The 139471-nt window shown below is 49.3% G+C and overlaps 7 protein-coding genes across 12 annotated transcripts; 5 read left to right on the top strand and 2 right to left on the bottom strand.

Moving 5' to 3' along the window:
* The first annotated feature begins 5750 nt into the window (after positions 1-5750).
* Positions 5751-45145, top strand: Wnt3a (Wnt family member 3A). Its single transcript, XM_027426203.2, has 4 exons — positions 5751-5824; positions 20021-20262; positions 37379-37644; positions 44666-45145. The coding sequence occupies exons 1-4, from the start codon at positions 5751-5753 to the stop codon at positions 45143-45145; spliced, it is 1062 nt and encodes a 353-aa protein (XP_027282004.1).
* A 19215-nt stretch (positions 45146-64360) lies between these two features.
* On the top strand, positions 64361-80033 carry Arf1 (ADP ribosylation factor 1). Of its 2 annotated transcripts, XM_027427349.2 has the most exons (6): positions 64405-64501; positions 68170-68238; positions 77945-78128; positions 78214-78324; positions 78499-78623; positions 78752-80033. In XM_027427349.2, the coding sequence occupies exons 3-6, from the start codon at positions 77981-77983 to the stop codon at positions 78911-78913; spliced, it is 546 nt and encodes a 181-aa protein (XP_027283150.1). In that variant the 5' UTR covers positions 64405-64501; positions 68170-68238; positions 77945-77980; the 3' UTR covers positions 78914-80033. The 2 variants fall into 2 exon arrangements, with proteins under 2 accessions (XP_027283149.1, XP_027283150.1); XM_027427348.2 differs by lacking the exon at positions 68170-68238 and having other exon boundaries at positions 64361-64501.
* Positions 80034-80790: 757 nt separating this feature from the next.
* On the bottom strand, positions 80791-84993 carry CUNH1orf35 (chromosome unknown C1orf35 homolog). The gene is made up of 7 exons (XM_027427347.2): positions 83250-84993; positions 83065-83110; positions 82885-82967; positions 82737-82809; positions 82545-82630; positions 81562-81690; positions 80791-81437 (listed from the first exon to the last, which is right to left on the bottom strand). Exons 1-7 carry the CDS (start codon positions 83492-83494, stop codon positions 81317-81319), a joined length of 783 nt encoding a protein of 260 aa, XP_027283148.1. The 5' UTR covers positions 83495-84993; the 3' UTR covers positions 80791-81316.
* A 2450-nt stretch (positions 84994-87443) lies between these two features.
* Mrpl55 (mitochondrial ribosomal protein L55) lies at positions 87444-90211 on the bottom strand. The gene is given in 6 exon segments (XM_027427358.2): positions 87444-87579; positions 87581-87623; positions 87626-87676; positions 88390-88595; positions 88899-88981; positions 90047-90211. Coding segments are annotated over 5 exon segments (414 nt in total). The 5' UTR covers positions 88922-88981; positions 90047-90211; the 3' UTR covers positions 87444-87488.
* A 6348-nt stretch (positions 90212-96559) lies between these two features.
* Guk1 (guanylate kinase 1) lies at positions 96560-104807 on the top strand. Of its 5 annotated transcripts, XM_027427357.2 has the most exons (9): positions 96603-96711; positions 97588-97671; positions 101719-101832; positions 102131-102172; positions 102555-102651; positions 103297-103435; positions 103517-103610; positions 104138-104223; positions 104477-104807. In XM_027427357.2, the coding sequence occupies exons 3-9, from the start codon at positions 101721-101723 to the stop codon at positions 104510-104512; spliced, it is 606 nt and encodes a 201-aa protein (XP_027283158.1). In that variant the 5' UTR covers positions 96603-96711; positions 97588-97671; positions 101719-101720; the 3' UTR covers positions 104513-104807. The 5 variants fall into 5 exon arrangements, with proteins under 5 accessions (XP_027283154.1, XP_027283158.1, XP_027283156.1 ...); XM_027427353.2 differs by lacking the exon at positions 97588-97671 and having other exon boundaries at positions 96560-96711; XM_027427355.2 differs by lacking the exon at positions 97588-97671 and having other exon boundaries at positions 96638-96767.
* A 6948-nt stretch (positions 104808-111755) lies between these two features.
* LOC113836809 (gap junction gamma-2 protein) lies at positions 111756-113765 on the top strand. The gene has a single exon (XM_035447981.1). It carries the CDS (start codon positions 111765-111767, stop codon positions 113085-113087), a length of 1323 nt encoding a protein of 440 aa, XP_035303872.1. The 5' UTR covers positions 111756-111764; the 3' UTR covers positions 113088-113765.
* Positions 113766-125102: 11337 nt separating this feature from the next.
* Positions 125103-134138, top strand: Iba57 (iron-sulfur cluster assembly factor IBA57). The gene is made up of 3 exons (XM_027427359.2): positions 125103-125477; positions 132406-132746; positions 132935-134138. The coding sequence occupies exons 1-3, from the start codon at positions 125137-125139 to the stop codon at positions 133327-133329; spliced, it is 1077 nt and encodes a 358-aa protein (XP_027283160.1). The 5' UTR covers positions 125103-125136; the 3' UTR covers positions 133330-134138.
* The last annotated feature ends 5333 nt before the right edge of the window (positions 134139-139471 follow it).

The raw sequence follows: 139471 nt of genomic DNA, 5'->3' as shown, positions 1-139471 counted from the left end.
GCAAGGGTCCAGTCTGGATAAAGCATGAGCTGGGAACAACCGCAATGCATGCTGCGGAAGGATTATAGACTAGACATAGATCATGCAAGCAGCCTCACACAGAAGACAACACATAGTGACCCTCAAAGATTAGGCCATCCCGAGCTGGAAGCTTTGCTGGCAAAGGCTCTGCAAAGGCATACCCATGTTGATGATTGCCACAGATACGGCTGTGGAAGTGGCAACACTATTGTTTCCTGAGAAGATGCGGGATGGGGGGGGAGGGGGTGTTGGACAAGGATATGGAGAGGAGGTGCAAGAAGAAAAAGCAGTCCCAGATGAACAGGAAGCTCACTAGCTATGAAGGAAAGAACACACCATCACCAGGACAGAACAATCCACACAGACAGGCTAAGTGGCTTAACTGGAGGGTAGAAGATGGATAGAGGGAGAGCAGAGTCCAAGGTCAGGAAAGTTCAGTCTTCTAGGACAGATTCAAGAACAGATGTGACGGAATCATTTCCTTCCTCCTGTCAGCCCCACCCACCCATGCATCTGGGGCACAGTCCACCTGCTTGCTTTAGCGTCATCTTTATCCAAGTGTGTGCCAAGGCAGCCCCGGAGGCCCCAGAAAGCTCCCAGTGTGGTGTAGAATGTTTTCTGTTGTCCGGGGAGGTTTATCTCTGTTAGATACAGGTATGTTTCACTTTAGTGCAGATGGTTCCAAATTCCTCTCAAAGATTTTGTCTCAGTGAGGCTGGGCTTGGAGACTGTTGCTACTATTGAAAGCAAAGATGGTGTGCACAGCAGCCTGCAGACTTTACAGTATGATTTTGTTGTTGCTGCTGTGGTTTTGGTTTCGTGTTGGCTTTGGTTTTTTGAGACGGGGTTTCTCTGTGTAGCTTTGGAGTCTGTCCTGGAACTCGATCTGTAGATCAGGCTGGCCTCAAACTCACAGCTATCCACCTGACTCCACCTTCCAAGTGCTGGAGGTTAAAGGTGTGCACCCCCACTGCCAGTTGAAGGTGCTGTTTTTGGTCGGTGGGGAACTACGGCTATTGGAAGATGAAATTAGCCAGGTGTAGAGGCACACACATTTACTCCTAGAACTCAGGTGGCAGAGATAGGCAGGTATCTTTGAGTGAGAGAGAGGCCACCCTAGTCTACACGACAAGTTCCAGGATAGCCAGGATTACATATTGAGACCCTGTCTCAAACACAACAAATGAACTTAAAGTAGCATGTGTGGCTGAAGAGATGGCTAAATGGTTAAGAACACTTCCCGAGGACCCTGGTTCTATTCTCAGCATCCACATGGTGGCTTGCAACATCTGTAATTCCAGTTCCAGATCTGACACTTTCTGGCTTCTTTCAACACCCTTCACATGGTGTACAGGCACACATACAAAACAAAATACCCATACACATAAAATAATAAATCAAGGATGCTCAGGGCTGGTGAGATACCTCAGGGGTTCAGAGCACTGGATACTCTTCCAAAGAACCTGGGTTCAATTCCCAGCATCCACAAGGTGGTTTACAACTATCTGTAACTTCAGTTTCCGGGTACCTGAAACCCTCTTTCTAGCCTCTACAGACACTGCATGTACATCACACACACACACACACACACACACAGGCCAAACTCCCATATGTGTTAAATAAAAATATAAAAATAAGGAGGCTCAAAAAATGGCTCAGCAACTAAGAGCACTTGCATAGGACCTGGGTTCAGTTCACAGCACCCATATAGTGATTTACAAACATCTGTAACTCCAGTTCCAGGGAATCTGATTCCCACTTCTAATCTCTTTGGGTACCAGGCACAAATGTGATTGTAATATACATACATACATACATACATACATACAGGGAAACATTTTATATGCATAAAAGTATAAAGTAATAAAATAAAAATATTAAAATAACATCTATTGGCTGTGGGTGTGGTTCAAAGTCAGAGTGCTTGCCTGCTGAGTTTGGTCCCCAACACCACACAAGTATACACACACATACACACAATACACAAACACACACACATATACACACACACACACGAGTTAGTCTGCATTTTTTTTGAAGGTAACTTCTAAATATTGTTTGGATCTAATTTCTTAGTTCACAAAGCCATTAGGCATTTTTAAAAGCCTGGATACAGAGAAAACTCTGCAACTTTCTGTCTTAGAGGACCCACTCCTGTGAAAAAGTCATGAGAAGGACCCCATAGGATCATTGAGGGGAGTTCCTGGAAGGAACTGAGCACCTGCAGGCTGCAGGGTAGGGATGGAAGGGGCTGCCTCTTCTGCCCTTGGAATCCCACCCTGCCTGCTCACTAATCCCTCTGTTGGAACAAAAATGATTTTTCCTCCAGGGCCACTCATATGTAGTGGCATCTTATCTCATCAAAGCCTCTGTCAGTCCCTTGAAGCTCAGCTCCGAAGTGGTTTCCATTGAAAACCCTCAAATGCCCTCAGTCACCACAAACCATTTGCAATACTGGCTTGTCCTCACTCCTGTCTCTGTCCCACCCTAGTTCAGCTCTCCCAGTTGTGCCCAATGAGAAGGCCTGTGGTTAAAAAGACTTGGTCTCACCTCCCAGTATCCACCATGTTGTATTCACCAAATACCCACCCACCCTTGTGACCAGGGTACACAGGCTGTCCTGCCCCCCTACATTATGTGGTTTGGCAGCACACTGGCTAGTAAGGGACAGCTCCTTCTGAGACAGCAGAGGGCGCTCCTAGAAACAACCTAATCCCTGGACAAGAAGGAAACCACAGGCAATACAAGTGCTCCCAGTAAGAGAGACAAAATGCAGGTGTGCTGTGGACTGCACGGTCCTCAAAAGCCAGACTGCTAGTCAGAGAGCAAGAAAGAAACACTGAGCGTTATAGCACATAGCTCCTGCAAAACAGAAGCTGGGGCAAGTGGGTAACAAGTCCAAGGCCAGACTGAGTTAGAGAGTGAGTTCTAGGCCCCAAAGGAAGTTAGGCAGGAAGGAAGAGAAAGGAAGGGATGAGCCAAGGAAGGAGGAATACAAAAAGGGAAGGATGGAAGAGAGAATTCCAGAGGTCCTGGTGTAGTAGAAAATCCCTCTACTGCAATCGTCTGTACCAAGTGAGAAGCCATCTCCCAGGCACCACGGAGGCTGCTATTCTGCTGCCCAGTGATGAGATCCAGAAAAGGGCAGGACCTCTCATAGCTTGGTGGTTGCATACAAACTCTGAGAAAACCTGGCACAGTGTCCTTGGAGAACTAGTGATCCCTCAAACTTCTCCCCGACTCAGGGAGCCAAGGCACTCTGGCTCTCCTCTCCTCTGTTCTCTCCCTCCCTCTAAGGCCTGGTGTGATCATTCAAATCTCCAGTGAAAATTCAGTAGGACAGAGCCCTACCTGCAAACCCTGATGGGAGCAGAGTTCCATTCTCACACAGGATTTCAGATCTGGCTCTTCCTGTCAACAGGACGTGGGGTACTGGCACTTTGGTGCCCACCACCCACAGGTGAAATACAGGTGGCCTCTTAGAGAAGATGAAAGAAACTAAGAGACCAGAGAAACCTTTGTAGACAAATAGAGTAGGAAGGGTGGCCTGAGGAAACAGTACCTCCATGCCTCATTTGGTGGAATGTGAAAAAGTTCTGTGGGGAACAAGGATGCACCTGCTGGTGGGTACTTAGGGTCACTCTCCTTTTTGTCTGGAGAGCCATCAGCCACCAGAGTGCTCTTCACCAGTGTGCTAATGCCCAGACCACAGCACCCGAAGGTTGAGGCGTTGGGAGCTTTCTTGCTGGGCTCAGGCTCCTACACCATCCATAGCTGAGGTTCTCCTAGCAATTCACTAATTGGGTGGGAGTTTTCACTGAGAGAGAGGAGCAGTCCAAAGTACTGATGAACCAGCTCTCCCCCCTGCCTGCCCCATTCCAGAGTTCTCTCCTCCTTCCTCCTGAGGGTGGTGGTCTAGTAGTGACTCAAACCAGGAAGGGTGGACAAAGGCCAGACTTACCTCGACTAAGTAGCTTCGCAACGGTGGTGCAGAAGGAAAGGAATGGTTCTCACACTAAAGCTGGATCTTCTGATGCCATCTCCAGGTGACTCCTGGAGCCACGGTCTATAAAACCATGGATGGCATCTTCAGCATCATGAACTCGCTTTACTGATAGTAACCAAATATGGACATTGGGTGGGAGGAGGCAGGCTACAGGGAGCAGCACAACTGTATTTCTTCAATCCACACTAAACTTACAGAAGCAATTGGCCATCTCCTGCTGAGAAGCAGCCCTGCACTGGCTGCTCCATCCACCGGAGACCATTTTACGCTCCCAACCCCAAACCATAGAGTGAGTCATAACTCAAGACCAAGGGTTCTAGAAGTGGACAGTGCACCGCTAATAAGCCCGGAACTTGCTCTGCCTTGGTAGCTCTTTCTTCAATCCAAAATGCCACAAAATTCCCTCTGAGCTTCCTTTACAGCCTCAAGTGTTGAGGACCAATCCCCCTGGTGGGAGGTGTCTCTTACCTGTTATGCCTTTAGGTGCCCCAGGGAGAAGCTGGGGCACATCTAAACTTGTACCTAGTCCTCAGATTACAGAATTCCCTAGGGTCTTTCCCTGGGCTACAGAATCCTGCAAATGGCCTCAGTCAGGAAGAATTATTGTATGTAACTTTGAAAATTTTTCTTTGCCTATCAGCAAAATAATAAGGTTGGTTGAAGTCGTCAGCTTGTTTTGTTGTTGTTGTTGTTTTATTTTTGTTTTTTCCTGAATAGGCTGCTAGTGCCATGAACAGAACTAGAAGTGGTGGTTCCAGAGTCTGAGCCCAGAAACTGCAATGGACTTCAGTGTTCTCTTCCCTGGTTGGATATGAGGGGGAAGGGTAGAGAGAGCAATTCTTGTGCTTGGAGTCCCTAACTACTACCTGCCCAGAAGGTCCCATAATGGTCCCTGCTCCGGGGCGGGGTGTGGCTACAAACCGCCTCCTGAGGCTAAGTAATGGACAAGAAGATCTTCAACGCTGCCAAAAGCAAGAGACAGGATGTGACAGAACTTAAAAAAAAAAAAAAAAAAGGCGCTGGAGTGGGGGCTGTGTGTCCTTTTTTTGCCCTGAGCTCAGGGTTCCCAGAGCTGGAGATCCAGGGCCTGGCACAGTGACCCCGATGGTTGAGATCCAGGAAGAACCAAAACGGAGCCCGAGGACTACGCAGTGCGATTCCCAGCTGGCATAGCGCGGCCCTGGAAGGCCACTAACCCCATGCACAAGAACACCCTAAGCACACCTGGGCAGATTTAACATCCCGTGCACCCCGGCGCTCATTGTACACTGGCACATACCTGCAGTGCCCCAGCACCCCGCACGCACCCTAGCACCCCTCCATGAACACCGACGCACACACCTTCAACACCTCGGTGCCGGGCGCGCTCTCATTCACCCTAGCACCCTGCGCACCCACGGCCGCGGGAGGGGCCAGCGCCGCGAGGCTCCAAACCCCCCCCGCCCGCCCCCCCGCCCGCCCCCGCCCCGGCGGGCGCCCCCGCGGCGCTGCCCCGCCCCGCCGCCCCGCGCCGCCCAGGGCCTCGGCCCGCCGCCCGGCCGCCGGCCCACCTGGCGCAGCGCCGCCCTCTGAGCCCGCGTACCGGTGCACACCCGGGAACCCCGCGCACCCTGCTGCCACAGAGGGCCCCGCGCCACTGCAGCGGAGCCACTTCCAAGAGCCGGGCCAGCCCCGGCGCCCGCGCTCTCGGGGCGGACTCCCCGCCTGCGCGCTCAAGCCTGCGATGGCTCCTCTCGGATACCTCTTACTAGTGCTCTGCAGCCTGAAGCAGGCGCTGGGCAGCTACCCGATCTGGTGGTAAGTGAGTCTACTTGCATTCGTCCCGACCCCAGTGCTACCCTAGGGCAGCTGCCCCCTGGGGCAGGATCCCCACCGTTGCTCTGCGCACTGGCTGCGGGTGGGTTGTTTTCCTTGGCGGCCACTTGGACCTGTTCGGGCCGCAGCTGGGACGCGGGTGGCGGAGCTTCCGGGGACATTGATTCCCCTGGCAGGCGGGGAGGGAGAGCAGTGAAGGTCCATGCTGTCCCTGGCGTCGAACAAGAATGGCAGAAAGCGGGTCAGCACATGACACTAACGCCTAGGCGATAGTCGAGGAAAGAGTGTAAAAGGGAAGCCGCGCGAGGAAGAGGGAGAATCTTCTTAGGGACGGTGTCTTACACACACACACACACACACACACACACACACACACACACACACACACACACTTTAAAACAAAGTCGCGAGACAAGACCGAACAGCTCGGGGCAGCGCAGTTACGTAAAGACAGTCCGAGACCAGGCGGGGAGTGGCGCGGAGCCTGCGGCAAGGCGCACCGGGGCCAGCCCGGAGCCCTGCGCGCTTCCCAACGCTGTAGCCGTCGCTGTCGATTCTTTGTGGCTGTCGGGGTGTAGGGGTCGGTCTGCTGTCCACAGCCTGTATGTGCCCGACAAGGAAACGCTGCTGCAGGGAGGGATGAGCAGTAGGTAATGGTAAGGGATTTGAGTTTTCCGCAGTGAGAGGCTTCGGGGACCGGTCCTGGAGAGGCTGGACAGCATCCTCCACTTCAGACAGGGCACACTAGAGGGGACCCTTCTCAGCTTGAGAATGGAGTGAGGTTGGGCAAAGGAAAGATCCTCCGCACATACCCTAAGAGGGGGAGAAATTGGGGCGCCCCTTTCTCGGAGTGTGTGACAACCCCCCTCGCTGCGTGGAGCTCAGACTTAAGGCCACGATCAGTTGCGCAGATCTCTCGAACGCAAGCGAGAGGAATGCGGGCGCCAAGGGGCTGGGGCGCGCCGCTGGTGGAGACTCGGTTGGACAGAAGCCTCCCCACAAACATGCGCCCCCCCCCCAGAAACACTCTCCGACAGCTTGCCTGGAATTATAATAATTATGCCAAGGGGAAGGGGGGACCCAGTGAGCTGAAGTACATCTAATCCGATAATCATTTTTCTCTTCGAGATGCTTCAGGAGAGGAGCTGAAGAGCCTGGGGTGGGGATACAGGGCCCGCGCCGCTGCAGGGATGGAGGGTGAGCACCCGGGAGTCGGCTAGGGGCTGGAGAGGGTGCTGGGGCAGTGGACGCACTCTACAGGGATCTAGCTGAGCCTTGGCTCTCGTGACTTTTTACGACCCGGAGCAGCACCTGTGGCCTCCAGGAGCGCGGGCTGCGACCCGGCGCATCTATGAGCCTATGAGCGCGGACACATTGAGGCGCGTCCCGCGGGTCGCTGGGAGCCAGGGGCAGCGCGTCCGAGAGAGCCCCGCGGGCTGCCCGCTCCTGCGCCAGGCTTCTAATTAGAACCCGCCGCCGCTGAATTCCTGGGCTCAAGAGGAAGCGCCTTCGCCCCCGCTCTACTCCCATAAAGAAGGGCCTTGTCGCCAGCCTCCTGGCTACCCAGGGATTTTGGTCCCTAAGGTCGTGGGGGGTCTCTAGCGGGGGCCACCCAGTCCAACAGAAGTATAGCTTTCTTTTCACCTGGGCTGTTAGACCCCCTCGGGTGCACCCGGTATTCTCCAGGTGAGAGGGGAGGGGTGTGAAAAAAGTGAGGCCCTAACCTTCCCACCCCTCCCCTCAAAGGACTGGGGCAACCCTTTGGCCTCAGAAAGTGATACGGAAGTCCACCTGGTATTCATAGGGGTGGGTGACAAGTCACCTCTCCGCCCACCCCCTACTCCCACTTTGTTCTCTGTAGGATTCTCACACTTAACAATTCTGCTTCCTGAGAAGCAGCCCCCTACCCCCTCACTCTGGGATGCTGGCTTCCTGGGGGCAAGACTGTGTTCGCCTCCGGCCTCCTCTATTCCCTCTCTGCCCGGCAGGCTCAAAGTGTCAGCTGGATCGGGCGGGCGTGCTGACAGAGTAGAGAGGAGTCCCCTAAAAAAAGAGTAGTGATGGTTGTGGTCGCTTTATTGGGCGTGATAGCTGGCTTTTTAATAAAGGTTGCTTTGCATTTTCTACCTACCCAAGCTTCAAGTGTCTCCTCCTTTCTCCTGTCTACATCTGGGTCTAGATGAGACAAACCCCCTGAAATTGGGGGCAGGCAATCATGGCCGCTGCTGGGTGGGCTACTGGTGAGCTCCACACAGAGGCAAAACAGAGAACTTGGGAACCTTGTTTTTATCCCTCCCATGATTTCTTACATGTACCTTCGGCCTACCCACTGACTGTTTTACTTCACTTTCTGCCAAGCTTGTTACGCCCTCCCCCTTTCTGGTCCCCAGCTCCCTTCACCTGTGAAAGTGAAAGTGAATGGCAGAGAACCTCCTCACCTGGAGGAGCAAAACCAGGAAATCTCGAATCAGGAGTAATTAGGCTTTTGAAGTTCGTGTGGCTCTTAGAGGGAAGAAGGGAGAGGGGAGAGTTAGCTCTGCCCTGCTCCTCGTGGGACAATGAATGCCCACCACTTCCCTAGGACCTGCTCCGAGGGATGGTCTGTTCAACTCCAAGGCCAGTCCTGATACAGCAGCTAGTCGGGCCCATCACATAAGACCCCTAAGAGTGTCTCTTCTGGCATCTCCAAGAGCTGGGGCAAGGAACAGGGAAGTAGACCAAGTCCCACAGGGCCTTTCCCACCCTTCTTGCCAGTTTCTCTTCTCACAGTGTTAGAACTGCTTGGAAACAGCCCAAGGGAAGAGGAGAGGTTCCATGAGGCTAAAAGAATGTGGATTCCTTCAGAGGACAGACCCCACACTGGAAGAAATCTAAGGTGTGCCTGTACCCCTTCTCTACCCAACCCCCACCTCCTTCCTCCTGCTTTCTTGTTATCGTCTCTTGTCCAAGAGGTCAGCCTTGTGGGGCACCCCTTCTCCCCAGACTCTGAGCTAATGTCATGGCAGGGAATTGACTTTATTCAAATTTACAAATTCCTCTGTGCCCACCCCCACCCGCAAGGGCCATGCTGCCTCATTCCCACCCTCACTGGCCACTTCTTGCCTCCATTCTCAGTTCTCAACCCATGCTTATCCCATGCCCTCAGTGCCACCTGGATTTCCTGTTTAGGTAGCTGCTTCTCCGCTCCTTGCTCCTTTACATGTGGGAGAGCCTGTGTCCCGGCTTCCCCTTCTCCCTTCTTCATCAGGGCTCCTCTCCCATGGACAAGTTCCTATTGGACCATGGGCTCCTGAGAATGGAAGCCACACGGTAGAGCAGGTGGGGCCAGTGCCCAGCTAGCTCTCTCACAGTTCCTCAGTAGCTTCTAACAATCTCCTTTCTGGGGGTCTCCCTGGTGCCCATGAGGCTGTGTGCTGTGTCCCAAGGACATTTCTTTAGGACCAACTCTAGTTCCTCTTCTCAGTACATGGGTCCCTCTGGCTTCCCAGGCTTCTGCAGCCCTGCCCCCATACACTGCTGGGCCAACAGTCTCCTAGGAGTCAGCTCTGAGCCCTCTTCCTATGCCCTTGTGGCCTGTTGATGGCTGTCAGCAATTTGCCCCACAGTGGAGACAGGGTAGGTGAGAGAGGCAGTACGGGGAGGGGGCACTGTGGCCTTGGGAGTGAGTATAAGGTGGAGGGAGGGTTATAGATGAGGTGGATGCATGTAGAATCATCAGGTTGCCACAGTGAGTAGGCTGCTGTACGGTGTAGACAAAGATGAGAAAGACCAGCTGGGCAAAGACAGGTAGACAGAGGAAGAGTCAAGCTAAATTTCTTGGCTTGTCACAGGTAGGTCTGCAGACCCTACTCCCAGAGCTGTCATTTATGAGTCTTCATCCCAGTCTAGTCCAGGAAGCCTGGCCTCTCCCTCATCTTCTTGCTCCTTCCTCCTCTGCCCACCTCTGTCTCTCAGTTCTCTCTTTTTTCTGTTCTCTCCATCTCCCCCCACACACACACACTGCTTTTCCCTTCTCTCACCTCTCTTGGTCAGTGACTAACATAAAACTCACAAAGCAAGAGAAAGCCTGACATTAAGCAAATCACCACTACCACTAGTATTGTAACTGCCAGGACACTGGACTAGGTGTTGTTTCTCCAGGAACTGCCAATCATCAAATGTCCTTCATTAACCACAAAAGGAATATTAAAGGCTAGCCTTTTCCAGAGCCCAGCTTGTCCAGCTCCTCCAGACACTGGTGCTGACCCCCTCCAAATGCTGAGTCTCCAAGACTGGGTGTCTTTCTTTCACTCAGCTTCATGCTCCCTTAAAATTATTTTCTGTCTCATTTGTATAAAGCTTCCCAGACCCCTTTGTGGCCAGAGCAGAGGTTGAATCAATACAGTAGCAGTGAGTATATACTTAGGCGATGGTTAATGGCCCGGTAACTGCCCCCACCTCCCCACACACAGACATTTGTTCCCCTGTACAAACCTTTGGCCTAGAGGGTCAGAAAATGTCAGTTCCTTGGAAACTCAACCATCCTTCTTTTTGTTGTGGTCCAGAATTCAGGAAACAGGATTCAAATTTGTCACCTTGGTCCCCAGAATATGACCAGTGTTTCTTTTTTCGTTTCTTTTTGGTTTTTCAAGACAGGGTTTCTCTATGGTTTTGGAGGCTGTCCTGGAACTAGCTCTTGTAGACCAGGCTGGTCTCAAACTCACAGAGATCCACCTGCCTCTGCCTCCCGAGTGCTAGAACCAAAGGGGTGCGCCACACCAACGCCTGGCTGATCAGTGTTTCTTGATGTGTAGCCAGAGCCCACCTGTGAAAGAGCAGCCACTTGTCTGTGAAGAAATGCAATCTGGAATTGAAAGCATGCATGAATGTCTCTTTTCTCTCTCTCTCTCTCTCTCTCTCTCTCTCTCTCTCTCTCTCTCTCTCTTCTGTGTGTGTGTGTGTGTGTGTGTGTGTGTGTGTGTGTGGTGGAGGGAGAGGTTTGTGATATCACAGCAGCTTAATGATAGTGCACCGACAGGTTCTCCTGTGGTTGGTCTAGGAGGCATCTAAGCCTGTGTGCCAGCCTGAAATCACTCATGAGCAGAGTTCTTCCCCACCTATACCCCAGGGCCCAGGTGTGAGGACTGCTGGCCCAGCCCTTGGTGGTGGTGGTGGGTCTGTATTTGCTTCTTTTCTGGAAAGCTGAATAATTAAGCTATTTGGCTGAGAGGCTTCAGGGAGGACCATTGAATCTCTGATGGTCCTCTGGAAGAGGGGCATTCTTCTCCAGCCTGGCCCCAGAAGCTGTAGCCAAGGGTATATATAGCTAATGGACAGGAGGCTGACATGGGTTCAGTGTGTGAAAAGGCTTCCTGAGGGTTTGACCTGGTACCAATGTTTCAGTATGGGAACTGATGATCTGTAGAACCCAAGGCTGAGGAAGGGAGCTGGCCACTTCCCTTCACTTCCAAAAGCTGAAACTTCCAGGAGGCTGTTAACGGTGTGAGGGCCACATAGTCCAGTCCTCCTTAGAGTCTACAAAGCCTTCAACTCCACCATGTGCTCCTGAAGGAAATATGCTCTGTGGTAAGCTGATGGACACACACTATATTTGTAGCGAGTTCTGGAACTAAATCTCAGAGTGGTACGGGCCATGACTGGAGAGGCCTCAGCCATGTGAACCACCTGTACCCAGGTGGAGCATTCCTCTTCCTTTGGAAATAGCATACTCTGTACACCTATCATCAAGGTTGTGACACCATCCTGTAGACTCACTAGTCAAGCTGTCAGGATGGCTTCCTTCCTCCTTCCTGGCCTTGCTTTTTGCCCTCTTCAGTCAATCAATAAGGTTGTGTTGAATGGACAGAGTCCTTCCCAAGAAAAATGAATGCTGTACCTGATCATGGAGGACACAGGGACACATTTTAATATTTCTAATACCTTCCCCATCCTACCACATGGCAACTTTCCAGCCCTGAGACCTAGGGGTACCTGGCCTCTGCCTCTGCCTAGGTCTCCCTCCGGGGCTCCTCAGGTGACACCCTGGAGGTGTCTGATACATTGGTGCTTCCACATTCCTTCAGCAGCAGAACGTGCCGCTGCCGCCCAGGGAGGCTGGCAAACACATGGCCGCCGGCGCGGGAGCCTCCCGCCTGCCAGGACTCGCTCAAAGTATGTGTCAGTAATCCTGCTGGCCCGGCGGGGCAGGACAGGCGCTGGCTGGGAAGGCTTCAGGCAGGGCCCTGTGCAGCCTGGAGTGAGGACTTGGGACCCCTCCCCAACTTGGAGTGTGCTGGAATCTGAAGGAGGGCTTCTACTTTCTGGGAATGCTGTCCATTTGTGAGCAGACAGCTGGTCCTTGGGGATCTATCTCAGGAACACAGGTACCCTGGGGGGGAGCAGCTTTCTGTCTGGTTGGTTTTTGGGCAGCTCATTCAATAGAGGAGAGTGTGAGTTGGTTGTCCATGAGAGAGTGAGCCCCATACCCTGGGTCTCAGGTATAAGAGTGGAAGCCTGGTGATTCTACTGAGAGACCCAGCACTCCTGAGAGAAAGGCCCAGAGAGAAAGGCCCGAGTAGCATGGATACCCCATCAACCCACTGGCCCAGGACCCTTACCAGCAGAGATCTCTCCACCCATGATCCTCCTTGTTCCCTCTGGCAGAGCCTTGGGAATCCCACCTGCCAGGATCCAACTTAGTGTTTGCTGTGCCTGACTCGATTCCAGCAGAGGACAAGAGAAGTCAGGCAAGCGAGGCATCTCCTGCACCAGATACAGATGCAGGGAGAGCTGGACAGTCCCAGACAGGCAGGTAGCAGGGCCACCAGTGTACAGTGCTTACCAGGGGGAGAGGCCCCAGAGGCTCTGTCCGTGGGATGTGGCTCAACCCTCTAAAGTCAGAAAGGCAATGGAAACTTTGAAGTAGACAGCTTATATGTCCCACTTCTATTTTAAAATCACTGTTAGAATAAAGTCTGACCACCTCATTGGATAGTAAAGGGTGTCACAGTAAGCAAGTGAATCCTAAACACTGGTGTCTGGGTCCCTCACCTATGCCTGTCCAAATGCAACAAGCCTCAGCACCCATGCCGAGTTACCTCCTCACACAGCCCCTCGCTGTCTGCCTACGAGTTTCCATCATAAATGGCAGTGGGTTTCTGCTTGACCCTGGAGCCTCAGCATTAGCTAACATGGAACCAGTGCCATGACACAGGGATGGGAAAATTCACTTGAGACCAAATAGAAGCTGGAGACCCTTGGCTCAGGGAGGCCAGTGCTGGCCCAGGCTAGGCTGGCCTACTGCCCATCTCACAGTCCTGGACCAGCCTCCTTCCTCCCCTGCATGTCACAGCCAGCGTGTCTGCTATATCCCTGGCCAGGTGCCCGGCCTTTCAATAGGAGCAAGGGAAGGAGGAGGGAGAAAAACCATTAGTGTTTGCCGGCTGCAGGCGTGGCTCACGTGGCTGCAGCCACAGGATGAAATCCTTAGTCTAGGGATGGGGCTGTATTCCAAAATGATGTTCTACATGCTCTGAGTTGAAGGTGGTGCCTACTCCTTTAAAAACAAACTATGATTAAGTAATAATAAAAATTAACAGCAGTAATGAAAGTGAAGGCGAGAGGAGTCTGTGATCTGACTGGCATGACACAGGTATTTTCATGCCAGTTGCTCTTGTTTGACCCACAGATTTACATGTAAGGTTAAAAAGTTTCAGTCCTGTTTTCTAAGACTGGTTTACACATCTACATTTTGGGAACTTTTTGATAGTGGCCTTGGCAGTGGCATAGGCTCTGTAGTGCTCAGAGGCCACGGTCCACTGCCTCACTGTGGCTGCCAGTCCTTCTGCTGAGATCCAGGAAAAGGCTTGGGGAGTGAGATGGCCAGATCTCTCAGAGGAGTAGGGGAAGGATTCTGACTTGGGGCGGGATGCTCAGAGGACCTTGCAATGTGACATCTAGTCGGACAGTTCAAATTCTAGCTGGAAGTAGAGATTGTAGGCCTCTCCCAAGAGGCTGTCCTCCACCCTGGTTGGCAGAGAGAGGGGAAATGGAATGAATTCCTCCTGTAGTGAATCACAAAGGCCAGGTGCAGAGAAATGGGTGCAGTGAGGGCGTGCCGGCCTCCCAACTTCTCCCCAGGCCCAGGCAGGGCCCTCCTGCCCTGCTGTTTCCATCACCCCAAGGCAGGGTTCAGACCTTACAGTGACCTCCCAGTGGGAGGAGCTGGATATGGAATGGGAATGACTGAATACAGGATCTCCTAGTCTCGATACTCTCCTGGGCAAAAGATGGGGACTCAGGGTCCTCTGAATACCCTTAAATGAGAGCTCTCTGTCTCTGTCTGGACACTAGTTTACACATATTAGAAGCATCTCTGTGAATGGGTCTGGGAGCTCACGGTGTGCACTAGGGGCTTAATAAAGACTGGGTTCATGCTGGACAGGATAAAGGCCACCCGTTTTTCTGTTTGGCTTGTGGCCATCTCTTGGGGGGCTTCTAAGCAGGCAAGCGTGACTGACTTACTGCCAGGACTCAGGATCTGCTGGTTCTTGTCTCTTCTTCAACACCCGGTATCTCTTGCGGGTTTAGACCTGATATGTCTTGGCCTCTAAGGAAGATCAAAGACTCCAGAGAGGCCAGTGGGATTCCAGATGTAGATGTCTAGGGCAAATTATGTCCATGGCTAACTTCTGGAAAAATGGGGTGGAGAAAGCAGGTGATAAAGGCCCTTCAGACCCTACAAAGATGCTCAGATCTTAGAAAATGCCTTGTCTATGGAGTGTCTTTAGAATTGTGGAACATCAAGCTGGAAGAAGCCTCAGATGAGCAGTTTAAATACCATGTTTCTGGGTAGTGGTGGCGCACACTTTTATTCCAAGCACTTGGGAGTCAGAGTGAGTTCCAGAACAGCCAAGGCTATGCAGAGAAACCCTGACTCAAAAAAACCAAACCAAACCAACCAACCAACCAACCAACCAACCAACCAAACAAACAAACAAACAAAAACATGTTTCTGGCACTGGGCCCACCATGCTCTAACCGAGTCACCTCCCATTCAGTTATGGAAACTGAGGCTCCAAGAGTCTCAAAGGGCAGGCCAGGACAGACCAGCACAGTGGCTGAGATGACACCTAATGGTTGTGGTCACCACACTTGTCTCCCTTGATGGAAGTAGTGCCAACTTTATAGTTCTGTGTCACTATGATATGGTGAGTGTACACGGGCTCTGCTTGATGCATGGTTTTGTTTTGTTTTTTGAGACAGGGTTTCTCTGTGTAACAGCCCTACCTAGCTGTCCTGGAACTAGCTCTGTAGACTAGGGTGGCTTCGAACTCACTGAGATCCACTTGCCTCTGCCTCCCAAATGCTGAGATTAAATGTGTTTGTCACCACTGCCCCTTGATGTATTTCCTTATATTGAATTTATTCATAAATATTATTTTGCTTGGACCTGAGCTTAATACATTTTTAAGAGTGTCATTGTGTAATGGGGCCAAGATGATGGCTCAGTCAGTAAATAAAGAGCCTGCTATACAAGCATGAGGACCTGTGTTTGATCCTTAGGACACACATAAAAAATGGAATATGGTGGCATGGCTTTGAAATACCAGTGTTGAGGAGGTAGAGACAAGCAGGCCCCTGGAGCTCACTGACTAGCCAGCCTAGCCTAATCAATGAGCCAGAAGTTCCAATGAGAGACCTTGTAACAAAATACAGGGCATATAGCTCCTAAGGAGCAACACACAAGATTGACCCCTGACCTTGAATGCATGTGCATGCACCTGACCATGAATGCATAAAGGGCTGTCCTTGGGAATCAGTGTAATGGAACTGCTGTTTTTGCCATATTAACTTGAAATATTGCCATGGGTTCTACTCACCAAGCCTTGGTTTCTTGTTCCAGGTGGCCTTGGGTTACACCTGTCCTAGTTTGTATAGTTGGAAGGAGTCACATCCAGGGTCTATGAAGACATTATCCATGAGCTCTACTCGGTGGTACCAGGGGAACTGCAGCAGAGGGCAGGGAGATACAGGGCAGGTTGGAAGAAACAAGTACAGTGTGAGGTAATCTGTGGAAAGAAAGGTCCTGAGAAGCAGCAGGAAGGGGCAGCTATCCACAGGCTTAGCCAATGAGCTAGTGGCATGTGCCCCTAGAGCTTGGACACAAGGTGACCTAGAAGGTGGCATCTCTCAGAGATGCCTTTCTTTTCTCTTCTTTCTATTGTTTTTGGGGTTTTTTTTGGGGGGGGTCCTGAGTGCTGGGATTCAGGGGATGGTTGAGAATCTAGTGCAAATGAGAAGGACAGTGATATGCTCTTTGGTTCTTGTCATGTAGAACAGATACCCACGAATTAAGGAACTTTTGCAGCTTACAGGTGACAGCTAGACTGGAGAAGACACTTTAACCTCACTCATATTGTTGAGGGTCATTTTGTGTGTTTGTAGGACTGAGTTCTCCAGGACTGGCTGGTTGCAGCTTGGGGTAGCTCCTAACAGCCCTTCTCTAGTCTTGGAACATGATCCCTCAGTCTCAAAGCCAGAACTTTGAGGCAAACTCCATGCTTCAGACCCAACTTTTGAAGGCATGCATAATTAGGCAAATGTAGACCTCCAGACCTCAGTGTATGCCTCCAAAGCTCTGATAAGAGGTTCTGGCAGGTAGATCTCTCTGAGTTTTAGGCCAGTCTGGTCTACATAGTTAGTTCCAAGACAGCCAGGGATCTGTAGAGACAGCCTGTCTCAAAAACCAAAAATAAAAATAAAAAACAAGGGCTGGAGAGATGGCTCAGAGGTTAAGAGCACCGACTACTCTTCCAGAGGTCCTGAGTTCAATTCCCAGCAACCACATGGTGGCTCACAACCATCCATTATGAGATCTGGTGCCCTCTTCTGGTGTGCAGATATACATGGAAGCAGAATGTTGTATACATAATAAATAAATAAATAAAATCTTAAAAAAAAACAAAACAAAATATACAAAAACAAAACAAAATATATAAAAACAAAACAAAGGAAAGAAGAAAAAGAAAGAAAAACATTGCCCGGGCCAAGGGGAAATTCTGCTTTCTCACAGGTGGGAGAGTTTCAGGGTGAGTGTGGGTGCAATGGGTGATGGAAGGGTACAGAGGAAAGCTGAGGAATGGTGGAAGGAGAGACAAAGTTCCCCCGGATCCACTATAATAGGAGGAATGCAGATGGCCTGAGAAGACACGTTGGGACCTTCTGGTTTTAAGGTGGTCAGCCAAAAGTGGCATGGTGACAAGGCACAGCAGTGGCTTTCCTCCTTTGTTTAGTCTCTTGCTCTCTCTTACTCTGGGAACCTGACCAGGCCCTTCCTTTCTTCCATCCTTGAGGACAAGGAGCACAGATCCCAGTCCTCTTCATATGCAGGCATCTCTGCCCTCAAGCCAGGACCTTGGACAGTGATCTCTTCACTTTTGCCAAGTGTCTGATCACCCCATTCCCAAAGGTGCCCATATGGTCCATGTAGTGCCAGTAGGGGAATACAGACAGCCAAGGTGGTCTGCACCTGAGAGGAGAATGCAAGTCAATTCTACTGCAGGCAGCGAAGAGGGCCCCTTTGAGCCAGACTAAACACAAAGGAGTCTAGGTGCCTGGAGAGGAAAGACAGCTACTGAGAACAGAGGCAGTCCCCAGCCTGCACCAGGGCTGGCCTTCCTATGAACGTGGGCCTATCATAAACAGGTGTGTATGTAAGAAACATACCCACCCAGCCCACAAGAGCAGGTCATCCCTGTCATGGAGTGCACACAGGGATTCAGACTGCACTAAGGGCAGGTATGTGGCAGTGTGTGATACAGGTTTCTTGAGCGTTTCAGGAGACAGGAGAGACCAGGGATGGATGTGTTGGGGACCAGGAGGGAGTAGAGCCCAGGGGTGGATGTGCTAGGGACCTGGAAACTGAGTTGGAACTGGAGGTGCTTGATGGGATGTAAGCATCATTTGTGGCAGCCATAGCCATGAGAAGACTCCATTCTTCCTGAATGATTAGCCCCAAGGACCTAGCAGGTCTTTCTATTAAGCTGTGGTTCAAAAAAGCTGACTGTGGTGATGCCTGTGATTCCAGCAGTAGGAGTCTAAGGATCATTAAGTTCCAACCTGGATTACAAAGCCAATCCCAGGCTAGCTTCAGCTACAGAATGAGTCATAATAGTGAATGTTTCTAAAACAATGATGATAGCTGGGTGTGGTGGCCCACAGCTCTAATTCCAGCACTGGGGAGGCAGAGGCAGGTGGATCTCTGTGAGTTCAAGGCCAGCATTATCTACAGAGACAGTTGCAGGACAGCTAAGCCTACACAGAGAAACCCTGTCTTGAAAAACAAAACAAACAAGCAATAAAACAAAAACAAACAACAAACAACAAAAAAAGGAAAAAAGAAAATGTTTGGAAATATCACTGCATGAGTACCGAACATGTGTGGACTTCCTGCATCAGCACTCCCTGAAGTATAGTGTGACACTCTACTGTGTTAGTATCATTGTCATCTAGGTTTGGCATGTACAGAAGGGTATGCAGACTGAGTGCAAATAACATGCTATTTCATACAAAAGACATTAATATCTGCTGTGTATATGCGTTCTCTCTCTCTCTCTCTCTCTCTCTCTCTCTCTCTCTCTCTCTCTCTCTCTGTGTGTGTGTGTTGTGTGTGTGTGTGTGAATGTGGATGCCAAAGATTGATGTTGGGTGTCTTCCTCTGCCACTCTCCACCTTCCTTTTGATGACAGGGTCTGTCACTGCCCCCCTCACCCTCAGTGCTATGGTTACAGATATATGCCAACCTGGTTTTTACATGGGTGCTAAGGATCCTATCTCAGGACTCATGTTTGCCTGGCAGGCACTTCACCAACAGCTTCCCCCCATCCCCTCATCACACTTTGAGGACATCTGCTTTTATATATTGGGGTGAATAGTCCAAGGTGGGAAGGAATTAATTTAGTATAAATTTCATACCCTGCCTTGGGAGCTGGTGTCTCTCCCTCCCCCAGATCTGACTGTGCCCCTCCTCAGGGAAGACCTTGAACCAATCAGTGCCATCTGATCTGGCATCCATTGAGTCCCCTTAGCAACCATCCTCATCCTGTACTCTCCATTGGTCTCTGTATCCTCTAGTGCCTTCAGAAGCCTGAGCCACAGGCTGAGAGTCCCTGAACTTCTACAGAGCAGGATGCTGTGCTGGTTTTTGCACACAGCCAATTGTGATAGCTTGACATCTAATCCTCATTTTAGGTACATGTGTAAGCATTTCAACAGATTGGATGGGATGGATTATGGCACTCTGGAGCCAAAGAATACTGAATGTTACAGCTCAGATGGAAAGGTATTCTGGCAATAAGGAGCCAAGGAATACCACAGGTCACAGTAAGCATAGCAGCTTACAGCCCTGCTTCAGGGAAAGGCTTCCCCAGTGTATCAGCTCTGCTCTGGCAGAAGAGGGTTTCCTTGGCGAAGTTGTTACAGTTAGGCTCCAGTCTCCCAGGAAGCAGAGTGTAACAACTTCCCTTCACCAGGGGAAGATTTCCCCAGCAAAAGATGTTACAGCTCCGCTCTCTGCAGCTCAGTTCTCTGCTGGGGGAGGGGGGGAGGTCTCACCCAAACTTCATTTTAGAGATTTATTGGAAGGGAAGAATCCAGGAGAGTGGTTGCCCTCTGGGCAGCCCAAACAGCCAGAAGCTGAACAGGCACAGGGTTTATATAGGGATTCTTAGGGGGCAGGGGTTTTTCCAGGGTGGGGATTGGTCAGATTTCAGTCCCTGAGCTCAGATTGACTAGATCTCCTGCTCAGGGATTGGTTAGTTTTCTGCACAGGTTTAGGGCCAGATTTGGCTCTGGTTTCAGGGTCAAAGTGTGTTTCTTTCACTGGTTCTTTTTAGCCCTTCAACTCTAATTTTAGGGTCAAGATATATTTTCTTTCACTGTCTCTGATTCCAGGGCCAAAGTGTGTTTCTTTGGCACTGGTTTCAGGGCTAGGGTGCATTTCTTTGGTTCTGGTTGCAGGGCCAAAGTGTGTTTCTTTGGCTCTGCTCAGGGTATGTTTCTTTGACTGGCCCTTTTTCCTTGCAACATGGTCAACAGCATCCTGTCCTTCGTGGCAGAAGCAGCAATGGGCCCAGCACATGTACATAACAAAGTGTCTGTCTCCAGAGATGGTCTTTAACCTCCTTGTTTTCCCACCAGGTCTTTAGCTGTGGGACCCCAGTACTCCTCCCTGAGCACTCAGCCCATCCTCTGTGCCAGCATCCCAGGCCTGGTGCCCAAGCAGCTGCGCTTCTGCAGGAATTATGTGGAGATCATGCCCAGCGTGGCTGAAGGTGTCAAGGCTGGCATCCAGGAGTGCCAGCACCAGTTCCGAGGCCGGCGTTGGAACTGTACTACTGTCAGCAACAGCCTGGCAATCTTTGGCCCTGTTCTGGACAAAGGTAATATGGGCGGTTAAGATCATCTCTATGTGGGCATCACAAGGACTTCCAAACTTCACCTGGCTGGCCTTCCTCTCTCCTCCTCCCAGCCAATGCTTCAGAAGGGCCTCTGGGTGGGTGGGGGTGGGGTGGGCAGAAACCCACAGGGTGGGAGAGGCTTGGAGAGTGTTGAGGAGGTGTGCCAGCCAGCCAGCAGGGCTTGGGGCCCCTGTGCTGGTTTGGAAAGGAGAAAAACGGCAGGAGGGCTGGGTGTTGGTTAGCTGCTGGCAAAGAGCAAATTATCCTAAAGTGTAGTGGTTAAGGCAATAATTACCATGTGTTGACCTCCTGCTGCCAGGGGTCAGGGGCTGGGCTGGCTTTGCTTCCTGGTGCATCCCATCCACATGTAAGTCCACGTGAGGCTGGCTCACCTCTCTCACCCTCAGGTGCAAGAGAGGGTGCTGAACGGGGCAAAGACTTCTTTCTGTGGCCTCTGGACTCAGGACAGAGACAGAGAGGCAGCATCAGAGAGACAAAGAGAAGGGGAAACAAAGACATGGAGGAGAAACGGGGACAGAAGGAGAGAGAACACACACCAAATGAGAGCTTTCATGTCTTTAAAAAAAAGGGGGGGGGGAGATCATATAATTTACATCATTTTAGAACATACAATCTCAGCACACTTAGCACACCCACAGAATTGTGACACCACCACTTCTAATTCCAAAATATTTTCATCATCTCAAAAGGAAACCCCAAACCTATTACGTGGTGCCCCTGGCAACCACTGGTTTGCTTTCTACCCCTGTGGTTTTCTTATTCTGGACATTTCCTCTCTGTGTAATTATGCACTCTGTGGCCCTTTGTAGCTGGCTCCTTTTACTGAGTGTGAGGTTTACAAAGTTCGTTTTTGTTGCCACACACATCAATGCTTCATTCCTTTTAATGGCTGAATACTATTCCATTACCTGGGTGTGTGTATACTTTAGAATTTTATATGTAAATTTTTTAAATGTGTAGGATGATGCTATCTGTGAATTTCATTTCCTTTTCCTTTATTCTATATGCATATAGGCCATATAATAGGCAAATAGGATGTTTTCTTTTCTTCCTTTTTTTTTTTTCTTTTTGGCTTTTTGAGACAGGGTTTCTCTGTAGCTTGGGAGCCTGTCTTGGAATTCGCTCTGTAGACCAGGCTGTCCTCGAACTCATAGAGATCCACCTGCCTCTGCCGGGCAAGTGCTGGGATTAAAGGCATGTGCCACCACTGCCCAGTAAGAGGACATACACATATAGAATGTATTTTGACCTGACCTAATTCTGCTGCCCAGGACATGATTCCCCTGTGGAAGCAAAGTGGAGGCAAAAATGCACACATCCCCTTTGTGACACCCCCCTCCCCACTACCCTGTGCATCTGCTGGCTGTTCCCACACTTTCGGTACAGAATAGAACAGCAACCAGGGCTTTGCAGTCTGGCTTGGAAGCATGGACACTGGACACTGTCCTCAAGGACAGCAGCGTTGTGGAGAGGGGGTTGGGGCTGAGCACCTGCAGTAATCTCCCTGTGACCTTGAAGGTGTTTAAATTCTTTCTTCCAGTCAGGTCAAAGCAGACAACAGAGCCAGGGGCCTTTGGGGTGCAGTTACTATTCCCCCTGAAGTCTGATCCTCTGCCTTTCACTTCCAGAAGTCTGTTGGAAGGGTGGTTCCACCCAGTTCCATCAGCCTCCATTCTCAAGCTGGCTGTGCACCTCATATAATGACATCATGCCACTAGCCCTGACCCTGTGGTTCCTCTGACCCCCTTTCACCCAACATCATGACCCACCATTGGTAGTCTCTCCTGGTGTCATCCATCAGCTCACTCCCAGGAGTGCCAGCGTCCCTATCTATAAAATGGGAAAGTAATTGCAGCTTGCAACTTCAGAGCTTCGAGTCAGGCTAATTACACAGTTAGCACAGGACCCACAGGAACAGTCAGTACTGTATACAGGGGAAATTAGGGTCCCAAGAGTGATATGGTTTACCGAAAATGGCTTATAGTATGTGTACGTGTGGTCCATCCTGTGGATTCATGGAAATGTGATGCACATACAGCAATACAAATGCTAGTGTGTACACCTCTTCCTACATGACTGTGTACAAGCAGCACATGTGTATTTTGTTGGTTTGGGTTTTTTGTTTATTTGTTTTGTTTTGTTTTGCTGTGACAATGTACCCTATACAAACAATTTTGAAGAAGAAAGACCATGAGCTCTCATGGTTTCAGAAAGCTCAGCCCATGATTCCGTGGCTCATTGCCTCAGGCCAGGCAGTCATGAGGTGGTTGGAATGAGTTATAAATGGCTTCTTACTTCACTGCAACCAGGAAGCAGAGAAAGCAACAGAAAGGGGTCAGGGATGAAAGATGTCTTTCCAGGGCATGCCTCATGCATGCGTCTACCCTCTTCCCTCAACTAGGCCCTATCTCTTAAAAACACCATGATATTATGACTCTGACAAGTCTGTTAATTAGTTCCCAGCCCGGAATCTGATCACCTCTCGTCAGCTCTTCAGTAGGCAACTCCTCACTTCAGAGCATCACCATATTGTGGCAGTGGTGCATACATGCATGTGCACACATGGCTTCAGTATGGGGCTACACTTGTATGTGGCTGCACACAGTGGTGCCTGGGGTTTGGTGCGCCTGCACATGTATGTGGAGAATACACATGTATGTGGGGCATGCACATGTGGGTGTCCAATGTATGTGAGGAGCAGCTGCTTCTTGCGTGGGTCTTAGTGCCTGGTCATGATAATGGTGCCCAGGCAGGAGGCATGCGTATCACATACAGGGACCCCAAACCCAGCATGGATTCTCAGGACCTTGCTTCTGAAAGGTCCTGAGAAAGCAGAAGGGACTTTGTAGAGAAATGGAAAGCTGTCTGGCTTGAAGCCACAGGATGGCTGTGTTGAGTGAGTGAGGAGTGGTGTCCTACATTGCCTTTTAAATGGTTCCTAAGCATTTCTTCCATCTTTGTTCTATTGTAAACAACATTCTCTCTCTCTCTCTCTCTCTCTCTCTCTCTCTCTCTCTCTCTCTGCTTGATGATTTTGGTTTGGTTTTTCAGGGTTTCTCTGTGTAGCCCTGGCTACCCTGCAGTGATGACAGGGTTTCTGTCCCGCCTAGTTCTGCAGCTGTTTAGTCCCAAATAAACACACAGAGGTTTATATTATAAAGTGTTTGACCAATGGCTCAGGCTTCTTATTGGCTATTTCTCTCTTAATTATTAACCCATTTCTATAAACTATGTATTGCCACGAGGCCGTGGTTACCCATAATGCTTCTCCTTCTGTGGCTACATGGCATGTCTGTCTCTCATAACTCTCTGTGTCCTTCTTCCAGCATTCCTAGTCTGGTAGCCCCGCCTACACTTCTGGCCAATCAGCATTTATTCACCAACCAATGGGAGAAACATATATTCATAGCATACAGAAGAGCATCCCCTATCCTTGGAACTTGCTTTGTAGACCAGGCTGGCCTCAAACCCACACTCACAGAGATTCGCCTGCCTCTGCCTCCTGAGTGCTGTGATTAAAGGTGTGCGCCACCACCTCCTGCTTCTTCTCTTTCTTAAAATTAATTAATTGTATGTGTGTGAGTGTTTTGCTTGCACATGTTTGTACACCACACGTATGTCTGGTGCCAAGGAGGTCAGAAAAGGGCATCAGATTCCCTGGAACCGGAGTTATAGACAGTTGCAAACTGCCATGTGGGTGCTGGGAATTGGACCTTGATCCTCTTGGAGAGCAACAAGTGCTCTTAACTGTCTTTCAGCCCCATCTTGCTTTTCTCGCTGTGTAGACCAAGCTGGCTTCTAACTCACAGAGATTCACCTGCCTCAGTTATCCAAGCTCTCCCAGTTCATCATTGTTTTGTTGCCTGTCTGCTGTTGTGTTTGGTTGGATTGTTGGTTGCTGGAAAGAGACATAGAGCAGTGTGCAGTACTATTGACCAGCTGCTCTGTGACTTGGCTGAAGTTGTTTATAGGCTCTGACAGGCTTTTTTTCCCTATTGATTCCTTTCTACACACAGAACGATTTCACCTCTTCCTCCCACTCCAGATGCTCTTTACCCCATTCCTTGCTTCCTTGCTGTGATGTCCAGAGTGAATATCCATTTTCCTAATCTTAAAGGGACTACTTTCAGACATTTGCCACAGACAGTGATAACTGTGGGTCCATCTAATTTTCTAATTATGTTGATTCAGGAGTAAGAAAGCTTTATACATAGATAAGTAGATAAAATAAAGGATTTTTTGTTTTGTTTTGTTTTTCAAGACAGGGTTCCTCTGTAATTTTGGAGCCTGTCCTGGAACTTTTCTGTAGACCAGACTGGCCTTAAACTCACAGAGATCCACCTGCCTCTGCCTCCTGAGTGCTGGGATTAAGGCATGTGCCACCACCACCCAGCCCAAAATAAAGGATCTTTTAAAAAGATTTTTATTTTATGTGTTTGGATGTTTTGCTTTCATGTACATCTATCAACCATACTCTTGCAGTGCCTACAGTGGCCAGAAGAGGGCGTTGTATGCCTGGAAATAGGATTGCAGATGGTTGTGAGTCATCAAGTGGGTGCTGGGAATAGAACTTGAGGCCTCTGGAAGAGCAGCCAGTGATCTTAATGGCTGAGCCATCTTTCTAAAGGGCATATATATATGTATACATATTTTTATTTGTGTGTGTGTGCAAGTGTCTGTGGAGGCCAAAGGGGGTCATTGGATCCCTGGAGTTGGAGTCACAGGTGGTTGTGAGGTGCTATGTGGGTGATGGGTCCTCTGCAAGAGCAGTACACTCTCTTACTTACACTCTCTTACTTGCTGAGCTGTGTTTCCAACCCTGAGAGAAATGTATTTGTATTAAATGATCCGTTCTTTTTGATCTTTTGGAATTATGCCAAAAAATTATGACACTCTATTATGAAAAGATTTTTAGATGGGGCATGGTACTACACATCTTTAATCCCAGTACTTGGCAGGCAGAAGCAGGTGGATCTCTGTGAGTTCGAGTCCAGCCTGGTCGGCAGAGTGAGTTCCAGGACAGCCAGGATTCTCAAAAAAAAAAAAAAAGAAAGAAAAAGAAAAAAAGAAAAGAAAGAAAGAAAAGGAAGAAAGAAAGAAAAAGAGAAAATTCTAAATTCTTGAGCACACAACTCAATTTCATTTTTTAATTAATTAATTTATTTTGAATTATCATCTTACTATGATGCCCAGGCTCTTCTTGAATGCCCCAGTTCAAGCAATCCTACTGCCTCAGCCTTTCAAGTATCTGAGTCTACGCTTCCTTCCTTAAGTTTTATGGAAAACAGAACTAGAAGAGACCAGAATTCCACAAAATGCTGCAGCTAGTGGCATTGCCCCTTTCTTAATTTCTAGGATAAATTTTCTAAGGCTGAGCACTTTCTAGAAAGATCCAGAAATCTTACAGAACCAGAGCTGGGATGTGAGAAGATCTTCAGTGGGTGTAGTATATGGTAGTAACCCCTCATTGCACACTGCAAGCAGATTAAAGGAGTGCCCCACCGCTGCCTGGCTATCTGAGTGTATCTTGGAGGGCTTCCCTGGGGAGATGGCACTTAGTCTGGACCACCAGGGACTTTCTCTCTTTCTTTCAGCATGCATAGACAGTCATTCCCAGGAGCTGTTTGAGGATTCAACATACAGTAGCTGGTTGAATCCTAAAACTTGCCTGAGGCCAATGTTGTGGTGCATCTGTTTTACAAGCTAGGAAACTGAGGCAAAATGGGAGCTCATCAGCCTGGTGCTAGACTCTCCAGACAGACAGTGATATGCTCACCCTGAGGAGTCCCAGGGTTGAGAGGAGAAGAAGGACCAGGAAGGCAGGAGGCTTCAGCAGTATGACTGAACTGTTTCTGGCATGGCAGGAGCAGTGAGGAGGATAGGTACAAGGGTGGAGAAAAGAGACAGGCTGTCCCTGAGGATACCATCCCATCACATTCATGTTGTTGGGTGAGGGTAGGGGAGCTTCAGATTGCTGAGGATCTCCCCAGGAGGTTCTTGGTTGGACAAACTACCAGGCTGTCTAGGGACAAGCAGCCACCACAGGTACTTGGTTCTGCCCTAGAGAACAGATAGTCACATCAGTTTTGGGGCCAAGGGCTGCACTGCCCACATTCCTCGGCCTACCTCACCTCCTAGACCCCATCTGTAGAATAGAGCCTAGGCTGTCTGTCTTTAGGAGACCATCCACTTTGCCCTGGCAGCACTGAAGGATTTCCTGCTGGAGAGCAGCCTGCACCCCTCAACAGCCCTCTCTGCAAGTTTGCCGCTTCCTCCTTTCACTCTGTCCCCTCCACTCCCCCAAAGCCCCATTCTCCCCTCCTCATGTCCCCCTCCCTGGTCTTGTTCTCCTTCTCTTCCAGGGGAGGAAAGGAACCCTCCATGTGCCCCCAAAAGGGCTGGCTCCAGAAGCCCTTGTGCCCCCACCCCCTGCCTGCCCGCTGGCCTCAAAGTAATCAATCTGATTGGATTAGGGTCAGGGCAACCCTAATCATGTCAAAGGTTACCCTAGGCTTTGTGGCAGGGACCACAGGGGTGCCTGGCCACCCCTGCCGAGGTGGCCTCTGTTGAACAGAGTTTAACATCTACCAGCCAGCCGTGAGGAAAAGAGCCAGCTTCTTGCATGCATGTATGTGAGACTGTACATCCGTGTGTTATATGCAAATGTGTGTGCATGCATTTCATATATGCATGCGTGCATGCGTGTCTTAGGTGGGCATGTGCATTTGTGAATATGAACGTGTTTAGTGTGCATGCTAGTTAATATGTCTGCATGTGTGTCTGTACATGGGCCTGTGTTAGTGTGCATCTGTGTGGATGTGCCTAATTTACTTATGTGTGTGAATCGGTGAATGTGTGTGCTGTGTGTGTGTGCGTGCAGATGTGTGCATATGCCAGTGTGAGCATACATTTGTGCACCTGTGTGTGCATGCAATACATGTATTGCATATATGTGTGTAGATGTGTGAATGGGAGTTACACACAAATATACGTATGTGTGTGCTCACATGCATTGTATATACACATGTAGGTGCCCAAGTGTCTCTGTGTGGGTATGTCCATGTACACTGTACACATGTGTGTGCACTGAGCATGCATGTGTGAATGGGGGCCTGTGTATACACATGGCAAAGTGTGTGTTCACATCTTACCCCTTACCATCCATCCTTTATCTGCCAGGCCTGAGACCCAGGATGCTACACTGATCCTGAGGAAGCTCCAGCCTCTGGATGCTGAGCTGGGTTCTAGATTGCTCTACTCTTGCTCCTAAAGATAGCAAGGAGCTACCTGCCTTGGTCAGGAAGCATTTGAAGAATTTTGAGTACAGGATGATTATGAGCAGTTTATATGTCCCTTCGGGCAGGCCCCGGACTTGGAGGCAGGCACTTGACCACTCCTTGTCTTGACCTCTGGCAAGGTGAAATGGGTGGGATGGTTATAGGCAAAAACTGGTCAGGGTCAGCCTGTCCAGAGGCAGGGTTCACAGGATGAAGGTCAATAAAACAGTTGCTTTGGCTGGAAGACTAGTGGGAGTTCCAGAGGACATGGGGGCCAAGAGTCCAGGAAGCAGGCTCTTGTACAACATGTGGCCTTTAAGGGGACAGATTCTTCTGGCTGAGTGGGACATTTGCATCTAGGACATAAAGGAGCATGGCATGGATCCTGGAGCCCACAGCCATGGAAACTGGGGCCTCTATCTGCCTGCATACTGAGATGGCTATGCCTAGGGGTCCTCAGAAGTTCCTGGGCCTAGATGGCTTCCATTTGAGGAAGGGCCTAATATACCCATGGCTGCAGCTCTGCACACCTAGTGGGAGTAGTCTCTACTGGTCCCAGGGGCTTGCTTTGCCTGTACAGGCAACCCTTATTCACTGTGAAGCCTTCATTTGGACCTCACTGACCTGGACAGTGTCTCCAGCATGAGCCTCTTACCTTGTGTTGAGTGTGGTCCACCCCTCCCTCCTGAGATTAACCTCCAGGACAGCCATACTCACAGCACATAGTGACTGGACTTCTGTTGGGTCCTCAAGACCTCTGGAGTCACAACAGGTGGCGAAGGTGGGTGCTTATGGACATTAGACTCTCAGTGTCTGCTGGGTGCTTAGATCCCTACCCTTGGTCAACCCAGGGAGGAACTTACTTTCTTCCCAACTTAGTTGCTCCCTGCTCTACTTGGGGTCTGAGCAGGGAATAGCAGCCTGGCCTCTTCCCCTCCCCCAGGCAAGCCCCCATCCTGATGACTGGCCTCAGCATCGTGGCCCCTCAGGGGGTGGTCCTCCACCTCTCTGTGTGTGCTCAGCCTATGGAAGGACCAGCTCCAAAGGGGCCAGCCCGCGAGACAGCCGGAGCCTAGGGCTCTGGAGGGACAGAAAGGGCAGCTTTTTAGGGAAGCAGAGTCCCCAAATCCAGGTTGCGACCCCTGACCCCCCCATCCGAAAGTGTTACCATTTACGATGCGTTGGGGGTGGGGGCTCCCCTGGCTCTGGGGGCCTCTCCGGTATATCATTAACTCTCCGCTGTGGGAGGGGGGACCCCGGCCGACATCCCACTGAGCTCGGCTCGGAGCACAATGTCCCTGCGAGGACGACAAGATTAAGCACAAGGGAAAAGTGAAAATGCTGTTGGCGATTCACACGCCCTTCGGGGTGTTGAATTAAAGCGTCTGAAAGAGGATTTCCCCTCGCGCCCGACGGCGCGGCGGGCAGCGCATACTTCCAGGTTGCTATGACTGGCCGGCGATCGCCTAATCACCGGCCAGGGGGAAATTCATATAAAATATCGCTGGCCATTGTGGGGCTAACGCGGCGTGACAGTGTCGCACAAAGCCGGATTCATCAGCCCCAGCAGGTCAGCCAGGCGCCCGGCCGCGCGGGCCCGGGCGGTGTCAGGGGCCGCGGCCACGGTGGGGCACCGGCGCATTCCGCTCTCAGGTGGCTCCGGGGCCTTTTGTGCCTCGGTGTGATTACCAAATGCCACCGCGACACCCCCTCCGGGCCGCCCGGCTCCTCGAGGCCAGGAAAAGGGCCTGGGGAAGGAGGGACGGTGGGCAGCCTCGGAGGGGAGGCGCCAGGGCGGGGTCTGGGGCTGCAAGCTACCAGCTGGGACTGCACCGATCCTCCTGTCTGCCCTCACCCTGCTGTGCTGAACGCTGGAGGGGGAAGGGGTGCCCACCCACCGAATGTTCTAGAAGCACTTTCAGACATCAGGATGGAAATGGGAAGGATGGTTTGTCCTTCCTCGGGTGACAGGAGATTGACACTCCCAAGTGAGATGATGCTCCCATGCCTGCAGGCTCTTGCCAGTCTGAGCAATTGTGGTTGTGCCATAGTTAGGCCTTCTTTCTTCCCACCTGTGGGCAGCGGAGTGATCTCTCATTTGGAGTTTGGAAATTAATCTGAAGGGAGATTCCTGACACACTTAGGCCAGGCTGCTAACCTTTCTGTGTTTTCCGAGTGGTGTGGTGTGTGTATGGTGTAGTGTGGCATAGGTAAGGGTACCTCTCTGTCTCCTGAGATTCCCTGGTTCTAGCCCTGTGCAGGGTAAGCTTCAACAGGGGTAGCTGGCCCCGAACATATACATAACATAACATACTAAGCATATATGCACCAAACAAATGTACTACTGGATTTAAAGACACCGATTAACATTAACTCATTAATAGTAGGTGCTTTCAATAAACATACACTCACACAGGATGACTTTAAGCTGGACCTACTGCTTCCACCTTCCAAATGCTGGGATTAAGAAAGCACCACCATTGGGGTTTGGAAAGATGGCTCAGCAGTTAAGAGCACTGGTTGCTCTTCCAGAGGACCCAGGTTCAATTCCCAGCACTCACGTGGCATCTGGGGCTGCACCAATCCTCTGTAACTCCAGTTCCAGGGGACCCAACACCCTCACACAGACACACATGCAGGCCAAGCATCAATGCACATAAAACTAAGTAAAATAAAAAATAAAAAGAATACACCACCATGCTCACTCAGCGCATCCCCAGCTCTTGAGAGCAAACACCTTGTATATTACTCATCTGGCATTTCTAGTTATGAGCCTAGTGCCTAGCTACTCATGGACTCGCATATTCTGGATAGATGGATGGTAGGTGGCTGGAGGGATAGAGGATAATGGATGGGTGGAAAGATGGATGGACAGTAGGTGGATAATGAGTAGATGATAGGTAGATAGTAGGCAGGTAACTGAATGGATGGTATTTGGTGGAGGATGGATGAATGATAAGTACTGAAATAGATGAATAGAAATGAAGGAAGCCTAGATAACTGATACTTTGCTTAAACCCAGTAAAACCACAGCAAGGCTAGCCTCTGAGATTGCTTCTTCGGGGAGAACTCACTCCCCACCACCCAGGATCTGACTGAAGAGACACTGGCCTCAATTCATAATCCTCGCACCTCAGCCTTCCTGATGCTGGAATTACGGGCATGAGCCATGACACCTGCCTTGGAATTTGCTTCTCCTTTTCTTTATCTTTACCTGTACTTGATGGGTAGGCAGTCTTGGGTCTGAAGATCTCACCTCTGTCCACATGACTCCCCCAAATTGGCAACACTTGTCTGTAGGAGTCCTGGGCTCAGTAGCCCATAGACACCCACCTTTTCTTCATCTGATGTCCAACACCCATTTGAAACCAGGCATCTGGCTACTGCCTGGACCAATTCACTTGTTTTCCAGAGTGAGGTACACTTCCCTCGCCTGGAAGTCTTTGCCTTTTTGCCGGTCACCTCTGCTGAAACAACAGAAACTGAAGCCTCTAACAGGTGTTGCTGTGGCAGAAAACTTTGCTGGAACCACTAGGCTGCTGTGTCTTCCCCCAGGGATCTTGGGAGAGCCCTATTCCCATTGACTCTCTGCTAGGGAGATAGCTCTGGTACAAAGGTTCATTCACAATGCTTGTTCTAAAGCCCTATGGGAATCTGATGAAAGCAATGGATTTCCTATCTGAGAAAACGTGTCTGTTCCCAAGATCCTTGGAAGTATATGAATCTTGAGTCTTGCCCATGACTCCTGGGTAGAACCAATCTTGCTGGATTAAAATCCTTGCCATCGTAGGACATCCCCTGAGCATTCTGGAGTCTTTTTTCTGGGTATCCTGCTGACATGTTCTTGGTTATTATTAAATATCTTAAGCAGAGAGAAGCATTGCAAGAGTGGTGTAGAAATCTCAGGTTCCCTCACGCAGCCTTCCACACTGCTGTGGTACAAGGTCATACCAAATCCATCAAAACTGTGATCTTGTCAGGTGGTGATGGTGCACACCTTTAATCCCAGCACTGAGGCAGAGGCAGGTGGATATCTGTGAGTTTGAGGCCAGCCTAATCTACAGAGTGAGTTCCAGGACAGCTAGGAATCACACAGAGAAACCCTGTCTCAAAAACAAAATAAAGCAGAAAAAAAAAAAAATCCCGAAAGCCAACCTGACTTGGATGACCTACTTTGTGCCTCCGTGTCCCTTGAGCTCTGCTGTCCTTCCCTTCTTCACTGCCAAGATCACTGTTTTGTGTGAAGGACCTTAATCTGGTTTTAGCGGTTGCCTCCAAACCATCAAGTGCAAACTATACATTTATAGCAAGAAAATCTTGGAGACAACACAGTTCTTCTTGGGAGGTGGATGGTATCTACTCACTGCTAGGAATGTAAACTCCATTCCTTGTTTAAATTAAGATGTTGTCTACCAGATGGGTGTGGTGGTTCACTTCTGTAATCCAAGTGCTTAAGAGGGAGGCAGGAGGGCCACAAATTTGAGGCCAGTCTGGGCTATGAAAACCTGTATCCAAAAAACAAAACAAAACAAAACAAAAACCCAAGGGTATGTGCCAGATTTCTCCAACATAGACTCAAATATTTTCCCCTCATAATTAACTGACCAGTATCTTAATTGAGGGAACTGCTTAAAACCCTGTGGCTGCAGCTTTCATTCAGCCTTCTTTTGCCATAATGTACCGATTCACATCCATCAGGCCTGTGGGCTTGCAGCCTGCAGTTCCTCTCCTGGCCCCTTGAATGGAGTTTCTGGACCAGTCTGTAGAGGCTTCTGGTCTTTATTTCTTCCCCAGCCAATTGAAAATCAGCTGTAGAGCCTGCCCTGCCATGCCCTGCCTTGACTTGACCAGGAACCCCACCTCCTCATTTGACACCAGGGGAAACTGAGGCTCAACGGAACACTTTCCAGCTTGCTGGTGACAGAGCTGACTAAGAATGAGCTATTGTCCACTTCAAGTTTAAGCTCTGTGCTGCTCACTCCGTCTCCTGAGTGCCCTTCCCCTCAAGTGTGTCTACCAGCTCCAGGCTGTTTGCTTGGGTCCTGATAAGCAGGAAGCCTGAAGCCCTTGTTCTGGGCAGGGCAAGGGCAAGGCCCAAAGTGCTGGCCCCCTTATCTTTTAAAACCAAGAAGGGAGGGGGTGGGGCATTTGGGTGACACTTGGGCTGGATAAGTAACCCAGGGCTGCCTCCAGACTTGGAATGTGAGGGTGCAGACAGAGAAACAGGATTCTGAGTCGCACCCAGGAGGAGGTAGCTCAAGGTCCCTGGCCCAGACTCAGGTCTATGCAGAAAGACAGAGGAGGCCAAAGCCTTCCTTAGAGGCGCCAGGAGGAGTGACTTGGCTCCTTCAGAGATAAAATAGAAGCTGGAGATGAAGCTCAGTTGGTAGAGTCTGCCTACCATGGACAAATCCCCAGGTTCCATTTCCAGCACTACTTAAAACTAGGTGTGGTAGCACACAGCTGTAATTCCAGCACCTGATAGAGTTCAGGGTCATCCTAGGCTACATAGTAAGCTGCAGGCAAGCAAGTCCCTGCCTAAAAAAAGAAATAGAAAAAAAAATGATATGGCTTTCCTAAGTGGAGGGCAGGAGGGCAAGTGGGTGTATCTAGTGAGGCTGGTGTTTACACACAGGCACCTCAGCTCCAGCCATGGGCTGCTTGTTTGTCCTGGGAAAGGAAACAGGATGGAGGGCTTTTCAAGAATTCTGAGGCTGCTGGGGGTGGGGGGTGGGGGGGCACAGCCCTTTAACTCCAACACTCGGGAGGCAGAAGCAGGCAGATCTCAGAGTTTGAGGTCAGTCTGGTCTACAAAGTGAGTTTCCGTTAAGCCAGAGCTGTTACACAGAGAAACTGTCTTGAACCACCCCCACCCCCCCAAAAAAAAATGTTGGGAATGAAGTGTCCGTTCTGGTTCCATGTAAGAACACATAATGCAGTAGGGTCTCAGTTGGGATCTGCCTCCCCAGGGTAGACTTACTGCCCTTTACAGCCCAGGGCTTCTGCCCTTTCCCCTGGTACCATAGATACTACTGAGGGGTAGCTTGTGTTCTGGAATGGAAATAAACAGTGGACAAGATACAGATCCCACCCTTGGGGAGGATCTGAACTGGCAATTAATTCCAGAAGGCTGAACTACTGTTGAGGAATAGCCACAGCTGGCATTCCAGGGATCTAGAAGCCACATGTTGGGTAGACAATGCCCAGGACCTCGGCTGACAGGCTACAGAGCACAACAGGGGCAGCCCAGGCCTAGGGAATAACAAGGCTAACTATGGCTAGAGGCCAGTGAGTGGCTGAGAAGAAGAACACAAGGCTGGCAGTGAGCAAGTTTTAAATAACTCCAGGAGGGCCGTATGTCACACTGGCACTGGGCATGGAGTTGGGCAGCTGTGTGCATGGCTAATGGAGGTAATTGAAGGCTGAGTGACAATCCAAGTGGTTCTGGTAGAAGATGGACTCTGTGCCCATCTTCTAGAGCCCAGAGTGTCTGTTTCTGGCAAGCCAACTTCCTGTGGGAAGTAGTGGGAAGAGATTGGGATTTTAGATGGCTGTCCAGGCTGTGGCAGTGCCCCAGGTTGGGGACAGAGCAACTGTCTGGAGTCTGCAGAGGGCCATCCATAGCGAGGGCCAATGGCTCCAGGAGGTCTTTGCCAGCCAGCTAGAGGTAACCATGGCTCACACTGTGTTCTTATTATGAACGCAAATGTGTGATCTTTGATCTGTGTGTGGGTGCTTAGCTTGGTGGGCAAGTCTGAGTGTTTGTAGTTGTTCATAGTTCCTCTCTCCCTGCCTATTTGGGCTTTGGGACACACCGAGTCCCACAAGTTTACCCTCTTAGCTATGGCTTGTGGAAGCATGGGAAGTAGTTACCTGCTTGTCTCCCAGAATGGCAGCTCCCTATGTGTGGAGGAGGACAAGAGTCTTATAATCCCAAGAGGTGGTTGGGAGTTTCTGTCCAGGAGCTCAGTGACACAACCCTACTTCTACTAGAGGGTCCCCAGCCCAAGAGATCCCGCAGGCCTGTGGGCCCTTCAGTCTGGAATGGCTTCTCGATATTTTTGTAAAATCTCTGCTAGTCAGTGCATCAGATGCCTATCCCTCTTGCTTGGAACATCATGCTTATCATGCAGCAAGCACCGGGCACACCTGTATCTGGTGACAAGTAGAAGAGAGAGTGCCTTCTCTCTGTAAGGAACACTTATTCATGGTGGGGGGGAGGAGCAAATTAATACAGCCATTATAGACATGAGTTTGGGGATTCTCAAAAAATGAAAATTAGAACTATCATGTGACTCCATTATTTCACTCATAGACATATACCCAGAGAACTCCAAACTCTACCATAAGGATAGTTGTACTCCAAAAGTTTATTGTTGCTTGATCACTATAGCAAAGAATTGCAATTAACCTAGTTGTCTACCAACAGATGAATGGATAATGAAATTTTTATGTATATAAAAAATGGAATACTATTCACCTGTGGTTTTTTGTTTTCTGCCTTTTTAGTCAATATGATCTGATTGATTATTTCATGATCCATCCATGTGATTTGCCTTCTCTATTTAAGGTCCCTGGCCTAGACCTGCAGTGGATACCTGCAGTCAGGATAATACCAAAGTCTAGACTGTTGTTTTTCCTGTATATGCAGACCTGTGATAAAACTTCATATATGGTGCCGGGCGTTGGTGGCGCTCGCCTTTAGTCCCAGCACCTGGGAGGCAGAGGCAGGTGGATCTCTGAGTTTGAGACCAGCCTGGTCTCCAGATCTAGTTCCAGGACAGCCTCCAAAGCCACAGAGAAACCCTGTCTCGAAAAACAAAAACAAACAAACAAAAAAACCCTTCATATATGTTAGACACAGTGAGATTTAATGGCCAATCCAAACAGAACAGTTATAGCATAGCTTTGGTTAAGTTACATGGTCTCTCTCACTCTTAAGTTTTCTTTATGAGCTGTTGGTCTATGAGTGTTTTGTAGCTGAGTGATAACAAACTGGTGTGAGTTTCTTCTCCTCCTCCTTCTGAGTCCCAGGGGTATTTGTTCTTACCAGTCTTTTCAGCTTCAGCATGCGACTGCTCTTCCCTTTTATTAAGTTGAGAACTTTCTCCACTCTGTAGCTTTCCTTGGGCTTATCCACATGCCAGTTTCACCACTCCTGATTCTAGAGCCACCATTAGGTAAAACAAGAATGGCTTAGCCACAAGCATTGTGACATTGAAACGGGAACTGTTGGTCTGATCCCTAGACAACTACTGAGAGACTATCCTGTGAGTTATATACATACGTACATACATACATACATACATACATATGCACATACATATGCACATACATATATATAAAATCTGGATACTTTGCAGAGTTAGGTATGTCTCAGGAAGGAACAACACAGGACAACCTGAGACTTCACCACACGGCTCACAACATGCAATTTAAAAACTGTTATTTCTGGAATTTTCCTTGTGTATGTGTGCTGGGGATAAAACTAGGGCCTCATGAATGCTAGGCCAGCAGCCTTCCACTAGCTCTCTCTTGTCCAAATGTGACAAGCTAAGGTAACTGAAGCCTCTGGTAAGGGGGAGTCCTATATTGCCAAACTGACTCTCACACAATAACCATTTTCCTTTTCTTCACAGCTTTACTAACCCTTAGTCTCCTGACTGTCCTGTGTTTGCATGAGATAGCCCTTATTGATTTGCATTGCACCCTGCGTTGAGGTACTGGGCATAAGGCTGTGTACTTTTAATATATAAAAGTATAGGCAGACAGGAGTTGTCATGTAGAGCCCAGTCATGCAAGGTGTTCTCCGGGAAGATAAGACCACATGGAAATACTTAGATTAATAGAAATTGGTTAATAATTAAGGCGGAGCTAGCCAATAAGCCCTAGTCACTGGCCAATAGTTGTTTATAATTAATGTAAGTCTCTGAGTGTTCATTTGGGGTTCAAGGACCGTGGGACCAGCCAGAACAAAGAACCTCACATAACACCTTCCTCTGCCTCCTGAATACTGGGATTAATGATGTGTGCCACTACTGCCTGGGATTTTTCTTGATTAGATCATTTAAGGTCAGAAAACACACCTAATTCTGGGCCATGCCTTCTGGTGGCAGCCTATATAAAGGACATGAAAGAAAGTTTTTGCTTTTTGCCTGTTTGCCCTCACTATCATTGGTAAGTCCATTCCTTCACTGGTATTATAACCTACTTCCTTTGGGATTCCGATGTATACTGAAGGCCCACTGAGACATCCAACCTTGTGGACCAGACATATATTGGATTCTTGGACTTTGTATTGGAAGACAGTCACTGTTCTAGCCAGAACACAGCCTGTAAGCCACTCTAATAAATCCCATTTTAATATATAAATTCATTCTATCACTTCTGTTTTTTAGAGCATCCTGGGTAATACACTAGGGTCTCATATAGCCTAGGTCAGCCTTGAACTATCTGAGGCTAAGAATGAACCTGAAGCTCTGCTCTTTAGTTCCTACCTCTGGAGTGTTTGGGATTCCACTAGAGGCCCGTGTGCCTTCACACACATACACAGACACAGACACAGACACAGACACAGACACACACACACACACACACACACACACACACACACACACACACACACGAAAAACACTTGGAACATTGGTGATTAGGGCCAATATTATTCAGAGACGACCCTAGAAGCACAATGGTAAGATCCTGTGTATACTGAGTTCTCCTGTCTCAGCCCTGGATTCCTGCCTTTTGGACTGAAGCCTTCCTCGTCTAGCCTTCATAACCGCTATCTCTTTCCTCTGCAGCCACTCGGGAGTCAGCCTTTGTCCATGCCATTGCCTCTGCTGGAGTGGCCTTTGCAGTGACCCGCTCATGTGCAGAGGGCTCAGCAGCCATCTGTGGGTGCAGTAGTCGCCTCCAGGGCTCCCCAGGTGAGGGCTGGAAGTGGGGCGGTTGCAGCGAGGACATTGAATTTGGTGGAATGGTGTCTCGGGAGTTTGCTGATGCCAGAGAGAACCGGCCAGATGCCCGCTCTGCCATGAACCGTCACAACAATGAGGCTGGGCGCCAGGTATGTACACAGAACCCCAGGGTTCCAAAGCAAGAGCTACTTGTTCTCTGGGGTGCCCAGAGGGGGCAGAACAGGGTGGAGTAAGGCTGCTCTTGGTGACCAGGCTGCAGATCTGCCTACCTTCTATCAAGGGTTATTGTGACACTACTCACTACTTGTACCTCAAGTGTCCAGTGTGTTCCCAGAGGATGCCAAGCTCACCTGTGGACTTAGGGCCCCTGGGAAGGAGACAAGTGGAGGGAGGTAGCCATAGAACATGTAGTGTCCGAGGGTTCTGCATACATAAAAGAACAAGACATGAAAGGGGGAAAAATAGAGAGGGGAGAATTAGATAAATGGATGAATGGATATAGTAGATATAGTTTGAATTTAGATTGAGAATTATAGTGATAGAGATGATTGATACAGGCTATTGGGAGGGAGGGAGGAAGGGAGTGGGGGAGAGAAGGAGGGAGAGAATGATGAGAACATGAGAATCTGGAACAGAACAGGGAACCATGATAACAGAGCATTGTTGAAGGTCCCTTCCTCTGGCTATACCTGGGTATAGTCTTTCATTTGCCTTCCTTTGGGTATCCCTGGTCTTCAGAGGCTGATGCTGAGATTTCAGGAGGTGAAGGTCTGAACTTTCATACACAGACAAGCTTCACTGCAGCAGCTCACCCTCAAATATACGTAGTGTCCCCTCACACACACAGCCCTGCTTCCTTCTCAGAGATGAGTGTCCAGATTGGTAGAGCTCAGTGGTATAGCAGAGCAGAGAACTGAGTCATCAACTGGAGAGGGACCTTGCACCATCCAGGAATGTCTGTCTTGAAAACAGAGCCAACTATGGGGGTGAAAACAGAGATATTTATTGAACGTGTATTTTACAGGCATTTGAAACCAGGTATGGTGGTGCAGGCCTGTAATCCCAACACTCGTAGAGGCAAGGCAGGAGGATCAGACATTCAAGGTTTGAGGCCTCATAATGTTTGAGGCCAACCTTGTACGTGAGACCCTGTCTCCAAAAGCAAGCAAGCAGGCAAGCAGGCAAGCAAGCAAGCATTTCATAACTGCTGGCTCCTCTGCCCAGCTCCTGTGGTCAGGCACCTACCTGTCCTTCACTGTTAGCAGACATTGGAGATGCCAAGCATGTCCAAGGACAAGCTGTCACAGTGAAACTTGCCTCTGTACATCAGGGACTTCAGACCCTCAGACCCTCAGACCCTCAGACCCTCCACCTCTTCCTAAAGCTCACCTATCCTTCAGACAAAGGATAGGATAGTCTCCTCTGGGGAACCCAGCTCTCCCAGAATGAATGGAGGGGGTTCCTAAAACATGGCAGTTGGATCACTTTATAGTAAGTGTTGTAGGTGATAATTGCCTCCCACTTGCAGGAATTTCCAGAAAGCAGCAGGGGTGGGGGTGAGCAGTGGTTCAGGTCTTTAATCTTGGCAGAGGTGAGTGGGTCTCTGTGAGTTCTGAGGCCAGCCTGGCTTACATACAGAGTTTCAAGCCAGCTGGGGCTACAAACCGAGACCCTGACTCTCCACCCCACCCTCCCCTCCAGAGAGAGAGAGAGAGAGAGAGAGAGAGAGAGAGAGAGAGAGAGAAAAGGAAAGAAGAAAGAAAACACAAAAATCAGAATTTTCAGGAGCCCCACAGTAAAACAAATAAACCAAGAGTTTAACTAGATGTGATGATTCAAGCCAGCAATCACAGCACATGGGAGGCTGAGGCAGTAGAGTCCTGATTTTGAGCCTGGGCTATATTGTGAGTTTGAGACCTTGTTGCAAAAACAAAACAAAACAAAAAAACAACAAACAAAAAAACCACCTTTTTATTTAAAAAACAAACAGAATAATGTGCATAAAATAAGCACTGTAGAAAAAAAAACTTCACAAAAACTATCAGTATCCTCAGAGAATACTGTCCCTGTGACACTGGAACAATATGTTAATTTTAAAAAGGAACAAAAAAGAAGAGCTCTTAGAAACTAAAACCATGAGGCCTGGCCAGGTGTTGGTGGCACATGCCTTTAATCCCAGCACTCGGGAGGCAGAGGCAGGCAGATCTCTGTGAGTTTGAGGCCAGCCTGATCTCCAGAGCGAGTGCCAGGATAGGCTCCAAAACAACAGAGAAACCCTGTCTCAAAAAAACAACAACAACAAAAAACCAAAAAACAAAAAACAAAACAAAACAAAACAAACAAAAACACCATGGGGGCCTACAAGATGACACAGCAGATAAACAGATTTGTCTGCAAGGCTAATAACCTGCATTTGACCCCCCCTCCCCCGTAACCCACAAAGCAGAAGAACAAACCCCTCCTGCAAGTTGTCCTCTGACCTTCACACCTTGTGACATGCATGTGTGAATAAATGAATAAATGTTGGGGTGTTTGCTTTTTTGTTTTTGATACAGAGTCTCTCTATGTAGTTGTGGTGGTCCTGAAACCCACTTTGTAGACCAGGCTGGTCTTGAACTCAGAATTCGGCCTGCTTCTGTTCTGAGATGCTGAGATTTAAGGTATGTGGCACCATGCCTGGTCTTAAGTACTTTTAAAAAAAATTGCTGGGCAGTGGTGGCACATGCCCTTAATCCCAGAACTTGGGAGACAGAGGCAGGTGGGTCTTTGTGAGTTTAAGGCCACCCTGGTCTACAAAGTGAGTTCTAGGACAGCCAGGACCATTACACTAAGAAATCCTGTCTTAAAAAACCTAAAACCAAAACCAAAACAAAACAAAACAAAAATGTAAAAATATGATAAAAAGAACCAACATTTCATCAAGAGTTTTGAGACAAGGGAGAACTCGAAGAAGCTGGCAAAGACATAGGCAGGAAGCGTATCTAGAACCAAGGTTTTAGCTCACACAGGCCTGGCTGCAAGGGTGGGGAAAGAAGGATAGAAAGGGCTCAGGGGTCAAGAGCCCTTAATGAACTTCTAGAATAGTGGTTCTCAACTATTGGTAGGTTGCAACTCCTTTGGGTGGAATAACCCAGCTGCATACCAGAAATTTGCATTACAATTCATACCAGTAGAAAAATTACAGTTATGAAGTAGCAGTGAAAATAATTTTATGGTTGGGGGTCACCACAGCATGAAGAACTGTGTTAAAGGGTCACAGCATTAGCAAGGTTGAGAAGCCTGTTTTAGAGGACTAGTATTTGGTTCTCAGCACTGACATAGGGTAGCTCATAATGGGCTGTAACTCCAGCTCCAAGACACTTGCTACCCTCTTCTGCCACCTGAACACACGTGCAAGCAAACACACACACAGATTTTAACCTTAAAAAAATGGAGAAAGCTAACCAGGCAATGATGGTGCATGCCTTTAGTCCCAGCACCTGGCAGGCAGAGGCAGATGGATCTCTGTGAGTTCCAGACCAGCCTTGTCTATAGAGCGAGTTCCAGGCCAGACTCCATAGCTACAGAGAAACCCTGTCTCAAAAAACAAAGTGGGGAAAGCCCCCTTCCCCAAGATATGTTATGAAATTCAGAGCCTGTAACCTAGAGAAACCCTCCAAGTTTCAAAGAGAATACCTGGTGTTCTTGCCAAGGATGGGTTATTAAAAGACATCATTGGAAACTAGAAGAAAATAGAGCAACACTTTGAGGATTCTGAGTGACAAAATGATTTTAAATCAAGAATTTCATTCCCAGCTGCACTATGAAAGAGGGTGGTACAGTAAAGTAAATTGTGTTCAGATAATACCATTTCACAAAATTTACCAGATGGCAAAAGGATGTCTTGAAGGTGAAATGAGAGAATATCTTTTGGGTTTTTTTTTTCTTTAATATTGTGGTGTGTGTGTGTGTGTGTGCATGTTCCACAATGTGTGTGTAGAAGTTAGGGGACAACTTTCAGGAGTCGGTTTCCTCATGCCACCCTGTGATGAAACATGCAACTAGCTTAGTGGCCAGACCTTTACCTACTGAGTTACCTCACCAGCCCTTTGTTGTTGTTGTTGTTTTGTTTTGTTTTTTGTTTTTCGAGACAGGGTTTCTCTGTGTAGCTTTGGAGCCTATCCTGACACTCTCTCTGTAGACCAGGCTGGCCTCGAACTCACAGAGATTCACCGGCCTCTGCCTCCCAAGTGCTGGGATTAAAGGCGTGTGCCACCAACACCCGGCCCTTTTTGTTTTTTTGGTGCAAAGTTTCATGTATTCTAAGCTGGCATTGAATTCTCTATGTAGCTAAGAAAGACCGTCTTCCAAACTCCAGCTTCCACCTCCCATTGCTGGGACTATGGACAAGTACCACCACATTCAGTTTATGAGATGCTAGAGATCAAATCCAGGGCTTCTTGCCCAGCATGCTAGGCAAATGCCCTACCAACTAAGTTTCATCCCCAGCCCTGATGCTTGGATATCTTAAGAGGATGTTTAGAGATGAGAAAACACAGGGCTGACCTATAACAGGTGTGTTAATCATAGAACAGAAAGTTGAATGGGCAAGAAAATGTCACCTTAGAGTATACCTGCTAACACAGCCTGTGCCATCAGCAATGAGTATTGAAGGGAGAGATTATCCTGTGTTTTTTTTAGGGCAGAAACAGGGACAGTTTGGTGAGAGGTGAGAGAAACTAGTAAATTTCAACACTTCATGGTAAGAAAGCAAAAGACAATACCTTTCGTTCAAAAATCAAGAAGAAAGACAAGGGACTGGAGAGATGGCTCAGTGGTTAAGAGAACTGACTGCTCTTCCAGAGGTCCTGAGTTCAATTCCCAGCAACCACATGGTGGCTCACAACCATCCGTTATGAGATCTGGTGCCCTCTTCTGGTGTGCAGATATACATGGAAGGATATATATATATATATATATATATATATATATATGAAAAGTGCTGTGACAGCCCTGCATACTGCAAGGCACTGCCTTGCATGGTCAGGAATTATGCCAAACAGGCAAGCACTGGCCAGGATCCCTGCTTTAACCAGCAGGTCTCAGCTGCTATTGAGATCTTTGGCCAAGTAAAATAAAAACAAGAGAGAGAGAGAGAAAGGAGAGATGGAAAGAATCTCTTTCAGAAAGTCTGGCTGCAAAAGAGAGGGATGTGGGTATTAGACAAGCTGGACAAGCTCGGCATGGTGTTATTCTACCATGCCCATGGGCCAGTTCGACAGGAAGGGTGAAGAAGCAGCTGAGAGTTCGATGAGGTGCAAGCAGATCTGAACCCAGAATGATTGAAGCCTTAATTAAGCTGATGCTTTCCAATACAAATCCCTGCAAGCCACACTCAGAGCTACTTGGGCAGTTTAGCTTTCAGGTAGTTATATTGAAAGAATACCCAGGTAAAATACACTTGGAGCCTTTTGAAAGAGTCTTACAGTGTAGCTCATACTAGCCTCCAACTCTCAATTCACTTATAGTCGTGTGCCATCATGATGGGCTGGTCTTCCTCTTTTATCACAACCATCTCTCCCCCTTCCTTCCATCCAAGACTGTATGCAGAACGAACAAAGGGGAATTATGGGGAGAGAGAGAGAGAGAGAGAGAGAGAGAGAGAGAGAGAGAGAGAGAGAGAGAGAGAGAGAGAGAGACAGAGAGAGAGAGAGACAGAGACAGAGAGAGACAGAGACAGACACAGAGATTCCCAGATCCTAGACTCTTGACTCCTGTGTTCTGACAGGTGAACTATCACTCTTTGGGGAAGGTAAGGGCCAAGGGACACATGGAGATGGCCTGTGTCTCAGACTTCTGGTAGTTTTCCAGAGCAAGTGGGAAGCTGGCAAGGTCCTTGAGAGGGAAGCTTCTAACATAAGAGTTTCCTGCCTCCATTTAAAATATTTTAACTGCCATCATAATTGAACACACTTAAGAGGTGCAATGAGACCTTTCAATATGTGACTATAAAAGATCATAACCAGATCAGGGTAAGAAGCATTCCTACTGCCTGAAAAATTATTTCAGCCAGGCATGGTGGTGCATTTCTGCAATCCCAGCACTTGGAGGCACAGGCAGCATTGTCACAAGTTCAAAGCTAGCCTGGACTATGTACTAAGTTCCAGACCAGCCAGCAAAAAAACATAGTGAGAAAGAACCTGTCTCAAAATGAAAAAAAAAAATTTTCTGTTTGAACATTCAAAACCTCCCACTCATCATTTGAAGCAGTTCTTTGTCTACTGTGGTGGTCTCTTTGTGCTATAGACTATAAGGGGTATATATTCTTACCTTTCAACGAAGACCTCTTCAAATTCTTAGCATCATCACACTTGGGACTGAGCATCCAGCATGAGAACCTGGACCATAGCCAGATCTGAACAGTAGCTACTCCCAGGGCCAGCTTGTTATTTCAGTAGTACAGTGGATGTTGAAATTATGAATGCAACATCCTGCATGCTTTCCTTACTCCGAGGCTTAAAGACTCAGTGTGTGTGCTTGCATAGAAAGGAAAGACACAAGGAGGTGTCCAGAGCAGATGTTCATGGGCTGGGTAGGAAGGCTCCAAGTCTGGAGCAGAGGCACAGGGAGGCACAGCAGAGGGTCACTGGAAACAGTTCTGATGGTTGTATGCCCCCTTGTCCCCACCCCTTTCCCCAAAGAAAGGGAGGCAGGATTCCCTTCTTGAAGCACCTCTGCTTCTTCCCCTAACGGATCAAGGTCTCCATTGTCCATAGGGAAAGCTTCTGTTCATCCAGGGCCCTGTGAGTATAGGGACCACTCTAAGCACCCCTGTACTGTACTCCTAGTCTTTACATCAAGCCCATAGCATCTGCTCTGGACAGCTCCCCACATCTTCCCTTCAGCATCCTCACACTGTCCACCTGGAGCTCCCTGCTTCCTGGACTCTATCTTAAACACCCCTGGAAAGAGAATTTAGCTGGGTCTATAAGGAGAAAGAAGCTCCCAGGCCCCTGAGGCCTTGGATCTGGCAGCGAAAACCCAGGTCACCATAAGGAAGGTAGTGGCACTAGGTGCCCACAGAGAGGAGTCTCAGGGACTTTCTGGAGTAGGTGGGCTGCAAGCAAAGAGCAGACCCCCTGGTTGAGCCACACCAGGGGCAGACACTGGCTTATGTGCTTGCTTCCTCAGGCCATCGCCAGTCACATGCACCTCAAATGTAAATGCCACGGACTATCGGGCAGCTGCGAAGTGAAGACCTGCTGGTGGTCGCAGCCCGACTTCCGCACTGTTGGGGATTTCCTCAAAGACAAGTATGACAGCGCCTCCGAGATGGTGGTGGAGAAACACCGTGAGTCTCGTGGCTGGGTGGAGACTCTGCGACCACGTTACACGTACTTCAAGGTGCCCACAGAGCGCGACCTGGTCTACTATGAGGCCTCGCCCAACTTCTGTGAACCAAACCCTGAAACAGGCTCCTTTGGGACGCGCGACCGCACCTGCAACGTGAGCTCTCACGGCATAGACGGGTGTGACCTACTGTGCTGCGGGCGCGGCCATAACGCGCGCACTGAGCGAAGAAGGGAGAAGTGCCACTGTGTTTTCCACTGGTGCTGCTACGTCAGTTGCCAGGAGTGCACACGCGTCTATGACGTGCATACCTGCAAGTAGGAGGGTTCTTAACGGAGGGAGCAGGGTTCCTACTTAGGGGCAGGGTTCCTACCTGGGAGCAGGGTTCCTACTTGAAAGGGTCTCATACCTGAGGATCCAGTTTCTACTTGAGGGTAGGACTCCTACTTGTGAGGGGCTCCTACCTAGGGACCCAGTTTCTGCCTTCAGCCGGGGCTCTTTCTTGGGGTCTGGGTTCCTTTTTAGCGGAGAGGCTCCTGCCTGGGATGCTGGTTTCTACCTAGGGTGGGAATCCACCTAGGGATGGAATTCCAATCTCGGAGGGGGTCCTACCATATATGGGTTGGACTCTTCTCTTGACCCCACAGGGCTCAAACCAGGACAGGTGAGCAACTCCCTTAATTAGGTGGGGTTCGTGGATGGGTGAGGGGGGGTTGGGGTCCCTCCTCCCAGAGGCGCTGCTCTAGATAGATTGAGAAGGTGCTTCAGGGTGGGCCCTACTGGGCTTGGGGATCCAGTGGGGGCGGGACTTCACCCTGAGTGGGTGGAACTTCTGAGCAAGAAGAAAGGAAGGAAGACCCCCTTCCGTTGGGGTGAGGCAAGGCTTCACTAAGGACTCCGGGGACGGAACTCCAGCAAAGGAGGAGCTCTTGAGTAAGCCTAGGCTCTGAGCAGGTAATTCAGCCACAACATGGCTCCTTTTTAGTCCCCATGTACGGTTCCACCTGCAAGCCTTATCTGTGCATAGCAGGATCTTCTGGCAGAATGAGCCATTCAGAACTCAGGAGTGACTCCAGATACTACCCCCATGCCTGGGAACCCCTTTCCAAGCCCTGCCTTCTGCCTGGGCGTTCCTATCCCTCTTACAAAATCTCGGAGCTCTATCCTGAGTAGAGAGGGTACTTAGGGGATGGGGGCTGCTGGGAAGGGATCCTAGGGCCTGGCGTCTTCTCACCATAGCTGTCTCTGCCCTGACACCTGACACTCAGATCTACTCGCAGGAAACCTTCCCAGCTCATCTAAGCAGTGATGCCCAGGCCCCAAAGGTGCTCAGAGACTTTGGCCTCACTTTGTGTTGTGGGAACTTCAGGGACATTAGGGCACAGGCTACAGAGACAATGTGTCCCCTAGAGGCCCCCATGTTCAGGACTGATCCCCAGAACCTGCTGTTTAGGCAATGGTCACCAGATCTGTTGGCCACCAACCTGTCCCCATGCTTCTCTTGCGTCTGTCTGGCCTGGAAGTGAGACATTGTAGGCCATCTGCCACAAGAGCTTCCTGAATCACTGCCACTGTGAATTGTCCCAACCTCCAGGCAGGGGAGGGGATGTGGCCACATAGGAGTGTGCCCCAAGAGCACTGAAGAGAGGCCACGCATGGTGACTGTCTTCTGCACGGTGACTGTCTTCTGCCTGGAACTTTGCATTTGGGGTTGTAATTTTATTTCCAATGCTGCTATATCCACCATCACTGGAGTTGGACAAACATGACTTTTCTTTTTTTTTCTTTTCTTTCTATGAAAGAAATTATTTTAGTTTATAGTATGTTTGTTTCAAATAACGGGGAAAGTAAAAAAGAAAAAAAAACCATCAGTGGTTTGTACTAGATTTTCCCTTTTATTAACATGCATTAGATACACATATTGATGGAGTTTGGTATGACATTCTGTGCTGATCTCCTGAGGGTAATTCACATTTCCCTGTCCTTATTTGTGGTGGGTTTGCACTATCTTGGTGACCTGAAGATGCCAGCTCAGGGGCTGGGTCTCAGAACCAAGTAGAGTTCATCAAGAAGCCTCCAGGGAAGTCTTTGGGCCCAGAACTCCAAGAAGAAACACTAGAAATAGCTAAGTTGGGGAAAAGAGTAAGTCAATTGTAGCAACATGTGGTATAGAGCAGATCTGAGAGCTTAGAGAGGTGCAGATGGGGTTTTAAGTTTAAGTAAGAAAGCTGGGGAGCTATACAGTAAGTAATTAGGATACTTTGGTAGCCCCAGTGAACAGATGAAGAGCCTGGGTCACCTGAGGAGAAGCTTGACAAAGACCCCTCACACATCAGTGATGCAGGAGAAACATGGAACAAACCATCTTCCCATGAATCCAAAGTCACAGCTGATATCCCAAGATCACTGTATGTAAGGTATGGCAGCCCTTGGGATTTGAGGACAATGGTCTGGCTTGCTGCTGGTGGCCTTTAAGTATAGGGTCAACTGGATCCTAGGAGCACTCTCAAGTCCTCAGATGGACACCAGAAACATCTCAGATTCCGATCCAGAGGAAGTCATGCTCCCATTTGCCTTCAAAAGGGGCCCAAACCTCAGCCAAGCCAGGTAGGGTAATCATCCTGTTGGTGAGACAAGTGATCAGGGGTGTATAACGTGAGTTTTCTGGCCTGGCTAGGCCCTGCCACTGCTTCAGCCCCAAACGATGACATATAAATCTGTTGGCTGGTGACTATGGTTTCTTATTGGCTACCTCTGACTTAATTATTAAATCATTTCTACCAATCTTGGTCTTCTCTTACCAGAGAGAGGTCCAGGGACCTGTTATTCCTCTGGCATCCTACATGTTGACCACTCAGCATGTTGGCAGAGGAGAGCAATTTCCTGTTTGTTCTTACTTATATTCTGATTCTGCACAGCTACGTCACTTCCTGCCTAAACAATCAGCCAATCAGTGTATAATTCATTAACCAATAAGAGAAACATATACACAGAAGGACTTCCCACATCAGGGGTGGGTTTTAGGGGCACCATGGAAGTGAAGGCTGGAGGCCTCTCTCAAAGCCATAGTTCTCTCAAGGCCACAGCTCTGTCTAAGCAAGCCCTACCATGTCTCTGCTCCTTTTCTGGCTCCCCCACATCCATCCCTATACTGTTCCCATGTCTGGGTCCTGTCCTGATGTCCAGATACCAGAGCAATGGATGTCCTGAGAAAGCTGAGAGCAGCAGGTCCTACCTCTCAAAAACCCAAATTGGCTGGGTGTGGTGGCACATACCTTTAATCCCAGCACTTGGGAGGCAGAGGCAGAGGCAGAGGCAGAGGCAAATGGATCTCTGAGTTCAAGGCCAGCCTGATGTGCAAAGGGAGTTCCAGGACAGAGAGGATGGCTACACAGAGAAACCCTGTCTCAAAAAACCAAAACAAAACAAAAACCCTGGAAGAGAGGCTGTGGGGTGAGGGGAGACATAGGCAGGGCCATCCGGGCCCATTTGACCCAGAATTGTAGCTGAAACTGTGAGCTTGGTCCATGCTGACCACTAAAAGCCAAGGCTGCTGCCCACATGCCACATGAACTTGTCCATAGCCTGGTAGCCCAACATTTTATGTCACATTGGCTGAAACTACACTCTGAATGCCATTTGTCAGAGCAGTCTGCCACTGGCTTTGTGGCAGGGCCACTTAAGGAGGTCCTTAAGCCATCAAAGCAGTCACAAGTAGTCCTAAGACCCTACTGGAATCCTCTACATTCTTAAAGAAGTGCGTAGGGAAGGAGCCTCCATGTCTTGGGGCATAAAGATGGAACCAGACATGTGCCTGGTCTGTATTGTACATGGCTCCCACTCTATGCCCCAGGCACATCTTTTGTCCACCTAACCTGCTAGCTAATCTTTGTGCTACTCTGTGCCCTCACCCCTTCCAGGGGCCAGATTCAACCTGTAGGCTGCTGATCCATGCCCTGAGACAGCTCTGTCCACCGCCATGAGAATACAGGTCCTCCCTGGTCACATTGTCATACTTAAATACCAAGGTACCCAGAATCCCAGTAGGTTACAAAAGGAATAGCCAGCCTGGCCTGACCATACAGGCCTATAATCCCAGCTGCCACAGAAGGTAAGGCAGGAGGATCACAAATTTAGGACTGTCTGGGATACAGAGCAAGATCAAGACCAGCGAAAGTAATTTAGTAAGACCCTGTCTCAAAATGCAAATAAAGGGCTAGAATGTACCTCAGTGGCAGAATGTTTTCCTAACATGTGTGAGGCCCTGGACTCCCAATGCCACCACAGCATTGGGGAAAAAAAAAATCACAGGCTATGAGGGGCGGTGACAACTGAGTGGTCTTGGGGAAGGAGTGCTGTGTGGAACTCTCTGGCCCCTGGAGAACTGTCCAGGTCTGTTCAGGACTTGTGTAGGAACAGGGTGTAGGCCCAGGTTCTGAACTCTCAGAGAGTGCCCCTTCTTTAGCCTTCTGATTCCCTGCATCTTGGCAGGTAGGCACCTTAATGTCAATTATGCCTACAATAGCTCCCTCTCCTCAGCCTCAGGGCTTGCTGTACCCCTGCTGGTGCATTCCAGGCAGGCCATCCACTCTCATGGCTACAAGTAGAGTAGGCCCTGACATACTATAGTAGGCCTACCAAGGAATTCCCAGTAAGGGCAAGGGTCAGTGGGGCCAGCCAGCTGCAAGTGAACACGTTGTAAAGAGGATGCCATGTTCAGGGCCAGTCAAGGCAGAAGGACAGGCGCCCATTCTCCCCCCAGGGGAGTGAGTCACTAGCGGGCAAGGGGGTAGGTTCCGAAAGAGTCCACTCAGCCTGCTGGGCCATCTTGAGTGCTAACAATAATAAAGCTATCAGTCCCTAGGGCAGTGATGAGAGTCCTTAGTTAAGCCTGCCCGACAGATGAGTAGCTCCTCTGGTTGGCACCTTGGGCAGGAGCCACCCTAATTAGTACCTGCTGCCCTAGTGCCCAGATGAAAGGGACAGACTCGACTGGGAGGCGGCAGGGCAGTGGTACAACCAACAGGTCACTGGGACCTGAGAAGTTGGAGTCCAATGGGTATTGAGGTTGTCTCAAGAGCCTAGCAGGGTCCAGGTGTCACACAGCTTTTGGGGATGCAGAGCCCATATGCCCAGGCAGAAGACAGACCACTTTAGAGGGTTAAAGAGCCCATATACATCCAGATAATAAGTCTGGGAAGTTTGGAGCACATAGGCCTAGAGAGGAAGCAGCATTGGCCAGAAGGCATGCCAGGGACCCAGGTGGCCTCTGGAGTCTAGATGCAAGTTTCTGAGCAGCATCCCCAACAGGTCCAGCATGAGAGACTACCATGAAGATAGTCTTGGCTGTCCAGAAGAGACACACTAGGCTGTGGTCCTCATGGCTATGGTGTAAGAAGAAAGGGAGAGAGCCCATGAAAAGAGCATCTACAGCCCATAGGAACATGAGACATGGGAGCCAGGAGGTGAAACCCTGAACTCATTGCCTGGCAAGAGCAAGCTCCACTCCTCTCTGAGCCTCGGTTTCTCTCCTTGAAGAAGGAAGTGGAATGAACTGCAAGCCCCAGTCCTAGGTGGTGGGAAGTCCTTGGCCCCACTCAGATCCAAGCTTGCAGCTGTGGGCCTCAGAAGCTGCCTTTCTGGTGAATTTACAGCCCCTCCCGCTGCCCTGGAGAAGGAGGAAATGAGCTGGGGGCCTGTTCACAGGTAGTTGAGACAGCCCCCGAATAACCATATAAAAGGGCCGGAGGCTGGGGGCCCCACCCAGCCAGGACAAGCTTAGCCATCCCTTTGCAAATCTCACACTCAGTAGCTTTGAAGTACTGGAAAGGGTGTGGCCAGCCCCCACCTTGGGCCCCCACTGACCCTCCCTCTTTCTGTCACCCCCTCCCCTGGACGCCCACTTTCTGGGTCCTGGGGCTCAGTTTCCTCTCTTCAGAGGCAGACTGGAGGCTGTCACCATGGCCTGACCTCCAAGAAAACCTACTCTGGGGACAGCTGGGTGCAGCCAGCTATGGTTCCCACACCTGACTTGGAACAGAGAAAACAGGCTTTAGAACTAGCTTTCCATGAATAATTGGTGATGATGTAGGCAAGAGTATGGCAAGAAGCTAGAGTTCTCAATCCAAGCAGTCTTGGTTGTGCAGGGTCTGGCATAGTCTCTTCCAGATAACACCTGGGGACAAACAGGCAGCCAGGAGGAAATTCTGGGAAGTCTCTAGGGCCTTCCTGAAAGGGACCATTCACTGTTGGGGTGAGAGAAAACTAAGATGTTGGGGTAGCACAGCCCTAGGAACCCCTCCCAGACCTGGCATGTCACAAAGATGATGCCAAGCCTGGCTTGCTCTATGGATTCCAGTTGACCTGATGTCTGTGCATCTCTGCCCCTCTGTGACCGAGGTGATGGGGTCTTACAACTGGGCCAACCCTGAGTCCTGCCAAGCCTGCCCCAGCCATAAGGATCTGCCCAGAAGGAACACAATACTTTGGGATACAATACTTCCCCTGGAGTCCTGCTTATGACCTGGAACAGATTCTTCTCCCTTTGGCTCTACCCTGCAGCATGCCATAGGCTCCAGGTCCCACCTCCCCTGACAGGTCATTCACCTTCTTCCACAGTCTGGTCCCTTCAGGAGTCCCCCACTTTCCTTTCAGAAACCCTCTCCATGAGGTACCCAAGAACAACACACACTGAGATCAGAGCCTTTTAGAGTCATCATTTCTTCAATGACCTCCGATTTCCAGAGCTAAAGTAGAAACCAGGTACACCCACCTACTGCCCCTGAAGCCCTAGAGGAGTCCAGTATTAGATACCATGCCATCCTACTGGAGTCCAGTATTAGAGACAGGTATGAGTCCTGCATAGCCCAGTTGGCTAGTGTCTCTTTCTAGAGTTGAATTAGATTACACTAACTCTCTCATTGCTACTCTTGGGCCGGGAGGGCTTCCAAGAGGAAGCCAGCAAGGTGTCCCCTGATGTTCTTTAATTCTGAGATGCCATGAAGACGCATGAGAGGGGTAGTGGCCGGGGCAGCAAGGAAACCCTACAAAGGGCCCTGACTCCAGGAGCCTGGGTGCTGCCTACCTTTCTTGCCCAGCTCTGCTCTGCCTGGCCAGGCAGCTGGGATGGAGCTGCAAGCTGTCAGAAGGTGCTAATTGTTGTTTAGCTCTGAGCCAGCTCCTTGCTCTGGTCTTTTTTTCCACCCTCTCTCTCTTTTTTATTTGAGCGTCTAGAACTCATGGTAAATAGTCATTTGGCCCTCAGAGCCCTGCAAATTGGTGTTTATGGTGTGAAGATGAGGAGGACCCAAGACTAGTCCACCCAAATACAGCCCAGCAAGGAGGGAGGAGAGAGGGAAGGAGGCATGGGCCCAGCAGGGACTGGGCACCCTATCCAGGCCAGCTCTGCTGGTTGATCCAGGAGAGCTTCCAGGAAGAGGCTCCTTAATCCTTAGCAGTGGGGAGCCTGAAAGTGCAAGAACTGGGGCAGAGCCCATATTTAGCACCCAGGAGACACTGAAGGATAGGAGAGAGATGAGGGAGGGATAAAGGAAGAGAGGGAAGGAGGGAGGAAAAGAGGAGGGAGGGAGGGAGGGAGGAAGGGGGAATCCATGTGCATAGGCCCTTCTCACCCAGTGGCCTCACAGATTTGAGACAGGAATGTATGGCTTCTGTATGGTGCTTGTGGGGTGCAGGGTGTGGAAGGCAGGTGCCAGAGGAATTCCAAGCCTGAGCAGATGGCTGGGAGGGCTTCTTGGGAGAAGGGGACTTCCCCAGTTGTTCGCCTCTCACTGTGGAGAGCAGGCAGGCCTGTGCAGAACCCTCAGGCTCCTTGGCAGTGGTGGTTCAGCAAGCTCCCTTCACCCCAAGCTCCTCAGCTCCCTCTGCTGCAGGAAGCCCAGATGCTGCTACTGAAGCTTCCCTGTCCCTTCTCCATTCCTGGCACAGACCTGAGATACTCTGCTACCCCACAGTGCCAGGCTTTATAAAGCAATCTGACCCTTGACCAGCCCACCTGACACAGCTCTGGAAGGGTGAGTCCCAAAACTCTAAGAAGGCCATTTGACGTCTGTAGTTTGGAGTAGACCCTGGGGGTTACACATGCTTCTCCCCCGACTGTTTTTATTGTTTGGGTCTGGGTTGGAGCAATAAAGTTAAGTGTCAGCTTGCACCTCAGGGACCAGGGACTAATCTTGTGGGTGTCATGACCCAGGCAACATTCCATACGCCATGGACCTGATCCCATGTGTCCCTCTGCTCAAGGATATTCCATGGCTCCCTAGTGTCCACCAGATGAAATTAGACTCCGAGGCTTATCCACCTCACAGTCTGGTCCTTTAAATGAGTCCTTGATCTATGGAGTGAGAGACCGTCCTACCCAGGAACTGTTACATTCATCTGTCTTCTAACTGCAGTTGGCCCCACATGTAACCTTCAATCCCTCAGGGGCTCCCTGACCTCTGTACCGGAAAGTCTTGGATCTCTTAACCTTTTCTCTCCTGGATCCTAAATTTCCAATGGCTCCTACTGACTCTGCAACTGATTCCAACCCCTGATCCTCCCCTGTCCACATTCAGGAGCCCATCACTGTCCCTGGCGACATCCTAAGTAGCAGCTTTATCTCAGGGGCCTATGAGGCAATAGAGGGGGGTATTCTGATGTCCCTGCAACCTTCTCATTCCTAGCTGAACTAAGGGCCTGCATTTCCAAGTGACCCATCTGCCAAAGGAACACACATTCCTAAGGTTAAGAAGGGGCTGCCTCAAAACGAAGGCCCTGCCGGGTCCTTGTAATCATACAATAGAAGGTAGCTTGACAGATACAGCGGGTGCACAATGCACGTGGCAAGCGTGGAAGGGGAGATACACAAGTGAGGACGGTGCAGGTGAGGATAATACAGGAGGAGAGGGGCACATGACGATTGTAGGGTGGAGGAGGTGCGAGAGCGGACCTTGCAGGTGAGGACGGTGTAAATGAAGATGGTGCAGGAGAGGGCCCTCCAGGTGGAGCAGGTGCAGATGAGGGGAGGTAAATCAGGGAGAGGGCAGGTGGGGAAGCTGCAGGAGATGATGGTGTAGCTGAAGAAGGCCCCGGTGAAGAAGGTGCAAGTTAAAATGTTCAAGCAGAGGAAGTGCAGATGGGGGTGGTGCAGGTGGAGAAGGCACAGATGAGGACCCTGCAAACATCATCAGGCAGGTGGGACACAACAGTGGGCCTGACCATGGTCTGTGTGAGACAGTGCACACTGGGAATGGTACAGGTAGCATACTGAAAGCGCAGGCTTTTGGTCAGATTGCCCTTCCTGACTGGGAGTCACCAATGTAAAGAAACAAGTGTTTACCCCTTCTCTCATAGTTCTCCTGTTCTTTAACCACAGGCTAGTCTTCTGCACCCCGTCCAACCCTGCACCCCGATGAATCTCTGAGGTATGAGTAGAAAGGCAACTGTCCATTTTATCCTGTTCCATGAGCCAGCTAGTTCAGAACTAAAGGTCTTTAATACTTGAGTAGCCCTGACTGGGGTGGGGGGCTTCTGACCCCCACAGCCCTGGTGCAGCCTAGCATTGCCTGGGGCCGGGTGTCCTCCATAAGCCCACTGCAGTCCCAGTCAGCTTGAGCTTGACACCCAGCAGCACTGCAAGTTCAGCCTGCAAGCATCCTTGCCAGCTACAATGTGGTCCATACTCTAGCTTCTGTCACTTGGGGATCTCTTTCAGCCTTTCCCTTCTGTTTAGGGAGATTCATTTTCTTCAGGGACAGAAGTAACCCTGAGGGAGGTGGTGGTATCACTAGGCCTTCCCACACAGCCCACCCTTCTGCTCTACCTACCTTATCCCTAGCCCACAAACCAGCTCTGCCAGGGGTTCAGACCTGACCAGCAGCTTACAGACTGCCCAGACCAGTGTGTTGGCTCTGGGTGGGCAGGCATCCTACAGAGTCTAGCAAAGTCCTTTGCTGTCACCTCTATCAACTGAAGTCGCTGCTGGCCTGTGTCTTTCCCTCTGCCTCCTTTTCCTCCTATATTTTTTTCCTCACTGCAACAAAACTCGGGGGATCATGGGCCCCTTGATCAGGTAGCACAGCCTCCTCCTTTCGCTCCCCTTCCATGCTTACCTCCCTTCTACATGTGGCTGTCCATCCCTGCCTCTGCAATACCCTCTGGGAGGCTCTAACTACTGCCTCTCTGACAGCTCTAACCGGTGTGGGCTGGCACACAGTGGCCAACGACAGGTGTGGAGGCTCAGTGAGCCTGAAGATGGAGGGCGGAGTAGTGATGACCCAAAAGCCACATCTAGCATCTAGACTCTAGTGGTGAGAGTCAGGACCTCTCTGGTGTCCCCAGAGCCAATCCTGTAAGCCATAGTGGGGAAACTGAGGCAATTAGAACATCAGAGTATCTTAGGACAAGAGCTTCCTCAAGACTCCCAACATGTGAATATGATGTTGCTATTGCTGCCAAGGCTACTGGACAGCGCCAAGCTCGGGGACCATCTGAGGAGATATGGAAGGGCCAGCCCCTGGGCACAGTCCAGACTTTACCACAGACCCAGCCTGGGGCACAGGTGTTAGGGGTGGGGCTCACGTTGGCGGGAGTGCTGGGTGCAGATGCTTCAGCTGGGCTTTTTAATTAACCTCTGCAGGCTGCTCAGAAGGGCCCCAATTAAGTGCAGAATGCAGTGGCAGAGTGGGGTCACAGAGAGGAGCTGCTTTTAATTAAAGTGCAGTGGCCTGGGCAGGAGCGCCCCCGCCTGACCGCCTCCTCAACAGGTCCTGTTCAGCTCAAAGGCAGTCACGTGATGGGTAGATGCCAGAGAACTCTGCAGTCTTGTCTGGCTGAGATCCCACTACATAACAACAGAACCAAGGGCTGCCTTGTCTAGCCTGTGTGGCCACTGCCAAGCAGCCCCTCTCCCAGCCACCTTGTCCCCTCTGACCTCTTCTCATTCGTCACCTGACCTGGAGTAACCATCTGCTACCCATTCAATAAGCAGGTCCCTGGTATAATAAGCATCTGTGGTATGTCTACTTCAGAAGCAGCAAAAAGAATAAAACAAATAATTACATCAAATGTGCATGGGCAATGGAATTAAGCAAGTTGGGGAGGGGTGGAGGCAGCCCTGTAAAGGAGCAGGAGGCAGAAGAAAGGGGAGGGAGCTCTCCTGGAGAGGGAAGAGCCTGGTAAAACCCAGAGCAGTAGCTGAGCAGGACTGAGTGGCTGAGGTACCCAGCAAGGACAAAGTCTGGAAGCAAAAGTAAAAGGGAAAGGCAGACTTTTTTTCCAAATGGCCAGAAGGCTGATGAGGACTCTCAACATAATCAGCTCTTCAGGACAAACCATGGGAGAGTGCTGGTGAGACAGCTCAGTGGGTTAAAAGGTGCTTTGCCATCAAGTCTGAAGACCTGGCACCCACATAGTGAGAGAGATGACTTCCACCAGTTATCTTCTGATTTCTGTGCACGAAATGCTTGCATATGCTTATACAACACATGTACACCCGCACACAATCAATCAATCAACCAATGTAATATTTAAAAACGAGGCGATACCATCTCTTGCCTCCTAGGACGTCTTATACACCAGCAAAGCAGCAGGGGATGGTTGCACAGACCTGTGATCCCAGCAGTTGGAAGTGGAGGCAGGAGCGTTAGAAGAAGTTCAAGGTTATCTTCAGCTACATAGGGATTTGGGGCCTGTCTGAGCTATATGAGATCTTGTTTCAAAACAACAGCAACAACAAAATTGGATGGTGAAAGTAGAGTTCCAGCCTCCTTCCTGTTGCAAATTCCAGGCAGTTGTTCCCTCACCTATTACAATGGTTCTAAGTAAGATCTGTCTTATCATTCTTTTTATGAAAAAAAAAACAGCTGACATAAAAACTTATACAGGTATTTTATTACACATACACAGAGGGAGGGGGAGGGAGAGAGAGAGAAAGACAGAGACAGAGACAGAGAGAGACAGAGAGTGCTGATAAAGGCTTTTGAACTTCACTCTGAAGATCATCGGTTTTGTGGGGTTTCTAGCAAGAAAGAACATTTGCTAGGCATCTGACCCTCTACAAAGCTCACTGTCTAGGAAGACAGGAAGCCCCCCAGGACCTTGGCCCAAGCACAGGTCCTGAGCATCAGTATGTCCTGATGCAATTGACCCTAACCATGCCTCTGAGAGCACTCTCAGGCTGGGGGCTACTAGATAGGTATGCAGGTCCTGCCCCACAGCCTCCCATATTTCTTCCAACAGCTTTGAATAACTGCAGCTGCGGGCCAACATTCTCCACGCCTGGCTTCCTCCAGACATGGGACTTCGGGGAGTGATGAATGAGGGATGAGGAATGTGGGGGGCTTCTTCAGGGCCACCATGAGCCCCTCTCACCTGCCTGAGAGACTCAAACCTGAGTGCCCAAGTACTGGTCACCCAGAAACCCTGTGTCAAGTGACAGTCCTTTGGTTCAGCTGGGGTTCCAGGTAGGAGTTCCCCAGAAGAAATCTGCTTTGGACCCCTGCACTAGTCACTAAGGCAACAGCTCACATTGAGAATGGAGCTACCAGCTGCCCAGTTAATGGGTAATGCCCAGACAAGCAGGCCAGATGGCTATCTGTAAGCAATCTGCTACTCTGTGGCTACTGTGAGTAAGGGACACATGGAAAAGCAAGAAGTATGCTACTGAGACACCCCAAGGCTTTGACTCCAAAGACAGGATATTGGGGGGACAAGCATGATTGTCATTTTAAGCCCTGAGGTTTACAGGTACCTGTCAGTAAGCAGTGGGAACCACACAAGAACAGATGTGGTTTGGAACTGTGCTGGAAACCTGCCCCTCAAGTCATATATTGTTAGAGTTTGAAGGCAGTGTGCTGGGAAGGTAATTCGGGTCAGAAGAGGTCATGAGGATGGGGACACATGGCAGTGTGAGCTGCTTCATCAGGAGAGGAAGAGAGAGGCCCGAGTTTACTTGCTCTGTGTTCCTAGGTACCCTGCAGGTGGCTGAGGAACCTCAGGCCCTGTATCAAGTTGGTGTCATTATGGAACCTGAGGGAGTGGTCTGACTTCTGAAGGTCCTGGCTAGTAGATATCTACCCTAGAAAAAGACCAAGGTCCCTTTTTCACCCTAGGCTCTCCAAATCCCAGAAGTCTAGGTTGGCTTACCCAGAAGGAATATCAGATACAGGCATGGTGGCTCATGCCTGTAATCTCCACACTCAGGAGGTGGAGACAGGAGGACCAGGAGTTCAAGGTCATCCTTGGCTACATAGTAAGTTCTGGACTGGCCTGAGCTACATGAGACCATCTTAAACAAACTGGATTACTGCAAGTAAAAGGACAGTTGGGGATCATGGGAAAGAACCAGAATCAGCTGCCCCTGACAAGTAATTCAGGGACAGGAAAGGTACCCTTGTAGACAACAGAACTAGACCGAGGCTTGGAGGACAGGGTCCTGAGGTGCAGGGTGGAGTTTAGGAGATGCTTTAAACATTTCTTGGGTCCAGTGGGTTACATAATATATATAAAGTTCACTGCTTCACACACTTGATATACGGTAACACATGTGTTATGTGTACATATATGCATTTCTTTATGAAGAAATGAGCACCTTTGTCCCTCCCTTTATAAAATAAACCCCTCATGGGGACTCTGGTTACATAGTCAGCTTCCTGTGCCCTCTAGCCTTAGTTTCCTCCTTTAGGGGATAGTTGGCCCTAGCACTCTAGGAAGATTGACTGTCCCCAACTGAACAGGAATTAGGAGGAATTGCTCCTGTTCTACAGTGAGACTGTTAGCATATGACTTCCAAGTGGATGCACCCTGAGAGGCCTGGACTGAGGACAGTGGCTGAGCTACAGGTGAAGGCTACTTTCTATGGTAAGGATTGACTATCCAAAGTGGAGCCCATAATGCCTCTTGTGGAGTCAAATCTGAGCTAGTACTAGTGATCCCAGGTTCAGATGTTGACAGGTACATCAGAGTCTACCCTGCTCCTCTGCATCCTGTGTGTATACTCTTCAGGTCCACAGTTCCTCTGTCCCACACCCTTGGGTCCTCTCTGGCCAGACACCAGGGTTCTGGAATGCTAGGTCTCAGATCTGAAAGACAGCCACTAGCCACAGGTTGTCCACCAGGAATGTTCCCTGAAATGGGGAACATCCTGATCACCCCCAGAATAGTCTAGAATTGCAGGTTCCTGATCTGATGAGAAGGATGCTCTAGGTTTGAGGCGCAGAGTTTCAGCAGGCTCCTGGTTACCAGGATGCAGACCAGCTTGTGGGGTGATAGGTATTTTATTATCCCAATGCACACAATGAAGCTCCAAGTGCTCTTTTTCTTTCTTTCTTTTTTTTTTATTTTTCATTTTTGGTTTTTTCTCGACAGGGTTTCTTTGTGTAGCCCTGACTGGCCTGGAACTTGCTCTGTGGACCAGGCTGGCCTCAAACACAGAGATCCACCTGCCTCTGCCTCCTGAGTGCTGAGATTAAAAGCATGCACCTGGAGGGTCTGGAGAAGGATCTTAAAGAGAAAAACAAAGTCAGTTTCTCCTGTAGTCTCATATCATAGTCAGCATAGGAGACTTCTGGGGTTCCCAAAGGTGTGGTGACTATTGCTCACCAGAAAGCAGTTTGTTCTTTAGCAGTGGACACCAGCAGGATCTGCTAATTTAGGTCAGCCCTGGGGCTGTCTGCCTGGAGCTTTGGATGCCAAAGTTGGGGGATCAGTCTCTGAGATATCCCCACTTCAGTGTTGAAGTAGGCCCAGGGTGAATCTCTTTTTATTCTGATGTTCTGCAGTTGTAAACCAGCTCCCTTTATTCTTCTTTGGGCTGCACTCATCAAGAAGCTCACGGAACTTGTGTTGATTGATTTACCATGAGAATACTTAGCAAGGATACAGATGAAGACATATAAGAGGTCAGGTATGTGGCAGCGGTGGGGCTTCCATGTCCTCCTTAGGGTTTTATAGACATTTTATTACATGGGGTGATTGGTTAAACCACTGGCCATCAGTGATCCCCTCAATCTTCAGCCCTTCTTCCTTCTCTGGGAGCTGAGATGAGGCTAAGGGTCCCCATCCTCTGATCCAGCCTTGGTCTTAATATATATATATATATATATATATATATATATATATATATTAATGGAATACACCTCACTTCCAGATTCCCAGGATTTTAGGAACCGTATTTTAGAAAACAGAATTTTTTTCTCACTCTCCAAGCCTGAAGAAAGAAGTGGTATAAGCATTAGGGGAAAAGCTGGGTTTGGGGGCCCACACCTTTAATTCACTTGGGAGGCAGAGGCAGGTGGATCTCTGTGAGTTCAAAGCCAGCTAGATCTACATATCAAATTCTAGGATAGCCAGGGCTAAACAAAGAATCTCTCTCTCTCTCTCTCTCTCTCTCTCTCTCTCACACACACACACACACACACACACACACACACACACACACACACACACAAAGAATTAGGGAAGGGCACTGCTCTCCCTGTATTTCTCCCTCTGGGAAGTCATTAAGGGTGTAAAGTTCCTCTTGCAACCAGGTACTAGAGGTCCAGAGTTTTGATTGTATGAGCATGCTGAACATAAGACAAAATACCAAGTGGAGTCCAAATGAGACTTAATGCTATGCAGAATATCCCTAAAGACACTGTGAAGTTACTTTTTCAGCCAGTTAGCCTGCTCAGAGACGCCTGCTGGGAAGGGCTTTTGAGAGCTTGAGGGCAAGCAGAGTAGATCAGGAAATACTACAGGTGTACTCCAATCTGCCCAGTGTATAAAACTTCCCCAACAGGCTAGATTGCCTGGTACAGTGATGAGCTCCCTGGGAATCCTATGGTGGGAACCCATAGGAACCCTGGAGAACACTGTAGTCTGTAAAAGAACCAAAGTACCCGAGTCCTAAGAGGCCAAGTAAAGAGCCACATGCCTGGAAATAGTCAAACATGGAGATTAAACTCCTTATCAGTTGGCTCAGATATGTGCCAATTGTATGTGCGTGTGCGTGTGTGTGTCATACATACATACATGCATACATACATACATATGGAATAAGACTTCTACATTTCTAGGCATCAGTAGCCTGGCATGAATGCCACCCATCTTACATATAGAGGCTGCACAAACTGTCTGGGGGAATGGATGAGGTCCTCAAGGCACAGAGTTCCTTTTACCTCCCACTGGGTCTTGTCTCCTGGGGGCATTCCTGACTCTAGTCCTTACTCTAGGTAAGGTTATCTCTCTAGCAACCTGGAGAACAAGAAGCTAGGCCACTTGGCATCCATGCCTCTGACTAGGTCCTTGGGAGTAGGTTGGTCTAAAGGGAAGGGCCTGGACTTTGCTTTGGTGTATGATCAGCTAAAGGGGAGGTGAGGTGCCATAGGCACTCCTACCTTCCTAGTATACAGGTAGTTGAGGATTCTGAACACCTTTCAGTGAGCTCACTTCGCCCCCTCCTGGACAGAGCTTGTCCATGCAGGGACTTCAGAGAGGAAAAGGCACTCTGACCCGAAGCAACCTAGGTGGAGGAGTTAGCCTCAGTTTATCCAAGCAACTGACATTTCCTGGTAGGGTCTGTCCTCAGACATGCTCACTCAGGGCTCCCACAGATATGTATGCCCTTTCCGCCCCCCACCCCCATCCCCACCCACTGGGACAGGGACCAAAACAGAAGCACAGTGAAAGAAGGAAGTATGTTTCTTAACTTGGGAGTGGGCAGACAGCAATCTGTTGATCATTTTCAAAACTGTATCTTACATAAACCCCATCTTGTCTCTCCATTATTTCATTTTGCTAAATTCTATCCCCCCCATAAAGTTTCTTTGGATTTTTATTTCTTTAAAAATGATTTTGAAGATTTTATTTTTTAAAAAGTAAAGATTTTATTTAAAATGGTTTTGGTGATACATTGCTTATGATCTAATAAAGCAACTGGAGATCAAAATGCAAAGCTAGCCACAGCCAGAGAGCCAGGCAGTGGTGGTACACACCTTTAATCCCAGGACTAGAGAGACAGAGGCAGACAGATCTCTGTCTGTTCAAGGTTACACTGAGCTACATGAAATTGATTTAGTCTAAAAGAGAAAACAGCTCACACAAAGGTGATCTCAGCACTTGGGATCACACACCTTTAATCCCAGCACTAGGGATGTAGAGACAGGAGTGATGTGGCTGGGCAGAGAAAGGAATATAAGGCAGGAGGAGACAGGAACTCAAAGGATTTCAGTCTGAAGCTTGGTGGAGAGCAGTGCAGTCTGCGTTACACTCTGAGGATTCGTGGAGACAGGATCACCCATTTCAGTCCTAGGTAGAGTAAGAGCTAGTGGCTGGCTGCTTTTCTTTTCTGATCTTCAGCTTGAATCTCAATATCTGTAACTGGGTCTTTTATTATTCGTTTTACAATTTTTTAAAGGATTTATTTATTATGTGTACAGTGTTCCGCCTGCATGTATGCCTGCAGGCCAGAAGAGGGCACCAAATCTCATTACAGATGGTTGTGAGCCACCATGTGCTGGGAATTGAACTCAGGACCTTTGGAAGAGCAGGCAGTGCTCTTAACCACTGAGCTATCTCTCCAGACCCCCTGTGTTACAATTTTTAAAAGATACTTTTTAATTGTATGTGTGTGTAAGTGCAGATGATTGTGGAGGTCAGAAGCATCAGATCCCCCAGAAATGGAGTTATAGGCAGTTGGGAGTTGGGAAAGGAACTTGGGTACTTTGTGAGAGAAGTATGTCCTCTTAAGGGCTGAGCCATCTCTTCAGCTCAGTTGTCCAATTCCCTTTTTAATATACACTTCGGGATGGAGAGATGGTTCTGTGCATAAGACTATTTGATGCTCTTGTAGAGGCCTTGAGTTTGGTTCCCAGAATACAAATGGCAACTCATAAACACCTGTAACTCCAGTTTGGATTTATTTATTTTATTTATGTATGTGAGTGCCTACAAATATGTATGTATACCACAAGAGTGCCTGTTGCCTAAGGATGCCAGAAGAGGGAGTCAGATCCACTGGAACTGGATATATGATTCAACACTCAAAGTTTATGTGCAATATGAAAATTTCACTGGAGGTTTAAACCCGACCTGGGGAGGTGGGAAGAACCTATCATCCATTGAACATTATTAAGTATCCATAATGGCTATTTAAGTTTTTAATGGACACAAATAATTATTTACAGGGTATAGTGAGTTTTGGGGCATGAATGTACAGTTGCCAGGTTAGGATAAATGGATGGACTACCACCCTATCTATTTTGCCACAATTTTATCTTTTTAGGAACAGAAAGGGTTTGTTCTTGATTAGTAATCTGTAGTTTTCCTTGACACTCTGTATCTTTGTCTTCTCATCTATAAAGTGGCTGTGACAGGCTTCTTATATGGCTGGGATCACAGGCCTCTGGGTATGTCCTGCCATTTTTCCAGGGAATGAAGAGCTAGCACCACCCAAGGCTTTGCATGAATACTTGCTGTGTGTTGAGGGTGGGAGATCAGGCAGTTATCTCCATAGAAACTTACAGAAGTGGTACTTAAAAACCGGAGGTCTAAAGCCAGGCGGTAGTGGTGGCACACGCCTTTAGTCCCCACACTTGGGAGGCAGAGGCAGGTGGATCTTTAAGTTCAAGGCCAGGCAGGGGTATGCAGAGAAACCGCATCAAGAAGGTGACCATTTCCTAGAACCCTGACAAGTTTAGCACCCACAACTCTTAAGAGAAAGCTCTGGAGGTCTCAACCCCCCAAACAACAGCGAGGATGCCTGGACACAGTGTGATTGATTAATCTAGGCCCATGTAACAGAAGTGCCTCCTGCCAATTCAACAGATAGGGCTCCAGGTTTTTTTTTTTTTTTTTTTTTTAAATGCCCTAGGTCCCTCAACATCTCTTGCCTGTGGGATTCCTCACAATAAATGAGGTGGAAGAACTGGACAGGCCTGACAGAGCGTGGGTCTGATTCCTGCATAGATGGGGAGGCAAGCAGATTTCTGCTGCTTCTGACCAGGCAGGGAAGGCTTCTCAGGGAGATGTAACAGGTTCCTCCTCTCCTGCACCCTTCAGGAGGCCACCCCATCAGGGGCAACCTAGAGTACCCTCTCAGGCGGTGCTAACTCCACACAAGTCTTTGGGTCAGCTCTGAGAGTGCACACAGGGCCAAGGCTAGCGTAGGGGCACGGTACCTATCTGACACTTGGTCTGCGCCTCTTTCCGCTCTGGCTACTTGTCAGTGATATCATTATCTTCAGTGCCCAGGGCCAGCTGGAATATACCTCTGAGAGGAACATCACACCCCCTCAGTGCTGACACGACCTTCCCACTCTGACCTTGGCGCTCTAGAACGCTTACTGTCCTCAACCCCCGCATCCGAGGAATGGGCAGGAATTCCGCAGGAAGGCGCGCGTGCGCACGCGTCGATGGACACGGAAATCCACCCACCACACCCTTGTGCGTTCTAGTCCGGGGAAACCGGTGTGTGCTAGCCCGGGGCCGCGATCCGGAAGCAGAGCGACTTTGGCCCCGCCCCGTGAAGGCTACTTGGTGCAGACGCGCAAGCGCCATTCATCTAGGGGCGGGGCCTCAGGCGTGCCCGCCCTCTTCCCCCGGCGTGCCCCGCGGCAGGCGCTGACGTGGCTGCCGTCAGCGCCGCCATCTTGTGGGAGCGAAACCAACGCCTGGCTGGGAGCAGCCGCCGCGGAGGTGAGGCGCTGGGCGCGTTGGGGCTGAAGCTGGGGAGGCCACGGGCTGGTCATCGTGGGCGTCGAGGGGCGCTCGGTTCAAGCTTCTAAGGGCCGAGTCTGGTCGGGCGGGCCGGGATCTCTGTCTAGCGGACCTGACGGCAGGCCGGGCAGTGGATCGGGGCTCCCCCAGTCCCGCGTCGCCCACGGCCGCTTGGCCCTCCCCCACTCCGCGGCCCATACGCCTGGCCGCCAGCCGCGGGCCGCAGCCCGGAAGTCCGGCCGGGACGCCGGCTCCATTCCAGGAAGCCAGGTTTCCTGCTGTTCCTCTCTGCGCCTCTCCTAGGTTCCACGGCCCGGGAGCTCGGGAACGGGGAGCAGGGCTCGAGGGGTACGGGGGGGGGTCTCCCTTCTAGAAGGGCTAGCCGGAAGCTTCAGATACGGCACGGACCTTGGGGTAGGGGAAACTGAGGCTTGGGTGGCCCTCAGACGGCGTCAAGGTCACTCGGGTGGCGAGGTCTTCCTCCTCTGTGTCTCGAGTCCGGTTCCTGTCGGCCCGGAGGACCGGAGCTGTAGGAGGTGAAGGGCTGGGACCGGTGGAGCGGGGCTCCGGACTGCTGAACCGGGTGCTTGGATTTAACAAGCGCATATGCGGATTTCAGTGGATCCCAAGTGCCCACTCTGATCCCTAGTGAGCCGTGATTTGTGCCCCACACTTTTCTGGTGAGATCTTCATTGAGGTTTGCACTCAAGGGCCCGGTGGCCTCTGCAGGAGTTGAGCCTTGTTTTACCTCTTGACTGACCCCCTTGATGCTCCTTTGGGTGGATTAGAAAGGCCCTTCTGAGTTGGGGAATCTTTAACCTGGCCGTGGAACAACCTGCTCCCAGGTTCTGAGCAATCTGCTTGTAACAAGAGGCCAGATCCAGTGTACAGTTCTGGCTGTCCAGTCAGGGTGGCCATGCCGTGTCGGACTGTATGTAGCTGAACCGTTGCATGGTACCTAAGTGGGAGGGATTCTCCCTTCCAGCAAGTGGCTGTTTTGCTGGAAAAGAAAGGGGCAGCTGCTCCTGTTCCCAGAAGGCACCAGAGAGCCCAGTAGTTGATGCCACAACCAATGTTGGAGTAGTCCGTTGTAGTTCTTGTTTCACAACTAGTGGTCAGCAGTTTTTCCTGCAGGCTGAGTCTGCAGTGAGTGTAGAACAGAAGACTAGTGAGATGCCATGGTGCTTTGGGTGCTGACTCCATGTCCTTTCTCTGTCTTAACCAGTGTCTACAGTACCTGACATGGGTGACTGCCTGTAATGTCCTCACCTTTGAGCTTTCAGCAGCACTGTCTCACATAGCCTGGACTGTGAGATTTGATGAAGAGTGTTACTCTCTGACTTCTCTGTTTTCTCCAGAGTTGTGAGCTGTGTGGTGTAAGGGCCAGTCACAGATTTGTGAGCTACATTGTTGTAACTACATTGTCTCCTTGGCATGAAGGTTTCTCTTGATGGAATGTCTATCGCTTTCATCCCTAGGTATCTTGTTGAAAATGAGTCTGACTCACTGGTTCACCACACTGTTGTCTTGCTTGTGAGGCAGATGTAGAGTTGCTACTTCAGAAAGGTTTAAGAGCTAGGGGTAGAGTGCTTTTCCTAGCTTGTATAAATGGTTTGGCTCTCTAGCACTGCACACACAAGGTTTAACTGTGAATAACAGCTGACTCATACTCAGTCTACTTATCCTGGAAGGAAGGTAGCAATAGCTAGTTCTGTGCCCCTCATTTACAGTTATAAGTCATGTAGCTGAGATGTCCACTATACCTCTTGAACAGTAATTCCTTGTAGAGAGGATCTTTGTTCCATTTTGGTTGTTGCCTCAGCCCAGGACCAGGCAGGATTCAAACTACAACCTTTTATTTATTTTTTTCTTTTTTTAAGGTAAAGGTAACTTAGACCAGCAGTTACTGTGGTGACGACCCAGTGTCAGGCAACCTAACCAAGAGAAAAAACTTGTTGTGCAGGTTCATGCAATAGCTTGTCAACAATGGTTTGAGAGTATTGGGTCAATGTTTTTCAGATTCCTTGAATTAAGTGTTACATTAATGTGCAGGGTTTTTTTATTTTGAGACAAGGTTTCTCTGTGTAGCCCTGGCTGTCTTGGAACTCTCTCTCTCTGTAGACCAGGCTGGCCTCAAACTCTGAGATCTGCTTGCCTCTGCCTCCCTAGTGCTAGGATTAAAGGCCTAAGCCATCACTGCTCAGCTTGATGTACAGGTTTAAATCTACTGTTAATCACAAGGGCTGTCTATGTGTGTCATTTGCACTGAGGAGCCCAACAGACCCCTGCCTGCTCTAGTTTGCTATGTCATTCATGGTCTGTCTGTCTGTCCATCCCTATTTTCTCTCATGAATCCCTTTGACTTTTGATCTTCATGAAATTGTCAGTGATGGTGAGGAGAGAAACATGAAAATTCCTTTTGTGTGTATGCTGTATCTCCCCTGTCTCTCTGTCTCTCTGTCTCTCTCTCTCTCTCTCTCTCTCTCTCTCTCTCTCTCTCTCTGTGTGTGTGTGTTTGTGTGTGTGTGTGTGTACACATATACACGCATTGGGATTTCTCACTACACACTGAGGTTTATGTTCAATATTGATTGTGATACAGATTGCAGGTAATAGCTTGTGGTGTTACTTGTTAGTGTAGGACCTTTTAGGTGTTCACCACCCTGTCCTACTACATATACAAAGAAGTGATGATACTAATTAGGGCCCATCTTCCACAATATTCTTATCTGGTCCTGTTCCCTGAAATTTTTACTCACATTGGTAACAGGGCTTGGCTGCCTGTCAGTAGCCAATATACTAGGAAGAGTGGCACTCCCTGCAGGCCCTGATATAGGGAACGTTTTCAGTAGTAAGAGGAATTGATAGAAAATAGGAACATAGGCTGTTTATGGGGAAGAGTTTGACTGTGTAGTTTGTAGTACAGGTTTGCCCTAAACTCCTGCCCCAGCCTCTAGAGATTACAGCCTGCTGGGATTACAGGTGTGTGCCCCCATGCTAGGCAGGCATATTTTTATAGACAGCAGTTGGGGGTGATTAAGTTTATGTGGTAAACAGCTCCCCATATTTCTGAGGATCTGAGAATTACTGCAGTATAGCATGAGTGAGACTTGGTTATTAAGGAAACTTTCTTAATCAGTATCTATAGAGGTAAGTATACATGTTAAAGGGATGCTAGCAAACTAGTTCTTTCCAACAGGCTCCTTGTGCTTGATGGCTGTATGTTAAACAATAACTTTTTGTCAGTATCAGTTGTCAAAATATTTTTGCAATGGCTTATACTGAAACAGGGAAGTTTGTGGCCCAGATTCTCTATGTGTCCTCTGACAAGTTTTTCTTTCTTTCTTCCTCTCCACCCCCTTTTTAAAATTCTGTTGGTATGATTTAGGTGCTTGTTTCCAAGAAAAGGGTTGAAAAGGGTTTCTAGATTTTAGTGAGAGTCATTGCTGAAGAATGAGAATGAAGGCAGAGCTAGATGGCCTGCAGTGTGTGTTCCTCTGGAGCTTCCTGTTCTGTAGATAAGAATGCTCTTCTTTCTTGTTTGATTCCAGGAGCTTATATTTAAAATACTCTGTCTTCTAATGACTTTGGTGGTAAACTTCTGCTTGGCATTATTTTCAACTTTTAACATTTCTGTTCTGTTAAAGGTCATATCAGACTTTGGACATACCGAAGTGATCAACTGAACTGTGTGCTTAGAGCTAGCAGTTCTTGAGGTAGGTTTGACGCACACCTGAGTATCTAGATGTTACTGGTGTAGGAATGTTAACACAGAAGCACACTTGTGCATAGTTTAAAAATAATGCAACATTGCTTGTTGGCCCTGTAGTTTCCCTGAAGGGATTAGCTTCTCTAGGTGTGTGATTTTTTTTTTTTTAATTTTTAAAAAAATCCCAGTGGCCTTGATAAACCTTTTTTTTTTTTTTTTCCCAGTGCTTGTGAGGAAGAGGCAGGTGGATCTCTGAGTTTGAGGCCAACCTGGTCTACAGAGTGAGTTCCAGGATGGCCAGGACTATTTCATAGAGAAACCCAATCTCAAAAACAAAACAAAACACTTCTATTTCTTCTGATAAGGAGTCACCTGTGAGGGGCCTAGTGGAGGAGGCGGCCTTACTTAGCATTGGATGAAAAGCTATTTGCCCATGTATGCTATTGGAGTGTTCATCCCAACCATCCTAGAGTGACATGGGCAGGTACTGGGGCCTATCCAAGGAGGCAGAACTGTCACCTCACAGGTGACGTTTATGCAGAAATAAGATAAAGATTGGCAAGTTTGAGGGAGAAACCAGAGGCTTCTTAGTAGCCCAGGACAATTGATGCAAGGGCTCCGAGCTGAGTAAGTGTACTGGAGTTTGGAAACCAGCCAGGAGCAGTGAGAGAGAGGAGGACTAAAGAGAGGGTGGTCCTGGTCCCTGGTGCAGCTTTGTAGTCCTCAGAAAGGATATTTTGAAATCTGTGGGAAGGAACCCTTTGCTTCTCAGGTAAGGAGGCAAGTCTCTGGCACTTAGCCACTTGTGTGGTTTTCATGTAGATGGAAAATCCCTCTGTGATAGCCTAAGTTTGATCACAGAAAGATAATGCTTTTCTTTGGCATAATAGTAACAGATGTTCCAAGTCTTCCAGGAACCCAGCTTTAACTACCTTGTAAGGCAAGGGCAGTGCATTTTGTTTTCTTCAGTGCCTTACAAAAAGTTGTTCTCTGTTTTCAGGAAAAAGGTTATTTCTCTGCGGTGGCATGCCCTTGAGATTGCTGTGGTTGTCATTTAGTGCCTCAGTAGCTTCCCACCTCCCTTTGTCCTATATATGGGGGTGGCTGGGCCTAGCATTAAAGCATAGTTTCACTAGAAGTTACTTCCCATTGTGTCTCTGTGATGTCATTGTTGAGGCAGACTCATGGGGATCTTCAGTCTTGTGCAAATGTCAGGTTATCTATTGGCTTCTTTTCCAGATGGCTGACTTAGTGGACTGAAGGGTGTGGTGGGCACCACAAAGTCCCATGGCTACTGTGTGTGACGGTCCTGACATCACAGGTGTTACTTTGCACCTGATTAATTCAGTTGTTGTGGAGTAGTTGGGGGTGGTAGCAGTAAGTCTTCATGGTTTGAGTCTGAAGAACTGGGTGGGAATTTGGGAAAGAGGGAGATTTTGGTGGAATACCTGGCTATGGAAACGTGGCGGATCCTTACCCTGAAATTGTTAGAGAACGCCCCCGGTGCTGGTTTGCCTGAGGGGAGGCCTCTGACAACAAAGTTGAGGCATCAACAGGTGTGTGTTTTAGAGAAAAGCTTTTCTGCCATCAGGATAGTGGGGGAGTAGTTGAGTAGTGTGTGGTCAGCAGTTCCTGGCTCAGTGAGGACAATGGACTTGGGGAAATGTGGTCTTTGTCCTTCTGTGTGTGTGTGCCTTACTCTAGCAGGGTGGGGCAGGACTGCAGCAAAGCTGAGGGAGCATAGTGACAGTTCAGCCTTCCGTACACTTTATTCTTTTGCTTCCTCCTGAAGAGCAAGTGTCAAAAGAAGGGGGCAGGGCACTCCCTACCCTCTGAATGAAAGTCACCTGAAGATAGAAATAAAGATTTTTGTTTTTTCATTAAAATATGTATTGTTTTTTAATTTTTAAATTGTGTGTCTGCCTGTGGATATATAAGTGAGTGAAACGTTCAAGGAGGCAGAGGTGTGTCAGATCCTTCTGGAGCTGTATTGCAGACAGTTGTAAGCAGCCTGATAGAAGTGCTGGTAATTAAACTCTGGCCCTCTGCAAGAGTAATGCTTAACAACTGAGCCATCTCTAGCCTCTCATTTTTGTTATGAGACTATCTCAAACTATAGCCCAGGCTCGCCCTGATCTTAGGGCAGTCTGCCTCAGTCTCCAGAGTACTAGGATTACAGATTTGAGCCATCATGGCATCAAAAGTCAAGTTTGAAGCTTGACTTACACAGTAAGTACCCCTGTAGCTGTCAGCCTCTTTGTCTGAAGTGGGACTGGACGTAGCATAGAAGAGTGCCTTGCTCACTGTGGCTGGTTTGAGGAAGAGCTTATTTTATGAAAGCACTGTGAACTAGTTGTTGGTGGTTCCAGTTCCCTTTTTCTTCAGTGTGGAAAGGGCCTCTGGGATGCTATGTCCAGATTCATTGGCCCTGAGAGAGAGAGAGAGAGAGAGAGAGAGAGAGAGAGAGAGAGAGAGAGAGAGAGAGAGAGAGAGGAGAGGGGGAGGGAGGGAGGGAGGGAGGGAGGGATATGTGATGTGCGTGTTTCATGTAGGGAGCTCATAAAGAAAGAGGTAAGCTGGCAAAGCTGCATTACTTTGATTTGCCTTGCAACAGAAATTAAGAGTCCTGGTTACCAGCTCTTCTGGGTCCTTCTCCTCCTGAGCCCAGGGATGGTGGTGTTTAATTTGGGTGTGTGATACTTGGCTTGGCTTTGTGCCTACTCTGCCCTCTAAGGAACAGTGGAGCAGGGTGGCCGTGGAGAAGCCACAGCCACCCTGAGGCTCAGCCTCATTGCTTCAGCAGGAGCCCTCAATGGTTTGAGGATGTACATGTTAGCAAACAAGTGCTCTGTGAATGTCAAGGTGGGAGATCTTGTGTCGTTTCCCCTCAGTTCCAGTCTATGACAAAAACAAGCTGCACTTGTCTACAGCCAGCTGGTATTGTCTCCTGTAAACAAGTGCATGTTTCATCCACATGCTTAAGAAGGTAGAAGGTTAAAGGGGGGCACAGCTAACCTGGGCCTTTCAAGGTGTCAGCATGGATTCTTCCCTGGAAGCACCAGACTCATCTCAGGCCATGTCAGGTGGGCTAAGTTGTGAAGACTGCTAGTCAGAACAGTGGCTGCAGGTTCACTAGGGTTGGGCTGAGCCTTGTTTCTTGACTTCAGTCATGGTGGTTTTTCACATGTATCTTGTGTTGTCCTATTACTGTGTTTTCCACCATTTTAGAAGTGTTTCTAGGTTGATGCATGTTTGTGTTTCTTGTTTTTTCTATGGTTTGGGGGAGCAAACCTAATGTTCTGCTGCTGAGCTGTTTCTATTTCCAGATCTATGTTTTTGGAGTTCTCCTAATGAGATAAGTACCTCCTGCCAAAGTAAAAATATGGTAGTAGTATGTGTTAGGACAGTGGTTCTCAACCTTTCTAATGCTGGACCCTTTAATACAGTTCCTCAAAGTTATTTTGTTCCAGGACAGACTCCAAAGCTACAGAGAAACCCTGTCTTGAACCCCCCCCCCCAAAAAAAATCTGTGCTACTTTATAATTGTAATTTTGCTACTGTTATGAATTATAAATATCTCATCTATTGGATATTGGATAGAAGACCCCCAAAGGGGTCTCGACCCACAGGTTGAAAACTGCTGTATTAGGGTGTGTGTTCTGTTGCTCCTGGGTAGGTGCTGTGAGCATACAATGCTGCAAGAAACTCCAGAAAATGTAGATTTTATTCTGGAAGTCCTGACTCCCAGTTACAGTCAGGATTCTTTGCTGAGAGGAAGACAAGACACAAAGAACAACAGGTGTCTGCTACAGTTGCATGCACAGAGATACATGGCAAGATGTTTCCCCATTGGAGCCTTTACAGATCTCAAAAATTGTATTTGATGAACTCTATTGTAGTTCTCGTTACAGGACATGTGGTAATCAGTATTTGCTCAAAGCTACTAATTATAGAATTAATGTGGCTATGAGTGTGAATGGTGACATTTTGAGGGTAGTTGGGTTAAGAAATGGTAATGCTTAAAAGTAGAATAAAGGGAGAAATAACATGAAGAGAAGTTTTAGCATTCTCATTACTGTAGTTCAAGAACTCAGCTCAGAGATTTACATGATTGTGGGTATACACACTGATGGGGGAGTTCACCTTATGTTTACAAAGAGTGTTCTAACTTCATTTTCACTCATCACCCCACCTATACACATCAGACCTAGTGAGTTTCTCCTTCCCTTAACTTAGAAGTCATGTTCCAGCTCCTGTCCTGGAACATGCTGAGTGACAGTTTTGCCCTTATAGGAATGCCTGCCTGTCCTAGTATCAGCACATTCAGTTTTCCTGTTAGGCAGATTTTATGAAGTAATGACAAAATGTAGACAGTATTGGATTGTATGAACATACCAGACCTACAAGCCTGGAATGTAAGGCTGAGGGGCAGATGAAGATCTGAGGAACAGTCATACCCAATTCCTGTTGAACTACAAAAAGCACTATGACAGAGGTCAGCATGTTGCCCTGTTGCACATGAGACTAAAAAAATCCCCCTTTTAAGTTACAGATATTTTGTTCTGGGGATAGTTCAGGTTTTCATGTATCTGATTGTGTCATTGTTGGAACATTGGTACTCTTGTTTTGTTTGTTTGTTTGTTTTTCAAGACAGGATTTCTTTGTGGCTTTGGAGGCTGTTCTGGAACTAGCTCTTGTAGACCAGGCTGGTCTGAAACTCACAGAGATCTGACTGCTTCTGCCTCCTGAGTGCTGGGATTAAAGGCATGCGCCACCACTGCCCAGCAGGAACATTGGTACTATTTACTAAGAACTTTAGCTTAAAAAAATGTTCTATACTATGTTCACATTCTTTTAGAAAAGTTTCAGATTTGGTAATTTTCCTCAAATAATGACAGCTGAGAGTATACACTTTTGATTTGTGTGGTTGAAGATATTAATTAATTTTGAGATAGGATCTCACTGTAGCTCTGGCTGTCCTGAAACTCAATATGTGAACCAGGTTAGTCTTGAACTCACAGAGATCCTCCTGCCTCTGATTCCCAGGTGCTGAGATCAAAGGCCTGTCACCATGCCCGGCTAAATATATGTAATTTATACTGCAGTGAATTTGTCTTAAAGGGAGAAACTAAGGAGTTGGCTCAGTTGGTAACATCCTTATTGCATGAGCATGAGGACCTTAGTTAAGTCCCCATTTAACATACATAGCCACACACCCACTTCTAATCCCAGCATTGGGAGGCAGAAACAGGAGGATCCCTAAGACTTTCTGACTAAGCCATTCCAGCTGAATTAGTGCACTCCAGGGGTCAGTGAGACAGTTGCTTTTTTTTTTTTTTTTTCTTTTGGTTTTTGGAGACAGGGTTTCTCTGTGGCTTTGGAGGCTGTCCTGGAACTAGCTCTTGTAGACCAGGCTGGTCTCGAGCTCACACCGCCTGCCTCTGCCTCCTGAGTGCTGGGATTAAAGGCGTGCGCCACCAACGCCCGGCTTTTTTTTTTTTTTTTTTGCCTGCATGTATCATGTGCATGCAGAGCCAGAAGGCGGCTCCACATTTCCTGGAACAACTGAGGAGGGTTGTAAACTGTCATGTGAGTGCTGGGAATGGAACTGGTGTCCTCTGCAACAGCAGCTAGTGCTCTTAACCTCTTAGCCATCTCTAGCTCCTTAAAAGTAACTAACTCTTAAAATGTCACCAACTTTTCATCCAGGTAGTAAGTATGAATCCATTTCAGGAAAGAACATTCTGCAGCCCAGAGCAGAAAAACCTCCCTTCCCACAGGGATTCTTTTTAAGTGGTGTCAGTAGTTGGAGGGAAATGGCAAGACTGCACAGTCTGACTTATTGAAGGTTGTCTGAGTCTGGTGAGGACTTTGGACCCTCCTGGCTGCCAGTCAGGCTCCTGTTCAGTTGCTAAACCAGTCAGGTTGCATTCATTCATTGTGGAATAGGTGTGGACTCAGCTGTGTTTTCTCATCTTTACTCAAGAGGTCAGGAAGGCCCTTCTACTGACAGAACTGTGTAAGGAGTGTGGTTGCCAAAGGGGAGGCTGTTTCAACTGTTGTCCTCCCTGCCCCCAATGAATGAACTTTCTTGACCCCATTCCAACTTGGTTGTAGGCATTCCCTTTGGTGGCTTGGGAGGCAGTATAAACTAGCAATAGCTCTCTGGGAAGTCTGTTTTCTCCTGCCTGCTAATGGAATAATGCAGAGGAACCTGAAAAGCAGGTTTGGCTTGTATGTGGGATCCTAGGGGTAGGTCACAGCACCTTGACTGGGCATCATGCAGTTGGCCTGTAGCCAGAGCCACTGGTGGTGATTGGCCTATGTAGCCACTGGGTTTTTCTCTTTGTGGAGGCTCTCTTGGGTTTGGGTCTGTTTTAAAATCAGCTGTTGGATTTTAAGAATGCGGACACTTAAGAATGCCAGTGCAGAAGTGCTGATTGCGGCTGCCTGTGTAGCAGGGGGAATCTTCCCATGTTTGCTCGTTGAGTGTCTTAAGTCTGGAGTTCATCTCACCATTGACTTGTATGACTGGCTGCTTTTCCTTTTGGTGATTCTTGTTAAAAAGAAAGAAGGAAAATGTTCACTGTGGTTTTCATAGCCCTTCTGTAGAGAAGGCAGGTTAGGCCCAGCACACTCAGCTGTGGGCCATGTCAGATCATGTGCAGCACTGGATCGCCAGTAGTCATGGACAATGAGGCAGTCATCATGCAGCTATGCAATCAAACTTGGCTGAGATCCCCACCACTACACAGTTATCAGGGTGTGTGTCTGCCTGCTATTATAAGGACCTGTTAGGGTTCAGATACCCCTTCCTCTCTGTGCTCTTGTGGTTTTTGTTGTTGTTGGTTTTGGGGGGGTGCTTTTGAGACAGGGTCTCATGTAGTTCAGATTGGCCTTGACTAGCCCACTATTTATTACCAAGGATTGATTATTCTTGAACTCTGCCTCAACCTTATATGTGCTGGGATCATAGGTGAGCACTACCACAGATAACAGATACTATTGGTTTCCACACAGCACCTGAATATAAAGGGCTGTCTTATACCCTCTTTGCCTCACCAGCTTCCCATGCACACCCTGGATACCACTGTTTCTTTCCTTGATAACTTGGAAAAAAGGTGGAATTTTTTGTAATTGTTGTTTGAGACAGTGTTTCTCTGTGTAACAGCCCTGGCTGTCCTAGAACTTGCTTTATAGACTAGGCTGGCCTTGAACTCACAGAGATTTGCCAGTCTCAGCTGGGACTAGAGGTGTGTGCCACCACCACCTGGATAGAAGGTGGAAATTTTTTGCATGGATAACTGATTGCTGAGCAGATAGCCACTTGCTTCTGTTGGACTTTTTTTTTTTTTTTTTTTTAATCTTAACCGCTGAGCCATCTCTCTAGCCCCTCTATTGGACCTTTTTGCTTGACGTAAATTGTGTGTTGCCTCCTTGGATTTTTGCCTGTGCTTTTTTGCTCTCTCAGTTCCCCGGCATCATCAGACCTCATGACAGAAACAGCTAAGTGGTGTGCTCCCTGCTCTATGGCAACTAGAGACTCTTTCTTAATTCATCTTGGGATCACTTCCTTTTGCCTTGTTTGGATCCTCAGGGGATGCCTTACCATGTTGAAATTATTCAGTAATTGGTAGGAGTTAAAGGTTGAGAGCCATAATCTCAGAATTTTTAAAGATTATTGCCTGAGAGTTTCCTCCCACCAGCAGTACATTGTCACAGTGTTTTGGCAGCAAGCCTCAGCTCTTAGGGCATGTGCTCCTCCTACCTAGCTAAGAGTTTCCTCTCTGTAGTTTTGTCAGTCTGTCCTATCCATCTGTTTCTTTCTTTTCTTCTCACTTCTTTCTACTTCTCTTTCTCATCCTGTCTTCCTGTCGTCGTTACCACCCCACACCTTGGTTTTGTTTTGTTTTCTTACTTTTCTTCTAAGGCAAGATCTCATACTAGTTCAGGCTGACATCAAACTTGAAAGTTTGCCAGCCTCAGCCTCTCTAGTGCTGGGATTACAGGCATGACTCAACATGCCCAGATTTCTTTCTTTTTTCTTTGACAATTGCACTACATGTTCCAGGCTTGTACTTTATGTCCTCCTGCCTCTGCCTCCCAAATATTCAAATTACAGCCATTCAATCAAAATATAAATATATATATATGTTTTTCGAGACAGGGTTTCTCTGTGTAGCTTTGGGGCCTATCCTGGCACTCGCTTTGTAGACTAGGCTGGCCTTGAACTCACAGAGATCCACCTGCCTCTGCCTCCCGAGTGCTCGGATTAAAAGTGTGTGCCACCAGCACCCGGCCTATATTTTTCTTATACTTCTTTCTGGGAGCCTTCATTTTGAATATACTGACTGTGATCTGAATGTATTCCCTTAAGTTTGTATATAGGAAATTGAACTCCAGTGCAATAATGTTGGGCAGGTGTTTGGGTCTTTAAAGTTCGTCCCACAAGAATATACAAGGACCGTCATGAGAAGGGCTTTGAAAGAGGTTCATACTCACTTTCCACATGAGATTGTAGCATTCCTCCCCTGTGGAGGATACAGCTCAAGGCCATAACTTAGAGACAAACATCTAACCTACCAGGCCATGATTTGGAATGTCCAGCTCATGTATTGTCCAGCTTGTGGTGTTGTTACAGTAGCACAGAGGGACAGTATACAGGGAAGCCTTGTCACCCTGTTTTATACCATGCTTGTTCATTTTCCTGTGAGGTTAACAGCCTTGGATAGTGCACAGACACATCTCTTTCTGAAGGCTCCATGGCCTTCTATTTGCTGTTACTATTAGGAACTAACAGCATTTAAGAATGCAGTAGAGTCCATTTGGATGAAAAACAAGTGGCCACCTGAGGTTGAGACCAGAACCCTGGAAGCCTTAGTATCCTTTCCAGAAGCCCTAAACATCTGATAGGCTCTGGTAAATTGGTGCCAACTTAGTTGATTGGCACCTCTAGTGTTTCTGTTCTGCCAGTGGACCCTACTGAGTGTGTGTACATGCCCTTACAGGAACACGTCTTCACATTTGCCTGTCCTCATAGGAGCATCCTTTTGTATAGGTCTTCAAGGGAATGTGCTGCTGTGGTTTACTGTTTGGGTCTCTACCTTCTTGGGCTGTTTGAGATGGATAGAACATTGCCTTAACAACTGTCTCCCATGGCCTAGATGACAGAAATGCCTGGAGATGTGACACCACATTCTTTCTGGGCTTGTCCTACTGTCACCAGGGGGTGATGGAGTATTTGGCCTGTAGTATTGAGCCTAGAGTGTGACCAGCTTTCTAGTTGCAATCTGTGCTACTTTGAAGTAGAGAGAGATGTAAGGTGGTTCTTTCTGATCTTGTGAAGACCTCTGTTAGTCTGTAAGAGGGCCTCATGTGTCTCTCAAAGTACTTTTTAGAGAGTAAACATGCCAGTTTCCCAAGTGTGAGTGTACACGGATGTAGTTAGATGTTCTGATAGGTGAATAGACTTGGGATACAAGGGGCTTTTCTGGTATCTGTGCCTTCCTAGACTAGTATGTGGCCCTTAGATGCTTAGGGAGTCTGGTGGACAGGGTTCTTTTTTTGCCACTTGGAACCTGGGATTGAATTGAGATCTCATGAGGGATGAGAGAAGGCTTGGGGCAGGGGGCTCCTAGGTAGGTGTGTCTCTGACCTGCCACAGGGCCTAAACTAGCAGCACATAACAGGACTGGAACAACTTGCTTCCCCAGGTCTCTGGCCAGTATCGCTTCCACCTGTCCACAAGCATGGGGAATATCTTTGCAAACCTCTTCAAGGGCCTTTTTGGCAAAAAAGAAATGCGCATTCTCATGGTGGGCCTGGATGCTGCAGGGAAGACAACAATTCTATACAAACTGAAGCTGGGTGAAATTGTGACCACGATTCCCACCATTGGTGAGAGGCTGGGCCAGGGCCAGGGTGGGGGTTGGATTTGGGGTTCTGGAGTACAGAGGGCACTCAACTGTAACCCTGCCCCCAGGTTTCAACGTGGAGACAGTTGAGTACAAGAATATCAGCTTCACCGTGTGGGATGTGGGTGGCCAGGACAAGATCCGGCCGCTGTGGCGCCATTACTTCCAGAACACCCAAGGTGAGGGGTCGATTCTTGTCGTGGATTCCTCCTTTGTCTTAAAGGGATGCATTTCTCACTGAGCCTCGTGACTTTTCCAGTTGTATTGTGGCCAGTGGGAAGACTGAATCTAGAGCCTATGGGTAGACCAGATGGGCAATCTTCAACATGTGCAGTAATGTTTTCCTGTTGCAGGCTTGATTTTCGTAGTGGACAGCAATGACAGAGAGCGTGTGAATGAGGCCCGTGAGGAGCTCATGAGGATGCTAGCTGAAGATGAGCTCCGGGATGCAGTTCTCTTGGTGTTTGCCAACAAGCAGGTAGGCACCAGCAAGGTCCTTCCCTGATGGAGAAACCTGTGTCAGGGGAGAGAGAGAGGGTGGGTGAGAGAATGCCCTGGGTGACTAGCTGCTGCTGGTCCCTGCCACTAATTCCTCCTTTCCCCCAGGACCTCCCCAATGCCATGAATGCGGCCGAAATCACAGACAAGCTGGGGCTGCACTCTCTACGCCACAGGAACTGGTACATTCAGGCTACCTGTGCCACCAGTGGGGATGGGCTCTATGAAGGACTAGACTGGCTGTCCAATCAGCTCCGGAACCAGAAGTGAACCAGACCCCTCCCTCCCCCTTACTTCCTCCTCTCCGCCCTCCGCTTTCCTCTCATGTGGCAAACGTGCGACTCTGTGGTCCTGAGTGCCAGAAGCTGTCTCCATGGGTTGGTCACAGTGTGCATCGCACCGTGCTGTACATGTGCAGACGCAGCCTGCAGCCAGGTTTTTATTTAATGTAAATAGTTTCTGTTTCCACTGAGGCAGTTTCTGGTACTCCTATGCAATATTACTTAGCTTTTTTATTGTAAAAAGAGAATCAACTCACTGTCAGTACTGAGAAGGGATTTGGGTGTAGGGGCACCTGGCCTCCGGGAGCCATTGGGCTGTAAACTGGTGTCAGTATCCATTTGGTGGTTGGTTTTTAACCCAAACTCAGTGCATTTTTTAAAATAGTTAAAAAATACAGGACAAGAACACTTGAACACACAGAAAGGAGACTATGCCTAGTGTAGGTTTTGCAGTAATGGCCTGAATGCTAGTCCATCGGATCACCTGTTCCCCTATGGGAACAGGAGAGAAGGTGACAAACCACCATCCGCTGCATGGTCACAGTAGAGCCCCCGTGACTCGCCTGTCTTTGGGTCACCTGCATTCCATAGCATTGTGCTTGTACTTGTGCTCACATGGTCACCTAGGGGTTGGCTGGGGGCCATTGTGGGGTGCAGGGCCTGGCTTGTATTTGGTGTGTGGCCGGGCCAGATGGCAGCCTACATACCCAGCTTACTCTTGGGCCCACTTGGACGCGCTGGCAGGAGGCCTGGGTCTCACCAGCAGGAGCGCGTGCAAGCTGGGAGGGTCAGTCCATTCCAGACCCACATCCTGGAGCACCCCCATCTCCATGTGTGAAGTAGCTTTCTCCCTCAGCCTGCAAGGGTCCGATTTGCCATCGAAAGACGACCTCTACTTTTTTCTTTTGTATTTTGATAAACACTGAAGAAGCTGGAGCTGTTAAATTTATCTTGGGGAAATCTCAGAACTGGTTTATTTGGTGTCGTGGAACCTCTTACTGCTTTCAATACACAATTAGTAATCAACTGTTTTGTATACTTGTTTTCAGTTTTCATTTCGACAAGCACTGTAATTATAGCTATTAGAATAAAGTCTCTTAACTATTTGATGGGCTTGTGTATCAGTGTCACCACTGCGAGGCTGCCTCCTAAGAGAGCCCTTTTTAAATTTGAGAGAAAACAGGTGCCCTCTACGCCCTGGTAGAAGTAAGATCTGGGTGGCTCCCCTCAACATCTCAGAGTTACTACCAGCCTCAGTGTGCTTTGTGACAACTGAGGTGTGCCTCCTGTCCCTTCAGTAGGCAGCCAGCTTTGGGGTGGTACATATCTCTGAGTAGGTGTGGCCACTAGGAGATCCAAAGTCTACCGTCCTGAGTGGGTCCCTGCCTAAGTGGATAGACCTTCACCCCCTTGAGGTGGTATTTTAGATAACTAATCTTCACTCATGTTTAGGTGGCTACCTGCAGAGCACAGGCCAACAAACAAGCTACAACTTGAGTCTCAGGACACTTTAGGGTCTGCCCAAGAGTACACACACCCAACAAATAAGCTTTACAATCAGAACACTTTGCTGTGTGGAATCCACCCTAATTTCTACTGTCTGCCCATGTATGTATATAGACTCTAAAATTGCTATTATATGGCTGTGGAACCCACTGCCTCTGCTTAGGTAGAACTAGATTGGACCTCTTGGGCAGGTTGCAGATGCATTCGTACAGAAGTTTGTTCTAACTCTTTGGCCTTGGGGTAGTCTCAAGGACAGGATTCTGGTCCCTAGACCCAGTGCCCTCAGGTATACTCGATGGACGCCCCATGCTAGGACCACAGGCTCCCAGCCTAATGTGCCCTCAGTGAGATGATACACTCTACTTTTAAAATACATTTACTTATGTACAAAGTGGGTTGATACAAAAAGTAGAAGTAACCAGATACACACACACACACACACACACACACACATACACACACACACACCTAAATCTCAAGGGCCTGAACTGTGGCAGCAGAAACAGGAATCTGGCCTTAGTCTCCTAGGCAACTGTATCTTCCTTGGAATGGGGGCAAGGCAAGTTACTACCCTCACACAGTCACCAGGCTGTGGTCACCCAGGACCCCACTCCTCAGCAACATGGGGTGGTTGCCACATCAGTTGCCTCCAAATGGCAAGATAGACTCCAAGGTCCAACAAGCTTGGTTCAGAATCCTACCAGAGAGCAGCCACCTGCCTTATCCCAGATAGGGATGGGATGGTTAGTCTGGGCAAGTAGGGAAGGGGCTGGTAGCCAATTGGCATCCAGTGACTACTCTTTATAGACCCCACAAAGCTTGGTGGTGGGCAAGGTCCCAGCTCAGGGCAACCAAGGCTCTGGTGTCCTTTGGTTTAGCCACATTCTCAGTCATCAGAGCCTCTGTCTTGTCGTCTTCGGGGTGGACTCCTTCCATTGTCCTGGCTATGTCCCCGCTTCCTCTTACAGCAGGGGGAGAAGTCAGAATCATGTCTCTGGTGTCTGGGCCTAGGAAGACAAGGATAACCAGATACTTGAAGGGTCTCTCACGCTGCCAAGCATCCCAGTAGGCTTGGCCAGCTCTGCCCCCCACTTCCTTAGTGCCCCCAAGGTAGAGTTGGGCCTAGCCTACCGAGGAGAGGGAGAGGATGGGCAGCTGTCAGTCTCCCTCTTGTGTTCTTTGTCTTTCTTCTTCTTGTGTTTCTTGTGTTTCTTCCTCTTTTTCTTCTTTTCTTTCTTGCTTTTCTTGTGACTCTCTGTACTGCAAGAGAGAATATAAATGGTCTTAAGTTTGAAGAACTGGAGTCAGCCAGCTGAAATCAGTGTTATAGTCTTGATCAGAGTAGGGCAAGGCAGGATAGGGCAGGGTCTATGCACCATAGCATTGTGCATTGATAATGTTGTAGGTTTATATTAATAAATGAGCTTAATATTAGGCTCCTAATCCAATCTACAGGCTAAGCTCCCCTTGGGAATGCTGCCAACCTGGGTGCCCCCCTTCTCGATATGTAGCCTTCTCGATATGTAGTCTAGCCAGGAAATCACTAAGTACAAAGTTGAGTTGACAAAAAAAGCAGAAGTAACCAGACAGACACACAACTAAATCCCTGGGCCTGGAAACTAGCTGGTGGAAACTCAGATCAATCTGCCTCTGTCTACCAACTAGGATTAAAGAAAGGCAAGCACCACCACTTGTAGCTTCATATTTTAACTGCTCCACCTCCCATCAAACTGGCCAGCATCATGGCTCTGTCTGAGTGACACCTTCCTGTTTGCAACCATCACCCTTGCTGGCCCTCAATGGCAGCTACAGAGACACTCCCTCTTTCAGGCATCTGGATGGGCAGGCACATCCAGCCTGGAGGTGGAGGCCCAACAACTTCAGTAAAGCCAAAAGAACTAAGGGCAGTGCTTGGTTCCATCAAAAAAAAAAAAAAAAAAAAAAAAAAAAGACCTGGCACTTAACCTCCCAGTATACCTGTGGGTCTGGACACCCAGTATCTCCTGTGAATACACTCTTAGTGCAGTGTGCACAACTCACATAGGATGCCAGCAAGAGACTCAAAAGCGCACACACAGAGTAGGTAGAATAAGTATTCAGACTCCTCAACTTACTCCAGTTCGGCCTTGTCCTCAGCACGAGGCTTCTTCCTGGCAGCAGATGGGGTGGTGCTTGGGCCTTCGCTGTCCACGCGGTGGTGCTATATAGAAGCGCAGCTGTAGGGAGGGACACCCAGGGAGTCCCGCCCCACGTCTCCCCAGACATCCCCAAGCCCAGGATCCTGAGCATTTGGGCCGACAGTTTACCGTGAACACTGACAGCCCAAGCTTGGCAGCCTCTTTGTCTTCCCGGGATAGTGCCACACGGCCTGCGGAACCACTGCAAAAGACAGAACATTGAGGACAGTTCTGGACCACCGCCCAGTCCTGCCCCCTTCTACCCAACCCGCCGCACCTGGCGCTGCCCAGGCCCAGCAGCCGGTCCACGCCTTTGTCCTCAGGATCGCCTCCTTCCCGTTTGCAGATCTCTACGAAGTCCTGAGGAAGCGGGGAGTGGGGGTGGGGAGAGGTTCTAGGCCGGTACAGATAGAGCCCCGCCAGCCCTGAGGACCCTGAACCCGCACCCCAGACTCACCTCTTTGCTCAGGCCGGTGGGCTGTTTTCTCACGTTCTTGTAACCTCTGCGAGGGTCGAGGGTACACGTCAAGGGGCATGAGCCCGTAGCCTTCCTCCCCTGCCCAGCCTACATCTAGCCCCGCCCCGGGGCCACCCAGATCCCATCCCCGGAGCTCGCAGTCGCCCCGCAGCCCAGAAACTCACAGTGCGGCCAGCAGCGCCTCGCGTTCCGCCTCGCGCACAGCCGCCAGCTCTTCCTCACGGCTCGGGCCGGCACACGGCGCGCGGTCCTTCGCGTACCAGGTGAGGTCGCGGCCCTTCTGCCAGCGGCCCACTGGCGCCATCAGCGAGTTGCCTAGGTAGTTCTCCCTCTGCTTGTCGGTCTTCACATCCTCCCAATTGAACTGGTCCTGTCCGCCACGCACGCCGCCGCGACTGGAGCCGAACATGGCGACGGAGCCGCTCGCTGCACAATCTCCAGTACCCGCAGCCCGAGCGTCAGATTCCCGCAGCACTCGGCCGCCGGACGCTCGCCGTGACGTCACTTGTGCGCCTGCGCGTCTCACTAAGGTGTCCGCGCGCCTGCGCTCTGCATGGCTCGGGCAACCTCAGCCTCGAGAGCCCTCTTTCCACCCGGTGTTCAAGTAGTAACTCATTCACAGGCGCATCTTCATCCCATTTCCACGTGCGCCTGCGCACTAGCTCCTCGAAGAAACGGCTGCTGATCTCAGTGTCATGCGGTGGATTGGAATGCCAACAAACCTTGGTGACACCAGGAGGGGCCAGGGCCGGACAAAAGCCAGGCGTGCTAACTCAAAAGGAGTGGGGGTCCCAGGTCAGAGCTGAGATGAAGTAAATCCCTGGGACCATGAGTGGCGATTAAAGCCCCCAAAGAAACGCAGATCAACTCTTCTGTGTACTGGATGACACATTGTGTCACGAAAGTGAGATAAAGGCCACAAAGCACAAGCTTCCCTAAACCAGAGCGATCTGTGTTTTCTGCAGGTGACTTTACTGATGAAGTACGAAGAACAGAGCTAACTGCATTTGTTCTGATGGGGCATGACCAAGAATAACGAGTAACTAAGCTTCTTTGAATACAGGTTTAGTACTGTCATTTGGTTCTGGAAGAATCATTAGTTTTACCTGGCAGCCAATGAACGATCAAGTCGATGTCTGGACTAAAGCTTAAATGAGTGCAATTTTTCTGCATTATAGTCTTAGCCTTAACTGCCTGTAATAGACTGTGTGGCAACCCACACCCCTATTATCATTTTTAAAACATCCACTAGGGTTATATTTGAAGGCTGGGCCTTTGAGGTAATGAAGCAGAGCCTCACAGATTAGTGCCCCTACGAAGGGAACCCTGGAGAACTCACTTACATTCAGTCTCTAATATAAAATGAGATGTTAGCTGTCTAGAACCCAGAACAGATCTGTTGTCCCAACTCTATAGTGCTGGCATCCAGACTGTTTTGGGGAGTGGTGAGGATATAATGAATTTGACATGAACATGGGAACATCCCATGTTAATATTTCTCAAAAAGGGAATTTGGAATGTAAACAAATGTGGGAAGGAACACAAGAACGCCTGGGACCTTCTTCAGCTTCTACAGAATAGGGTGATGTTCCTATACCTCGACTGTTTTTCTGAAGACAGACATTGTTATGATTTACATAACCTTGAGCATGCTGGCCTGTGAAGCAGGCTCCCCTGCAGAACTGTAAATCTGTAGCTCTTGTTTTCAAAGGAGGTGAAAAATAAAAAAAACAAGCCTTGTCATGCAGATTGAACTCAAGTGCTGGGCTGCCTTAAGCCCCCTGGTTTCCAGTTCTCCCAGAATTAATCAGGAGAGGCAACTTGGCCAACCTCTCTCAGTTTGTGTTTGAGATAGAGTTTTACCATGTACCCCTGGCTGGCCTCACAGAAATCCATCTGCCTCTACCTCCCAAGTGCTTCGATTAAAAGTATATGTGAGCTGGGCGTTGGTGGCAGATGCCTTTAATCCCAGCAATCGGGAGGCAGAGGCAGGTGGATCTCTGAGTTCGAGACAAGCCTGGTCTACAAGAGCTAGTTCCAGGACAGCCTTCAAAGCCACAGAGAAACCCTGTCTTGAAAAACCAAAAAAAGAACGTATGTGAACTACTACACCTCACCCTAGTATTTCTTTAGGGACCTATCTTGAGAGCAGCTGGATCACTCCCTTGTGAGAACTCCTCTGCCACTGCTTTTGGGGAAACTTCACATATTCTTTTTTTTTTTTTTTTTTTTTTTTAAGATTTTATTTATTTATTATGTATACAGTCTTCTGCCTGCATGCCAGCAGAGGGCACCAGATCTCATTCAAGGTGGTTGTGAGCCACCATGTGGTTGCTGGGAATTGAAATCAGGACCTCTGGAAGAACAGTCAGTGCTCTTAACAGCTGAGCCATCTCTCCAGCCCCTGAAACTTCACATATTCTATAAGATAAAACATGCATAAAATCTGCAACTGTGAGAACAAATTACTATTTATAAAGTACCCATGACTGGTGAGATGGCTGGGTGGGTATGGGCTCTTGCTGTCATGCCTGCTGAAACAAGTTTAATCCCCAGGACCCACATGGTGGAGAGAACCAACTTACACAATTTATCATTTAATCACCCACATGCCATAGGGTGTATGCCACTCTGCTAATTAAAGTACCCAGTCTGAACTGGGCCTGGTGACAAGAGTCTGTAATCCTAGGTCCCCAAGAGGCTAAAGCAGGAAGGTTGGTTGGAAGTTCAAGAGCTGCCTAGGCTTACAAAGAGATCTGAAAGCTAGTCTGGGCAACTTAGCAAGGCCCTGCCTCAACATAAGAAAGAGAAACAGAGCCACATCTTAATGATAGAGAGGTCTCAAGTTCCATCCCTAGTTTGAAAAATTATCCAACCTGGTGCTCTCTGTCATCCCAAACAGACCAAGACAACCCCATTTTTGTTCATGTCTTCATTCTGAACACATGCTGAGAACCTGCCAACAGCTTGTGAGGCACCTAGTACAAGCCCTGAGTTCATATCCTGGCTTTGGAGGACACAGCTGGAACTAGATCCCTCAGAACAAGATCACACTAGGTGGTGGTAGCACACGCCTTTAATCCCAGCACTCGGAAGGCAGAGGCAGGCGAAGCTCTGTGAGTTCGAGACCAGCCTGGTCTACAAGAGCTAGTTGCAGGACAGCCTCCAAAGCCACAGAGAAACCCTGTCTCAAAATAAAAACAAACAAAAAGAACAAGATCACACTAGGGATGGATGTATTACATGGATGGACCCAAGGGGAGCTGCACAGTTAAGGGAGCAGCAGTCATGTGGGCCACAGTAAAAAAGGAGCAAACCAGCCATCTCCCAGGAAAGATCTCCAGAAAGCAAGATAGCAACTTCTGGGGCCCTCACCGTTGACCAGGTATGCTAAGGACATAGAAGGCTCAGCTGCACTGTCTGACCACAAAATGCTTCACTAGGTGAAGCTAAGAGGGAAGCAGGGCTATGGGGCTGGGAGGGTATGGGACAAGTGTCCACACCAGTTTGGAGAAACTGACTACAGCCATGAAGGGCTATCTATGGTCACAGGCCTGCTTTTGAAGTTAGGTATTATATGCACTCTTGCATCTGGAGGAAGCCAGTGGGATTCAACATCAACATCAAGATGTACAAAGGTTCTGACAGCTGTTTATAGGCTTTGGTTTGTGTGGCCACTTATTCTGCAGATTGGAGCAGACAAGGGACTCCAGACACAGCCTGGCCGGGCAGCGACAGCATACGCCTTTAATCCAGGAGGCAGAGGCAGCCTGGTCTACAGAATAAGTTCCAGAACAGTCAGAGCTACACAGATACCTGTCTTGAAAACAAACAAAAAAGACACATAGCTTGGCCACACTCCTAAATCCCCAAGGACAGGAAAGTGTTTCTCCCTGGGTAGCCTTTTAGGGAAGGACCTGTAAAGGGAAGGGGTGAGAAAGATCACTGCAGGCTATGTGTGATCTAGGAGTTTAACTTGGAGGTTCCTAGGGGTAGGCAGGTAGAGCTTGCCTGGGTGCTTCCTGTCCATTGTCCATATACTTCACAACTAACTTTGTATCAGTGTTTAAAACCCAGAGGTTTGAAGCTGAGTGTTATGGCATACACCTTTAATCCCAGTACTTACGAGGCAGAATAAGGCCTGGTCAATGTAATGAGTTATAGACCAAACGGGGTGAGACTTTTGTCTTAAAAAATAAAACCCAACAAATAAAAAACCCACAGGTTTGACCTAAATGGACCCTAAACCCTCTGATCTGTTCTAACTCAGAGTCTTTCAATCTGGCTTTGAGCTGGCAGGTATTTTCCAGAAATGATGAGGGCTGGACTAACTACAAAAAAAGACAATGACAGGAGGCTATAGTTCAAAAATGTATAGTTTACAGACAGATGCCTCTCCATCCTTACAAATGTCTTTTGTGTGACTCCCTGACATAGTTACTTCTGGTCTTGGTCCAAAACTGTTTGTATCGTTCCATGTCAAAACTGTCAATCATCTGGCTCTTCCTCCCTCTTCTGCAGAAGCTGAGCCTCACGTTCCGGAGCCGGGCCCGGCGCTCTTCTGGAGATAGGGCATCTAGGTCTAGGGCATCTGCATGGGGACAAGTGAGGTGTATGCCATTGGGGAGTCAGGATAGTGACTGGGGAAGACACTGGACCTCTTCTACCTATGCCTTATCCCTGCTGACCTACTCGGTATAGATTTGGTTGGCCTTGCTTTCCCTTCAAAACAATGGTTTCTACTCTTTTTCCCTAGATTTAATGTGTTTTTTTAAGACAGAGTTTTAATTAGTCCAAAAAGCCCTTGAACTCACAAAGATCATCCTCAGCTTCCAGATGCTATGATTACAGATGTGCCACCATGCCTGGTTTTATGTGGTCCTGGAACTATGGCTTTGTGTCGTAGGCAAGTACTCTACCAACTAGAACACTCTAGCCCAGATTTGGTATTTTGTTTTGTTTTTAAACGGACTTGTTAAGCCTGGCTTGGTGACACAGGCCTATAATCTCAGCACTTAAAGAGGCAGGAAGATTGGAGGCCAAGGTCAGTCTCAGTATGTAAAGTCAAAGTTAGCCTGGTTTCATAACCCTGTACCAATAAACAAGAACACCCCCCCCCCCAATATAACTAATCTGTTTGTTCTAATTTTGGTGACTGGAGTTTTTGGTGTAAATTCCTCTGACAACTTGTCCCCCTAGTCCTCTGAAGTAGTATAGTGACTTTAGCTACATATGCAACTCCAATCCCAAGTACTGGCACTGAGCCCCAATACTATGGTTCAGCAAGTACCTGCTGAAAGAAGCTTACCGCTAGCATTCGTCGTGGCTCCCGGTATCGGATGTGGATAGTGGAACCATCCTGCTTGACCAACAACACAGGGTAGAGGCGAGCATAGGCCTGGCGGCGCAGTCGAGTAAGTGAAGCTCTGCTGCTGTCAGCTGTCCAAGAGGATGTGTGGAGGTGGCAGGGTGCAGGAAAGGCTGTCCTCACAGCACAGTGCCTCAGTTGGCTACAGACAGACATGCAAACTCTGGTTGATAGATAGTAGTGAGCCAGATGGCACCAAGTGCCAAGCCAGCCAGTCACTGCCAGGGTATGACAAGAGAACTGCCCAGCAACCAGACACTAGCAAAGATTGATAATTCATATTTAGAGACCTCTGTTGAGCTATTAGCATAGTCAAAGCAGTCTATTGTGGGTGGCTCAGGGCACAACAAGCCTTCCAGCACTGAGGAAAGGGGATAATAGCCCCTTCCTGGAGAGGACAGGGTGTCTTGGAATATACCTGAGGGGACTGGAATTCCATGCTTACCCAAGCAGGCTAACCAAAGGCATTGTTTTTCTTAGAGCTGTGGTGGCACGAGGAAACAGTCACTAGCCCAGATGTAGGACCTGCTAGGTAAGGGGAAAAAAACAAAACTTATTTTTCCACTTATTGTCCTAAATCTTGGCCTGGATCTAAGTCAGACCCAGGTGCATTTCTAGCAGCATATCCAGTTGTCCCTTGGTACTCATAGGGAATTGGCTCCAGGAGCCCCCTACAGATAAACTGACAGATTGTTAGCCTTTTGCTGTACAATGGCATAGTATTTACATATAATCTGTGCACTGGTTCTCAAGTGCCTTAAATCACTTAGAATACCTAAAAGAATACAAAGCCAGGTGTGGAAGTGCATGCCTGTATTTCCAACACTAGAGGCAGAGGCAGAGGCAGGAGGTTCAGGAGTTCAAGGCTATCCTATCACACAGGGAATTAAAGGTCAGGCTGTGTTACTTGAGACTCTCTATCAAAAAAGTGAAGCAAACAACCTGAGAGTATACAAAAGTCAAACAACAGTTATTAAACCATTTTGTTTACAAAACAAAAACCCTAGGTTCAATGTAGACTCAAAAACAAAACAAAAACAAACAGTTTCAGTCTGTGGTTTAGATTCTCGGTTATGGAAGACCAGGTATGAGATCACTGTGTCACCTGCCAGTCTATCGTACTGCCTTCCTGGCCTCGAATTAGAACAGCCTGTGGAGACTTTTTACAAAAGCAGCTACCAAGGTCCTATCCTCCAAAGAATGAGTCAGTCTTCAGCAGGACCGAGGCCCACCCATTCCTGAAGGTTATGGAATCTTCCCCTGGCTTTCGTTTTAGTTTTCATAACAATACGTCGAGGTGACCATTATCAAGCCTGCTTACGGACGGGAAAAGAAGCTAGGGCTAGTCCCAGAGTGGTCTAAGCAGGTGGAAGTCGAGTGTCCTACACTCAGCAAGATTAAACCAGGCAGAGGATATAGATTAGGAGGTTCCCACCTTGGGAGGGAACCGAGAGGCTCGAAAGCGGCGATCCTGCTGGTCATTGTCCCAAGTCCGGGACCTTCTTTTCCTCTCTAGCAACGACGAGACCCAGCGTGAGAAGCCCCCTCCCATTCTGATGGGCCGGTTGTTGCCGGCGCCCAGGAGACTCCAACCTGCGGCCGCCACCTTAGCATTGGAGGGACCTCGCAGACCCGCCGTGCAGGACTTTACTCAGTAGGTGGGAAACTGAGGCCCAGCCACCGGGTCTCTGTAGACGATGATCCTTCACCGTGACCCAGTTCTCGGGGAGGGGGGCTGTCGCACGATGATGACGTCACACAACGCTGGGCCGCCGTCCTCCGTTAGGGGCGGGGTAAGACCAGGTGGGCGTGATTGAGGCTGACCGAAGCCTGCTTAGTTATCCCGGTTCGCCGGATGCTGCTGACTAGGCTTTGCCGCGGGGGGCGAAGCTGGGAGAGTAGGCGAGGCCCGCGCACTACCCTGGCCCTACTCAGTGTGGGCCGGAGGTGGTCGGGACTCTGGGACTTTCCGGGGTGTAGGCTGCACGGCGCTGTGCAGTGCGTGGATGAAAGCAGGACAGCATTGCTACGGCCCCCTGAGCGTCCTTGGTATCTTAAGTTACCACTCCTGGTTGTTTTCCAGGTTTGCTCCGGAGCCGATGGTCGCCCATAGGACCCTTTCTCTCAGCAAGTACACGGCTTGTCTGGGGACTCGTAGTGGGTCCAGGATTGGAAGACAGACATCCAAGCGCCAAGTCGGGATGGCCAAGCACCCAACGTGAAGGAGCTGGAGTCACCCGTAAGGAGTATCATTAGATAACAATCGGTTCTCCAGAGCCAAACTACACAATTTTTCAAGCATTCGACTGGTATCTCCTGAGTAGCCCGACCCTAAGGGGTCGTGAAGCTCTCCACCGTCTTGAACTTGTGGTAACGGTTATTGTGAGCCCAGGAAAGTGTGCTGCTATGCAGGCTACAGGACTCTTTCCAGAGTTTCTCAGGAAGTCTGGAGAAGGTTGTCTATTTTCTTGTGCTGCCTTTAGAGGCTTTTGTCACATTGGGCCCTTGATGTCATTGTGCCAGAACTTTTTCCTTCCCCCTTTCTTGTCTTTTTTCATCCCCTTAGGTTGCTCTGGTCAATTTATTTACCTGTCTCCTCCTAGAGTTGTCCCGCATGTCGGCATAGGTCTACCAAGGGACACAAAATGAGAAGTCGTATTTTGTTTTGATTTGTTTTTGCAGCCTGTCAGTCAGCCTTCAGAGCTGACTTGCAAGTGTCGTTTTCTGGAGCTAGAAAGCATGGGCCACAGAGCTGCCCTCACTGCCAACTCACTCATGCAGCTGTAAACTGGTGCCTGTAGGATTCCCAACAGGAAGTTCCAGTCCAGCTTCCTTACAAACGCCGGGTGATCTCCCATCAGCCATTGAGCCCTGGCAATGGCCTAGGAGCCACATAGGCATTGTCTGAGGAAAGGACTGTTAAGCTTTTCTGCTTTCCTCTAGCCAGCTGTGCCCCAGTAGCCTTCTTGTTCTATAGTCATGCTGTCAGAACAGCTGGGAAGGATTCCTCTGAGTACTACTGAAAGTGTCTGACCTTTTTGTTTGTTTTTTGAGACTTGGTTTCTCTGTGTAACAGTCCTGGCTGTCCTGGAACTCACTTTGTAGACCAGGCTGGCTTCGAATTCACAGAGATCCTCCTGCCTCTGCCTTCCGAGAGCTGGGATTACAGGTGTGCCCCACCACCACCTGTCGCAAATGTCTGATTTTATAGATAAGTGAGCTCCAGTAGAGTGTACTGAATGTTGGGATAATTTTTTTGTATACCATGTGAAGATGTGTCTCTGTCCTTCCTCGCTTGTCTAAGGCACTTTCTGATTGTTTTAATAAATAGCTGATTGGCTAGGCAGGAGATAATAGGGAGGACTCCCAGAACTCTGGGAAAGAATCTGAGGCATGGGAGATTGCCTGCCACATGGGAAGGAAGTAGGGCATATGGTATTGAGTAGAGGTAACCGAGCCACATGGCAGAACTTGGATTAATATACACAGGTTAATTTAAGTTTTAAGAGTTACTTGTGAATAAGCCTAAACTAAGGCCAAATGTTCATAAATAATAAGTCTCAGTGTCATTATTCAGCAGCCGGCAGTCCAAAGAAAGCTCTGCTATTGAGGGCATCACACACCTGTGGCAGGCTAGCTTTGAGTTTATGAGGCGCTGAGAACTTAGATGTGTCTTCTGTTCTCCACTGAACCTATCACTAAATTCTGAGATTCATTTTCATTGTCTGAGGTTCTGTCTGTTGTCCCAATTAGGGAACCAAAAATTGCTTTGAATACAGTAATAATAAAGAGAATTTGAATATGTCTTAAATATGTTATAGATAGAGTGGAAGGGACAAAAGAATAAGGCTATTTATTTGTTTACTTATTTTTGTGACAGGGTTTCACTATGTAGTCCTGGCTATCCTGGAACTCATTCTGTGGACTAGGCTGACCTTGAACTCACAAAGATCCGTCTTACCTGTGGCTCATGGCTTGGATTAAAGGTGTGCGCTACCATGTCCCGCATATAAGCCCTTTTTTTTATTTTAAAGATTTCTTTATTTTTGTGTATACAGTGATCTGTCTTGCATGTATGCCTGCAGGCCAGAAGAGGGCACCAGATTTCATTATAGATGAACAACAAGGTGAGCCACCTTGTTGTTTCTGGGATTTGAACTCAGAACCTCTGGAAGAGCAGCCAGTGCATTTAACCTCTGAGCCAACCCTCCAGCCCCAATAAGGCCATTTTTTAAACTCACAGCTTTAAACCAGAAGAGGAGGAGAGAAAAGACCCTTGCTCTTCTTTGTTTCCTTTGTGCTGAACTTCACCTGTCAAGGCCTGCTTTTCAAAAGAACCAGCCATAAGTAGCAAACTCTCTTTATGAACCAGACTTGGTATCTCACACCTATAATCCCAGCACTCAGGAATCTGAGGCAGGAATATTGTCAGGAGGGTAAGGCCAACCTAGGCTATATAGTGAGTTCCAGTCTAGCTTTGTCTATATAGCAAGTTCCAGAACATACAAAGCTACACAGAGAGAGATACTTTCTGAAAAAAACAAACCCCAAAATAAATAAATAAAAATTAAGGATCCTAGTGTTTGACCCTAGGAAAACTCATGCCTCCGGGGTCCCAGCCCAGGACTGCGGTCACCCTAATCACCAGGCAGATTTGAAAACTTGCTGCAAACTGCATGAGGCTTTATTGTTGTTTAACGAGCTAACCCCATGTTAGCTCGGGTCTTTCACCCACCCGCCATGGCAGATGGCTAGCAAAGACAGCTCGAAGGGGCTGCAGAGAGATCTTGTAGGGCAGCGTAAGGGGAGTGTCTAGGGGTACGCACAGGCTCAGGATTGGTGTGCCTCCAGGCTTGGAGGACTTGCCCTGTGTTGATTGGCCAACTGGTTGTTATGGCCCATAAGCCCTCCAAGGGTGGTTACTATGCTCTTCGAGTCATTGCTGTGCACTTGTCTGTAAAGCACACCCAGAGCTGTAAAGCATAGCGCCGCCAGCTAACTTCTGATTGGTTCCTTGCCACGAGGCAGGCATCTGACTTCTAGTGACTAGGACAAGGTCATGGTGAGCACGTGTTACTGTCATGGCTGCTGAAATGGGGAGCTGGTCCCTTTACTAGGATATTCCACAAAGGGATATAGGTGTCTGCTGCCAGGTTTGACTACCTGATTTGGATCCCAGAAACTCTTGTGATGGAAGGAGAGAACTCATTCCTGCAGATTATCCTCTGACATCCATGAGTGCATCACATTACAGTGTTCCCCTTCACACAGAAAATAAATACAACATAATTTAAAAATAAAAACCAAAACCTCTTCTCATTTTCCTTCCACATTGGTAATTAACAGACTGCAGTCTTTGCAGCTGTGATTTTGCCTCTAACTTGAGCACCTTGCCTACAGTTCTGAACTTTCCTGCTGGTCCACTGCAATTTCAAAACCTGCCCCAGGCTGATCCAGCCTACTGGAGCTCAATGGAGTGTTTGTGTGCTTCCAGGGAGACCAGAAGCAAGCAAGCGACAGGAATACAGTGTCTTGAGAGAGGAAGTCAGAATGTGGAGTTTGTGTGAGGACTGAGTGAATGTGGCTTGGGCCTGGGTTACTTCTTTTCCATGCTCTGGGACTCGAAGCTTCGGGTTCTGGGATTCTATCTCAAAGGATAAGGTAGAGGAGACACACTTGATGCTGATCTGTGCCTTACATAAAAATATATGTGGGTGTATGAGAACACATGACATGCTGATGGGGAATTAGGGAGGGAGGTGAATGTCTGTTTTCAAATGAGCACCCTACAGAAAGGTGATGTTAGGCAAGATCACCACCATGGGCCTCCCAGTTTCAAGAAATGCTCATGCAACCAAAGCCCTTGTTGGTAGGTGGGACAACTAAGGCGGGGACTTTCTACCAAGCAAAATTAGTACCCAGGAAGTGTACATTTGTAAAGACAGCAACCTGCCACCATGCCTCATTTCCAAAAGGGACACACAAGGTTCTTTTTGCTTGAGAGTGAAGGGACCAGCCCCGCATTTCGGCAGCCATGACAGTAACATGTGTAGCTATGACCTTGTCTTAGTCACTAGAGGTTAGGTGCCTGCCTCGTGACAAGGAACCAATCAGAAGTTAGCTGGCGGCGCTATGCTTTACAGCTCTGGGTGTGCTTTTATGGACAAGTGCACAGCAATGATGCGCAGAGCATAGCAACCACCCTGGAAGGGCCTATGGGCCATAACAACCAGTTGGCCAATCAACACAGGACAAGCCCTCCAAGCCTGGAGGCACACCAATCCTGAGCCTGTGCGTACCCCTAGACACTCCCCTCATGCTGCCCTACAAGGTCGCTCGGCAGCCGGTTCGAGGGGTCTTTGCTAGCCATCTGCCATGGCGGGTGGGTGAAAGACCCAAGCTAACATGGGGTTAGCTGGTTAAAAAATAATAAAGTCTCATGCAGTTTGCATCAAGCTCTCGAATCTGCCTGGTGATTGGGGTGAGCGAGGTCATGGCCTGGGACCCTGGATACCAGAGTTTTTCCGGGGGTCTAACAAGAGGTTGATACGAACTAGAATAAGAACTCCAAGTTGTAAGATGTGATGTGATAGGGACCTCCTCTTAAGGACTTTAGTGTAAAAACTGGCTTCTCCTTATGTCTTTAAACCAGTGGTGTGTTACAATGAGGGTCGTTATGCTGGCTGATTTTTGTGTGTCAACCAGACAAACTAGAGTCATCAGAGAGAAAGGAGTCTCAGTTGAGGAAATGCCTCCTTAAGATCATGCTGTAGGCAAGCCTGTGGGACATTTTCTTGATTAGTGAGTGATGGGGGAGGGCTCAGCCCATTGTGGATGGGGCCATCCCTGGGCTGGTGGTTCTGGATTCTATTAGAAAGCAGGCTTAGCAAGCCATTAGAAGCAAGCCAGTAAGCAACACCCCACCACCACCACCACCACCACCACCACCATGGTCTCTGTTAAGCTGGAAGCTTCACCCCAGCCCCTGGCATCCATATACCCAAAGAGTCTGGGCTGTTAGGATAAAGGCTTTGCCCCAGTCGCTGGCATCCATATACCCAAACAAGCTCAAGGACAATTCATTACAGTTTAGAAGGAATTCACAAGGCAGGCAAGGTGTAAATTTCAGTTTCCTGGTGAACGAAAATGAGGGCATGACCATTCTAAGGTATGGTTGAGAAGAGTTTTATTGTAGCTATGAGGGAGAGTACAGCCAGAGGCATCTGAAAGGGTCCAGAGCAGTGAGAGGAGTAGTAGACTAAACATGACCAGCAGACTGAACCAGGCCATGAGAAGGGCTGGGTGCAGGGGGTGGGGAGTAAGAGGTGAAGAGAAGAGGGACGACCAGGAGCCAAGAGCAGAGGACCAAGAGAGAGCATGGCTAAAATGGCAAGTTTTTATAGAACAGAGAAGCTGGGGAAGAGAAGCGAAGCCCTTGGGCTGGAGAGGTCTAGGGTAGGGGGGCAGGGGTAAGAAGAACAGGGTGCCGGCAGGTACTTGTGATGCTGAGGCAGCATGAGGCCAGCATGCCCTTTGTATGCTAATAGGCACCACAGTTAGCTATTTGTCCTCAGTTTCTTTAGGACCTGAGATCTGGAAGAAAGGGGAGTGGCAAAAGTCATGCTGCTTGGGATAAGACAGCTTAGCCACATGATTCGCTGATGTTTCAATTTATGTGCGTTGACTGTTTTGCCTGTATGTATGCCTGTGTAAGGGTTAGGGTCCCCTAGAACTGGAATTATAGACAGTTGTGAATCGCCATTTGGGTGCTGGGAATTGAACTTAGGTCCTTTGGAAGAGGTGTCAGTGCTCTTAACCGCTGAGCCATCTCTCCAGCCTCTGGACGCTGATTTTTAAAGCTCTCCTCTCCGGGTCTTCTCTGTGGGGAGGCGGGGTCTGAACCTAGAAAAAAAAAGGAGAGTGTGGAATGCGGCGGGGCCTGTCCGCACAATACGCCTGCGCAGCAGTGCGGCGCTTTCCCCCCCCTTCCGCAGGCCCTAGCAGACTGACACGCGGCTGTGACCAGCAGGGGGCGATATTGAGTGGGCGGGGCCGGGTGACGTAATGTTAGTGTACAGAGATGGGAAGTGACCGGCGCTGCCGATTTTGCGCACTCCGTGTGTGCAGCAGTGCCGCGCTTCGGTGTGGCCTAGTGGGCCGGCGCGCCGCTGTGACGTAGTCCTGCGGGCGGTCTCTGATGCTGTGGCGCCCGCTGGTCGGGCTGGCAGTGGCCGCCCTGGGTCGCGTGCCTGCGGACGGTGAGTGCGCTGAGCTGCTGACGGCTGGCTGCCCCAGGAGAGGGACTTGTGGCAGCGTGAGTCCCTTGCGCGTCGCCTCCAGTGATCCCTGTTCTTATGGAGACGCCTGGTGAACGTGTTTTCCGGGTCCCCAGAACGACAGGGATAGTCACGTGGAGTCCCAGTCGCCCGCAAACCTGCGCACTCTGAGCCTACCTGGGGCTTTTCCTCGGCGCCCTGCCCACCGGGCATCGTGGGTAGGCTCAAGCACCTGGCTCAAGTGGTGCAGGCCCTCCTGACGCCTGGGTGTGAATATTGGGGTTCGGCCTGTCCCGGGTTGGGGTTTCTGAAGCCGCCTATGGGCTTAATATTCCCATCATCATTTTATCCAACGTGGAAGTGGGCGGGAATGGTCTCGAGTGAGAAGGTTCCTTCAGGTGGTGCCTGGATGAGCAGGTGACATTAGCTACGTGGTACCTGAGGAGAGGAGAAAGCAAATAAATGATTGGTCAGCCTTGTTTAGGGTACAAGGAGAGAAGGAAGAAGGAGAGGAGGTGTGCCTCTGTGGGTGCTCCTCCAGTTCACCTTCCAGGAGTCATAGGTTAGTTATGGGAGCTAACACTAAGGCGGCTTCCTGTTTTGGCACTAAGGAGCAGGCTTTCCTGCTATTCTAGCTCCTGTCTACCCACTTTACCCCTGCCTTTACATATTAGGCTTTTACATCCTAATAGATGTTGCATCAGCCACTGCTGCAGTTTGCCTGGCCTTCCTCGGTCCAGCACTGGATCTTTGTCTAGGGGGGAGACCAGTAGTTTTCTGGAGTAGTAAATTTGAGGCAGTATATTTCTGTTCAGCCACACTTAAACTTTGTCTTCTGTCTTGACACATAATATCCAGGAAACATGTTGAGGTAATTTGAAGAAGAGGCAGAAGGAGGTGTGGGAGGAGAGAACCCAACAAAGAAGGAAAGGTAGAATGAAGGTGAGCTCTTGGAAGACAGCTGTAGGAGGAAGACTTCTTGCAGCATCCCTGACTCTTCTGGTTGGGCCTCAGTCTTCCCAATCCCACCCTGTCCCCATTCTCCCTGGTCCTGAATGTTCTGGTCCTCAGTTTCCTGCAGTAGACTTCAGTCTCCCATGCCCTCTCTCCTATCCTCCCTGTCTCTGCATGTGTTGGTTCCCAGTTTCCCCAGCCCTGCCCTACCCATCCCCTCCCTACATGTACTGAGCCTTAGTACATGCCCTACCTACCCCCATTCTCCCTGGTCCTGCTGGGTGGGCCTCATCCACCCTCAGTCTTCCCTGACCCTGTTCCCTTAGTTTCCCTTCTACACAATCGAGTAGATGACAAACCCTGCAACGTCCTAGGTCTTTGCATTTTACTCTCTTGGGGGTTCTGAACCCTTTCTTTCTTTTATGTTCGCTCTGCCTCATGATTATGGCATCCAGTACCCTGTTCAAGATTCAGCTTGTTCTTTTTTTCTCCTTGATAGGAGATGGGTAGTACCAGAAGGTGCAGCAGCCTGTTCATGGTTGGCTGCTACTCCTCCACCCTTACTTCTTTGGGAGGCCATGGTACGTCCATCTAGCTCAGGTAGAGGAATCACAATGAAAATGCTTTGGCTGCTCTTGGAAGAGGCTCCTAAATTCTGGGGCTGGAATGTGTCACTCATATATGCCTAGTGCTGTTTGTGTTTTTTGTTGACAGGAGAGATTTGTGCAGATTTCTAGTCCTAGGGGCCCTAAGGTAAGGACAAGAAGAAGCCGTGTAGGAAGTTGTGTCTGGGGAATGTCTCAGCAGAGGATGCTCCCTCCCCAGTGTTCCTGTGGAACTCACTTGCATCATGGCTTGTCTTACAGTTAGGGCTTGGGGCTCTTTGTCAGACAGTTGATGTTTGGGACTAGAAGAGCTAAAGAGATTGGGGTCCAAAGTTTCTTCAGTGGTCTCCCCAAAGGAAGTAGCCTCTGAGCAGCACACGTCTGTAAATGCTAGCTCAAAGACTAGATCTGTAGTTTCTGACAACAGCTGTAGCCCTGTGGAGATGGAGTAAATGCCTGGTCACCTGGATGCTGACTAGGGCCCTTCCATACTGACCCTGCTAGGCCACCACTGGGCTTGCTATCTGCCATTGTACCACACAGCTAGCTAGCCAAGGTCATCTGGTGTGGTTTGTATAGATCCAAGGAAGTGTAGTGTCATAGAGGGTCACCAAGGGCTATCAAAGATACATGAGCTGCATGTGCCAGGTGACACCTACTGGCCGTCTTCAGAACCAAGGTGCTAACAGGGTGGAAATGCTTTCCTGCGTCTGAACCATAAGAGATTATGGTTCAGCCCCAGGAGGAAGAAGTTGCACAGTATGACTCCTGAAAGTTGGGGCAGAGCTGGGTAGGATTCAGCTGTTGAATGTGTCTGCATGTGCATGCCAGTGTCCATCCTCCCCCTGTCTGGTCATGGCCTACAACGTATAGGGTTAGGGTTAAGTGAGGGCTCCCACAAGTCCAGAAATGTGAGACTGGAATTTGAGTGATAGTAGTTCATCATTACCTATAGTTTGAAGCAGGATATAGAGTGAGGCATAGGTACAGATTGCTCCATTGTCTGATGAGATGGCAGAGCATGTGTTTGACCCATGCTTGTCCCTCATGCATGTCCTCTTATTGGCTCTCTGAGCTGAGATCCTTTTCTCAGAAGCAAGCTTGTTTGCTTGATTGCTGGTCCTCCCTCCCTTCTTTTTTTTTTTTTGTTTGAGGCAGTGTTTCTCTTTGTAACAGTTTAGGCTGTCCTGGAACTTACTTTGTAGACCAGGCTGGTCACAAACCCACAGAAATCCACCTGTCTCTGCCTCAATAGTGCTGGGATTAAAGGCTTGTGTGCCACCACTGTCTGGCTCTCAGAAGCTTTCTTACCTCATACACTTTGGAACATCTCTCTTAGCTTTGGTTCTCCTCTATTGTCATGGCACTTGTCTTTCTTTAAGTCTCAGATCCTATGTTCTCAGTCTCTGGAATACACCTGTGCAGTGAGCCTACGAAGCCCCATGGTGAGCACTGTCTTGAGCTCCTTTTACGCTCAAGGGCACCAAGAGCTCCATTTGGAATGTGCAGATGTATAACCCATGTTGGCAGCTGCAGATCACAACCTGTGGCCATCAGGGAATTTGGAGCCAGTGCAGCACCTTGAGGACCTTATTCTGACTGCCTGAAACAGCAAGCAGACCGGAAGGCAGCTTTGTAGGAGCTGCATTGTGTGGTTTGTCGTGCACACTCTAAGGCCAGGCCGTGGAGGAAGCAGCAGGGCTCAGTGACGGGGAAGAGGATACCTATGAAAAGGTGGTGATGAGTTGTGGGTCAGGGGAAGCCGGGAGCCCAGACAGAAAACAGTGTACACACTGTATTGGTGTCAGTGTGATTGGGCTCATACACATTTGGCAGAGAGCCAGAAGGGAGCAGCGTTTTATTGAGAGGCAGCACTGGTGATACAGAGTGAGTTTCCCTAGGTCCCTCTTACTATGTATTTTTGATAGATGGTCCTATGTACTTTCAAAGATGTGTGCGTGCGCATGCGTGCGTACATGTGTGTGTTTGTGTTTTCAATATGCATGTGTGATATGCATGTGCTTGTGCTCCTGTGGGTGATAAATACCAGCAACAGTGTAAGATTTGTAAGATTACCTTGTGGCCTACATCGAGGATTAAGAACACAAGACTTCTATAAGCTGATGCCCTTTCTGTAGCCTATGCCTTTTGGACCAGAAACTGTGTGGTGCCTCACCCTTACAGGCCAAAGGTGCTTGGTTGGGTTGGCAGGCAGCCTCTCTGTCTCCCAAATCCTTCCCTAGTCTCCGCTGCCTCAGCTGCAGAAGAGAGCAGCAGCTCAGGACTCTCAGCCCTGTGGTGGCTCTTCCTCATCTGTCAGTGACGCAGATGCTGTCCGGGTTATTTGGACAGGTGTAGGTCTTAGGAGCAGGACAAGTAACTTCCTTTTCCTTCTTGCACAGTGGAAGAACAGGGCTGATCTCTTTGCAGCCAGTGCAGGCAGGGTGCCCCAGGGATTTATTGTTCAGAAGGGCGGGGTATGGGCTTGGTAGAGATTAGTCCCCTGTCCCTCAGTGTAGAGCAGCGTTGACTCTTCCCAGGCTAACCACGGAGGCTGCAACACATCAAGTAAGGTGGGTGCCATCCTGAGGAGGCAGGAAGGCCTTCATGGATAGAGTCCTGGCTGTGTAAATGAGGGCCAGCTCAGAAGCCAGGCAGTGGGAGGAATAGGGCTGAGGGTGAGGTGGGGCTGGTTGCTTGCGCATGAGCTTGGGAGCAGGTGAGATAAGATGGTCCTAGGGTGATGCCAACAGAGATTAAGGGAAGGAGGCTCAGGTCCCAGACTGGACTGTGATGGATGAGGTCTCTGATTTGCTTTCATACCTACCACAGCAGCTCCTCTCAGCAGCAAGCAGCCCCTACCTGCCTCAGATGTTGGTCCCTGAGCTGCATTCACTTTCCCCTTGGGAGGCTAGAGAGCACTATTCCAATTCTCTTCCGCAGCTTGTCCTTCTCAGACACGTCAGAAATAAGGTGGCACATCTAGTGGGAAGTTTCCCAAACAGGTTCGAATTGAGCAGATTTGAGGATGCCATGTTTATAGGGACAGGGGCAGGGAATTTCTGTTTTCAGACTTGGAACTCCCAGTGGGCAGTGCCATTTATGGGCACCAAAGCCCAGGCTTCAGTGTGAGGTCAGATTCTGGAGTGTAGCCTATATGGGGTGGGACCAGTGACTACTGCATTGTCTGTTTCTGGGTCACTTGGCCTGTGGACATCCTGTTGGGTGTGGGTGAGGCTGGATGTTGGAATCCTTTGGCCTTCCTGCCTGTGTTTACCATCTTGGCAATTGACTGCTGTTGTGAGGAGGGTTCACATTATATGGGGATGCTGCTCTTGGGAGTCCCTCATGCCACTGCCTCCTATAGCGCAATGCCAGGGTACCACTGAGGGCAAAACCTCTTATGTCTGTGATGCCCTTCCTCTCACAGGCATGGCAGGTCCTAGGCCAGTAGTGCTGAGTGGGCCATCAGGTGCAGGGAAGAGCACCCTGCTCAAGAAGTTGCTCCAGGAACATGGCAGCATCTTTGGCTTCAGCGTGTCCCGTGAGTGTCCCAGGACCCTGAAGGGCAAGGAGCTCAGAGGCTATCCCAGCACTGGACTACTCCTAGAGTTCCAAACATATATACCCAGCCTAGGAGATGCTCTCCTCACTCTCCTCAACCCCATTACCCTCTCCCTTCCCAGGGCCTCCATCTAGAGTAAGCATCTTGGCCCCAGTGACCTCTTGAGATCTATCTATTCTGTCTGGGCTTTCCACTGGCTGTGAGCAGGCCTGCAAGGGAAGACCCTGGGCAGGGTTGTCCACCCATACCTTCAGTGTGTGATAGGTCTTTTTCCTAGATACTACACGGAATCCACGACCTGGTGAGGAAAATGGCAAAGGTGAGCTGGCCTGCTAATCCACAGGTCTCATGGATGAGCTGGTGTGTGGGGGTGGGGTGGGGTGGGGGGGTTACTATATGCCTTGGCTGTAACAGCTCAGTCCCCAGCAGGAGAGTGTCTCTTGCCTTTGGGCTGGTGACTTGATTAGAGTCTGTGTATCTTCAGAGTGAGGGCTGGACCTTCTGCCTGCCTGGTGTATGGCAGGGTGTCCCACTTTCCTGTGGAACCTGGCCATTTCCAGCCCCTCAGTGAGGACAGTGGGGACAGTGGTGTCTGTTCCAACCTGCATCTGTTATAGCAGTCCTGTGTAGGATGGAGAGAGGGGCCAGGCCAGGCAGGTCTGGGTTTTGGGTATCCTCTGAAAAGCCCTCTTCCTCTCCAGATTACTACTTTGTGACCAGGGAGATGATGCAGCGTGATATTGCAGCTGGGGACTTCATTGAGCATGCTGAGTTCTCTGGGAACCTGTATGGGACAAGGTGGGCTGAGTTTGGTGTGGGCCCAGGATTAAGGATCAGGATAACCCCAGAAGTGTGGCAGAAGGAAGCTCTCCTGCCTGTCCCCTTTGTAATATGATATCCTCCCCGTCTCCTGCCTAGGCTGGGATGGCTTGCTTTCCCCCCAGTCTCTGAGTTTAGCTAATAGGCTCCAGGGAGCAGGCAGGTCTAGTCATGCCCCAGGCTCATCTTCCTCAAGCCATCCTGTGTGGCAGGAGCCATATGAGATACCTCACATAGGTGAGGTAGGCAGTGACAGGCAGCTCCGACCTGACCAAAAGCCCAAACATTTTTGGTCTTTGGCTGCAGGACAGGTACAAAGGACTATGCTGTCAGAAGGCCTAAAAGGGCCAAAGGTGTGCTTAGATGTTCTGAGAAATACAGAGGGTGCTGGGTTCAGGGGACCTCTGCCCTACCCAGCCAGGCCCAGGATGGACCTTGGGGAGGAAGGGGCTGAGTTTCTCTGAAGCTTTTGGAAGCCTTAAGAGGCTACCGGGGTTCAAGGTTTAGCAGTTAGTGCATGTATTCCTGAGGATGGCCAGCAGGCAAGAACTCATGAGGACTTAAGGGCCAGGGTCTTCCCTTGGGTCCCATTGAACATCTGCTCACTGCCCTTCCTGCTCCCAGCAAGGCGGCTGTTCGGGCTGTGCAGGCCATGAACCGCATCTGCGTGCTAGACGTTGACCTACAGGGTGTGCGCAACATCAAGAAGACTGATCTGCGTCCCATATACATCTCTGTGCAGCCTCCCTCACTGGATGTGCTGGTGGGTAACTGGTGTGGGGAGACCCTCAGGGCAGGCCCTGAGACCTGGAGAATACTGACCCAACAAAGGCCTGCATTTTAGGAGCAACGCTTGCGGCTGCGCAACACTGAGACTGAAGAGAGTTTGGCAAAGCGACTGGCAGCTGCACAGGCTGACATGGAGAGCAGTGAGTGCGGTCAGACCATTTATACCTTCCGAGCATGTGGCCAGCCCATCATTCATCAGGAGACAGGGAGGACCAAGGGCAAAGATAGAGGAGTTCCAGACCTCTCTGTCTGCAGAGCATTGAGGGACCAGCCACATTTTTCTTACTGACTTGACAGTTATAGTCATCTTATATGCAGCTGTGCTGTTGCTTCTGAGCTTGGGTCTGAGCTTGGCCTACATTCAGACATTGTCAGTGAGACCTTTTGCTGTTGTTTCCTTGTGTGTGTATGGCAGCCTGTCACATGCAGTGCCAGTTCTAAATGGAGGCCTGGGGAGGGGACAGTGGTCCATATTCTAGTACTCAGAATGCGATGGGAGCAAGCCCAGCTGAGATTCTCTAGAGGAAGGGAAGGAAGAGCTTCCTCCAGCCCTGGCCATCCTACTACAGTGGCAGGCAAGAGTAGCCATAGCCAGGTAGCAGGTTGTTGGAGTGGTGTAAGCCCAGAAGGGGCCAAATTTCATGTGTTCCTGACTCTTGTCTTGTCCCATTCACAGGCAAGGAGCCTGGCTTGTTTGACCTGGTGATCATCAATGACAACTTGGATAAAGCCTATGCAACATTGAAGCAGGCACTTTCTGAGGTGGGCTTCTCCCCACCTGCCCTCTCTTGGGGCAGTCCCCTGCACAAGCCATCCCGTGAGTCCAGCAAACCCTGCTGAGGCCAGGGCTCACACCCTTACTACACTATAAGAAGCTGAGGCTCTGACAATTGCCAGACTGATCAAGTACAGGCCCAAAGTCCAAGAGTCCCTGGGGGCCAAGGGAGGCTATGAGACCCAGCCCTCCCTGCTTCCCTGTCTCTTCTGACTTTCTGTTTTCCTTCTTCCTTGGCAGGAAATCAAGAAGGCTCAGGGAACCGGCCATGCCTGAGGGCCTGCTTCATTCCAGAATGATGCTGGTGCCCCAAATCTGCCTGGGTTATGAGGTGGGGTGATCTTTGCCAAGGCACCAAGGACTTGTCATAGGCTTCCACTGTGGAGTAGGAGGAGCTGCCCCTTGTCTGGCCACATGGTGGCTCTTCATCCTGTGCTGGCTTGCCGAAACTGAAGGATTCTGAAATGTACCCACATTTATTCTCCCTGGGCTGTCCCTGCCCCTGTCTCTGCCTTCCTGCTGGAGCAGGACTGACATCCTAATAAAGTAACTATTGTTTTAGAGTGTCAGACCCCTGTCTGCCCACCCTTATCTGGTCAGCCCGTATGAAGGCTGCCAAGGTGGTTCTGCATAGGTAGGTGTCCAATGGCCCCTGCTGCTGCCCGTATCCTGGGTCCACCAGTCATCAGAATGCTGGCTATGGTTGATCATGATCACTTCTTTCTCTAGGAACCAGTCAGCTGGGATAGCCAGCATGGATTGGAATGGGGCTCAGCCCTGGAGAACCTAGTACTGCTGCCTCTTTGAGCTGTTTCTGAGCCATTTGGGGACCCAGAATGGCAGGCACCACTGTCCAGGAAGGAAAGTGCCCAGCCACAGAGGAAGAGCATGAATACTGGGGCCATACTGCTGGCCCATGGACCTGTGGGTACTGTGTGCTCTTGTCCTTGTGTATAGCCAGCCAAGCCCCAAGAAAGGGCCAGTGAACCCTGTCCAGCAAGTAGAGGGGCAGAGCCTGGGGCCTTTGTAGAGGTTCCAGATTCTGAGCTTGAGCTTGTAGCGGGGTGCAGCATTCCTGAGAGAGAAGTCTGTAAATTGAGGGCTGCTGTCCCCTCCCCTCCTGCCCAAGATGAGATATTCTGAGTGTCTGGTCCTGCTGTCCTCCCCTCTTCCTCTGGGCTCTCAGCCCAGGCTGCCTGGCTCCGCCCAAGAGAGCAATCCCTGCAGTGAGGGCAGTGGTTGTTGCCAGCTACCCCCACGGTGGTCAGCCACAGCTCTCCCTTGTGCATCTCCAGGTGAGGCCGCTCCTGGGACAGGACTTGGGCAGATTAGGTGGATATGGGTGTGAAAAGGGCAGGCAGGTACTGAGGCAGAAGAAGCCAGAGAGACCGGGGAACCCTGGGCTGCCTCCAAAAGTGCAGATGTTCCTCAAGAAGAGTGAGCCAGAACTTTCTGGACCTCAAATGGAGGCTGGGGAGGAGAGGGCCAGGACCTGCTTGGGCCCCCAGCGGGCCTGTCTAGCTCCTCACTGCTCCACCCCCAGGGACAATCATGGATTCAGACCCTGGGGGGAACAATGGAGCCCTTGAGGGCTTCTCCTCCACCCCCCATTGTGCTTGGTGGTGAAAGGTGGCCCTAGCCCTAGCCCGGCAGTATGCCCTTAGTGAGGACCAGCATCCAGCCGGCAGGTGGAAGGGCTCAGACAGAGGCTTGCATTTCCAGCCTGGAGAAGGTAGGGAGGGCATTGCTGGGGCTGCAGATTGGCATGGCCTTGTCTGGTTTATACCCTGATGGTTAATGTGAAGTTTCCCAGGCTCCTGTATCCTCTCTGGCCTCTCAGGCTCTGGGGGGTGTCACAGGCAGTTCTACCCTGGAAGACTCACTGGAACTCTGGCCAGACCTTGTCTCACTGTATTAAGGGACCCTTGGGGTATCCATCAGCTTCTTGGCTCTTCTTGGGTAACTATACCTGTGGTGGGGGGAGACGGGAACTAACTGGTGAGCCCAGGATATACTCAGTACCTCCCTCAGCAGCTGAGACCCCTCAGGGTGTTGTAAGATGGGCCGGTCCACCCCAGCCAGTTGCAGTGTGTCCAGGGGATCAGTATGGGCACCAGGCCCAGTCTCCTCACAAACTTATTCGTTATTCACTTGCCTGCTGCCAAGCAGACCCTCTCAGCAGCTGAACCTGCACAACTGCTCTTGAGTTTGTATGGCCCAGTACCTGGCACAGAAGCCTTGATGCCACAGAAGTTTGTTCTAAGTGTTTTCCCACCTGCCTGCTATGTCCAGGGACTGCAGAGAGGGACATTTGAGGATGGGTAGCCAAAAGAGGAGGTACCAAGTTCAATGATGGGGTGGGGGTGGGGTCCTTCCCAGGAGGGCCTGCTGCCTATTGGCTGGAGATGCTGTTGGATGGAGAAGCCTCCATGGACCCAGCTGGGGAATAAGTTCTAGAGGTGGGCAGTTCTAGGGAACCTGGCTCAGCTGTGGGAGGGGCTGGTGGATGTGGCTGGAGGACTGAGGAGGGACAAGGATCAGGGTGAGTGTGGACTGTTTTTAATATACAAATTTTATTTAAATTAGAAACAATCTTATTTTACATAACAATTCCAGTTCCCTCTGCCTCCCATCCTCTCATGTCCCCCATCAATCCCCCCATCCAGTCCCCAGGGTGTGTGAGGCCTTCCGTGAGGGATCATCAAAGTTTGCCTAGGCCCTGCCCCTTGTATCTAGGCTAAGAGAGTATCCCTCCATAGGGAATGGGCTCCCAAAGTCGGTTTGTGCCCTAGTGATAAATACTGGTTCCACTGTGAGTGTGGACTTTCTACAAGGAATTGGGCATAGATGTATTCCCTGGGCAATTCCAAATGAAGCCATGCATCTCCGTTTCTGGAATGCAGTTTAGCTGAGGGCAGCTTTTAACCTGTAGGAGTTATCCAGACTCAAGAGTTGTGACTCTTTCATACCAGGCCCAGGCTGGTCCATCTATTTTCCTGGTTCTTACAGCCAGATATCATCCAGGTAGTTCTGCCTGCTTGAGCACCCAGGAGGGTGGCTCTGGTATGAGTGATGAAAGGTGGCAGGTGAGGCCCCACAGGTCCTACGGGGAGGAGGTTGGATACCCAGGGCTTAAGACTTGGTATTCCAAGTCCTAATGCTTGTTGGCCACAGTAACTGTCACTGCACCCCTCACTTGGATTTCTTGATAGACCTATACCTGGAGAGGCTTTCCAAAAGAGGAAAGTGCTGAATGAGTTATGTATTGTGTGGGGGGCACCCCAAGCTGAAGCACACCACCACGACCAGCACAGGGTCTAATTATAGACCAAAATGTAGGAGGTGCTTTGGACAGGAGTTCCTGGGAATGGCGCCTTACCTCTGTAGTAGAACCCTGTATCTTCAACATGTTCAAAGACACAACAGGATGGATAACAGTACAGAAAAGTTCCCAGAGGACCTCATACCCCAGGCCCCATTTGCATGAAACATCACCCTAATAAACTGTAGTGCTGCCTCTGCTAGCCAAAGGCCACAGTCCAGGTAATTCCTACATTCGCTTGGCCTGTCATGACACTGGGGCACCTCTTGGAAGATAGTCTCCTTTTCTTGGCTGTTTTGTAGGGTGCCTGTCTCAGAAATTGACCTGTGTTTTCTCTTGCTTTAATGGGGTTATGGGTTTCAGGAAGAATACTGCAAAGGGTGATGAGCCATCTTTATAGATGGTATCAACAGGCGTTACGGCCATGGTGCCCTGAGTCACAGGGCTCAGGTGTCACTACAAAGGTGCAAGTCCCTTTTTCATGCTGTCCTCTGATATGATGTTGCTATCCATATGCAACTACTGGAGAGGTGTGTGTGTTTCCTATTCCTGTGTAGACTGTTTCTGAGAGTGGCTGGTTGGCAGCTCCTCTGCACGAGACAGGGGTTGTTTCCTTAGCCTGGTTATTGTGTTGGACACATGGATCCAACATGAAGTTGCTGTCATCTAGGGTATCTATAACCAAAGCTGTAGCCTGTAGTCTTACTTAGTCTACTGGTAAAATTGTTGCAGTTTCAGTGTGACTAATCCACATATCAATGTCCATGAGTGTGTTAGCGTGTTCTTCCTCTTTGAGCTTGTTCCATGCTCTTGTTTCCCCTACCTAGCCATCTGATCAGTCACTTCCCCCAGAGAGTCCCAGTTCCTCAGTGGATGAGAAGTTTGAAACCAGAGCCTGGGACCTAGATAAGATTCTCTGTTTATTTTGTGACTGGGGTTTGAGAAAGGGTTTCAGTGTAGTCCAGGCTGGCATCAAACTTGCCATGTAGCAGAGGGTGACCCTGAAACCCTGATCTTCCTACATCTACCACCCAAGTACTAGAATTATAGACAGCTGAACATACCCATCTCAGAAAACGCTCTTACTCAGGCATTTCTGCAGTCAGAACCCTTCAGAGGATACAACCAGAGCACATATGTGCACTACAGGTTTCCATGGTGTGTCTGTAAGTATTTTCTTTACCAAGCTAAACACAAATGCATCCTGGAGTCCCCAGTACATGGTGGTGTCAGAAAATTAGCCCTTATAGTGATTGGAAAGCGTATGATGGGCAGGCTAGAGTAATGAGTGTGCACAGGTGAAAAGCTGTCTGTCTATCTCTGAGTGTGTGTGTGCTTATAAAACTTGTATGACCAGTGACTGTGTTTGCAGTCAGAGAAAGGCAGCAGGTATGGGTACACAGCAGAGAGTGTAGCAGGAGCCAACTGAGGAATGGACAGGGTACTTAGTGAAGTGGCTAGGTGAGATCCTGGTGTGCCCTAGTCAGAAGTCACTGGAGGAGTTGAGCATGGTACATGCTTAAAAATCCCAGTGCTGGGCAAGTAAAGTGTGGAGGATGAAGAGTTCAAGGTCATCTGAACTCTTATAGATCAGTATATAAAGAGTCTAAAGTCTGCTTGTGCCATATGAAACCTTGCTTTTAAAAAAAAAGCCATTGAGAGCTGGGTGGTGGTGGTACATGCCTTTAATCCCAGCACTTGGGAGGCTGAAGCAGGCAGATCTCTGTGAGATCCAGGCCAGCCTGGTCTATAGAGCTACACAGAGAAACCCTGTCTCCAAAAAACAAAACAAACAAACAAACAAAGTCATTGAAAGGCAGCAGGGGTAATCTGGTCGGTGTGCCTTCTAAAGTGCCCTAGTGGGCATGGGGCCAGGTTTATAGAGAAGAATGAAGCAGCTGGGATTAGAAGGCCAGTGACCAACTGGTGCAAATGGCAAGTATGGGTGGTTCAGGGTTTGCTGATGGACCCAAGATGTGCAGGAGATAGCAATTCAGGTAAAGTAATCCAAGGGTAGAGAAGTCACTTAAGAGGACAGATTGACATATGAGAGGTGCCTGCTGGTGTTCCAGTGCCAGGACTAGGCAGGAAAGAGTTACAGGCTAGAGGTTCAAGTTTGGAAGTCTCCCTGTATATGGCCTGAGCCCAGGGTTCTTTTTTTTTTTTTTTCCAGGGCAGCGCTACAACCATAGCACTTCTTAGTGCCATGCTCTAGAGTGAATAGCTGTGACTGTGCATGCATGCATTGAGTGACAGGGCCTTCCAAAGCAACGTCCCATTGTCTGTCCAGGACCAAAGCCAGCCCAGGGCTAAGCTTCAATGTCTCTGTTGTTGCCTGTACACATCTTACAACGACAGGAGTAGGTATACCAGAGAAATGGCAAACTGCCAAACAAGGCTGTAACAGAGATCCAGTTGTTAAATACTACACACAACTAGCCAGGTCTACCCAGGAACTCCTGGTTCCAGATCCTGCTGGTAAGCCTTAGGCTCCTATGATTGAGGTCTCAAGAGGAGGCTAAGACTGAAGCTGAGATAAGAGAGTTGAATCCACTCCTGAGAGGACACCAGGTAGCCCTACTGTATGAGGCAGAGAAGTAGAAGGGGTAGATCCTGAAGGTGTAACAGCCTGTGAATGTGCATGTGTGGCTGTGGGTGTATGCATGTGTTCCTATGTGTGCATGTCTAAGTGATCACATAAGCTCACTCTTCTTTATGAATGAGCATTTGATTCTTTGCATGTGTGGTTGAGTTGGTAAATAAGTATATATGAGTCTTAGCATATATGAATGTGTGTGCTAGCGTGTGTGTGCACATGTATATTTACGAATGTACACATCTTTGTGTATACATTTGTGTCTGAATGCATATGAGTATACATTATGTCTATGTGCACTTGTGTGCATGTGACGATAACTGTATGTTGTATGTGCATATGGATGTTTGCATATATAACACACATAGGCACACACACTTGTGTGTGTATGCACATGAGGGTGTGTGTCTCTGATTGCCTACATGCGGTCCCAAGAGGGGATTCACAGATGTGAGGATGTGGGGGCATTTCCTCAGGAATCCCTGTTGTCCTGCTGGCTGCCCCCTCTTCCTGCCCTGAGGGGAGAGGCCCTAGCTATATAAAGAGGCCTGGAGCCGCCACTCCCAATGCTGTCCATACCTGCTGCTGCTACCACCTAAGCCCTGCCAGGGGGAGGGAGCCTGAAGTGTCATTGTTGAATGTTTGGGGGACTCCTGCCCCAAACCTTCCCAGCAGCAGGTACTAACTGTGGTAGCTGTGAGGAGGGAGGGTAAGCATCGAGGAGCCGAGGAGCCACAGAGCCCTTCTCTGATACGTGTCTGTTCTAGAAAGAGTTGGTCTAGATGTTGCCATCTCTGAGGCACACAGGTGCCTAAGTGTGGCTGTGTATCAGTCTGTAGCCTCACCAGACATGGTCCTGCCTGGATCTGGGCACTGTCCAGGGGAGTAGGACCTGGGGCTGGATAAAGAACCCTGGATGGCCTATGAGCAGTGGGAGGAGGTAGCTGACAGGCTAGGAGCTGCAGGACTAGCAAAGGGCTTGGGGAGGATAAGGGTCATTTACGGAAGGGACTTCCAGAGCTGCTTGCAGGGTATGGAAGGAGAAAGGCTGGGGCTGCTGGAGGGTTGGGGAGAGCTGGGGGCTAAAAGTAGTATGGTTTGGAGATGGGGGCCTCAGGACTATGGGGTACTGTTCTGACCACAAAGGCTGGGAAAGCAAGCAGCAGAGCAGGTTTGGGGTAAGCAATAGGAGAGTGGTATCCAATCTGGGGCTGACTGAGCTGGACTGGCGCTTCCCTGGCGCTTCCCTGTTTCCCCCTCTGCCAATTAAGGCAGCACACAGACTCTTTGGCTCTAGGGGCCTGGGACAGAGGTGCACTTCCCACAAGCTGGATCTTTCTTGGGGAGCTTTGGGAGAGAGAAGATGGGAAGGGCAGGGGCAGGGGTCAGTGGGAGATGCTCTGTCCCCATCCTTAGCACATAGGGTGAGGATGCAGATGAGGAAGACCTTTTCTGCAAAGTAATGAGCTCAAGGTCATCTGGCGTGTGTAAGTAGAACACAATTGCTGGACGAGCCTGCAGGCCCCCTAATTCTGGGCCCCTAGCAGTTCCCAGTTGTCCCCTGCTGACCACCAGTCATATATGCCTGTAGGTCCCACCTGCTCGCTCCCATGACCAACATGAGCTGGAGCTTCCTGACGCGGCTGCTGGAGGAGATCCACAATCATTCCACCTTCGTGGGCAAAGTGTGGCTCACTGTGCTAGTGGTCTTCCGAATTGTGCTAACAGCTGTGGGTGGAGAGTCCATCTATTCGGATGAGCAATCCAAGTTCACCTGCAACACGCGACAGCCGGGCTGTGACAATGTCTGCTACGACGCCTTTGCGCCCCTGTCGCACGTGCGCTTCTGGGTCTTCCAAATCGTGGTCATCTCCACGCCTTCTGTCATGTACTTGGGCTATGCAGTCCACCGCCTGGCGCGCGCCTCGGAGCAGGAGCGCAGACGCGCCCTCCGTCGTCGCCCTGGCCCCCGGCGCGTGCCCAGGGCGCAGCTGCCACCACCGCCTCCTGGCTGGCCAGACACCACCGATCTGGGCGAGGCGGAGCCCATTCTGGCGCTGGAGGAGGAGGAGGACGAGGAGCCGGGGGCACCCGAGGGCCCTGGGGAAGACACGGAGGAGGAGCGCGCAGAGGATGTGGCTGCCAAGGGGGGCGGAGGTGATGGCAAAACGATGGTCACTCCTGGCCCGGCAGGGCAGCACGACGGGCGGCGGCGCATCCAGAGGGAGGGCCTGATGCGTGTGTACGTGGCCCAGCTAGTGGTAAGGGCGGCCTTCGAGGTGGCCTTTCTGGTGGGCCAGTACCTGCTGTACGGCTTCGAGGTGCCGCCCTTCTTTGCCTGCAGCCGCCAGCCTTGCCCGCACGTGGTGGACTGCTTCGTGTCACGTCCAACCGAGAAGACGGTCTTCCTGCTGGTCATGTATGTGGTTAGCTGCCTATGCCTGTTGCTCAACCTCTGTGAGATGGCGCACCTGGGCCTCGGCAGTGCGCAGGACGCTGTGCGCGGCCGTCGGGGAGCCTCAGTGCCTGGTCCTGGCCCCGTCCCGCGCCCGCCGCCCTGCGCTTTCCCGACCGCCGCCGCCGGCCTGGCTTGCCCTCCGGAATACAGCCTCGTGGTGCGCGCGGCTGAGCGGGCGCGGGCTCACGACCAGAACTTGGCTAACCTGGCCCTGCAGGCACTGCGCGACGGGGCTGCAGCGGCGGCGGTGGCCGCGGATCGGGACAGCCCTCCATGTTCAGGGCTCAATGCAGCCTCTAGGGGGGCACCCAGGGCCGGCGGCCCAGCTTCCGGAACCGGTAGCGCCACATCGGGGGGCACCGTTGGGGAGCAGGGCCGGCCGGGGGCTCAGGAACAGCTGGCTACAAAGCCCAGGGCTGGCTCTGAGAAGGGCAGTACAGGCAGCAGGGATGGAAAGGCCACGGTGTGGATCTGAGGGCATTGGGGAGAGCTCAGGGAGTGCCTGGCATGAGGGTTCAATGGAAATCTTTCCGTGGCCCCTGACAGATCCCCTTAGGGGCCTTTAGAAGAGGAAGCAGAAGACCCTTAAGAGGGACTGGCTCCTGTACCTCCATGCAGGATGGGAAGGGGAGTCACCAGGGTCTGATCTGTAGCTCCTAGGGAGGGGGAGATGGGGCAGAGCTGTGTCCTCCGAACTGACTTCCCCTCTAGGCTGTTAAGCAGGATGACCCCTCCCTGGGCCTGCCAGCACTTCCTTCTAGGCTCTCCTGTAGCTTCCCCATAGGATGGAGGTGTCTGGCATGAACCGTTTGGGGACTGTGCTTATCCTCATTGTAGCAGCAGACGGATTCCTCTGCAGCCCCCCTCAACCCTTACTGAGCCAGAGAACTCCCGGCTACTTCCAGCTCTTGATTCCCTGTTTGAGACAACTGAGTGAGACCTGAAGGACGCCCTAGAGTACAGCCTCCTCTCCTAGAGCTGAGGTAGCCTGACATGGGCCGTTTCTAGGACATCCTGGAAATTCTGTCATGCCTTGCTGCTTAGATCCAAAGGCTGTGGTCCAGGGCTGTGGTTTTGGCCATGTTGGAAAAATTAGAGCTCTGGGGAGCCTGTCCCCATCTTTTGTGCCCTTCTCCCTGTTTTAAAGCCAACTTCAGGAGCAAATGAAATAAAATAAAACTAACTTTTTGTTTATAGCTAAGTGTGTATGTGTGTTTATATGTCTAATGGTCACTGTGCACCTGCATGTGGGTAACCATGTGTTGTGGGTCTGTGTCTGAGCGCTCAGAAAAGTATTCAGTGCAGTTCACTGGGGGGAGGGGCAGCTTAATTGCAGGGAGGCTGGGAGAGGAGACCCCTCCTCAGGGACAGGCTTGGGAATAAAGCTGGAGACCAAACCCTGGATGTCATCAGACCTATGATGGTGCCGCTTGGTGCCAGGCAGCATGCCAGGGACGGGTGGTGTGGGGCTTGGTGGAACACACAGATGTCAGAAACAAAGAACAGTCAGGCAGAAGGTCAGTCGGCAGCTCAGGGGACAGTCCATCTTGTGCTAAAGGTGTACAGTGTTGGTCAGGACAGCGGTGTTGACTTTGTAGATGTGTGGGAGGGCAGGGGATAGGAAAACATAAGCCACTCTTAGCCAGAAGCCATTTCAGAGCAGACTCTAGGTGACCAGCTGGCTGTAAGGACCAGGACAGCACTACACTTCCCAGCTACACATCCCTTCCTGGAGTTCCTGAGCCAGTCTCACCTCAGCCTCAGTCTAACCTTAGCATGCCTGGAATTAGATATAGAAGGCTGAGTTCCTTTCCTTCTGGAGCCCACATACCTGTTCCCAGGTCTCAAGAGTACCTTACTTCAGCTGAGCCCTGCTCCCAGTGAACCCTGCCTTCAGGTGAACACCACCTCTTGTGAACCTAGCCCTCAGCTGAATCTTAGTCCCAGGGGCATCTAGCATCCAGGAGAACACTGTTTTAGGAAGCCCTGACTAGTCTAGGTTGCACTTCAGCGGAACCCCATCTCCAGGTAAGCTGCTTCAGGCTGAGAGAGCTTCATCCCTAGGAAATCACAGAAGGCCATGCTGGGAGTGGAGCCTCGGGAGGGAAAGGTAAACCCAACCCCAAAGCAATGTCTTTCCCAGTGGGGGTCCGGCTGATGGTGCCCCTGCTGAGAAGCATCCCTGTTACAAACCATTTGTGAATGTGGGGTTGTGCTGTTGGGGTGTCATCATAGAGTGGAGACAGGACTCTATGCTGTGGAGAGGGACATAGAGTCAAATATGCCTGTTAGCCGAGTACAGCTCTTACTCTCCTGCCTGTTATAATTAGGCCTTCACCTGATTGGGCAAGGCCTACCCGACTTTGCTTGGTCTACTGATTCAAATGCCATTTATCTCACAGAGAAACACTTTCTCAGACACACCCAAGGCATCAGTTTTAATCAGTTATTCTTAGCTGACACTGGTAACCTTATAGAGTCTGATAATGGGATAGGTGTCTATGGCTTGTAACGGTCAGAGCAGGCTATTGGTGTGTCTGTCTCTAAAGATTCGTTCTGTAATATTTTTTTAGTGTTGGAGCCTTCAGACTGTTCTCCACTACTTTTTTTCCTTTCTCTTTCTTTTCTTTTCTTTTCTTTCTTTTTTTTTTTTTTTTTTGACAGGGCTTCTCTGTGTAGCCTTGGCTGTCCTAGAACTAACTCTGTAGACCAGGCTGGCCTTGAACTCACAGAGATCCACCCACCTCTGACTTCTAAGTTCTGGGAGTAAAGGTCCAATACTTTTTAAATGAAGTATGTGAACAATTGTAAATTACAACATAATAATTGGCCAAGTATGTAGGCCCTGTGGGTCAGCCTAGCGAGAGAGATAGAGTAAGGTAGTGTCCTTTTTAGACAGAGGAGGACAACTGGCAGAGCTGAACCAGTTTCTCAGTGGGTTCTATGCAGAGGCCTCAAGGTTTACAAGGAGACATTTGCAGAGTAGCAGGTTTACCAAGGATGTGTGAACAGTGAATGCAGAAGCTGGATCCAGAAAACAAACAACCCAACTGAAATTAGTTAGAAGCTGAAAATGTAGCTCTAAAGCACTCCTTCACATGAATGCTGGACGGGGCCTTGTGAGCATAGTGCCTCTGTAAACAAGTTCCTTCCCTGTTAAGTGTAGCATGGAAGCTGTGTTTTCAAAGATGGCTGACCACATGTTCTTGCTCTCTTCACCTCCTGTTCTTCCTTCCCTTGAATCTTCTTGGTGGGCTTTTCCTGAGCCCTTACTCGACTGCCTTATCTCCCACCCAAACAAAATTCTCCCACTCCTTCAATTCAGCTAAGCAGGAGTCGCTCAGTTCAATCCCTAGTTTACATACAGGCCTGAGCCAACCACACTCAGGTACTGAGCATGAAAATGGCCCAGCCAAGTCCAAGTCAACTGGAAACTCAGTTCGGAGTTCCCCTCCTTGTAGAGAGCTGCTTCTCTACCTCAATTAAGCTTTGCTTGCCAGGCGATGGTGGTGCATACTTTTAGTCCCAGCATTCGGGAGGCAGTAGCAGGAGGATCTCTGTGCGTTTGAGACCAGCCTGGTCTACAAGAGCTAGTTCCAGGACAGCCTCCAAAGCACAGAGAAACCATGTCTTGAAAAACAAAAAAAACAAAACAAAAACAAAAACAAAAGCTTTGCTTTTCCTTCTGCTCTCCTCGAGGTTATTTATTTATTTATTAATTTTTTATTTATTTATTTACTGTGATCAGCTTTGAGACAATGAACCTGGAAGCTACTATCTCAGAATGACTTAGGTAGCCATTGCTTTTCTGGAGCTCCAGTTCCTTGGGTTAAACCCACTCAAGTCAAGAAATAGGCTTTGTCACATTCAAAGATTCCCCTAACACTAGAAGACACATAGAGTTCCCATTGTGGTGAGTCTGGAGGCAGGACAGCTTCTGTTTTGGGGAAAACCTCAGTTTAATCAGCTACATAGAGAACACAGTATGCAGCATGTCACCGCAGCTCCTGTGAGTTCCGTTTCTCTGCAGACGCCTGACTAAGAGCTGCTGCCTGGAAGCACACAAAGCTCCATTTTGCAGGTGAGTCAGTTTGCTCCACCTCCCACTATGACTACTCCATAATGGGTACCTCGTATATAGAGTTGTGGTCTCCCACAGCCATGGGTGCTGCAAGCTGAGGACCAGAGTTGCTGTAGGGCTGGCTACTCCTGAGGCCCCTCTTGGCTTATAGACATCATCTTCCCACTGTGTCCTCAGTGCCTGGATTAGGGCCACCCTGATGACCTCACTTACTCTAAGCACATCTTTGGTGGATGAAACTTTTCAAGGCAGGGTTTCACTGTAGCTAAGGCTACCCTCAAACTCCTGAACCTCCTGCCTCAGTCTCAGTGTGTACCACCATATCAAGTTCCTTAATAATTTTTTTCAAGACAGGGTTCCTTTGTGTAGCCTTGGCTGTCTTGAAACTCCCTCTGTAGACCAGGCTGGCCTCAAACTCATAGAGATCCACCTGCCTCTGCTTCTTGAGTGCTGGGATTAAAGGCCACTGCTGCCCGGCTCTTAATAATTTTTGAGGCCCTGTCTCCAAATGCAATCAGAGTTCACAGAGTTTAGGATGTCAACGTACATTATTTTCCCATATCTAGAGGTACTTGCCCAGCTGAATGGTCTGTGTCCATGGAAAGAGAGACCCCTGACAATGATAACTTAGGTACTGTTGTTGTTCCTCCCTCATAGTCAGAGTGTCCTGGTTGTCCCTGGACTGTGCTGGTTAAGTACCAATCTCTGTGCCATCCACAAGTCCTACCTTTAAGTGCAGCTCCTTGACAATGTGGACATCACTACAATCCTATATGTGACCCTAGATAGAGAGGGTAGCAACAAACTAAAGGACAAGTTGGTACAAGTTCAGGTTGGTGAGACAATAAGTTTATTAGGGTTATTTTAGGAACATGGGTAACTCCATAGGCAGCTATATTGCCAGGAAGTCCCCTGGGCAATTTATGGACATCTACAACACTGGAGAATTCTACATGCATTTGTGGATGGCTCACAAAAAGCTGCACCATTGGAGAGTCCCCTGGATGACTTGCAAATAGCTATGCTATTGAAGAGTCTCCTCCTCGAACTCCCCAGGATCCTTCCACCACCTGTATAACCTTGGGAAGAGGTGGACCTAATGAGGAGTTCTTGAAAACCCCGTGAACCCCAAGAGCTTCCTTGCTCCACTCATGAGAAATGTTAATGGCTTATCTCATGAGGGTCCCGAGTAAGTGGGTGATCACAGTTGCTCTGGCTCAAGATAGCATTGCCATGTTCTACTTGGAGGAAACAGCTAAAGAACATGTGATTTAGCTCTGAGCCCCAAGCTGGGCTGTGGCCTCTCACTGTTAGCATGAGATGCTCAACTCTCTTTAATTTCCTGAGGTTGAGGTCACCCAACTACTAACCTAGTGCTTATTAGCCACTTAGCTTTATGCCTCAGTTTCCCATTTCCCTGGGATAAGCACAGGCCACACTGGACACTCCTGACCAATACCCATCGCTACCCTCCTCCCTTCCCACTTTCTGACCCTGAGCGTGCCTGTGGCCTGGCTGGAGGGCCAGCCTAGTCCACACTGTATGGCAGCCATGCCTTGCTGGCACAGGATCAATTGGGAACTGCCTCTGTCTCATCGCCATCCGTTTCCATAGCCTTAGCCAACTGGCTGCTGCTCATGAGAGTTCGTGGAGGGCCAGGGTGGAGAGGGGCATGTTCAGAGACACCCCCAGAATAGGGCAGCTCCCTTCTTCCTCTGGGAAGGGAGGAAGCCTAAGGAGAGAAAAACAGGAAACTACCTTCATCCTGGGAAGTGGGACCTGGGACCCCTCCTGGCCAGCTTGCCAACTTTCCCACCCCTCCTGATGGCGGCAGGACCTGGGCCCAAGAGAGATGTTGGTGATGACACCAGTTGCAGCTGGGCTCTGGGGATTGAATAGGCTCCTCATTTCCCTGGCGCTTTCAGGAGCCAGTCTGTAGGCCCCTCCTCATGCAAGCGGGCAGCAGTCTAGGCACCAGCCTTGTGGAGGTTGCTGAGCATGGAGCTGGTATTTTGAGGCAGAGTCCAGAAGGTTTCCTGGGCAGAGGCTGCAGCCATCACCAAGACACCTCATCAGACAAGTTCCATTTAGTTTCCCTGGAGTCATTTACATGGCACTAACCATGGCTGCTAGCCTGGGCAAGCATGGAGGGAGCTTTCTGATGTATTCTGAGTGATTCCAGCTAGGGTAGATTTCTTGCTTGTCCTCCCTGCCCTCCCTGCCCTCCCTGCCCTCCCTGCATGGGTGGGAAGCCCATTTCTCCTGTGCTGGACAGGGACAAATTGATGTGAGGCCTGAGGAATGTGACCCCTGGCCCTATGGGTGTTGCCCCCAGCCAGTGTTGTCCTGCTCTGGCTTCTCTGATGTCCTCCCCCAGGCTGGCAGGGGTTGCTAGGTCACCCTCAGGCCTAGGGAAGAGGAAGTTGTGATCTTCCAGGGGCACACATTCCAGCTTTAGGGAGGGTTAATCAGGAAGCCTGCAGCCTGAGGGGAACTGAGGGCTGGAAGACATTAATGGGGGTCTGCCTGGACCTCAGTCAGAAAATATTACTCATGGTAGTTAACGGTGATGGTTGATGCTGGGCCCATAGTGATCCCGGGCCTTACAGGATCTGAGGTAGACAGGAAGGCTTTGAAGTTCAAGTGCAGGGCCTGAGCCCTGATCTTAGCCGGGGGATACATGTTCAGCCCCTGCCAATCTTTCTTTTTGAGACGGGGTCTCATATAGCACAGGTTGGCTTGATCTCGCTATATAGATGAGGGTGACTTTGAACCCAGGATCCCTCTGCTTGTGCCTCCCAAGTGCTGGGATTAGAGGCATGCACACCATATCCTCCTCGTTCAGGCCCTTTGATAGAGTTCTAACTGGGACCACATTTTTTGTTTGTTTGTTTGCTTTACCCATATTGGCTGAGCTGCTGCCCTAGATTTAGGGATCTGGTAATGAGCTTCAAGGAGGTTCTCTGCTTGGCCAGATTGTAGTCTCTGACTGTGCTCGGCCTCGAAAAATCAAGCTTTATCAAGAACCCTGCTGCATCAGTTTAGTGAGAATCCCCTCCCTGAACACTCAGCAGCACAGTCCTTATGCCCCAGTCGGAGATGATGCTGTGTGCACACCTGGCTACCTCCTGCAGGAACTTGTTGGGTGGGCTGGGCTAGATAGAGTCCCCTTCACCAGAAGTCTCCTCTTGGTTCCTCTCCAGTCACCAACTGCCCTGCTCCTGTAAGCTACCACTGCCATGTTGTTTAGGGAGTGGAGCCTGACCCCTCTGGGACTGCAAGGCCCTGCTGTTGTGGTTCTGGCACCTATCAGCACAGTTGCAGAAATGCATATGCATGCATATGTGTGTATGCATTCAGAACCCAGAAGAGGTTGTCAGATCCCTCCAAGCTGGAGTTACCGGCGTTTGCAGGATGCCTGGCTTGTTACATGGGTGCTGGGATCCAAATTCTGGTCCTCATGATTATGTAGCAAGTGCTCTAAATCAGAGCCATCTCTCCAGCCCCCATAATAGCTTCTTTAACCTTCACAACTATCATAAGGAGTATTTTCTTTTGGCTGGACATGATGGCAACTCATCTTTGATCTCAGCACTTGGGAGGCAGACACCGGTAGGTCTCCCTGATGTAGAGGCAAGCCTGTTCCACATATGGAGTTTCAGGCCACCCAGGGTTACACAGTGAAACCCTGTCAAGAAATTTGCTTTTCCTACATGAAAGTCCCACCTGTCTGGAGCTCATAAATACAAAGAAGGATGTTTTCAAGTCTTTGATGTGTTGTGTAAGGAGTGGTGCACTGAAGAGAAACAAGGACCTGGAGGCTGACTTGAGCAGGCAGGGTTCTTGCAGAAGATTGCTGGAGCCACCCTGAAGTTGGGAGACCCACAGCAGGGGAAGTGGTCCCTTCCAGGAGAGAGGCCATTTGCTCAGGGTGCAGCTTCTGAGCAGGGCCCTGGACTATCACTCTTTGGAGAAGTATATGGTACAGTGGCTACAGCTCCATCAGCTGCAGCTCCCACCACATTCATCCACTTGAGTTCAGCAACTCCTAGGAGGACTCGAAATCATGTCTAGGCTTGTTACAACAATAGAAGAATGAAACCTCTCCTTGTCCCCAGGAGACACTTGAGATGCTGATGTTCCTATGGTTCAGCAGAAAAGATCATCAGCAGCAACAATAAAATTGGCAGAGCTGGATGGATAAGGCAAAGCAGCCGTGTGTGGACAGTTGGCAAATGGAGGTAATAGGACACTTGTTTATTATTCCATCACAGCCTCTGCAGGTTGAAATGTTAGTGTAAGGCTGGGGACACACATGCCATGGGTTGAATGCTCCTACCCCATCTGGACTAACAACCTAGGCATTCTTGGTGTCCAAAGGCTTGTGGTGAAGTGTTAGCCCTTTGGTGTTAATCTAAGCTGATACAGACAACCAGAATTTGCAATGTACTGGGTAAGATGCGTTACTTTACAACAATTTGGTAAGTTTATCTTAAACAGAGTGTGCTAATAGTACAGAAATTGCTGACATAGCACCATAGATCGATCTATCTATCTATCTATCTATCTATCTATCTATCTATCTATCTATCTATCTATCTATCTTTATTTATTTATTTAAAGACAAGGGTCTTACTATGCAGCCCTGGTCTGCCTGGAACTTTTCTATGTAGAAGAACAGGCTGGCAGCTGAGCAGTGGTGGTAAACACCTTTAATCACAGCACTTGGGAGGCAGAGACAGGTGGATCTCTGTGAGTTCAAGGCCAGCCTAGTATACTAAGTGAGTTCCAGGACAGCCTCCAAAGCTACAAAGAAACCCTGTTTTGAAAAATCAAATCCAATCAAATAAAAAATTAAATAAAATAAAAAAGAGACCAAGCTGGCTTCAAAATCACAGTGATCTTCCTGCCTCTGCCTCCTGAGTGCTGATTTATATATCACCACTCTCTACCTGCTCTTTCTTTCTTAATAAACTATCTCTAGAAGAGGGATGGAGAGTTCACTCAGGTTAAGAGCCCTGTTGCTCTTATAAAGGATCTGAGTTCAGTTCCCAGAACCTATGTGGTGGCTTATAACCATCCGTTAATGCCAATCCTAGGGGATCCAACACCATTTTCTGACCTCAGTGGGCACTAGACATGAACATAGTGCACAAACATCCATATAAAATAATGAATAAAAATAGCATAAATTATCTCTTTATTTCTCACCATGTGTCTTGGGTGCAGTCCTTTGTCCTGGTATGGTAGAAGCCTCTGAGAGCCATGGAAAAGAAAAAGAGAAGCCACATGGGCTGAGCAATGCCCTTGAATGTATGTAAGCCTGATTACATCTCTCTTCCATCCCCATCTTTGCTTAGTGATCCCAGAGACCGTGAAGGGAAGGTAGGAAGGCCACCAGGTGGTTTAGTTTTTGCCATGCTTGTTACACTCTCACGTGGTGTCCTGTTTCTTTGTTCATTATCACACAACACTGGGACCCAAGAGCCTGTAATCAAGTGCCCTTTGAACTCAGGCCTGAGCTGTTAACATTTGTAACTTAGATAGGGGCCCAACACTAAGCACATTTTCTCTTTCCTTCTCTTTATCTCTGGATTCTGGTAAAAAGCCCAGTAAATATGCTTTCCGTTTCCCTACTACTCTGGGCTTTCTGTTTCTGTGACCTTGACTTAAACAAAAAGGCTCTATTCTCTATGGGCAGTGGTGGCACATTTAAGCATTTCAGCAGCTCGGATGGGATAGACAGGGATGGATTCTGGCACTCGGGAGCCAAAGAATACTGAGTGTTACAGCTCAGACGGAAAGGTATTCTGGCAATCAAGAGCCAAGGAATACCACAGGTCACAGTAAGCAAAGCAGCTTACAGCCCAGCTTCAGGGAAAGGCTTCCCCAGTGTATCAGCTCTGCTCTGGCAGGAGATAGTTTCCCCGGTGAAATTGTTACAGTTCAGTTGTGGTATAACAACTCTGCTTAGCCATGGGAAGGTTTCCACGGCAAAAAGTGTTACAGCCCTGCTCCGCTCTGGTTGTCTCTGTTCCAGGGAAAGAAGGTCTCACCCAAACCTCATTCAAGAGTTTTATTGGGAGAAAAGAATCCAGGAGAGTGGCTTACAGAGAACAGCCCAAACAGCCAGAAGCTGAACAGGCACAGGGTTTATATAGGGATTTTTAGGGGGTGGAGTTTTTCCAGGGAGATTTCCAGGGTAGGGATTAGTCAGATTTCAATCCCTGAGCTCAAAATGGCTAGATCTCCTGCTCAGGGATTGGTTAGTTTTCTGCACAGTTTTAGGGTCAGATTTGGCTCTGGTTTCAGGGCCAAAGTGTGTTTCTTTCACTGGTTCTTTTTGGCCCTTTGGCTCTAATTTTAGGGCTAGGGTGTATTCCTTTCACTGTCTCTGATTCCAGGGCCAAAGTGTGTTTCTTTGGCATTGGTTTCAGGGTCAGGGTGCACTTTTTTGGTTCTGGTTGCAGGGCCAAAGTGTGTTTCTTTGGCTCTGCTCAGGGTGTATTTCTTTGGCTGGCCCTTTCCCCCCTACATTACATGCCTTTAATCCCAGCATTTGGGAGACAGAGGCAGGTAGATCTCTGAGTTCGAGGCCAGACTGGTCTACAGAGTGAGTTCCAGGACAGCCAGAACTGTTATATAGAGAAACCCTGTCAAAAAACAAAACAAAACAACAACAAAAACCTCTGTTCTCTAAGAATTTCCAGCTTACTTATTGACTTCTATTTCTATAAGGGCTACTATTGCTATAATGAAACACCATGACCAAAAACCAAGTTGGGAAGGAAAGGGTTTATTTGGCTTACACTTCCACATTGTGGCCCATCACTGAAGAAAGTCACAACAGGAACTCAAACAGGGCAGAAACCTGGAGGCAGGGGCTGATGCAGAGGTCATGGAGGAATGCTGTTTACTGGCTTGCTTTCCACAGCTTGTTCAGCCTGCTTTCTTATAGAACCCATGACCACCAGCCCAGGGATGACACCACCCACAATGGGCTGGGTCTGCCCCCATCAATCACCAATTGAGAAAATGCCTTACAGTGGGATCTTATGGAGGTATTTTCTTAATTGAGGTTCGCCCCTCTCAGATGACATTAGCTTGTGTTGACATAAAACTATCCAGTACACCCACTCTATTGTTTTTCTCTTAATTGGTAATAAAATTGCTCTCAAGTTTCCTTTCCAAGTCCATTTCTAAACTCTTTTGCTAACAAGACTATGAACCTACAATAGGGAACCCCAGAACCAAGAACAGGTTCTCAAAGAGACATCTATCTGTACAGTCGTTTTCATAGCAGTATCACGCCCAGCATTCAAGTGCCCATTGACACCTGAATGCATAAGGGAAACTCGAGCATGCATGTAACGAAATACAAGTTTTATAAAGGGAAGGGAATTCTAACACGTGGTATGTGGATGAATGCTACATAGAAGAGCCAGGTCCAAGACGACAAGCACTGAAGCTTCAAACCCACAAGAACAGAAAGTAAACTCTGGGTGCCAGGGGCTGTGTGTGTGTTACTATGGAGATGAGAAAGTTCTGGAGTTGGATGGTGGCAAGGGCTGTGCAGCAGTATGAAGAATGCTGACCCGAATGCATTAAAAGTGGTCTTGCTGGCTGGTTTTCATCAACTTGACACAAACCTAGACTTATCTGGGAAGCGGGTATCGTGAGAAGATGCCTTCCTAAGACTGGCCTGCAGGCAAGTCTTAATTAAGATTAATGGCTGATGTGAGAGGGTCCAGCACACTGTGGGTAGGTGCTCTCGGGGTCTATCAGAAAGCAGGCTGAGAAGCCCCATAAGAAGCAAGCCAGTAAGCAGCTTTCTCCATGGCTTCTGCTTCAGCTCCTGCCCTGAGTTCTTTAAGCAATGGGTGTGACCTGAAAGTTTTTGGCTGAACCGAACCATTTCCTCCCCAAGTTGCTTTTGGTAATGTTTATTATAGCAATAAAAAGACAGTGGTAAAAGATGCTAAATTGTATACTGTCTATATTTAACTACAACGAACTAAAAAATGCCTGAGTAATTTTCTCTCTCTTTTCTTCTGGGCAGTACTGGGGAAGGAAACGAAGGCTTTCTGCCTGCTAGAAAGTGCTGTACCAATGAGCTATCTCCAGCCCTCTTCTTGCTTTTTATTGGAGGCAGGATTTTAAGTTGCCCAAGCAGGTCTTGAACCGGCATCCTCCTGCCTCTGCCTTCCAAGAGACTGGGTGGGATTGCACGCCGGGCCCGACATAAGATGGCAAATTTCACGTTTATGTATTTAACCGGCTTGAACAAAACCAAATAGGGGAAAGGGCGTCGGACGGCTCCAGCCTAATCTGAGTTTGCGCACCCATCCACAGGCTGAGGCCCCGCCCACTTCTCGCCCCACGCACGCGCGCTGCCCGCCGCCGCCAGGGGCCGCTGTGGCGCCCGCCCTCACTTGCGCCCAAGATGGCAGTCGCGGCGCTGCTCCGGGGCGCGGCTGCGGGGCGCGGAAGCCCGGCCTGGAGCTGGCGGCAGAGCTGGATCCCGAAGTGCTGCTCGGTCCGTGGCTCCGGCCTTCTCGGCGGCAACCCAAAGGACGGCGCAGCTTGGACCTGCTTCCGGCTAGACGAGCGCGCCTTAGTGCGCGTGCGCGGTCCGGACGCTGCACCCTTCCTGTTGGGACTATTGACCAATGAGCTGCCGCTTTCCGGTCCTCCAACCGGCGCGGCTCAGCCCTCTGCGCGTGCGGCGTATGCCCACTTCCTGAATGTGCAGGGACGCACGCTCTATGACGTCATCCTGTATGGGTGAGCGTGGGCAGCAGGGCGGGGCAATAGGAACGGAAGCGTGCTGGGGGAGTTGGCTAAGGAGCAGGACTTTGAGGAGTGGTTGGGTGCTCCAAGGGGGCGATGTCCAGGCTAAGATTCCCCGGGGATGCTGGCTAGACACCGTTGAGAAGAGGCTGAATTAGATAACTCTGGAAAAGGCTTCCAAAGGAGGATAATCTAGATCTAGAGAAAGGGTTCCCTAGAGGCTAATGTCCCGTGGAAGGCTCCAGGTTGGGCTAGTTACTTGCACAGAACCTTTTGCCTCGGCTCCCAACCAGTCAAGTCAGAAGCAGTTTTACAGTGTCTTCTGGAGATACGCATCTTCAAGACGGGGGCGTCAGCCCTAGTTGTCACTCCCTTCTCACTGCTTGAAAAGAGAGACCAGTGGGCCTTGGGGCTTTATTCAGAGAGCCATTCTGCACAGCCACTCTCCACAGTGACAGATTGTACCAGTATTCTGAGTATCCAGTTTGTTCCTTGCTTCTGATTCCCCTATGCAGTGCCAGCTGTTTGCCTGAGTGGTCTCATCACCTATGCAGAAATGACTGTGGCTGTAAATAGCGTTTGCTGGCCAGTCTGTGACTATAGCATTGAGTTCTCAGTTCCAGGACCTAAGACCTGAAATCTCAGCACCATCTAGCAGGCATTTGTGTCACAGCCAGAGTTGAAGACCCACCCTCCCTGGCCTGTCCTTGGGCTGTCCCTACCAGAGTGAAGGCCTGGCTGCCTGTCTGAGCTGCCTGGTGTCTTTCTAAATTGTGTTTTGGTAAGCATCTCCAGTAGCCACCTAAGTTCTCAGAGTCAGAATATGTGGAGATGACTCATGTCTGGAGGGTCTTTCCTGAACCCTTGAGGATGGATGGCCATTCTAGGATGAAAGTGGTCACTGAGAGTTGGCAGCCATGACATCATTATCCAGTAGTTGTCTGCATTCTGTGGGGGAACCTAGAGCGTCTATCTCCAGGTGTTGAAAGGCCATAATAATGTGCCATCTAGAGATTTTTTTTTCTGTGTTAAACATCGCCTAGTGGACTTTCTGAATCTAGAACTGAGTCAGCAAAGACAGCTTCTGGGCCAGACCCAGCATGATGTTTTTGTGTATAGAGTTCTGTGAGAATACTTGAACATCCATTTTCCTCCCTCAGCCTGGGACAGTGTCTTCCGGGCACTGTGAGGGCTGTGGTGGCTAAGACCCTTAAGTCTAAACCAGTCACTGCCCTTTGTAGAAAATACCCATGGACTCCACTCTGGAGACTTGGGCCTGACTACATTTCCAGGATGCCATCATTTCTTCATGTTACCAATAGGCTGCTGGGTGTCCTGGGCCAGCATGGAGAAGCTATTGAAATGCTAGTCTTTGGTGGCTTTCACTCCTCATGGTGGTTGGCAGTGCTTGGCCATGAGGTGGCAGTTGTCCATGGAAGCAGGAGCATGTGGATGCCCTCTGGTGTAGTAGACCCTGAGAATCTGCAGGCTTGGCCCTACAAGTGTTTACCACTCTTGTGGATCTAGTATAGGGACTCCTCTACTCTTAACAGCAGCCAGTGTTATAGCTCTTGTATGGACTCAGAAGTTGGAATTCCTTAGTTGTTAACACCAGCCATTGTCACAGCTCCTCTGACCAGGGTCTTAGACCCTTGGCTCTAAAGGTTTGATTAACAGCTCTCTGGAGCTCTTTAGTGATCTGGGCCTGAAGTTTCTCTTTTCTGGCTCTTTGCAACCTTTTATCTTTTTCCAGGCAGCAGCTCTCCACCCCCTTGCTATCTCTCTGCTTTTGCTGTCCTCCTTTCTGCTCTGGCTGTTGTTGAATTGCTCAGCTGTTGCTTCAGCCGTCAGCCAGCTGGCAGTCTTGCCTTCTCTGTAAATTGGCTTGTTGGTTGTGGCCACCACTGTTGTTCCGCTGCCTCTGCTGACCTCTGCTGTTGCTTCTGCTACTTTCTCTGCTACCAGCCCAGTCTCCACTACTAAAAGTCAGCAAGAAAAGAGGATTGAGAGAAGCCGTTAATTGGGGCTGGTGCTCTCACACTAGGGGTGAAGTTCAGGGCAAGTCTCTCTACAGACACCAAGTGAGCTGTCATAGCCCCAGAGGGGCATTTGGACCACTCACAGACTTGCCTATTAGCACCTTCACTGTGAATGACTGAGGATTATGTTTTGGACAGTCATAACTCTGTGTCTTCAGCAATAGTTAACTGGAGTCCCTCATCTAGATACCAGGGTGATGCTTTCCATCTGGCCTGGGTTGGAAATAGTTGCAGCATCATCTAGAGTTCATTGTGCTGTTAGCTGTGGCTGCTGGCATAGTGTAGTCTGGCTCACTATTTGACAGTCCTTTTGCTGAGGGAAGCAGGGGAGAGTCCCACAGTTGCCAATTAGTAAATCACCTGTACCCAACATTCATGCTTATTCATAATAAAATAAGTACCAGGGTGGCATGCAAAGAGAAGTTTAAGTAACTTGATAGGACCTAGAACTGCCTAGGAAACAAATCTTTAGGCATGTCTGTGAGGGGGTACTAGATATGGGTCACTGTGGTGAGAAGGCCTACCCTGAATGAGGGCAGCACCATCCTGTGGCTTGGGACACTGGAGTGAATAAAAGGAGAAAGCAAACAGCATCAGTTTTCATGTCTCTCTGCTTCCTGATTGCAGATGCAGGGTGATCTGTGGCCTCAAGTTCCTGCTACCATGCCATCTCTCAAATCGACTGTACCCTCACACTGAGCTCGAATGAATAGCTCTTTAAGTGGCTTCTTTTCACACACTTGGTTACAGGAGTGAGAAAATTCACTAGCTTTAGGTGGCTTTTTTTTTTTTTTTTTTTTTTTTTTTTTTTTTTTTTTTTTGGTAAAGGAGCTCATGTAGTTCAGACTGATCTTGAGTTCCTATATAGCAACCCTGAACTTAAGATCTTATAGTCTCCACCTCCCAAATACTGGGATTACAGATGTGTGCCACCACGTTCAGGTAATAGTGATTTTTTTTTTTGAGACAGGGTTTCTATGTGTATTCCTGGGTGTCCTGGAAGTCATTCTTCACACCAGACTGGCCTTTAACTCACAGAGACCCTCCTGCCCCTGCCTCTTGAGTGCTGAGATTAAAGGCATGTGTCATCACTGCCCAGCAGCTAATAATGATTTAAAAAGAACAACAAGAAAACAAACAAAAGACACACAAAAAAAAATCACCCAGAGTTTTACAGTGCTCAATACTGTTCCAACTTAGGGATAGGTTAGTCTCTCAAACATTTATTTCTTTCTCTCCTAAGGCTTTCATAGCTGCTATTTTCCTTAATTATCTAGGGCTTTCTGTTTCAGTGATTTTCGATACAGGTGATCCTTGACCTTCCATGGTTGGCCTTGGATCCCCTCCCCGTTTTGTGGTTCTGTGGATCGAACCCAGGGCTTCATGCCAGCACTCTACCAGAGGTGTATCCCCACCATGGATTTAGGATTTCGACTGTGGTGGTGCAAAATGTATATTCAGTAGAAACTACAATTGGAATTTTTAATTTGGATTTTTTCCTAGGATCTTTGGCTCGACATTCATAGTACCTGAAGTAGCTATGAACCACAGGGCTATTGGAGATGTGTGTGTGTGTGTGTGTGGGGGGTGTATGACAACACGTGTGCTGTGTTGCTGAGCTACGATGTTCAGCAGGGTGGGTGTATTTAAGGTCTGGTGGGCTTGTTGAGGTGAAACTCCAGTAGAAGCCGAAGACTCATTCTATCTGATCATGGCTGTGAAGATACTGCCTGTAATGTTGTCTTGGGTCCCATTGCTTTTAGGTTGCTGTCCCTTTTGTCTTTCCCTGAATCCTCTACCCTTAAGAAACCAGCTGTCCTTTGAAGGACTTTGGTTTGATTTCTTAGGGCCTTTTTCGTCTATTCATATTTTTTATACCTGACAGAGTTATCCCACCAGTTCCTATTAGTGAGCTGTCCTTTCTATCTTTGTGCTATAGGGTACGTGCCCTAGTTTTTGCAGCCTCAGTACTTGGTGTGTGACTTGCTGTTCTGTATGTCCTCCCCTTTTTAAATTAAAAAATATTTATTTTATGTGCCTGCTTGTTTTGTCTGTCTGTATGTCTGTGTATCTTGTGCATGCCCGTTGATAGTTGTGAGTCATCACGTGGTGCTGGAAATGGAACCAGGTCCTCTGTAAGATCAAGTGCTTTTAGCCACTGAGCTATCTCTCCAGCCCTTGGTCTCACCTATGAGTCTTAACTCTGTTCATGTGCCAGGGAATACCTGGAAGGGGCTACAGGAGGGGCGGATTAGTTGAGAATCCAGGTTGTTCAATGTCTTGTGAAGCCCTCCCCCTTTGATTCTCATCCAGCTCAAGGTCCTGTCTCTCCTCAGCAGTTAGGAGAGAGGTCACAAATGGGTCTCAGGCTGTTTGCCTGGCTATGGTCTTTCTCTGCCAGGCACCTCTCTGCATTTTTTTCTTCTCCTTTTCTGTCTTTGTCCTCTGTGTCTCTATTCCCTTCTGTGTCTCTATTGATATCTCTCTCTCTCTCTCTCTCTATATATATATATATATATATATGTATATATATATATATTTCTGAAATGAAATATCATTTAAAGTTCATTTAAATACTGATTTATTTGTGTGTGTATGTACCTGCTTGTTTGTGTGTACACTATGTATACACAATGCTTGTGGAACCTAGAAGAAGGCATCAGATAACCTGTAATTAGGGTCACAGACAGTTGTAAGCCGATGGATTTGGGTGCTGGGAACCAAACCTGAGACCTCTGTAAGAGCAGCAATTGCTCTTAACTGCTGAGCTGTATTTCCAGCTTCTAATTTATTATTATTATTGTGTGTGTATGTAATTGTATATATGGGCATGTGTGCTTGCCATGAAGTGTGTGGAGGTCAGAGGACAACTTCGTAGAGTTCTCTCCATTCATCTTTATGTGGGATCAAATTAAGATCATGCATCAAGCTTACCCAGCAAACACCCTTATCTGTTGAGCCATCTCATCAGCTCTGATATCTGAAATTAAAAAAAAAAAAAGTGTGTCTGTGTGTGGGTACGTGTGAAAGCCAGAGAGACACTGTGGTGTCTCTATCAACACTATATTGTAAGTTTTTTTACACTTATTTTTTTAAATTTATTTTGTGTTTGTGTGCACATGCCATGGTGTAAACTCAGAGGTCAGAGGACATCTTTAGGGAGTTTGGAAGTTCTTTCCACTATCCTGTTCCTAGGGGCCAAACTCAGGTTGTCAGTCTTGGCATCTCATCAGCCTTGCTGGTGCACTTTCTACCAGTAAGTTTAGATCTGTCTTCACCCGGAGCCAGAGCGGCTATGCGATCCTGTCCTGGGAAGGACTGTGGACAGTAGCCTGGCTCTAAGCTGTTTTTGTGTAGCCTCAGCCTCTGTCTGGACAGTGTGCTCTCCTAGTGTGTCTGCTCTACTCTGGTGCATGCCCTGGGAGGGGGAACCCCAAGTCTGCCTCATCTCTCCAGCTCCTGCAGAGCACTGGGTCTCTGTTTCATCTGCCTGGGCACAGGTCAGCTTGGGTCTCTGTGGTCTCAGGCTACAACTTGGGTTCCAGACACCTTATGATTGGCACTGAGGAACAGGAAGGCTGGAGGAGGAGGACGAGGCAGGTGTCTGTGCACCTAGTTGCCTTCACAGGAACTGTCTCCCCGGTGGTGACTGTACACCCTTGGTCTGACAGTCCATTTGTGGCCCCGGGTAGACTTGGCACCCCCTGGTGTATTCATTCAGTCCGTTGCAGGATGTGTGGTACCCAGGCCTTGATCTCCTATTTGTCCTTTACCACCACAGCCTCTGAGAACCCAGCGCTCTGCCACTTGCCCTCCCCCAATCTAGTGGGGTGAGATTCTCCACCACAGATCCTAGGTAGTAGGTGACCAGGTCTGCACTAGCCATTGTAGGGTCTCTGGACTCAGCAGCTGCCCAGGATAGTGCTTCATCTACCTCTGCCACAGCTCTGCCATACATGGCAGCTGGGAGCTGCCTGCCTTGCTCTGTGGTCGTAGCTGTGGTGTATGGTTCTGTCTCCACGCAAATTGTGCAGGTACAGCCCTCTATGGGTCTGAGCGCTTTCTGTGCATAGGTCCCATCAGTACATTTGATAAGCTCTGCCATGTGTGGGCAGACACTGTCATCTTTTGTTGGTTCCTACAGTGCATTTAGTTGCCTGTATGGTCATTCCTCTGAAGGTGTCTTGTGTGGCTGAGGGCAGGGCTCTGTGTGTCTTTCCTTGCTTCCTTCCTTCCTTCCTTTTTTTTTTTTTCCCTGGCACCAGGCTGGCCTGGAACTCACAGAGATCTGCCTGCCTCTGTCTCCGGAGTGCTGGGATTAAAGGCGTGCGCCACCAACGCCCGGCTCTTTTTTTTGTTTTGTTTTGTTTTGTTTTTTTCTGAGACAGGTTTTTAATTTTTAATTTAATTTAATTTATTTTTTAAAGACAGGGTTTCCCTGTGTAGCTTTGGAGCCTATACTGGAACTCACTTTGTAGACCAGGCTGTTCTCGGACTCACAGATATCCACTTGCCTCTGCCTCCTGAGTATTGGGATTAAAGATGTGCACCACCACTACCACCTGACCTGTCTGGGTTTCTTGACAAGATTGAGGTTTGCCTGCCCCCAATGTGTCAGAGCAGACCTATACATCCTAGGTCTTGGCTCTATACATTTGCCATTCGGCTGTCTGCCTGTGTTGAGGCAGTCTAGAGGCACAGTCTCATGTCATTGTGGGTATGTATGGCCTTAGCCAGCTATGGGTATAGCTCAAGGGACACAGACTATAGCCTGGAGGGGCAGCCCAGGATACTCTTCTTTGTGTTTCTGTCTTCACAAGCTTGGTGAGCTGGCACTGGGCAGGAACTCTAGCCATCCCTAAGCCTGTGTCTATCTCCTACAGACTCCCTGAGAGCACCAAGGAGGCACCAGGCTTTCTCCTGGAGTGTGACAGCTCTGCGCTGGACACCCTGCAGAAGCACCTGGCCATGTATAAGATCCGGCGGAAGGTCACTGTAGAGCCACATCCAGAGCTCCATGTGTGGGCTGTGCTACCCTGTGACCCCCAGACCCCTGAGGCTGCACCACTAGAAGAGAGGGTGGAAACTACCACCATCCTCACCCGTGACCCCAGGACTGTACGTATGGGGTGGCGGCTTCTCATTCAGGATGATGGCCCAGCCCTGGTACCCAGGGGACAGCTTGGGGACATCCAAGATTATCACATGCACCGGTACCAGCAAGGTATGAGTAGGGTGATGTGCCAGTCTAGTGTTGGGGAGGGGTGGGGAGATGCAGGGGGACCAGGTAGACCCCAGAAGGGGCAGAGAGGTTGGGTGGAGTTGGCCTGCAGGGCTGGACTTCCTAAACCGCAGGCCTGCACTTGTTGCTGGACGTGGTATACTCATTCTCTTTGTTTTTGAACCCCATAGGCATCCCTGAAGGGATCTGTGACCTGCCCCCAGGGATGGCCCTACCCCTGGAGTCCAACCTGGTCTTCATGAATGGCGTGAGCTTCACCAAGGGCTGCTACATTGGACAGGAGCTGACAGCCCGCACCCACCACACAGGTGTCATTCGCAAGCGCCTCTTCCCTGTGAGACTTGAAGGCCCCCTGCCTGCCAGTGGCATCAGTCCTGGCACCTTAGTGATGGTGACTGCCACAGGACAGGCAGCAGGCAAGTTCAGAGCTGGCCAGGGATGTGTGGGACTGGCTTTGCTTCGGTCAGAGACAATCAAAGGTCCTCTCCACATAAAGACTTCTGAGAGCCAACAGGTGGCTGTGACTGCCTTGGTGCCAGACTGGTGGCCCACAGCTGCCAAGTAGCTGGATGCGCTGAAGCTTCACTGGCCTTAAAGTTACCAGGTGCCTCTGAGCCTCTGCCCAAGGTCTTCAGCTCTGTGTGTTGCACCCCGTTGGGTATGAGCTTCTTCTCTTGGGGCATCCTGGGACACAGCCATGTGTTCCAGGCTATGGATTGGCTGCTGCTTCTTGCAGAGGGTCTTCCTCTTGTAGGCTGTCCTCTCCCAAGAAGTCTGTGACTGAGAACAGAGTAGCCAGGATGCTGGGAGAGGGAAGGGTCTGAGCTCCCCTTTGGACCAGATTCTGAAGATTTGATATAGTCCATGGGACAAGGCGAGGATGAGACATGTGTCCAGCCCAGGCTTCTAACCTTGTTTACCCTTGGAGGAAGGTACTCTGTGTGCCTGCAAAGTTGTTGGGCCAGGAATGCTGGCTTTGTGTTCTCTTGAAACACATCTCAGGGTGGGAATTGTTTGGGTTGTGTGCAGGGTGGGGAGGTTGGATCCCTTGTACTGGGATATGTGTTCTGTGAGCCACAGGGACAGCATGTCCACTGTCCCAAGGGCTCTTCTCACTCCTCAAAGTGAGCTGCTGTGTTTTCACACTCCCAGGAAGCTCAGGAGGAGTGGCTCCCAGGGCTCAGGCCCATCTGGGAGGAGCTTCTTCGTGGCTAACTTTTTTGCTGGTTTAGTATGTCATTGTATGCTTTTAGAAGGGAGTGACTTGCTGGTGGGGTGCATACCTCCCTCTGAACCACTTTTTCTAATCTTTGTAATGTGAACTTGGGGTCTTGCCACAAAGCCTAAGGACTAGTAAAGTGTGGTCTGCAAACAGCCCCTTTGATCCTCTTGTTTCATTTTGGGCAGGTCTGGTAGAACAGACCCATGGGACAGCTGTCCCTGGAGATCAGTGACCACACCAGATAAAAGCATCCCACTGTTGTATCTATCTAGCCCTGGTTGGTCTTCAACTTGAGATTCTCCTGCTTCAGCTTCATGAGTGCTAGATTGACAGGCATGTACCACTGTGTTTCCGCAACATTCACATCTCTCTCTCTCTTTCAAAAGATGTATTTTGTTTTTATGTCTATGTGTGTATGTCTGTGTATGCACATCAATGTATGTTTGGGTGCCTATGGAGGACAAAAGAGAGTATCAGATACCCTGGAGTTAGAGTGACAGGTAGTTCTGAGATGCTGGACATGCATGATGGGAAATGAACTTGGATCCCCTGCAAGAGCAGCAAGTGTTCTTAGCTGCTGAGCTTTCTCTTCAGATCCAGTACATTTGTTTTAGCAGAGTTCCATGGGCCATACTAGGCTGGCAGGAAGTGGGGAGGCGCCTGAGTCTAGGCACAGGGAGTGGGTGCCCAGGCTTCAGGGTGATGGTGGATAGCTCTGAACTGTTTTCTGCAGTGCCTTCAAGGGGAGACCACAGAGGGCTGGAGTGAGGGGAGCCTGGGGCAGTGGAGACTCTAAGAACTGTGACTTTGGAGGCTACCTAGGCTAGGGATCTAGGCGCACTCTATGCTGAAGTGCAGTTTGCAGCAGCTTAGGAGGCATGGGGATTGGTGTGCCCTGAGTAGACTAGTGAGTTGGGGGTGGCCTCTCTCTTAGGCAGGATGTGATGGGGGCATCCTGACTGGCTTCACTCCCCATGGTATTAAATGTCAGCGTTGGGGACAGGGACCTGGCAGACAACTTGAAGGATGGATTACTTTGGCTCACGATTTCGGGGAGTTGCAGTTCACAGTAGAGTTCATGGCACTGGGAGTGTGGCAGAGTCCCTCACATGGCAGGGCACCAGGAAGCAGAGAAGGGGCATCCACAGGCAGGTATACCCTTTGGAACACTCCACAGGTTCCACAGCCTTCGAGGTGGTGCCACCAGCTGAGGACCACCATGAGATCAGATATGAGCCCGTGGAAGGCATTTCTTATTCAAGCCACAGCACAGGCTATATACCTAGGCTGTGCAGCTCCCAGCGTGGCTGGAAGAGCCCATCTGCCCTGCTCAGACGGGTTGGCTGGCTTGGTCTATGACTGCCTTGTGCCCAGTGGCTGCCTCTCCACTCAGGAGCAATACTGCAGTTGTATTGGATGTTGAGGTAAAGGATAGAATCAGCTGGGCTCTGGAAGCCTGTGACTGCTAGGCTCCTGCTGACTCCACCTGGCAGCTTTTAAAATTGACATGGGGACCTCTATGGATTCCAGGCAGCTTCTTTTTGGGTTGCAGTCATGTGACTGGCTTTTGCCTGCTTAAATCTGATGGGGAAGTGCCCACACAGGTTGGTGCCTCTGAGCCTTGTCCCCCACACATTCCAGCTTTCAGGAGACCAGAAAGGTTCTAAGGCAGTCTCATTGGGTAAGGAAAGGACAAGTCCCAAAAGAGGCACATGCTGCTTTGGGTCGAGACACTGCCTCATGCCCGCTGCCTGCTGTTGGGCTCACCTGCTGCCTGCTGCTCTGTCTCAGAATTTTAGAAAAGCAGTCCCCCACACTGGAAGAGCTAATGGGAGGAGTCAGCTCTGCACTGGGCTGATCTACAGGGACCTTAGGACCACTCTTAGTGATCAGGCGTGCATTTGGTCTTCATGTTCTCACTGGGATCTGCACGGACCCCAGTATAGACACTTGAAAACCATTAACTGTTTTCCACTGTATTTTGCAAAAAGTACAAAGCTGTGAAAAATAAACCAATTAAGGAAAAAAAAAGGTGTAACTGTTATTTTGGAGTTTTTGTTTTGTTTTTTGTTTTGTTTCTTTTCATGACAGGCTCTTACTGTGTAGCTCTGATTGTCCTGGAACTCTGTAGACCAGGCTGGCCTAGAACTCACGGAGTCTGGGATTAAAGGTGTGTGCCACAAAGCCTGGCTTTTTTTTTTTTTTTTGAAAACCTCCAAAGCAGGCTTTGGAGAATGTATTCCTAGGATACAGGGTCCCAAAACTTTTGACACCACATTCCAAGGTAACTAGCTGTCTGTTCTGCTGTCTGCTAAGGTGGTAGGTCAGGAGTGGCCTTGGGAAAGTCCCCTGGAACCTGTGAGGCCAGAAGATATGAAGGAGCAGGGGTAAATTTACCTACACCAGGGTCGCCCAGTGTGAGGGCACAGGTGATTTAAATGACTTTAGTGGACTTAAGCTGTAGGGTGGTTCCCAATCAGTGGGCACCTGGCTCCTCAGAAAAAGCATGAGGCCTGCTTGTCAAGGGAGTGGGGGCAGGCTCTGAGCTGAAGCCAGCACCAGACTAGGAGCTGACTAGCCTGGGAAGAGCAGGCTCTTCCCAGCCAAGGAAGTTTCAGATGCCAGAACATCACAGTATACTACAAAAATACCACACATGCTTAATAGACTCCTATGATACAGTGCCAGTAGAAAGACAGGTCTGCAGGCTCATCAGGCACATTGTAGAAGATAAATTTATATTTATCTGGAATATATTAAAGGCAAATGATTTACATTTGAGTAAGAACAGGAGAGGGACTAACGATTAGCAGAGTAAGGCAGGAGGGAGAGAGAGCCCTTAACAGGTACAAGGTCACAGCCGCTGAGGCAAACACATTCTCTTCTATTACACAGAAGGGTGACCAGACAATGACACTGGTCATATCATTCAAAATAGCTGGAAGAGCATTGTGAATGTTCTCATCACAAAGAAATAGTAACTGTGTGTGAGGGTGTAACCCAGCTATCCTGGAACTCAAGAGGAATGCACCCACCAGCCCTCACACTGGGGGCCCCCAAAGACACTTGCTAATTAGCTGCCAAGTGGAAAATAAAATGTGAGAAAGTGAGGACTACTGAACAGATCAAGCACATTTGTAAAAACGGAAGTTCTAAGGTAAAAGTGGAATATGCCAAACACATGCTCTGGCATATCGGAGGCTGTAGCAGTTGGATCAGAACTCAAGGCCAGTCAGGGTTCGTAGACCATGACTGGAAAAAAACCAAAAAAAAAACAACAACAAAAAAACAAGCCTTTGGGTATGTTTTCTGGAGAATTGGGAATGGGAACCCCTGAGCCCCAAGAGTGACCGTCCTAGAGCAGAGAAAAGACAAGAGAATTCGAGCTAGGGTAACAGACAAGAAAGACAGTGTAATACAGCATCCAGTGACTTGATGGCAGTTTCAGGACAGGAAGAATACCAGTAGGGATGTAATGTAAATTATATTGGTAAATTGTTTTGTGCTATATGCTGTTGAAGCTTGTTGAAAGTGGGTCTTGGAGTCAGGAGGGTCCCCTTATCCTAGACTCCAGTATTTTTGTCTCAAGTCCTCCCCACCCAGTTCCTTGTCCTGAGTTGGGTTGTCCCCAAGGCTCTGTAAATGAGGAGAAAGGAAAACAGAAAGCTGCTAAGGTTATTAGATAAATTGTAGTTGAAGAAAAGCTGGAAGGTCAGCTCTTTCCAACAGTCACTATTGTTGATGCTCTGAGAGGTGGGAGGTCCTTGTACCCCTCCCCAGGGTGTCCTGCTGTGGGATGAGCAGCCTCCCCATGGGTTCTTTGCCAAATCCTTTCATGGGGAAGATGACCCTGTGAGTGCGGCAATGGGGCAGAACCAAGCAGGCAGTGTCAGATGGGCACAGCTCCAGAGCTTTTTCTTGGGTCCCTCTAGCCCTGTCTGGCCTTAGTCTCTGGTGCTTCTATGGCCTGGTTTGCTTCAGGGCTAGGGCATCTTGTGTGGGGACCAAGGTGGTGTCATGTAGACACTGTGGGGATTCTTGTTTGCTGCCTTCTGTGTGACAGGGACAGGCCCCAGTCACCGAAAAGGGGAAGCAAGTGGACCAAGCAGGCTATTGAGAAGCAATTGAAGCAGTTGAAGCCATTGAAGCCACTGAAACAATCACACATAGGTGGTGGCCCTTCCAGAAGGGGCCTTGTTCCTTTCATTCTCTTCTTTCTTGCCTTTAAAAAAAAAAACCAACCAACCAAACAAACAAACAAAAAACAACCCCCCCAAAACAAAACAAAACAAAAAACAAGACTCTTATAGATCCAGTACTGGCCTTGAAGTCACTCTATACAGCTGAGGATGACCTTGAACTCCTGAAACTCTGGAATCCACTCCTAAATGCTGGGCTGACAGGTGTGCACCACTACACCTGGTTTATGTGGTGCTTTGTGCAGCTGGACAAGCACTCACAGGTTCCTGATCTGACCCCAGCTACCAGCCTGAGAGCAGATGGGCAGCCCAGCACCTAGCACAAGACAGACAGACATGGCTGCCGAGTAGGTGTGGTTCACAGTGAATCCTGTTATTTGTGGCTATGGCTTCAAGTCTCCACCATAGCCCTTCAGTCAGTCCTGAGCCAGGGGATTGCAGTCTCCACCTGCTTAGACCATCAAGACATATCAGGGTAGGGTCAATCCAGCATTTTTGAGCATGAAGCTGGTGTGTTACTTCAAGGCCATGTTGGGGAAAAGGCAAGGGTCTCAAGTTGTGTATTTTCTAAATTGCAGGGAATGCATATGAAACACAAACACACTTGTATAAGAAAAGTGTCATGACACACATGTGAAGGTCAGACGACAACTTTTAGGAGTTGATTCTTTCCTTCTAATGTGGGTTCCAGGCATCAAACTCAGGCTGTCAGGTTTGGCAGCAGTTGCCTTTACCCACTGAGCCACCTCACCAATCCTTCCTGTTGTGAACAAGACTGCCATGAGTGTGCATGAACTATTTATTTTTATTTTTATTTTTTTTTGGTTTTTCAAGACAGGGTTTCTCTGTGTAGCTTTGGAGCCTATCCTGACACTTTCTCTGTAGACCAGGCTGGCCTTGAACTCACAGAGATCCATCTGCCTCTGCCTCCTGAGTGCTGGGATTAAAGGCATGCACCACCAACGCCTGGCATGAACTAATTTTTTATGGACATTGCTAGTTTATGGTGATGAGCTTCTATCAGGCAGTTGAATTGATGAGCCATATCTCAGAACTATGGCTTAATTTAAAAAAGATTTATTTTTATCTCATGTGTATTAAGTGTTTTGCCTTCATGTTTGTCTGTGTACAACACCACGTATAGCGGCCAGAGGAAGGTGTCAGATTGGAACATGAGTTACAGATTGTGAGCTGCTATGTGGGTGCTGGGACTTGAACCAGGGTTCTTTGCATGAGCAGTCAGTGCTTTTAACTGATGAGCTATCTCTCCAGCTCCTCTGCTCTGT

The sequence above is a fragment of the Cricetulus griseus genome, chromosome 7 (genome assembly GCF_003668045.3).
Source record: "Cricetulus griseus strain 17A/GY chromosome 7, alternate assembly CriGri-PICRH-1.0, whole genome shotgun sequence".
NCBI classification, from domain to species: domain Eukaryota; kingdom Metazoa; phylum Chordata; class Mammalia; order Rodentia; family Cricetidae; genus Cricetulus; species Cricetulus griseus.
Note: the sequence above shows the minus strand (reverse complement) of the source record. Positions and strands in the feature narration are given on the sequence as shown.

What these genes read in the sequence shown, in the direction of transcription:
- Arf1 (XM_027427348.2), top strand. Translation starts at nt 77,981, where the DNA reads ATGGGGAATATCTTTGCAAACCTCTTCAAGGGCCTTTTTGGCAAAAAA. An exon ending in TTACTTCCAGAACACCCAAG is followed by an intron (nt 78,325 to 78,498) that starts GTGAGGGGTCGA and finishes TTCCTGTTGCAG; the next exon opens with GCTTGATTTTCGTAGTGGAC. An exon ending in TGGTGTTTGCCAACAAGCAG is followed by an intron (nt 78,624 to 78,751) that starts GTAGGCACCAGC and finishes CCTTTCCCCCAG; the next exon opens with GACCTCCCCAATGCCATGAA.
- Guk1 (XM_027427353.2), top strand. Translation starts at nt 96,651, where the DNA reads ATGCTGTGGCGCCCGCTGGTCGGGCTGGCAGTGGCCGCCCTGGGTCGC. An exon ending in TGGTGAGGAAAATGGCAAAG is followed by an intron (nt 102,173 to 102,554) that starts GTGAGCTGGCCT and finishes CTTCCTCTCCAG; the next exon opens with ATTACTACTTTGTGACCAGG. An exon ending in CTCCCTCACTGGATGTGCTG is followed by an intron (nt 103,436 to 103,516) that starts GTGGGTAACTGG and finishes CCTGCATTTTAG; the next exon opens with GAGCAACGCTTGCGGCTGCG.
- LOC113836809 (XM_035447981.1), top strand. Translation starts at nt 111,765, where the DNA reads ATGACCAACATGAGCTGGAGCTTCCTGACGCGGCTGCTGGAGGAGATC.
- Iba57 (XM_027427359.2), top strand. Translation starts at nt 125,137, where the DNA reads ATGGCAGTCGCGGCGCTGCTCCGGGGCGCGGCTGCGGGGCGCGGAAGC. An exon ending in TATGACGTCATCCTGTATGG is followed by an intron (nt 125,478 to 132,405) that starts GTGAGCGTGGGC and finishes TATCTCCTACAG; the next exon opens with ACTCCCTGAGAGCACCAAGG. An exon ending in CATGCACCGGTACCAGCAAG is followed by an intron (nt 132,747 to 132,934) that starts GTATGAGTAGGG and finishes TGAACCCCATAG; the next exon opens with GCATCCCTGAAGGGATCTGT.
- Wnt3a (XM_027426203.2), top strand. Translation starts at nt 5,751, where the DNA reads ATGGCTCCTCTCGGATACCTCTTACTAGTGCTCTGCAGCCTGAAGCAG. An exon ending in GGCAGCTACCCGATCTGGTG is followed by an intron (nt 5,825 to 20,020) that starts GTAAGTGAGTCT and finishes TTTTCCCACCAG; the next exon opens with GTCTTTAGCTGTGGGACCCC. An exon ending in ACAATGAGGCTGGGCGCCAG is followed by an intron (nt 37,645 to 44,665) that starts GTATGTACACAG and finishes TTGCTTCCTCAG; the next exon opens with GCCATCGCCAGTCACATGCA.
- CUNH1orf35 (XM_027427347.2), bottom strand. Translation starts at nt 83,494, where the DNA reads ATGTTCGGCTCCAGTCGCGGCGGCGTGCGTGGCGGACAGGACCAGTTC. An exon ending in CTGGGCCTGGGCAGCGCCAG is followed by an intron (nt 82,810 to 82,884) that starts GTGCGGCGGGTT and finishes TGTCTTTTGCAG; the next exon opens with TGGTTCCGCAGGCCGTGTGG. An exon ending in TTGGGCTGTCAGTGTTCACG is followed by an intron (nt 82,631 to 82,736) that starts GTAAACTGTCGG and finishes GCTTCTATATAG; the next exon opens with CACCACCGCGTGGACAGCGA.